Genomic DNA, 117,378 nt, shown 5'->3' with positions numbered 1-117,378 from the left:
GGGGTATTAAACTCATTGGCTGTAGATAGGGACTCCCCATGTCAAAAACAACCAAGTCTATGTTGTGCAACATAAAAAAAAAGAAATCACTATATTTACAGTAATTGAATTGAACATGGCATGTTGATTAGCATGTCTCCACCGTCTATAACCTTGTATGTCAGGGGATGAAACTGACCTTAACCTTTGACCCCATGGCCCTGAGTCCCTAAGTTCATCTAACTTGTATAGACAATAAATGTACTGTTGGATCTCAGTTAATGAATATCCAACAGTCTGCTTTGGAGATATGAACCAAATACTGCATGTGAGTTATTTGTGTGACCCCTTGTAACCTTGACCTTTGACCTCAAGACCTAAATTGTCTTGTCAGTTCTTTGACAACTTGTAGTGGGTAAGTAGACCAAGTTTGATGAATATCTTTCAATTGGCTTAAGAGATATCAGCTAATATCAAGATGTACTAACATACGTTTTTGGCCCAAAAATCATTGTGCCATGCTCCATTCAAAGCCCTATATATTTTTTTCGGTACAAATGTGCGCTGTAGGCACCACTAACTCTTAATCTACAGAAAATTATGATTCAAATGATACCAAATATGCTTTTGCTGTATTTACTTCCACCTTTGACCCTTTTCTAGGCTAATTCGCTCAGACTAGAAGGGTATGTGATGATGTGGGGCTATTTTAATTCCAAAGGCCAAGGGAACTTCATCATGATGCATAATATCCTGGATCCATGAAATAGCTGGCCTTTAAAAATAAAAATATGCCTGCCTCTATGGGAATTTAACATAGGGGTGCCAATACGTATGACCCGTGTATTTTAAGGAAGTATATTTATTTATTTATGATACATTACTCGTTCACAAAGAAATTTGGTGCCCTTAAAAGTTGGATTTTTCCTCATATTTTTTTAACTTAAGATCAATTTCCAAAAGATAATTTTATATTCTTCTTTTTAGTCAACTTTAGCATGGGTGACAACCAGGCTTGGAATTTCACCATTTTAGGGGCAAGGCCACTTCGCTTTCATGTTGAAATTGGCTGCAAATTCAAAACCGGATTTGCGGCTGGAACGGCTAACTGTGCAGGGTACTGCTTTACACCTTTGTGTTCGGTAAGGTCTACTGTTTATTTTGATATATGGTTTGTTATGTGTTGAACGAGGGGTTCGTGAAGTATTCCACCGAGATGAATGGGAAGCTAGAATTTATTATTCAATTTCATCATTATTTACTTGTCTCGCGAACCGTTCACCACAGCAATAGGGACTAACATTGTTTAAAAGCTGAGAAAAATGTGATGTGATATCTTGAAGTCTGTATGATGAGTAGGCTACTTCGCGAGCAGTTCAACAGAGAAGAATGGGTGAATTTGAACGCACTTTCTTTCTTGCGTGAGAAATTAAGATTGAGAAATGAATTGCCGCTGTGAATGCTAAACCTCTGATTTTCAAAGGGGCATCACGGCCAACGCAAGGGGCAACGACGGCCATCGTGAAGTTCCTACCCTGGTGACAACACTTTTGACCATCATTGTATTTGAGAATCGGACCAACGGTTCAAAAGTCACGTGTGTGTGAATGCATGCCCACCTTTGACCTGTTGGTGGTGCTAGAGTGCTCAAGGTGCTGACTTAAAACGTAGTAAAATTAATCATGGGGCTGTCCCCAATTAGTGTGCAAAATTTCACAACTTTTTACCAGACGGTTCTATAGGCTGCCATAGACTTCAATGGCAGAGGAAAGGTGAATAATAATAATAATAAGAAGAAGAAGAATACTAAGAAACACAATGGGGCTTCCCAGCTTCACTGCTTGGCCCTCAATAAGAAAACTAAGTCAAGTCAAGTCAACTTTATTTATATATCGCATTTCATACACAAAGGTCATTCAATGTGCTTTACATAAACAAAAGCAAACAGGAATAGCTGATAAAAGCATAGAAGGACAATAGTCAAAGAATAGTTTAAAAAGTAAAGAATACTAGATGTACCGCAGAGCGGTACAAAATATGACCGCCGCCCAGTCCAGCACATTTTTTCCACAAAAATAAATCACACTGAAAGGCATATATGATTCTAACTGTCTCACTAAATTGCATTATCCACACACAATTCTCACTGGTATATGCTAGACAACAAGTACCAAAACATGATAAGTTCATAGATTTCACATGTAAAATTCATTTTATACAATGCCACCCCCATCTTGCCTGTTCATAATTCTGAGAAATTCTTGAATTGTGTGCATGTGTGCGTGTACATGTTTATGTTTGTGTGTGTGCCTGCGTATGTGCCTGTGTTTGTGCATGTGCATGCATGCGTACATATGTCTACTGTGTGAGTATGTGTCATACGTATGATTACTGTGAATGTACTGTATGTGTGTGCGTGTGTATCTGTTTATGCACATGTGTTCATATGGAATGGGTTAACATGACCCCTGGAGGCAAATACTGAAAAAATTGGTCAACCTAGGCCCTACGGTTCTCAAGATATTCACAGAAAACTTGGTGTACGGTCACTAAATGTACACATAAAATATTTTATTGTAAGGCCCCCCATGAACGAAATTTCACGAAACTTGGCATGCATTCGGAGGGTGTCATAATGATCCTACACTTTCAATTTCGTGCAGTTTTGACCATGTCAGCCAGAGATATTGTGATGAAAACACCTAATGTTTTGCTTTTTCATTTTTAACTAGGTGGCGCTATACATGAAATAAGTGGTAATGGGATGGGTTAACATGGCCCCTTAAGACCAACATACAAAAAAAAGGTGGACCTCCTAGGCCCTACGGTTCTCGAGATATTCACAGAAAACTGTCTCCGGCCACCTACAGGCCAGTTGGTGTATAGTAACATAAATTAATTTATTGTGTGAACGTGAAACGATAATACGATTAATAATAATAAAAGAAGAAGAAGAAGAAAAAGAAGAAGAAGAGAACATAAAACACACAAGGTGATAGTACATAAAAGCATAACATGTTTATAATGTTTATGTTTATGTTTATAAAAAATCTGGGAAAGTCTTTCAGCTAAATGTTGAGGTTCTGGACAGTGTTTACAAGAGTTTCATAGTCAAACTAAACTCTGACATCAAGTAACAAACACAACAAAGTAACTAACAAACACAATGGGTGCCTATGCAGCTTTGCTGCTTGACCCCCAAATATAACTGCAAGCAGCAATGAGGGGGCTAGAAGACAGTTCAGTAGTCCAGATTTACCATGTAACTCACTTCCTGTATTGCAGCGCCCCCTATAGAGGCGGAAAGTGGCGCGATAGGGATTGTTTAACTCAGGATAATCAAAGGATTTAGATGCAACATCTATTGTGAAAATAAGACAAACAAGTCAAGGATCCCGCGCATGAATGCATGTCCATCATTGAACTGGTGGTGGCAGCATTAGAGCATCCAATGAATATGCAGAAAAATGTATAATTAAAAAAAAATGTATTGATTTTTTTAAATCAATTGATCAATTGATAAAAACTGTTAAATGAACATCAAGAGCACATTTTCTATCTAGGCCAAGAATGAAAACAGGACAGTCACAATGGGGCTTCGCTGCCCCCAAATAGTTGAAAGGTGCCACAAAAGACTGTAATAACAAAGAAAACGTAACAGTCTGAGAGGCTACAGGTGTTAGGTAATTGTGCACTCTGTATTCTGGTGCTGCTCCTCCTCTTCCTCCTCCTCTTCCATCTGGCGCCGCTCCTCCTCTTCCTCCTCCTCTTCCATCTGGCGCCGGCGCCGCTCCTCCTCTTCCATCTGGCGCAGCTGCTCCTCTTCCTCTTCCATCTGGCGCAGCTGCTCCTCTTCCTCTTCCATCTGGCGCTGCTGCTCCTCTTCCTCTTCCATCTGGCGCCGGCGCCGCTCCTCCTCTTCCATCTGGCGCAGCTGCTCCTCTTCCTCTTCCATCTGGCGCAGCTGCTCCTCTTCCTCTTCCATCTGGCGCCGGCGCTGCTGCTCCTCTTCCTCTTCCATCTGGCGCAGCTGCTCCTCTTCCTCTTCCATCTGGCGCTGCTGCTGCTCTTCCTCTTCCATCTGCGGTCGCTTACCCACGTCCGATGTCGTTATGTTTATCACCTGCAGCGCCGCATGCCGCTGCCGTGTTGACCTGCTACAAATACAATAACATATACTAGGTGACCTTTTTAATAGTATAAGTATAGCCAATTTTGCTGGGAAGTGTCAGCTGGTCTGTGACACAAGCAGGTAGATGTCAGGTTATCAAACAAGCAGTTTAATTTAGTAGTGGTTCGAGACCAGTTAGTTTTATTTATTTGGTGGCATATTCATGGTCCAGCGCATGCAGCCTACTAGACAACCTGACACTTCCAACGCCAACACATCGTGTGATAAACCTTTATTAAACAACAAACTGGAGCATCACAAACATTTATATTTGAGTTAAACAGACGAATCTGCGACCAGGTATCGGAGGCTAAATCATCAGCTGAACACATCTGCAAAAGAAGGGGGCGGTTACGTTAACTACAGAGGCAAAGTAAACAGTCCAGCCAGTTAACATGAAAGCCAGTTACATGGGAACAAACTTCCACTAATTTTTTAGACTTGTTTTTGTAAGTAGGACCAACTTAAGTCAGTCAATTTCGAGTCAGTGTTAGTTGTGCCAACTTAAGTCCTCCTTACTTACAATACTTAGCACTTAGATTAGTTGGTAATTAGAATTTGATGATTTAACTTGCATATTTGAGTTCTTCACTGTCAAGTTGAAATTACTCCAAAAAACAGTGAAACAGGTTGACTTTCTTTTTCAAGCAAAATCGGACGATTTCATTTTACGTTGTGTTAACTCATGAAACTTACTACTGAATTTTACAAGTTTGTATGATGAAACTAGAAAATGTAATTTCGAGGAAATTACCAGTGCATGAAAATATAAACATACTGTATATTAACATAAAATGCAAAACAAACTTTTATTTTGAAACAGTTGGCAGGAGTCATAGTTGATAACAACTGACAGTTGAAATGGCTGAACAGTTAAATAGTTGAGTAGTTTAAGTAGTTTAATTATTTAAAAGTGAATTATTGTAGTGAGGACATTTATTTTGAAACAGTTGTGGGCAGAGGAAATAGTTAAACAGGATCTGTAGTCACAAGGGAGCCAGATTGTTTAATGGATGTTGATGGGATAGTTTAATGGGTGGATGAGTGAATGGTTTGAAGAGGATGAATGGATGAATTTTCATGCACTGAAAAAAAAAGTTGAGATAACTTTTTGTTTCTCATTTACCATGTATTTCTGATTATTTGAGTTAGGCTATATTCAGAGGTGTCTGTCTCACATTTTTGTTCCAACCATTCACTTAATTAGCTGATTCTAATTAGCAGAACATTTAAGCCAGGTGGATCAGCTACTTAGTGAAATCACCTGTATTGTTTCTACTTTCTACTTTGACACCTCTGATCTGTGAGTAAAATAAAATGGAGCTCGCAAGATCTGAGGGGTATTTCACAAAAGCATAATTAAGATATCCAAAATAAGTGATAAAACGAGGTTTGACATAGTGTTGTCTGGTCATCCTAGCTGAACTAGTTTCACTAATGCCAATCCAGGATGAGTAGGAGCGACTATGTCAAGCCAGGTCTAAGAAATTGAGGATGTGTGAACATTCTCGTTTCTCCCCAAAGAACTCACGGTTGGAATAAAAAATACGTGAAAAATAGCGTCATTCACACAAAGTGAACAAACACTTTTAATATAGACTAACAATGCAGTAAAGTTTTCATTTTTAGAAAGGGGAATCATGGCTATTTTTGTAAAACAGCTGGAGTAGGTGTGGTAGACCAATTTACGTATGCACCTACGTGTAAGTGCTTCCTTGTCTCGGCAGGCAACGCCATTAAGAAATCGCTTGTCACTGCAAAGATGCACATAGTATGGGGAAGTCTGAAGTATCAACTCAATGCAAAGCAACCTGACTGTGACTTTACAAATACACCCCCAAAACAACTGAATAACTAGATGTAACGCAGAGCGGTACAAAATATGACCGCCGCCCAGTCCAGCACATTTTTTCCACAAAAATAAGTCACGCTTGTCAAATTGGGTTCATTTCCTACTTTGTTCCTGCTTAGCTTCAGTAATTCAGCAAAGTCAAGGTATCTGCTGGTCTGGCTGCTGGCTAAAAACAAAAGGGGAAAGGCATACACATAAATTAATTTATTGTATGGCCCCCCCATGAATGAAAGTCCACTAAACTTGGCATGCATTCAGAGGATGTCATAATGATCCTACACTTTCAATTTCGTGCAGTTTTGACCATGTCAGCCAGAGATATTGTGATTACAACATCTAATTTTTTGCTTTTTAATTTTTAACTAAGTGGCGCTATACATGAATTGAGTGGTAATGGGATGGGTTGACATGGCCCCTTAAGACCAACACCTAGATATAAATATCCTCATTCCATTCGGGCACTAAAAGTGAAAGTCAGTAGGGGAAGGGCAAACTCTGTGTGTGTGAAATACCAAAAGAGCCAATAATGTTGGAAGTTGAACAAAAATGATTGTTCACCACAATGTTTAAAATGACTTGAAACTTCAAAGGGCTGTAGTTTTGGAACCATTAGTGATACATATACTATTTAAGATTTATGCATAGGTTTGGTTTACAAACACCTGTGATTTTTTCCTGATTTTTTTGGAGAGGGTGACCTGTCAGCCACTGGGTGATTTGACACGGAATAACCCTAAAGTCTAAAAGTGTGCAGAGAAGCCCATGCAAGAGCAAAGACTACAGTTAATGTCCACTGACCTATAGTGACAAGAATCACATTGTGGCTCCACATAAACACCTCATTAAATCATTGAAAGAATAATTGTTAACTGTGTGTGTGTGTGTGTGTGTGAGTGTGTATGTGTGTGTGTGTGTGTGTCTTTTTCACCAACTAAACTCGGAGGTCATGTGTTATGTCAAAGCTATTTAAGCTATTCAAAACAAAGATAATAGATGTACCAGCAAAGAGCAGTCAACCATCAAAACCGGCTGAACCAGATTTCAGTGGAATCTTAATTCAATCTTAAATCCACTTTAAAAAGAGAATATTGATTTATGGCATTTATGTATTTTATATCAGACACACAGTAAATCCTTGAACTGGTAATATATATGCACTGCTCAGTTTCTGCATGGCACACAATCTACCATTTACTTTATTCAGGCAGTGGCCATTGTGTAAACCAAAACGAGGCTACAGGATACACAAACCATTGGATTGTTGTGTTCTATGCCAGTAGGTGACGAAAATGCATTAATGATATAGTCAGTGTACCCTAGTCTCGTTTTACACATAACATCTCTCTGCATTTCTACTAATCTTTACAACACAACAAGTGTGCACTCTAGTCCAAGCAGATAAAAACACAAATTAACATGTTTTAGAAATAAATCGCTGAGTATAAATAAGTCAAGGACCCTACTTGGGTGTGAATGTTTTCAACAACCAGTGTGTGTGCAATGTAACTTGTCCAAGCAGGAAAAGCACAAATAAGCATACTCGTCAAACTGAAGAGGTTGAACATCTGGTTGAAATCAAGAGGCATTCCCCAACATTATTATTGTCACAATAGTTAGGGAAAGGAAATTATATATGAAGTAAATATGAAAAAAAACAAACTTACAGCACTTGCAAACGTTGTTTATGAAATCCACTTCCTTGTAGCTCTGGCACTGTCTAATGAGAACTGGCTGAACCACTTCAGTTAATGATCACACTGAGCATTTCATGAAACTGAACTTAACCCTTTCACTTCCTCACAGGCATGCAGATAAACACATACATGTGCACATATGCATTTGTATGCATTGAGGAAAAAGTGGAATAGAGCATTATGTCCAATTTTCCAATATGTGGTTTAATGTTCTGCATTTCTCACTAGTGGGTCACTTTGACACTAAAAGTATGATTCTATGTAATGACTCTGTATGATATCTGTACTGTCCCTGTGTATATCTATGTGTGACTGTATTAAGAGATAATTGGGAATATTATGACTTTGCAGTGTTTTCCTGTTCTGCATGGCTGCGTCAGTAGCTATCTGCTCCGGATTGCCAGGTTGCCACTAATCAGAGTCTGATTCAGTGTAGTCCACGTGAGAAGGGATGACCAACGCCATCTCCCGTCAGCCTGGAAAGATACTTAAACCAGAGACGGTTGATAAAGCGAGACAATTTATAAGAGGGTAAATTCTGGCACGTTGCGACGTGGGGTTCGAAGCGGTCATGCCCATTTAGGAGTCTAGTGGGAGGTCCAGTGTCTATGTATTCCTAAAAAATGGGGCGTGTCACTACCACTTGGGGGGGCAAATTCTCACTATATTTTTCTGAAAGCTACATATCTCTGGAGTATAAAATGGTATGATAGCAAGTTGGATCTTGTAGCTTTGTGGCTGTACAGGCCTTCAAAGTTGACCTCTGATTTGAAAAAAGTAAATTCCGCCTATTGGCTTTTTTTTGTTAAACCACTCATAAGAGCCCAGAAAATAATCCAAACCTCATTATTACTGATGCATATGTGGTGTTTGATGTTGGCATACATATTTTGAATCATTATGTGATTTTGCCCTTCATTTTGGTTGATAAAATTCAAGATTTATGTATAATAATGATCAAATCTACGTTTTCAGAGACACAACGTGTTGTAGCACTAATTAAAATGGCCACTACCTCATTAATCAATGTATCAATGTATTTATACCTTCCTACCTCCCAGCAGAGACTTGAAATACAATGATTACATAGGTCTGCATTGCTATGCTATTTACTATTTGTAAATGTACTATTCAGAAACACCCCAAAATTCAGTAAATTAGTATTTTATTGAAACTACCCATAAGAGATATTCCAAGAGATCAAAACATCATGATTACCAATCACATATTACCTTTACATTCAAGGAATACCATATGAAAATTGTTCACATCACCACATGTACCCAGCTTAACATAAATATTATAATTTGATAATGGCCAGGGCACATGAAATACATACAGTAATTTCCTGTGTATTAGCCGTATTGTGTATAAGCCACAGGACAGTGTTTTATGCAAGAAACAAAACCATATACCATATTAATTGCCCCCGTGTATTAACCTCATAGCTGAAGAAATTTTGCAAAATCAATGTATAAGCTGCAGCTAATAGTTGGGAAATTATGGTAATTGCATCACAGGTGCTAAAATGATCTACATTATACATTTCAGTTGTACTTTTGACTAGTAAGAATGTGGGAATGAGATGTAGATGAACTGGTTGGTGAAAATATTCATACTTTTAACATTGTTATCATTATGTACAATTATTATTATTATTATTATTATTATTATTATTGTTATTATTATTATTATTATTATCATACTTAAAATTGTCTTTCATCTGATGTTAAAATAATTTCCATTGAAAAGAAATAACTATTTTCCAAGACTTGATCTACAAGTTCATACATTTACAACAGTTTTAAAAATTCTACACAGTTAGATCTGATGAGACAGCAACTGAAATTGGATCAGTCCATTTTCAGAGGAACATGAGTTCATTTGCATATCTACAGCAGGCAAAGCAACACAAGAGATTAGGATGATCTGATTCAGGCTCATACTACAGGCAAAGATCATGACATAGAGGCTGGAGTCAGATACACCTAAGCACAAATTCCATGATACATTGACAAAGCAAAAATTAAAGACATTTACGAGCATGAGTCAAAAAAGAAAACACAGGCACATGGCAAGACCATCATGTTAAAGACTGGACATGAGAGAAGTCTTTTGTCACCCTCTTGGACCTTAACCATGGTCATTGGCGACACCTGAGGGGACCCCAAGGAAAACCTCTAAAGCAGCACTTGCAAAGCATTTGCAGAAACTTGCATCACTATCAGATAATCTTCCAGATGAATATAATACAGCAACAATCATTGATGGAATGTCTCTGGTCCTGAAGGTCAATAACAATGTCTTAACTTATGCAGACATTGCTGCTGCTATTCATAGCATGATCCGTAAAGAGGCAAAGCAGAGGCAGATCATTTTTTAGATTAAATTAGATTAGATTTAACTTTATTGTCATTGTGCAGAGAACAAGTACAGAGACAACGAAATGCAGTTTGCGTCGAACCAAGTGCAAAAAAGCAGAAAAGTGCAATGTGATATACACAGTATAGGCAGGTGGTGCATAGACAGGACAAGAAATGTACAGTAGTGCAGTGTAGACAGTAGTATACAGTTGTTTTGCAGAAGGTGGTATAGAGTAGCATAGATTAAATATAAATATGTGCAGTGTATTAGCAGTTACCTTATAAGAGCAGAATAAATATGGCTATGTACTGTAATATGAACAATGTATAAACAACATGTACAGGTATGTGCAATGTAGTGGCGGTACCATTATAGTAGTAGTAAGAACAATATAGATATATGCAGTGTATTAACAGAATATATTACAAAACTGAATAAATATGGATATTTAGTATGAACCATATAGACAGATATGTACAGTATGTACAACTATGTGCAGTGTGGTAACAGTACCATTGTAGTGCAGAAACAGTAACATTACTGTATTAATAATACAGTGGGCAGTGCTTCGACTTGGCCAGCTTCACTCGCGGTTCGCGCGTGGGATCACGCGACTTTAATTTGTATTTTTCCAGTGAGACGCTGCAACAACCCAAACAACCGGTAGATGGCTCAAGTGAGCAGGGTGTCTCGTAAAAAGAAATGGAGCCTGGAAAACCCTACACAGACTTCACTATAGACTTTAGCAGACTGGTTTAGAAATAATGTAATAGCCAGAAATATGCCTGCCCTGCCCTAATAAAGAAATATTTGGTTAACTGCGAGTGAATCCCGTTTGCAGCCGTAGAAAAAACGCAGGACAAATTAAACATTCTGGTTTTCTCTGAGTGCAACGATGATAGACAGACATCATTTGGACAAAATATAGAGCATATTAACCTCCGTTGCTCAGCCAAATGCCTTCCTGTTACGTCCTGTTATCACGGAGTTACAGGCGATAAATGATTTTTGATGGTCACAAGTTTACTTCATTAGCGGTTTATTTCTTTTTTTGATTATTAAAGAGTGTTTTTCATTTAAAGGTTTGACTTCGTGCTTATTCAGTAGAGCATTTAGTGCTCTCCCCAATCCCAGACGTTCACATTGCATGTTTGTTTGTAATGGGTGCAACCGCGAGATAGGCTATGCGTCTGACGGCAATGAGTTGTTAACAGACATGAACCAAGACATATAGCCCAGCAGCAATCTAGGGACTGTTCGTTATTTATTGAAGGGGCCACCGGAGGAATTTTGAGTGCTTCAGTTGCAAGTTACATGACCCTCTCTTGCCTGCTAGAAATTGTTTAATGACCCTCCGACAGAATTGTTAAAAAAGACGTGACCCTCCCCTGCCAATTGTCGCTGTCTTCCGCCCGCGCCACAGCCACACACTGTGATAACGTTCTTAAATCAATCTTTCCCGTGAGCTTGCATGCTACCAGTCCTTCCTTTTCAAACGTGTTGCGCCTGTTTGCACAATTTCACAAATAATCATATTAACTAGATGTACCGCATAGTGGTACAAAATATGACCGCCGCTCAGTCCTGTACATCCATTCCGCGAAAATAAATCACACTTCAATTTGTCTCCATATTTTACTCCATCCCCCACTCTTGAAACTTTTGTGTATGCTTGTTTGGCATGCCTGAGTGTGTGTGTGCGGCTGCACAGAAAGTAGCCTACTGGTGCTGAAAAGGTGAATAGATTGTAGAATAGCCAAAGAAGATGTAGCATTGTTATAAAACCTTTAAAATCTCTAAACAATCACAAGTAGGACAGTTCATCACAGTTCATCCATTGCAACTGGATTGATGAAAGGTCACTTACACCTGTAGGCTACATTGTATTTGGGAAAAGCAAAAGGTATCAGCATAATGTTATTTATTTATTTATTTATCTTTTATGTATTTATAAACAAAAACATCTCTGTCAGTTCCATGCCGTTTTCAACAGCTATCAAAAACAAAGGTCATTTTTGGATGGATGGATTTTTTGTGAATGTTTCTTCTTCTACATAAGATTTGTGTCATCTTTAGTTCATGTAATACTTTATTGTCAATGCACAAATTAAGTAACAGTAGTCTGAAACGAAATGCTGTTTTACATCTAACCAGTGGTGCAAATAACTGACATGTCCAAATGGGCCTTGATGAAATGCGTCGCTAGACTGTTCATACACATTTTAACGGGCCAAAGTTGAAGAGCTTTTGTCCATTATTGTTCGCAAATATAGGCTGATTCATGTTCCCTTGCATTGTGTAACTGAGGTCCATGGCTAGTCTGGCTTTCATCAGACCAAGCTCAATCTTTTAAGAAATCAAAAAATAAATAGCGGGCAGATCAGGCTGGGTTCACCCAGCCTAGTCCATAGGCACCCGATATTGTTTAATTTTCAGATTGAGATATACACGCTCTGGCAATTCTAAATGCAAAAATGCATTAGGGAGTTATGACAAAACTGTAACTAACAAACTAGATCCTAATAGAAAGCTGTTAGCTTCCCTAAGCTACAGGTAGGATTATAAGGTAGGCCTATTTACAACAGAAATTGTCAATAGGCTATGCTGGCGACACAAATAAAATCTCCTTTGGAAACCAATGGCTTACGACTTACAGTATCAAGCGGACTTAAACTGCCATATCGTGGCGAAAAGTTGTAATAACATTCACGCAGCTCCATGAGTCAAGGAAAGCGCGAATGAAGTAGCCACTTCTAAATGGGACCCACTACACAGTAGCTTAAGGTGTGTTGCTAAAAGCAGCCATAATGAAATGAAGGTGTCATTGTTTGGATACTTCACACACACGTGCTTTTTAATTTCACAGACTACAACTACCAAGCTGGAATCAAAGCACATCGATTCCCCTCTCACACCCTGCATGCACTTAAAACAAAATAAACAGGCGTCTCAGTCTCACGCATGTATAGGCAAAACTGTATCAGACCGGTGTAACGTTGGTAAATCTTCCATTGCACAGAATGATTTTGTAGCACGTGCAATAAATGACAGTCGAAAGATACAAACAGTGCTGCTATCAATTTGCTTGGTATAACCGCATTTATAGTTTTCTACAAATGCAATCAATCAAATGGGCCTCCATCACTCAACCAATGCTAACGGTAACATTACCTAGGTCCTTATTGATATTACAAGATTAACGTACCTGCAGTAAAAACCAAGCATGTCCGATAAACATCCTCAGATTTATTTCGGCTTCAAGAAGAAATTGGAATTACACTTCATGTGAACATCGTCCTGTCCTTATTAGATGTTCGCTGCGGTAAATTACAGTCCTTGTAGGAAGTGTCCATTGTTTTTCCCCAACCCACTTTTAACTTCCAACAAAATTACGTCTCACTGCAACGATGCGCCATCTAGTGGACAAACGACTACTTATCGCCAATACTGAAAATGCAGCCATGATGATGATGATGAATATTTATTTTGGCTTTCTTTTGATCCTACTGAATTTGTAATTATGTATCGGCCGTTCTAATACCGATAGTATGTGGGTGCCTGTGTGTGTGCATGTTTATATGTGTGCACCGCCATTTACAGGCCAATGAGTGTACAGTCACTAAATGTACACATAACCTAATTTTTTTAGACCCCCCCATGGATGAAATTCTACGAAACTTGGCATACCCCCAGACCCCCAGAGAATGCCAGGTCAATCATACACATAAAATTTGGTGCAGTTCTGAACATCTTAACTGAAGATAGGGGCGATTAAAGCAGAATAATATTGCATTTTCATTTTTTACCGGGGGGTGGGGGGGTGTGCAAATCACAAATGAGTGATTATGAGCCAGGTTGATGTGGGCCCTTGAGACCAACATACCATAAAAGAGAACTGTGTCTGCCCACAGAGAACTGTGTCTGCCCTACCCTCCTTTCGGGGGGTCCAGTCCAGCGGGGGGGCTGCAGATCAAAACGAAAAATGACGGTTCCATGCTATCCATGTGGGGGTACATGCCCACCAAGTTTTGTGTACCCTGGTCTTTCAGTGTCCCGGGAATCCTTGTTGGTGTACGTCACTAAATGTACACATAAGTTATTTTATTGTAGGGCCCCCATTGACCGAAAGTACACAAAACTTGGCATGCATTCGGAGGGTGTCATAATGATCCTACACTTTTAATTTCGTGCAGTTTTGACCTTGTCAGCCAGAGATATTGTGATGAAAACACCTAATTTTTTGCTTTTTAATTTTTAACTAGGTGGCGCTATACATGAAATAAGTGGTAATGGGATGGGTTGACATGCCCCCTTAAGACCAACATACAAAAAAAAGGTGGACCTCCTAGGCCCTACGGTTCTCGAGATATTCACAGAAAACTGTCTCCGGCCACCTACAGGCCAGTTGGTGTATAGTAACATAAATTAATTTATTGTGTGGCCCCCCATGAACGGAATTCCACAAAACTTGGCGTGCATACAGAGGGTGTCATAATGATCCTACACTTCCAATTTCGTGCAGTTTTGACTATGTTAGGTCACAGATACCTTCAATTACACCACCTCATTTTTACTTTTTTGTGTTTAACTAGGTGGCGCTATACATGAAATGAGTGGTTATGGAATGGGTTGACATGGCCCCTTGAGATCAACATACAAAAAAAAAATGGTCCTCCTAAACCCTACGGTTTTCGAGATATTCACAGAAAACTGTGTCTGCCCTACCCTCCTTTCGGGGGGTCCAATTCAGCGGGGGGGCTACAGATCAAAACGAAAAACGATGGTTCCATGCTATCCATGTGGGGTTACATGTCCACCAAGTTTCGTGTACCCCGGTCTTTCAGTATCCCGGGAATCATTGACGGAAATTTGGGCATGCGAAAAAGAAAAAAAAAAAAAAAAAAAAAAAAAAAAATCTGACTAAACCTATATGACCGCCGCTTCGCTGCTACTACAACCAAAGAAAGTAAATGTGATTAGTAGGCCTACCTACCTGGTTTCCTTGCACTAGCCATTTCGCCGTAGCCTATTCTGTCTTTTTTTAAAGCACAAGTTTTGCAAGTTTTGGTGAATTTCTGTAAAGACACAGTGCCACCTATAGGCCTGGGGTATGAAGTAACGTGTTGAGTCGTGTTGAGATGGATCCGTTTGGACGCAAATATTCTTGATACGGTTCCAGGGAAGACGGAGGAAAAAAAGATCGGTTTGGTATGTGTGGACTAGGCCTTAGATGGCAGGAAAAATCTTCACGATAGGCCTATTAACTAACCACTCGATTCACGTTGGCTGGGGGGAAGGGGGGCCATCAGACATTTGTGCTCAGTTAATCCGGCCCTGCCCCCAACAAATCACACCTTCCCACCTCTGACAGCTTAAAAGAAGTCAAGAGGACTCCTTACTCACAGACCTATTCACAAACCTGCGGCATTTTGCCGTGTTTTGAAATCCTATGCAGCTACAGGAGCTTCCAATCGTGAGGAAGCAATTTTGCATTGTAGGCATAACTAACATGCAATAACGCCGCCAACAACAACCAAAACTAGGCTAATCATTGTCAACATGTAAATTAAATGTAACATTATTGTGAATCAAATTAAAATGTTCTCTTTTGCAAACGTAGGCATAGTAACAGAATAACTAATACTGTTACAAAAATACTACATCAATCCGTATGTTTCATTAGGCTACTAGGCTGTTTTGCCTTGATTCATTTAGGCTAGGGGTCATTCCACGTCAGATCAACCAGGGCCCACGCACTTAGGTCTCAAAAAATTCTGAAAAAATTACCAGGTGTACCTATGTTACCCAGGAGACACACTGTAAAATTACTCTTATGTAAGATCAATACTTTCCAAGATACAGCCAGTTTTACAGGGGGAGGGGGGTGTCGATTTTGTTCGGGCTCTTTTTTTTGTCAAAGTTCACAAGCCCACAGCGCAAGAACTAAAACATGTAGGAGGCTCAAATTTTGCATGCTGGTACATAAATAGGAATAGTATGTAGCAAAATCATCATGTTTGGTCTGGATAATCATGCATGGTCATAGCTGTCCCTCAAAGTTGATACAAATTTTATTGGAGTTTTTGGCTGGGCTCTGTTTAAGCCTTCAGAAGACATATTTGTACTCATACATAGGCTCTTGATTTATTTTCCTTACTGAGATAAGTAGAAACACTCTCACAAAAAGCAATGAACAGAAAATAAATCCCTTCAGGGTCTGAACAGCAGACCTCACAAGTCTGAAAAATAATTTTGGTTATCATTTTCAGAGCATCCAAACACCTTGTGGGAATATACAAATATTTTTTAAATATGTTTTTCCTTATTCTCCATGATCCCTTCTTTTTGAAAACACCAATTTGACTTGTCTTATGCAAATCTTTATTTTTTATTTTCCACCCTGAACATGGGCAAAATGCCCCATAGACATCAATATGTTTTATATAGTCACCACACTGCCACCTGTGGTTGTATAGAGTAACCTGTGATAGCTCTATACAAAACATATTGATGTCAATGGTGCATTTTGCCCATGTTCAGGGTGGAAAGTGAAAAAGAAAGATTTGCATAAGACACCCCCCTCCCCCTGTGAAACTGGCTGTATCTTGGAAAGTATTGATGTTACATAAGAGTAATTTTACAGTGTGTCTCCTGGGTAACATAGGTACACCTGGTAATTTTTTCAAAATTTTTTGAGACCTAAGTGCGTGGGCCCTGGTTGAATTGACGTGGAATGACCCCTAGGCCTTTTTATTCAGGGCCGTATTCACAAAGAATTTTAAGGCTAAAAGTAGCTCCTAACTGGCGAATTTAGGAGCAACTCCTAAAAATAATGGGCGTTTCACTCCTAACTTTGGACTCCTAATTTTTTCACAAAAAGTAATTCACGAAGCATTTTAGACCTAAAAGTAGCACCTAAGTCTGGGACAGCTTAAGTCGAGAGGACTCCTAACTCACTAAGATCTATTCATAAACAGCTTTTTTGTGGCATTTTACGTTGCAATGTTTTGAAATGCGTAGCCTATGCGCAACAGGAGCTTCCAATCACGAGGGAACAATTTTGCATTCATAAAAGGGATGCAATAACGCCAACAACAACAACCAAAACTACTCATTGTTAACATGTAAATGAAATGTAACGTTTCATTAGCCTGGGTGTTCCCATGCTGCCTTGCGCGCGATTTGATTCACGCTGCTAAGGCAGCCTGGAGACCATGGAGCAAATTTTCGCCTGAGATAGGGAACCAATCACAGAATAGGTGGGAAAGCAAGACGATGATGAGCTATGCACAGACGCATTTGATAGACATCCGTGGCACCCAATAAACGGATCTGGGCATTTTTTTCAAATACGAGAAAATGAACGTTTGGTTTCCAGACCACGTCTCATTGAGAAGTGGTGGCGCTAGCCAGGCTAACGTTTCATTGTGAATCAAATTAAAATGTTCACCTCTTTGCAAACGTAGCCTAGGCATATGGTGACAGATTAATTTAATAATGTTGCAAAGGTAGGCTACTGCATCAATCCATAGGCCTATGTTTCATTAGGCTACTAGGCTATTTGTTTTGCCTTACTCTTTATTCATTTAGACTAGGCCTTTTTATTCAGTTATTAATCATCTTCCGTCCTTCGCACTACTTGTGTAGCGCATGCATTCTCCGACCTGTCACCTGTCACTCATCATCGGAAGAGAGGTGTTTGGAATTCCCACGTTACAATCGTCAGCCAATCAAGGTGGTCACTTCAGTCAAGCTTGTGCATGAGTAATGACGTCATCCATAGCCACGAAGACTCACTCCTAGATTAGGAGTTGTCTGAAAGGCTTTGTGAATAACTTTTAAGAGAAAACGCCAAGCTAAAATCTTTAAGTGCGATTTAGGAGTAGCCTACTCCTAGTAGTAAGATAAAAGCCTTTGTGAATAGCCTACGGCCCCAGTTATTCATCATCTTCCGTCCTTGTGTAGCGCACGCATTCTGAGACCTGTCACCTGTCACTCATCATCGTAAGGGAGGTGTTTGGAATCATGCCCGCGTTACAATCATCAGCCAATCAGCCAATCAAGGTGGTCACGCTTGCCCATTTACCCAAATTAATGGTCGAATATTACTGATGATCACTGTTATTTAAGAACATGCAGTGTGCGTAGGGTACCAAAAACATCTTGCTCGTAAAAAAGCATCATAACGCACATTCTGGTGGGTCTGTTATTTACTGTAGGCTGCGCAAACCACAGGCCTTTATTTTGGGCATTCATTCATTCATTCATTCAACCTTTATTTATTCTCGGAGGGTCATTGAGGGAAGCCCTTATTTTCAATGAAGCCGAGATTACAGAAGCGAAACAAAGCGCTCCACAAACAAGACAACATTTGAGGCCTTCTGTTGAAGAATTTTATATAAAGCCTGCGCTAACAGTAATCCTCCTGCCCCTGATAGGCCTACCACAGCTGTGGATAGTGTGGAATGTTCAAGTAATAACACAATCCAATGTGTGTCTCAATTGTCCCCCGCTGACCACCTCACACATTTCTCTAGATTTTGCAACGAACTTACATGACACAATGGCATAAAATATGCCAGTTTTAGGACACAGAATAATGTTTGTAATGATACCAGGTAGGCCTACGTTTAACAGTAACAAGTGTAATGAGCTATTCATTGTCGAAGGCGCATGGTGAAGTGAAATTCTTACTTTGGAAAACAAACATTTGCCGATATTATCGCCGATCATCAGAATATTGCAACAGATTCTGTGTTCTGGACTGCAGGTAAGCCAGAGGTTCTCAAACTTTTATTTCATTCCCCACTTTGATCAAGGGGCATGACTGATGATAGTGGAGATAACGTGTTATCCCGAGGCTTTTGCAAGTCAGCATCTTCGACGGTAGTCTATTAAAAATATAAGTTTTCGATGTCCCAAACGGAGAGCCATACTTTATTGTTTTTAACGATCTCTATGCTACTCACAAAAATGTAGGCATGGGGACATGATGAAGTAGGCTATCCAACTGTCGTGTGTTAAATTATTGTGATTACGAGCCAGTGGTTTTCAAACATTATGCGTGACTCGGACATCTAACTAATTGCAACAGGCTCATATCGTCCTCGCATTCGCAAAATGAGGACCAGTGTTTTGTCAAATTGCAAATAGCTATTCATTTTAACGATTTTTTTTATGATAGTATGAAGTGCTTTTTGTATAGGCTACTATCTTAATCTTGGAATATGGGGAGGGAAGTGGCGCGTCTGCAGTCAGCCAAATATGAATGTAATTCTGCGGCATAAAGCAGATGTATTTGTTTATTGTACAGAAAAATAAAAATGACATGTCAAGCAGTCAATTGACTACATTGCAGTCAAGAAGTAGGGCAAATTAAGACACTGTTTTGTGTCAATAACATAGACAGCAAATTAAGATATTTTTTCGTTTTGTGGAGCGGCACCGGTAGGCTATCAAAAGCAGATTTTGATTTTCACTACCACCGTGTAGTCAAGCCTTAAGCCATACCCAAATAGCCTTAATCGAGGTAATGTTTAATTACGATTTATTTTGTTATTGAATTCGTAGGCTGGGATTCCTCTCGGTAACAATTACGTTTAAAGGTAGCCTAGCCTCCTGCTTTTTCAGAAGGGGCGGCAGTCAGGCTACTGACAGAGCGATGTACAGTGGCAGAGCGACGCACAGTGGCTGAAAGTGGTACTAAAGCTTCACGCAGCTTCACGCCTCGTAATGCACGACTGAAGTGGTCATTTGAAAGCGATGCCCACTGTAAACATACAAATGGAATGAACTTGTGCATTAACCCTGAATAGAATATATATATATATATATATTATATATATATATATATATATATATATATATATATATATAGAATATATTATAGGCTACAAGAAACAGCATTTGCAACATGAAGACTGCACTCTTGGACTCTTTGGCCCCGCCTCTCATGCTGGTCATCATAATGTGTAAGTAGTGATGATGAGATTGAAGAGAAATGTCAACAGAAATGTGTTTTTATTAAGGGATCATAACATGAGTGACAAGAACAAATAAATAGTTTCCCTTCATCTCTAATACAAATGCACTTTGCATGGCACATCTTGTCCGGTATTGTTGAATACTGTCCATAAGTAATCTACAGTATGATTGGTATTTCAGATGTCCTCAGTGAGAGTAGTGCAGAAGGTTGTCCTGATCATGATTGGGTAAAACTCACTGACCTCCACATCTGTGCTGTGACTGGATCATCTGTGGTCATGCCCTGCTCTCTCACTCCCTCTGCTGGTAATAAAGCAACTAAAGTCTTCTGGTTCATTAATGCTGAAGAAGGAAAAGAGTCCTCTGATATTGCTGAAAATGCATCTTACCATGGACGAGTGAAGTACTTTTGGAAGTAGAAGAACAACAATAAGAACAACTGCACATTAAAACTCACTGATGTGAAGTTGACAGACAGGGCTGATTACAGGGCAAGAATTATAACTGGCAAGGACAAATGGCAGAGCTGTAATGCTGTACAATTGTCAGTCACAGGTGAGTTTTGTTCTGATTCAACGTTATAAATATATTGTTTGTTCAGAGCTATCGACAACACACGACCACCTGCACACCCAGAATCTCACTTCTCACTAAACTCCACTTCTCCTCACCCAGACCTGACCGTTTCGATCCCCACACCTGTGATGAAAGGTCGTCAGGTGAAGCTGAGCTGCAATAAGGGCTGCAGATTGAATAGCAACCCCACAGTGGTATGGAGAAAGAATGGAGAAGAGTTACCTGGTGAACCAACAGACAACTCTGAGCTTCTCCTCCAGAGAGTCAGTACTGAAGATGAGGGAGGTTATTCTTGTGCTCTAAAAGGCCATGAGGGACATCCATCTACTCCAGAGAGTCAGTACTGAAGATGAGGGAGGTTATTCCTGTGCTCTAAAAGGCCATGAGGGACATCCATCTCCTCCAGAGAGTCAGTACTGAAGATGAGGGAGGTTATTCCTGTGCTCTAAAAGGCCATGAGGGACATCCATCTACTCCAGAGAGTCAGTACTGAAGATGAGGGAGGTTATTCCTGTGCTCTAAAAGGCCACGAGGGACATCCATCTACTCCAGAGAGTCAGTACTGAAGATGAGGGAGGTTATTCCTGTGCTCTAAAAGGCCTCGAGGGACATCCATCTACTCCAGAGAGTCAGTACTGAAGATGAGGGAGGTTATTCCTGTGCTCTAAAAGGCCACGAGGGACATCCATCCACACCAGTGAAGCTCAACGTCATGTGTAAGTATTACTAGTTAGTAGTCACAGAACTGCTTACAGCTTACAAGTGTGTATTTGTGTAAGCACAAAATGATATTGATCATTTGGTGCTTTTATTTTTCATTAATTTATTTATTATACTATTATACTAATCCCATTTCTCCAGTCCCTCCAACAAGCACCTCAGTTTCAGTCAGTCCTGATGTGAATGTAATGATGGGCGTATCAGTGACTCTGAACTGCAGCAGTGATGCCAACCCACCAGTGGAGAGCTACACCTGGTTTAAGGTGAATGAGTCCACTGCAGTAGGATCAGGACACCAGTACAGCATCACTAACATCAGATCTGACCTGTATGAACATGGATTCACTTTAAAAAAAGAAAGCGCTCTGCCATCTTTTTTACCTGACCTTTACACTTGGTGCTGGCAAGGCATTGAACTGGGCTTCCTCATTCATGAAAATCGGACATACAGGTCAAAGGTTACATGCACACACCTTCATATACACAGACAGCCCAGCCCAGCCCATTAGACATTGCCAGATGGCTTAGAACTCTGCCAGGTGCAAGCTTAAACAATTAGAGCTGTGATGTCACAATCGGAATTAGAATCCTTGAACATTCCGCCATTCATTTCAATGGGCCCAAAAAACGCAGAAAAACGGGAATAACGCAAAAACGACAAGGACCAGCGACACGAAAGTAACAAGCAAGCTACACCGGTTCGGGCCTGAATTTTTGGAGTTTGAACCGCGTCGATAGCTCAAACGGTCTAGGAGCAGTAGTGAGTACAAAAAGTGGGTGAAAAAGAAGATATAACTAGAATTGCGGTTCCGAGGAACTGCAAGAGTGGGTTTGATCTGGGGCATGGAACTCGGCCTCATCCAAGGATTCCAACGGTACCTCATTTATTAAAATTGGGCACACGGATCAAAAGTTATCTGCATTAACGCAACATCCAATAAGCTAAAACGCATAAATAACGTGGTTGCTATGCTGGTTGCTAGGGCAATCATGATGGTTGCTATGGTGGTCGCTAGGTTTAGAAGGCCAGCGCCTCCTGAGAGGCTTGAAGGGTCAGTTCTGAGGTTGTTGGCTGCTGGAACCGAAAAATGGACTGCATTTTCGTAAAAGACAATGTGACTGAAGTGCGGGCAAAGTTTGCACAGAAATGTACGATTTTTCCCACCCTCATCGACCTTGTCATAAAACTTGTTTAAATGATCACACAACGCCTCCTTGCTGCTTTGTCGTCTACATCAGCCTTTCTCAAACATCTTTGACCTGAGGCCCAGTCAAGGCATACTTTGGGGTCATAGGGCCCACCTACATGAACCCACCCCCTCCTCCCACCCCCCATCAAATTGTAATGATATCACAATTAATATTATTTTTATACTATATTGCTATACATGCACTTCAAAATAGTCAATGTTTAAAGTGCCAAGATTGTTCACAAAAGTTTGTGAAAGCATGCCAATCAGAGTACTGCTTTACTAATGTAAAATATAATTAGGCCTACAATAGTTTCATTGTTTTCGCATTGTTGCATGATGCTTGCATGAGAAATACTTCTCAAAACAACAGCAATTATATGGGTGCCGTTGTTTTGGGATGTTTCCCTCATGCAAGCATCATACACTGATAGAGTATATATATGCTATTTAATTACATTTCATTTGAATGCCTGAATGTAAGAATTCAGGAAACACAATACCAGCTTTTAACATTTCTGTTGTTTACTAGTTTATGTAAATCACATAACACATGAACTGTTTACATACTACTGATAGCCCATTACTGTACACAATAATACTGTGCCCATTCATTAACATATTTTAAACATCAGGCGTCTTGTTTACACATTTAAACCATATTTGCACTTCGAATTTCTACTCCAAATTGTAGTAACTATCATCTACAAAGTCTAAGGAAGATAACCAGGTAGTCTTTTCAAAGATTACGTCGATTTTATGAGAACGCCAGCCCTCAGAAAAGCAGTAACTATTCATTCATTCACTTCCTTTTTTGGGTGTGGGTGAAAAAGAAGATATAAGTAAGCTTAAGAAGAACAATAGTGGGCTTGCTCCGCAAGCCATGCTGTGGTCTTGCTGGATCAAACCCACTAATAAGTACACTTAAGAAGAACAATAGTGGGCTTGCTGGATCAAACCCACTAATAATCAGATTTGAAGGTCTTATATTAGGAAGTTATTTTGGTCTATTGTGCTGAGCTCTGTCATGACGTATTCCCGCAGTTCTCCTGACCAACCAGAGGAGGAGCTCTCGGTGACCTACAGCAGTATTGGAACAAGAACCACCTAGACTTGGAAAACAGCAAAACATGAAATATTACTCCAAGAAGACGATATTTATATTATCGATCATTTGTTTTGTCTTTTTTTCTGATAAGCTGTCCTGATGAAGATTTCTATTGCCAGGCCTATAGCACACTGTATTAAAGTCATGTACATTCTAGCTGCTTTTTAATCTTAGATAGATAGATAGATAGATAGATAGATAGATAGATACTTTATTGATCCTCAAGGGGAAATTCAAGGGTCTCGGTAGCATACAGACATAACACACAACATGCACTTACAGCAGAAGTGGTAAACATAAGTGTAAGTATAAACATATAACTAAACCCCACTGTACAATAAAGACAGTAGAAGATAAGACAGATAAGAAAAGAAGAGAAAGAAGAGAATCTTAAAGTTATTTTCCATTTCCTTGCTGTCATTTCAATGTTGCTTGTACTGAATAGACATATGTCTTCCTATTGTAATAATGTAACAAATGACTTGAGTTTGTTCTCAACAGTTCTTGTTAGCATTTTACTGTTAGTTGCTCTGGATACAGTAAATGATTCATTGTTGTTGTTGTTGCCATTGTTGTTGTTGTTGTTGTAATATTTCATGACATATTATATGTGCTCAATTTCCATTACTGTTTACTATTATTTTGTAAATAAAAACAATTAAACTCATTGTATTGTTTTGTTGTCAATACTCCATGAGTGCTTTACAAAGGTCAAATTCAAGCAGACAGAGCTAGAACTGTTAGTGAAGTATGAGAGTGAATAGATGGGGCTGTGTGTCACTAAGTTGTAGTAGCATGCCATGTCCAGTAGGGGGCTTTCAGAACTGTGCTGGTCCCCATTTAGTTGTAGTAGCATATCATGTCCAGTAGGGGGGTTTCAGAACTATGCTCTGATCTCTTCTCTACTTCTTCCTGTGTTGTTGAGCTGTTCCACAGCCACACACACACACACACACACACACACACACATATCAACACATAAATCATTTTTAGACATGTTCCTGAAGCATGTATCATCCCATATCAGGGGGGGGGGGTTACTTGTACTTTTACACAAAGAGAGAGAGAGAGAGAGAGAGAGAGAGAGAGAGAGAGAGAGATTGAATATGTGTTCCATTCTGTATGGTGATCAAAGAGCTTGAACAAGTTGTTGTCCATATGAGGTCTGTTCCTCTGGTCCCAATTTTTTGACCTTTGGTGTAATTCATTTTTTCACGTCTTGCACTCAAACAAAAATGATTATGCTTGTGCAATAGTGTTACAGTAAAAGGAAAAATACAACCAAAGCATAAAAATGACCATGAGCCATTAATATAACGGTCAACAACGTTTTTTTAGTCTGTCAAGCTTTTTTACCACGTTGTGTCAACTTCAACCACTGCACGCTTGCTGTTCATCAGCAGCATTTTGTTTGTCAGTTCAACCACAAAGCCACTAAGAGCCGTGTTCCTCTTCCGTATTGAGTAGAGAGCAACTTGCTCTGCACATACGGCCAGGACTACGACCCATCTGCAACCTTCTATAGTGAGAATTTGCAGCAAAATGATATTTCACAACATAATCAATGCTGAGGTAAATTACTGTCTCTGAGTCTCATAATATAAGCAGTAAAACTGCACTGTGTTTATTAATTCTGCTAACAACATAAGGGAAATTACTGTTTGTCTAATCTACATTTGTGAGCTGCCTTATTAGTAATCTCTTGCATTACTTTTATGCACATTCGAGGTGTTAATAGTAATAGTAGCTGTAATAGTAAAATAAACAATGGGTGCCATAACTGCTGATGTTTGAAGACTTGAGAAACAAAATCATGGTGTGTCATGAGTCATGCTTGGTACATAGTACATACATCAAATAGGAATTAACATGTACACATGTTCAGTGTCAGGATAAATTAAGATTGTTATTCGCTTGTGTAGTGTCATTTCCTTCTATGTGTGAATTAGTCATGTCTGAGAAAACAAGCCATTCTGGAACTGTGGTTGTGGTTGTGGTTGTTCTGTGTCAGCTTTTGCGTGAGAGTAAGAGTGTGTGTGTGTGTGTGTGTGTGTGTGTGTGAAGGGCCGTCGCCTGGGGGGGGGGGGGGGTAACATATTCATTCTGAGTAACGTATTCTGAATACTTGGATTACTTCCGCATTGAATTGCATTTTATAAGTGTAGGAATGCGGCCATCAAACCCTGCTTACTAAACAGGCCTATTCTGGTGTGTTCTTCTGTTCCAAATGGCTGAAGTGTTAGGCCCACATAGGAGAATGTAAAGTCAACTAAGCTACCTGATACAACTACAAAATAGCAAGGTGACCACTAAAACTACAGCAGGCGACTAGGCTAATTAAAACAAACAAACAAAAAAATAGACTACTTTAAGGGCATAGCCAGAAATTATAATTAAGGGCCTGTGCCTGTAAGATTTTTCGGTGGCATCAAAGTAGGCTACAAGTGAGGGGTGCATAGGTGGAACGCAAATGACCTGCAAATGTAAACACTATAGGCTAGGCCTACTGTACAGTCTATCAGTGCTCTCAAAATGTACATGATCGCGTAATGACAATCAAAAACGCACGTAAAAATATGCTACTGGCAAGAACAATTCTTCAGGGGCTGCACCATAATTAATTTTTAAACGTAAATGTAGATCTAATTAGAAAAAAAATGAGCCATAAAGCTATTTTAAGTTAGAATAAAAAAACTTAGAATGCAGTGCTTATTTTAGAGATGGGTTTTATTGTAGGTCTAAATCAACACGTGAACTAGGCTTTGTTCATTGATTAGCAAACTGTGTAACCGATTGGCCGAAGTAGCCTGAGCTATACTTGGGAAAATATAATTTGAACAGACATCAGGAACCACGATCAATGAGGAACAGTGAGTTACCTTCACTTACTTTACTCCTAATTTGCTGTGCAAACAGTCATTTCAGGGTCTCCGATGACGTGTAATGCGCGCTGGCTGCGTTTTGACGGGTGCAATGTGAGGCTAGTCCAAGACGGCTGGGCTTGGATTTAAACAAACCACCTAGACTTGGAAAACAGCAAAACATGAAATATTACTCCAAGAAGACGATATTTATATTATCGATCATTTGTTTTGTCTTTTTTTCTGATAAGCTGTCCTGATGAAGATTTCTATTGCCAGGCCTATAGCACACTGTATTAAAGTCATGTACATTCTAGCTGCTTTTTAATCTTAGATAGATAGATAGATAGATAGATAGATACTTTATTGATCCTCAAGGGGAAATTCAAGGGTCTCGGTAGCATACAGACATAACACACAACATGCACTTACAGCAGAAGTGGTAAACATAAGTGTAAGTATAAACATATAACTAAACTCCACTGTACAATAAAGACAGTAGAAGATAAGACAGATAAGAAAAGAAGAGAAAGAAGAGAATCTTAAAGTTATTTTCCATTTCCTTGCTGTCATTTCAATGTTGCTTGTACTGAATAGACATATGTCTTCCTATTGTAATAATGTAACAAATGACTTGAGTTTGTTCTCAACAGTTCTTGTTAGCATTTTACTGTTAGTTGCTCTGGATACAGTAAATGATTCATTGTTGTTGTTGTTGCCATTGTTGTTGTTGTTGTTGTAATATTTCATGACATATTATATGTGCTCAATTTCCATTACTGTTTACTATTATTTTGTAAATAAAAACAATTAAACTCATTGTATTGTTTTGTTGTCAATACTCCATGAGTGCTTTACAAAGGTCAAATTCAAGCAGACAGAGCTAGAACTGTTAGTGAAGTATGAGAGTGAATAGATGGGGCTGTGTGTCACTAAGTTGTAGTAGCATGCCATGTCCAGTAGGGGGCTTTCAGAACTGTGCTGGTCCCCATTTAGTTGTAGTAGCATATCATGTCCAGTAGGGGGGTTTCAGAACTATGCTCTGATCTCTTCTCTACTTCTTCCTGTGTTGTTGAGCTGTTCCACAGCCACACACACACACACACACACACACACACACACATATCAACACATAAATCATTTTTAGACATGTTCCTGAAGCATGTATCATCCCATATCAGGGGGGGGGGGGTTACTTGTACTTTTACACAAAGAGAGAGAGAGAGAGAGAGAGAGAGAGAGAGAGAGAGAGATTGAATATGTGTTCCATTCTGTATGGTGATCAAAGAGCTTGAACAAGTTGTTGTCCATATGAGGTCTGTTCCTCTGGTCCCAATTTTTTGACCTTTGGTGTAATTCATTTTTTCACGTCTTGCACTCAAACAAAAATGATTATGCTTGTGCAATAGTGTTACAGTAAAAGGAAAAATACAACCAAAGCATAAAAATGACCATGAGCCATTAATATAACGGTCAACAACGTTTTTTTAGTCTGTCAAGCTTTTTTACCACGTTGTGTCAACTTCAACCACTGCACGCTTGCTGTTCATCAGCAGCATTTTGTTTGTCAGTTCAACCACAAAGCCACTAAGAGCCGTGTTCCTCTTCCGTATTGAGTAGAGAGCAACTTGCTCTGCACATACGGCCAGGACTACGACCCATCTGCAACCTTCTATAGTGAGAATTTGCAGCAAAATGATATTTCACAACATAATCAATGCTGAGGTAAATTACTGTCTCTGAGTCTCATAATATAAGCAGTAAAACTGCACTGTGTTTATTAATTCTGCTAACAACATAAGGGAAATTACTGTTTGTCTAATCTACATTTGTGAGCTGCCTTATTAGTAATCTCTTGCATTACTTTTATGCACATTCGAGGTGTTAATAGTAATAGTAGCTGTAATAGTAAAATAAACAATGGGTGCCATAACTGCTGATGTTTGAAGACTTGAGAAACAAAATCATGGTGTGTCATGAGTCATGCTTGGTACATAGTACATACATCAAATAGGAATTAACATGTACACATGTTCAGTGTCAGGATAAATTAAGATTGTTATTCGCTTGTGTAGTGTCATTTCCTTCTATGTGTGAATTAGTCATGTCTGAGAAAACAAGCCATTCTGGAACTGTGGTTGTGGTTGTTCTGTGTCAGCTTTTGCGTGAGAGTAAGAGTGTGTGTGTGTGTGTGTGTGTGTGTGTGTGAAGGGCCGTCGCCTGGGGGGGGGGGGGGGTAACATATTCATTCTGAGTAACGTATTCTGAATACTTGGATTACTTCCGCATTGAATTGCATTTTATAAGTGTAGGAATGCGGCCATCAAACCCTGCTTACTAAACAGGCCTATTCTGGTGTGTTCTTCTGTTCCAAATGGCTGAAGTGTTAGGCCCACATAGGAGAATGTAAAGTCAACTAAGCTACCTGATACAACTACAAAATAGCAAGGTGACCACTAAAACTACAGCAGGCGACTAGGCTAATTAAAACAAACAAACAAAAAAATAGACTACTTTAAGGGCATAGCCAGAAATTATAATTAAGGGCCTGTGCCTGTAAGATTTTTCGGTGGCATCAAAGTAGGCTACAAGTGAGGGGTGCATAGGTGGAACGCAAATGACCTGCAAATGTAAACACTATAGGCTAGGCCTACTGTACAGTCTATCAGTGCTCTCAAAATGTACATGATCGCGTAATGACAATCAAAAACGCACGTAAAAATATGCTACTGGCAAGAACAATTCTTCAGGGGCTGCACCATAATTAATTTTTAAACGTAAATGTAGATCTAATTAGAAAAAAAATGAGCCATAAAGCTATTTTAAGTTAGAATAAAAAAACTTAGAATGCAGTGCTTATTTTAGAGATGGGTTTTATTGTAGGTCTAAATCAACACGTGAACTAGGCTTTGTTCATTGATTAGCAAACTGTGTAACCGATTGGCCGAAGTAGCCTGAGCTATACTTGGGAAAATATAATTTGAACAGACATCAGGAACCACGATCAATGAGGAACAGTGAGTTACCTTCACTTACTTTACTCCTAATTTGCTGTGCAAACAGTCATTTCAGGGTCTCCGATGACGTGTAATGCGCGCTGGCTGCGTTTTGACGGGTGCAATGTGAGGCTAGTCCAAGACGGCTGGGCTTGGATTTAAACATGGAAAGAATTTCATAGATTGCTTTCAGGAGCTTCTGGGAAATGGAGTTGCCTTAATTTATTTAGAGAGTGAATAACCTTATGAAACAGAGAAGTATCATCATGTAATCCATTGATTTCAACAATGTAGCTGTATTCTAAATACCAGCTATTTAAATTGTAACTGTAACGGAATACAGTTACTCATCATTTGTATTCTGAATACGTAACGCCGGTACATGTATTCCGTTACTCCCCAACACTGTTCATAGGCTACATCACAAAATCGCATACAAATGGAAGCCAAACTTTTGTAGACAAAGACAAACACTTTAGGTGTAAGCTTTCAGGTAATGTATTTTTCAATTACTAGAAGGGCGAGCCCACATATCTCTCCTGTAACATGGAGGTGCACAAATAGTTTTTAATAGTGTTTCAACATCGAAAAGCTACGTTCACCCGATGCCAGTCACTAATCGCATTTTCAAAGTTCGGGAAGGTTCATTCAATCTTTTTAAGTTATAAGTGCAGTAGCGTAACACATCTTGGAATTACATCTCGAATAGCCTATAGCAGGGGTCTCAAACTCAAATGAGCTGGGGGCCAATTCTGCCAACGTCATCTGATTGGAGGGCCGGCTATTTCTGAAAATGCAATGTTCTTTTTTTTCAAATACCACACAAAACTGCAAACAGAAAGTGCAAGTGTTTTTATCTAGTTTTAGACACCTGTGCTAGCAACCTTAGCTTATAAATAAAATAATGATAAAATTAACAGGAAAACACCTAAGATGTATACCAACACCTAAGATGTTGTGGTTTAGTAATAGATTACTACAACATAGGCCTACAATAAAGTATTCTGGTCAAACAGTTCCTGTCGCGGGTAATCTGCAGTACCCAGAAGTTCGCATCATATTGCGGGTGACTTTGTAGTTCTTTAGAGCCCTATTTCTACTAGCCCTGCTGTCTGTACCACATCAATTACGGACACTATCATCACGATTACCACTGCAACCTCCAAGCTATGTTGGGCAGAGGGTCAAAACAAGCATGGTATGCTTAGTGGACACCGTTGTATACATGCACCTCCATTCACAGACGCACCATGACTATCACTGTCATAGACGATCGATCATAATCTCCAAAAGGATATTCTCCTTCAGAATTAGAATAGGTGAATAACAAAGCTTACCTAAAACTTCATCACACGTGAACGCTTTTGGTGTAGGCCTATTTCTGCTTAATTTCTGCAACACTATGGCATGCATCGCTTCCGCGTCATTACAAATGCACGTCTTTGTGTTTCTCGTGTGTAATACAAGTATTTCCTGAAAACTTTGCGCAGCGATTTTGGGTTTGAATCAAGCTCTGGATGTCTTGCACATAGTGGAGCAGAGTAGGCCTACAAATGAGATTTGTCACCGTACCTGGATCTATCGTCTATTTTAATCAGTATCGTTGTTTGTCGCAATTAATAGCCTCAAGGGCCGGATTACATTATTATTTTGTCATACGTCGCGGGCCGGAATTGGGTAGGACGCGGGCCGGATTTGGCCCGCGGGCCGGGTGTTTGAGACCCCTGGCCTATAGCCTCAGCTCCTGGAAGAGGTCAGTGCACTATGTCCTGGGACATAACCCCCATTGTGACGGCCCTGTGTGTGTGTGAGAATGAGAGCCTGTGTGTGTCTGTGTGTGTGTGTGTGTGTGTCTGAGAGACTAAAAGAAGGAGAAAGGTTCAGAGGAAAGTACTCCAACACAAAGTCTCTGTCGAGTTGAGTCGGATATTAAGTTGTGTTTTTTTTTGCTTTGAATCTGCATCAGATAATGAGTTTGCAGTCACACACTCACACTCAAACAGTTATAGCCTGGCACACTGTCTACAACATAGATGACCAAATGGGCTAGTTTTCTAGGGTTGTTTATTTAACAATAAGAACATAAACAAAAGGGAAAATAGGACACCAAAGTAAGAAAAACTGCAGGAAGGCATGTTAGCCAGAACACAACTCTCTCCTGAAGTCAAGGGCTGGTGTGTTTTTAAAGGGCTTGCTCCACCCACCCGCAACAGGTCTCACCCGTACACAATTCCAGAGCATGCTACTAAGCAACGCAAACAAACAAACGGGGAAACAGCACCACCAAAGGGTAGAGAAGGGACATAACACACACACGCACACACACTTTTTATGAAGTTATTTTACAATGAAGTATGTAGCATGAAGTATGCTCGTACACAATTAGAGAGCAAGCTACCAAGTAACACAAACAAATGGCACCACCAAAGGGTAGTGGAGGGACATAACACGCGCACACACTTTTTATGAAGTTATTTTACAATGAAGTATGTAGCATGAAGTATGCTCTTACACAGCGACCCGTACACAATTAGAGAGTATTCTACCAAGCAACACAAACAAACAAAGGGTAGTGAAGGGACATAACAGACACAATCACACACACTTTTTATGAAGTTATGAAGTCATATAGGTTTAGTCCGATTTTCCGTCATGGATTCCCGTGACACTGAAAGACCGGGGTACACAAAACTTGGTGGGCATGTAGACCCACATGGATAGCATGGAACCATCGTTTTTTGTTTCGATCTTCTGTAGCCCCCACCCGCTGGACTGGAGGGTAGGGCAGACACAGTTTTCTGTGAATATCTCGAGAACCGTAGGGTTTAGGAGGACCACCTTTTTTTGTATGTTGATCTTATGGGGCCATGTCAACCCTTCACATTACCACTTATTTCATGTATAGCGCCACCTAGTTAAAAATTAAAAAGCAAAACATGAGGTGTTGTAATCACAATATCTCTGGCTGGCATGGTCAAAACTGCACGAAATTGAAAGTGTAGGATCATTATGACACCCTCCGAATGCATGCCAAGTTTCGTGGACTTTCGTTCATGGGGGGGCACAATAAATGAATTTATGTGCACATTTAGTGACCGTACACCAACACAGTTTTCTGTGAATATCTTTGGTGATTGGTCATCCCGTAGGGCCTAGGATGACCAATTTTTTGCGTCAGTTTGCCTCCAGGGGTCATGTTAACCCATTCCATATGCACACATGTGCATAAACAGATATTCACACACACACACATACATTCACAGTAATCATACGTATGACACATACACACACAGTAGACATATGTACACACACACAGGCACACCCACAAGCACATGCACGCACACACACACACACACACACACACAAACATCAATACGTACACGCACACATGCACACAATTCAATAATTTCTCAGAATTATGAACAGGCAAGATGGGGATGGGGTTGTATAAAATGTATTTTACATATGAAATCTATGAACTAATCATGTTTGGTACTTGTTGTCTAGCAGATACCAGTGAGAATTGAGTGTGCATAATGCAATTCAGTGAGACTGTTAGAATCCTATATGCCTTTCACCTTTTGTTTTTAGCCAGCAGCCAGACCAGCAGATACCCTAACTTTGCTGAATTACTGAAGCTAAGCATATGGAGCTAAATTTGTCTCAATAATATTTGTATATGCGCAGATCCACAAATATTTCTTGATTTGCATGTGTGTTTTGATATCTACAAATAAAAAAATCATATTTGTAACTTGTATATTGATTTTTACAAATATAGATGTGCATTTGTAAATAAAATGCCATTTGTAAAACCGAAAATTTCATTTGTGAAATGTGATTCTGCATTTGTGGATCACCAGCACATGCATTCTTCGCATTCCAAAGTTACGTGTTTTTGAGACCTTCTTCACACAAAGTCACACAAATCCACACGTAAATAGGCCTACTTTAATTCACCAGCACACAGAAATCGCAATCTAGTAGATGGCGACATCCACAAATATTTCTTGACTTGCATTCGTGTTTTGATATCCACAAATAAAAAAAATTATATTTGTAACTTGTAAATTGGTTTTCACAATTGTAGATGTATTTGTAAATGAAATTGCATTTTTAAAACTGAAAATTGCCTTTGTGAAATCTAATTTTGCATTTGTGGATCACCAGCACACACAGTTTTCGTTTTCGCATTTGTGGATCACGTATTTTTGAGACAAACTTTGCGACAGAGAAGCCACCCAGATCCACAAGTAGCCTGCTGACACTTTCTAATCCAGTAGATGGCAGTGTTGTTCTATGGGACTCATAACACATAGAGCTAGCGAACCTAGTTCTTAAATCTAACAAGTTATGCCTTTTACAACAAGCTTTTTGATGGAAAAGTGGTGTTTAATTTCTATAATCTTTGTTTAGTAAACACATAAAACCGTCAGTTTGCAAGCGAAATCAAAAAAAATAAATTAGGCCTATTTACGTGTGGATTTGTGTGACTTTCATGTGAAGAACGTCACAAAAACGTAACTTTGGAGCGAAGAATGCGTGTGCTGGTGATCCACAAATGCAGAATCACATTTCACAAATGAAATTTTCAGTTTTTACAAATTTACAAATGCACATCTATATTTGTAAAAATCAATATACGAGTTACAAATATGATTTTTTTTATTTGTAGATATCAAAACACACATGCAAATCAAGAAATATTTGTGGATCCCCCTCTGCGCATATACAAATATTATTGAGAGAAATTTAGCTCTATATAAGCAGGCTTAGTTAGTACTTGGATAAGAAACCTCCTTGGAAGAGTAGGTTCCTGCTGGAAGTGGTGTTGGCCAGTAGGTGACACTCTTCCCTGTGGCCAAAAGCCACCAAACAAATATCAATCCCAATGTCCTATTGCATGAATGTTAAATTGAGGTCCTGACTCACCATGGTTGTTAAAGATCCCTTGGCACTTATCGCAAAGAGTAGGTGGTTCCCTGATTTGCTTTATTTATGTACACATACATAAAGACACACACACATGCGGACACACACAAACACACACACAAAAACACACATACACACACACACACACACACATGCACCCACACATACAAACACGCCTACAGTACATACACAAAAACGCACACACACACACACTCGCACACAAAAAACACACACAAAACACATATACACAAAAACAACCACACACTCTGCAGACACTCAGTTACAAACACACAAAAAAGGAACAAAGTAGGAAATAAACACAATTTGACATGCATGACTTACTTTTCTGGAAAAAAATGTGCTGGTCTGCGGTACACCTAGTTATACAATGAAATATGTAGCATGAAGTACACCCCGTACACAATTAGAGAGCATGCTACCAAGCAACACAAACAAAAGGCACCACCAAAGGGTAGTGGAGGGACATAACAGACACAATCACACACACTTTTTATGAAGTTATTATGTCAGAGGTTAGCATACAGGTGCCTCTGTTGTACTTTACTACTGTGATGGTCCAGGGTTTCAAAGGTCAATGTGCTGTACATACTGATAAACTGAGTGTTATTTCTGTTCATATGTTCATTAATACTGAACTGATCAAGCACTTTAATCACACTTAACAGCTGTTTCTCACATGTCTGAACAATGTTCTCTCTTTTCTCTTATTTTTCTCCACTGTACTGAATGAATGAATGAATGAATGAATGAATGAACCAGTGATGGTGGAAATGGGGCCTTCTGCATCTCTGGTCCTGTTTCTGCTTATTCCTTGTCTCACTATAACCCCAGGTAATCAGATGTGTTTTATGAGAGATGTGAGCTTTGTTTAGAAGGAGTTTGTATGGATGTATCTGTTTGGTGTTAGACCTGACTGATTCTGTCAGGTACTGTGGCATACATTGATATATGCACTGTTAAACATACTTGTTTGCCTGTTAGATAAGATCAGGCTAGTTGTTGATCTGGTTGTTGTGATACAAAACTGGACAGAAACCGCATGGTATGCAGAGTGCACTTCAAATAGTTAGTGTGCAGTCAGGCTCATATAAGATGTGGAAAATATGTAATACTTTTAAAATTTGCAATTACACTTACTTCCTTTAGTACTACACTAACAGAAACATGGATTTCACCTGCTCCTTTTAATAGAGTGAGGGAGAGAGGTTATTGTATGCATGTGCACTATGAGTTTAAATAGAACACACAGCCAAACCTCACAACACAAGACATGGCTGATGTGACCTACAGTTACAGTTAGTTCATGCAACTCGATGGACCAAAGTGAGCTTTATGCTCTAAAATAATTGTAGTGCTTTTGCTCCCACAATGCAGAAGTAAAATAGAGGATAGTGAGACTTTAAAATGAAAATAAATAAATAAATAAATAAATACAGAAGATATCTTAAGAAAACCACAAAATAATAATAATAATAATAATAATAATAATAATAATAATAATAATAATAATAATAATAAATACAAAAATACATGGACGATATCTTATGAAGAGAACAGTGCATTTTCTCTTATTTCTACAGTTTTATTTTTGTATAAATGTAGTGTAGCAGATGAGTTATATAGTGATCACATGAGTGTGTTTTTACACAGTGTTTGGAAAATGTAACTTTTATATTTATTTATTTATCCACGAATAACTGTTTGGGTTTTTGAATTTCAGGTGTTTCTGGTCAGTTGACGTGGGTGACTATGACTCATAACAGTATCTGTGCTGTGACTGGATCATCAGTGGAGATGCCCTGCTCTTTCACTCATCAGCATAAACCTGATCTCATAGTCAATAAAGTCTACTGGGGGATTAATGCCAAACATGGCGTGCCATTAGCTGATCTCTTATATAATCCAGAGTATGTGGGTCGAGTGCAATACAATACAGATATGAAGAAAACCTGCACATTGATCCTGAGTGATGTGAGAGTCACAGATACAACTGAATATTATGCCAGGATTCAAACAACAACACCAGGGGAGAAATGGCAATCAGCTGGTGTCACCCTCACTGTCAAAGGTAAAAGCAAACAACTTCAGTATGATCATTTGTTATATTTGATACAATTTGAATATTATTTGGGCCTAAAGCCATAAACCTATCTACTTACAGCCATATTATCAATACATTTCTTTATTATGCATCTATCTAATGTATTCAAATATGTAAATTATTCCATTAACTATGCATGATATAAAAATGTCCCAAGCAGAAATGGATTCTATGTGAAAAAGTACTATACAATCAATTGAGAAATGTTTGGTAGTGACCTTCTGGGTTTTGCCCTGTCAAGTTGAGCTAAAATGGCGACCATGCATGAATCCACCACTTGACTGAAACTAACGTGACTTCAATGCCTACCAAAACTGAGGAAATACACCTTCACTAATACTTTAGTTATCTGTCCGACAACTCTAGTCAGCTAAACTCTACTCTAATGTCTTAGAGACAGAGCTATAACCATGTAAACTTATTTTTTCTGCAGCAAGCTCAGACTAGCCATCTGCTTGCTTTCATCTTCCCTATTCTTTTTTTCACTCCACTCTGTCCGTTGCAACAGGTTCCGGTGCAAAGGTCAACTTAAAGTTCATAACCAATAAACTTTAGAGATGCACCAATATTACATTTTAGATCCGATAACGATAACCAATATCTATTGGTTTGTTGTGGCCGATACCGATACCATAACCGATAATATTACTCTTGAAAAAAAAAATGTGAAAAGTGAATTGGGGACAGCATTTAATAAGCATCATTTAATTGCAGTAATTTTACCTGCCTCAATGGTACAGCAGTCAACAAAATAGCTGTAGCCTAGGCCTATGTGGCTCCTTTAAGTGAACCTGACGTCAGTGAATTGCTAGTGAGTTGCCAGCGACAGTGTTTCATATCTATGGAGTAAAGGCTCATCGCAGATAAACGGCAAAGCTGGCCAAGCTATAGCGACCAGATCAGAGTTTGTGAGGGAGACTTATGTTGAGTTTCAACTGCGCATAACTTAATAAAGCTGCAACTCCTCGGACTGTATCGTGTGTCCGTCTACTCTGTTGCGGCAGCAGAAATGAAAGGGGTCAGCCCCTAAAATTTTAATAACTTATCATGATGACCTGTCTGGTACTGAAGCAGGAATGGTTAGCATATTTCTCAGTAATAATAAAAAACCCAAGCGAACGAAATGCAAATATAATACTAAAATACACACATGCCCGTAGCCAGCCAGTCTGAAACAGTAAAAGGCGATTCTAAACGAGTCAAAAAGTCCGAGACAGGACCAATCGTCAAAAATTCTGTGTCCACCACTTTAGTTCACTCAAAACAAACCAGAAAAGGGACTCAAACTGCTAAATACCGGAATTCTCCTTTAATACACCTCCAGGGTTCCATAGGAAGGAGATATGAGCACCAAAAACTAAAGAAGACTGAAGTCAAGATGAGAAATCTTAGCATATAGACATACATTGTAACAGTGACTGAACTCGCCAGCTCTCCAGATTATTTCCTAATGATTTTGAAGATGCTGTTTACTGACAGTATTATTATTATGTCCCTCTAAGACTTTACAGACCTTGTAGTCCAGACGTTTGGACCAGCAGTTGAGGGGAAATATGTTAAACTGAGCTGTAACAGCCAATGCACCTTGAGACAAAACTCCATGTTTATGTGGAAAAAGGACGAGGAAGTCTTACCTGGCACACAAACAAACAATAATGATCTGATATTCAATAACATCAGGATTGAAGATGCAGGCAGCTACTCATGTGTATTAAAACACCAAGAGCATCATCCATCTCGTCCAGTGAAACTTGATGTCCTGTGTGAGTACATGTGAACAACTGCCTTTAACAAACAGTTTGTAAAACAAAAGTATTACATTCCTCAGCTAACGAAGTAATAAATGATGTGGGCAAACCTACATCCATTGTTTGTGTATTCTTATGTCAAATATCTCTCTTCTAGACCCTCCAAAGAAGGCCTCAGTTTCTGTCAGTCCTGCTGGTGAAATATTAGAGGGCACTTCAGTGACTCTGACCTGCAGCAGTGATGCCAACCCACCAGTGGAGAGCTACAGGTGGTATAAGAAGAGGGAAACAGCGCCATCTCTGGTGGGATCAGAGCAGATTTACAGAATCAACGAGATCACCTCTGGACACACTGGCCATTACTACTGTGTGGCGGAGAACAAACATGGTGGCCGTGAATCTTCTGCTGTTTACCTGGATGTTCAATGTGAGTAGAAAAAACGGTAACACTCATAATAAGGTGCCATAATAAATAGCAAACTAGTAATTACCTAACCCTTTCTTAATATTTGTTAATTGTTACTAAAATATCTATTTGGCACAAGTTAATAGTTTTTTCATCATTAATTAAATATAATTAAATTAAATTAGTTAGTTAATTAAATTAGTTCTTTGCATAAAATCTGTATGTTAATGTTTTAATGAATCTATTAACTAATATTGTATTAATATGTGTTAATAGTTAACTAAATGTCTTTGGCACTAATTAACAGTTATTTCTTACATCATTTAAATGTTAAATGTTTATTTACAAACTATATGTTAATAGAAAAGTTAATGACTTATTATTATTTAACTAATTGTTATTAAAATGTGCTTCTGCCTATCCCAATATGAACCACTCCCCATAGGACCCTTACAATAGATAGATAGATAGATAGATAGATAGATAGATAGATAGATAGATAGAATTTATTGATCCCCAAGGGGAAATTCAAGAAAAAAACATGCGCCGGAACCGCTTACAATAAAGTTGGTTAAGCTTAATTATTATACGGCTCTTCAGAGTGCTGCAGAAAGTTCCATTCACATGAATGGGCCTTCCCAACGTTCGGGCCTATGTTAAATCTACATAAATCACCGGCAAAGCATTTAATCACCGCTGTCAATGGCAACAGGTTTTGTGCTTCTGATTAATGTCTTTCATATCACTACGCAAGGACTGGAACTTCATTCAAACGTGAAAGCAGACGGTTGATCAGCTGTGTTCTAAAGAATGTTTGATTCAAGTTCAGCAGCGTGTGTTGTTGCGAACTATTTGTTTCTCAGCAAATGCCACGATGAACGGTAATAAATAGGCTAGGTTATGTAGGCTAAAGTCATATCGTGGGGAGTTTATTATTTTGTTTTGGCAAGTAGCCGTATAATAAGCGGGATAATGTATAGAACGCCGGTCATTACTGTGAAAATAAGTCCCTTCAGGGCGGAACAAGACCCCGGAACAAGAACTGTCGGGACTTATTTTCCCAGTAATGACCGGCGTTCTATACATTATCCCTTACTTAATATATTAGTAGTATATAGCTATAAGTGTGGGGCCCCTTATAATAAAGTTGTTTAAGCTTAATTAATATATTAGTAATATATAACTATCAGTATGGGGGACCCTTATAATAAAGTTGGTTAAGCTTTATTAATATATTAGTAATATATAACTATTAGTCAAACGGTGAAGGGACTGAGACCAAAACTGGCTTATCACATTTATTCCTTTAGGAAAAGTTAAAACAAAACATGCCTTCAGGCACTGGCATACATAAAACAGCATCTGCACAAGCAAAATAAAAAGTAGTTGAATGGGCTATATTACATGCATCATTCCTATACCATCACTGTCAGCCCTACTAGCAAGGGAGACATGCGACATGGAATGTTCAGGTGCACAGAACGACAGTTAATTAATATTCTGAGACTCACTAAACACTCACAGACGTAGACCATACGGAGGTAATGCATAAACATAATGCTAAACTAAATGTACAATCATTTCCTGCTAGACTGAATTGCACTTTCCATAAGCACTAAGCTAAACTACACTGAATGCATGTAAAGTTGCTAGCGGAGTTTACAGCTAGTCACGTAAGACTCAGTGTGTATGAACTCGTGGTCATAATGAAAACATTAATAAACATTCTCTAAGTTGTTAGAATTGCACCCAAATCCTAACAATACATGTAAAGTAATATAATACAGGTGGTATATCAAAGTTTTCAACTTAAACAACATTTTACAGTTACAAAATTAAAACAGTGAGGAGTGCTCTATACCAGGGGTCCCCAACCTTTTATGTACCATGGACCGGTTTGATTCCCATTTTTTTTTTCACAGACCGGCGGGGGGGGGGGGGGGGAGGTTCGGGGGTTCAATGTTCCATATGTGTTGTGCATGCATTACTTGAAAAGAACTAGCTCCAGTTATGTACGAACAGTGAAGGTAACAAACTCTTAAACATGTGAAAAACGTGAACTTGAAGAAGTGAAAATTGAACAATATGAACTATGAATATTCAACAACTTGTGTGAACATGTTTAACAAAATACGGGAACAAAACATGGGAACGAAACGTGCATCAGGCCTACGAATCAGTGGGAGCCCTGTGCTTGTTTCCCTGCAACAAGAAGGTTCCATCTGGGGGTGATGGAAGATAGTGACACCCTCAGTGTGTTTGAAATGTCCAGTCGATTGCGCAATTTGGTCTTAGTTGCAGTCATTGCCGAAAACCCGGCCTCGCATAGATAGGCCTACGTGGTGGGAAATGGTAGCAACGTTTTCAGCGCTTTTACGGCTATCTCGGGATATTCTGCTTTGGTTTTGATCCAAAAACCCGCCAGAGAGGTTTCCTCATACACACTCTTAAGAGTAAGACCATCATTTGCAATTTCGATCAATTGCGCTTCCTCCTGCGCTGACAAGTTAGGACTATTCGGAATATTGACAAATGGGTTGCGGACCCACTCATTTGTTTGCCGTGGATCTTTGGAGGATGGGAAGTAACGCTCAAACTCATTTGAAAGCGCAACAAGGTGACCGCGCACCAGCTGCGAGAGAAAAGGCCCTGCCTCAGTCTCTCCCAAAACCCCCACTACTGTTTGGAACATATCAAATAATACACCCCGGTCCACTCATCGTCCCCACAAATCAAGCTTGGCTTTAAATGCAGCGACTTTATCTGCCAGTTTAAAGACAGTTGTCATTCTCCCCTGGAGTGACAGGTTGAGGTCATTAAGCAACCCGAATAGGCTATGTCACACAGGTAGGCCTAAGCGAGTTTTGACACCCAGTCCTCATCACTAAAATGTGCTAACTGCTAAACTAACTGATGACCTCAAAAACTACCAGACACTCCTGACCTCCTTCTCAGCCAGCATCACTGCTGCTAAGACGGCTTTCTACAATGACAAAATCAACAGCGCTACAGACACTCGAAAACTTTTCTCAACCTTCAAATCGCTACTCAACCCTCAGCTGCCTCCTCCTCCATCCAGCCTTACTGCAGATACCCTCGCCTCATTTTTTACAAACAAAGTGGCGGCAATCAGCAGTCAATTCTCTACATGCCCACTCAACGCATCTGACTCAGATATCGCACTCCTACAACCTCTAGGGACTGCTGGAACATCCTTTTCAGCATTCACGCCTCTCTCCGAGAGTGAAGTATCTAGACTCCTGACATGCAGCCGTCCTACCACATGCTCGCTGGACCCTATACCTACGAGCCTACTTCAGTCCATCAGCCCGACCATCGCTCCAGCTATCACACATGTGACCAATGCCTCGCTAACCACCGGCACATTTCCAACAGCGTTCAAAATGGCCCGGGTAACACCGTTACTTAAGAAAGCTCAAGCTCAACCCAGCTCAAGTCGAGAACTACCGCCCTGTCTCACTCCTGCCTTTCCTATCCAAAGGCAGTCTCCAAACAGGTCTCTGACTTCCTTTCACAGAACAACCTTCTGGATCCAAATCAGTCTGGGTTCAAAAGCGGCCACTCTACCGAAACGGCTCTGCTGTCTGTAACAGAAGCCTTAAAAGAAGCCAGGGCGACCGCTCGGTCATCAGTACTCATTCTGCTTGACTTATCGGCTGCCTTTGACACGGTTAATCACCACATCCTTCTCTCTATACTCGCTAACATGGGAATCTCCGGCTCTGCTCTCTCCTGGTTTGAATCCTACCTCACAGGACGCTCGTTTAACGTATCATGGCTTGGTCAGCTATCTGCACCTCACCATCTCACCACAGGGGTCCCCCAGGGCTCAGTGCTGGGCCCCCTTCTCTTTGCTATCTACACCACCTCCTTGGGACAGATTATCCGTTCGCATGGCTTCTCATACCACTGCTATGCAGACGACACACAGCTCTATCTGTCCTTTCTCGGATTGCCTCTCAGACATAGCTACATGGACGAAGGCACACCACCTCCAGCTGAACCTCTCAAAGACTGAACTGCTGGTCCTCCCAGGTAAACCTACCATACACCACGACATCAACATCAAATTTGACTCCCTGTCTGTTTCACCTACCAGGACTGCAAGAAATCTAGGAGTTGTTCTCGACAACCAACTAAACTTCTCAGATCATGTTGCCTCAGTCGCCCGGTCATGCCGTTTCGCACTCTACAACATACGGAAAATCAGGACTTACTTGACTCAAGATGCTACCCAACTTCTGGTTCAGGCAATAGTCATCTCACGACTCGACTACTGCAATGCCCTCCTGACAGGTCTCCCAGCATGCGCAGTGAAACCACTTCAGATGATCCAGAACGCGGCGGCGCGCCTGGTCTACAACCAACCCAAAAGGGCACATGTTACCCCGCTGCTCATCCAGCTACACTGGCTACCTATGGCGGCCCGCATCAAATTCAAGGCTCTAACGCTTGCCTACAAAGTAGTCTCCTTAAGCTGCTCCCACCTACTTGAATGCCCTCATACAGACATACACTACCTCCAGACCGCTGCGCTCCTCAGACGAACGACGTCTAGCTCTACCACCGGTACGCTCAAGCCAATCCAAACTTTTCTCATCTGTTGTTCCTCGTTGGTGGAACACACTGCCAGTTCCTACAAGGGCAGGGACATCCTTCTCCATTTTCAAAAAACTCCTGAAGACCCAGCTCTTTAGAGAACATCTCCTCTCATAGCAACACTTACAACAAGTCTTACTGATCCTAGCACTCACCAGCCGTCTTAAACTGACAAGTAACTGTTAAAAACAGCACTCACTGATGCACTTATTCTTACTGCACTCTAATGTTTTTAAATTGTCCTAAAATTGTTGAGAATTGCTCTAAAACTTAAACTGTTTACCATGTTGTAAGTCACTTTGGCTAAAAAAGCGTCAGCCAAATGTAATGTAATGTAATGTAAAAGTGGAAGAAGAGGTGCGCAAACTCTCACACAACCAACCGCTGGCAGTAGGGTGCCTTATACACCCCACAAGATCATAAAGCCATAAACCATAAATTCCATAAATTCTCCACAAAGCTAATCAGAAAAGCTAGATAAATAATAATATGTCATTACATTTTATATTAGCAGATAGTTTGTAAATAAACATTTAACATTTAAATGATGTAAGAAATAACTGTTAATTAGTTCCGAAAAGACATTTAGTTAACTATTAACAAATATTAATACAATACTAGTTAATAGATTTGTTAAAACATTAACATACAGATTTTATGCAAACAACTAATATTTAATTAATGATATTATATTAACTTGTGCCAAATAGTTTAGTAACAATTAACAAATATTAACAAAGGGTTAGGTAATTACTAGTTTGCTATTTATTATGGCACCTTATTATGGAGTGTTACCGAAAAAACAAAAACAGAAAACTATTGATATTTAGGGATCATCATGGCCTGTTCATCTCTTACGTTACTCTCACTATATGCTAATTTCATGAAATCTAGTAACATGAACTGAAGTCAGACTACGTGCTGTGCATTGTTTGTTTAAATGTAAAGATACAATTAATTTGAAAGCCCAAGGGTTATTGTTCACTTACATAATTATTATTTTAAACAGATGCTCCAAAGAAAACCTCTGCATCAGTCAGTCCCTCTGGTGAGATACGTGAGGGTGCTTCAGTGACTCTGATCTGCATCAGTGATGCCAACCCACCAGTTCAGAGTTACACCTGGTATAAGAAGGAGAAGAGTGAATCAGTGATGTTATCAACACAGCAGGTTTACAGCATCAGTAAAGCCCACTCTGAACACACTTACTACTGTGAAGCTAAAAACAAACATGGTCACTCAAACTCTACAATTATTAATTTGGATGTTCTCCGTAAGTAAAGTGTAGAGTGCATATTTAATTGGAGTCTGCATTTGTTTTAATAATAGTAGCTGAACATTTTTATTTTTTAATGTTACACTTTTGTCTTCAATCAGACCCCCCTAAAGGGACAGTTGTGCTTCTCACTCACTCTGGTGATCTAAAAGAAGGATCTTCAGTGACCCTGAGCTGCAGCAGTAATGCCAACCCACCAGTGGAGAGTTATAGGTGGTTTAGATGGACTGGAGATGAAACTACTGAAGTAGGCTCAGGGGAGACCATCACCTTCACTCTGGACACCACTACTGCTGGACTTTACCACTGTGAGGCCAAAAATAGAATTTCCTCAGAGGATTCCTCTACCCTTAATGTCTCTTGGGCAGGTAAACATTCAATTAATTGCACTCTGCTTCATCTTATTATTGGTACTCTTCTTCTTCTCCCTCTTCTTCTTCTTCTTCTTCTTCCTCTTCATAATGCCACAGTATATTTTAAACATCATCCTTGATAATAGTTTCTTATTGGTACTCTTCTTATTCATCATGTACTTGTTCTTCTTCTTCTTCTTCTTCTTCTTATTATTATTATAATAATGATGCTACAGTATATGAAGAGTTCAGATGCAAAACCCTCTAAATCCGTCTGACCACTTTTCTTTTAAATGAGCATTTAAATTCAGGCTCCTATAGGTTTTTGCCTATAAATCGATATTTCAGACCAGGAAGATAGTGGTATTTAGTGGGTTTAGAAGTTAAATTATTTGATTAGCGTATACTATGTGTGGAGAGCATCCCCTCACCATCTTTATCTCATTTTTGACATAGGTGGCATTTAGAGGCTTTTGCATCTCAACCCTTCATATTTTAAATATCATCCTTGATAAATGTGTAATTATTTTAATGGTCATGTCATACTCATAATTTTGTGTTGTACTGTATATGTTTATCAATCAGGCTTAGGTTGCCAGCATGCACCTCTGATTGCAGGGTGGGTTGTTACCCTCCTTACAGTTCTCACAGTGGTCCTGGCCGTTGTGATGTACCACAGGTAAGTCAGTAAAGACTTTATTAAAGAGGGATTGTGATGTGAATGGCACTAATGTGTTTTGTGTGAAGAAAGTGCTTATTTCTTCTCAAACTCTAACAAACTTACTGTAAGAAGAGTCACATAGCCTGATTGAAGTTGAATTATGAAACAAACCTGCATGGCTTTAGAAATAAATCAAGTAAACAATGAGCTCACCCACTCTATCACTACTGTGGAATGGCTGCAATTCCTGTGGATTGACCCAATTCCACTTCTCAGGACTAGTTATGTTTACGTTACCACAGGAGGAAGAGAAGAACTTCTAGCAGTGTCTCTGGGAAGACCAACAAGAAGAGACAGGTGCGTATCTATGTCTAGAGGGAACGGGAGACAGCAAGCATTACATCCATTATTACATCCATTATCACTGTTAGATAACTAGATGTACTGCCAGGGCCAGGTTAAGGTCATCTGGGGCCCGGGGCAGAGGCCTCCCCGAGCCCCCCCCATTTCAATTTAGGCTTGAAAACTGCCAGTGGTACCCAGGTCAGACAAGGGCGTGGGAAGGGGGGTGCTGCAGCACCCCCTGCTGGCAGGAGATATATTTTTAAAATTTGTTATATATTTTTAAATAATTACTAATTCGCTGTCTGACATTATTTATATTTGTGTATGTGAAATGATGAGTCAAATAGCAAAAAAGGGTTATGGATTGGTTGGAAATAGGCTACTAAAAATGAACAGTTATAGAGATCAACGTGAACGTGAGTCAGTTACTGTAAGAACCGTAGCGTGGTTTCAGCTATGTGATAGCCAGAGAATGTCTAATCTGTAAACGGGCTCTGGTGATAGCGATCAAGTGTGTAGGCTAGGCCTACGATTGATATAGGCCATATTCTATGCGATTTACACGTTCAAAAAAGCATGGATAAGCTGAAAGGCTAGGCCTACGATTGGTATAGGCCATATTCTATGCGATTTACACGTTCAAAAAAGCATGGATAAGCTGAAAGGCTAGGCCTACGATTGATATAGGCCATATTCTATGCGATTTACACGTTCAAAAAAGCATGTGTAACCTCACACCAGAACGCTTAAGTTATGGTCAACAAAGTTACTTTTAATTTCTCATTTGCTTTAACTGGAATCAAACCTTTTTGATTATGAAAACCTGGTACCCTTACACCTACTCACTGGTGAGGTATTAATCTGAAATCTGACAAACTGAAAATGAGGGGCAACCAAACCAAGCAATTATCAATTTACATGAAACCCAAATCATGACAGTATTAACACAAAATCAAATAAGCCCCTTTCTTAGTTCACCTTTAGGCTACAGTTCCGTATTCACTAGGTCTTAACAATTCCCTTCAACAGGCATTTAGATTTAGTAAACCCCCTTCAATTACACATCATAACATCAACAGCACATAACACATTGTAATACACTTGTAAGCACCACAACACGTGATTCAGTATCACAAAAGTCCCTCCCAATAAGTTCAATGCTTTGGCATGACTCAATTCCCGCTGTCAACGACTGTTGTCACTTATAGTTAAATGTTCGCTCAGTGTCAGACAGGATGGTCACTTAAAAGTGTTCCACAAGAAAAGTATTAGCCAGTTCACGGGGTGAACGTCTATTCGTGCCAGTAACTGGAGTGGAGAGTCTCATGTGGCAGGGAATACTCACAGACCACACCGTTGGTGCCGCGGGAGTGAGAGACGGGAGGGGAGGGGAGAGAGTGAGCTTGACGAACAAGCGCTGGCTTCTCTTGCAAGCTGACGTGATGAAACGTCCCACGTTGATCTAGAAAGACGACGAAACTAACACTTCACAATAGGATAACTAGTGAGGCAATTCCACCTCACACTACGACGTCATACACTTTCCGAACGGTGTTGCACCAAATCCTGTGACCTGTCGAAATTTGTGACTCTAGAGGGCGCTCTATGAATTTAATGAGTTGGACTGACACATTGACAAAGCACTTACGCAAATAACGTAAGATCATGGTCCAAACATGAACGGTCTATTAAAGAAACGAACTAGGCTACTTTACTGACATTCAAACGCACAGTAGGTATAAACGTAATATAGGCTAGTCTAATAGTTCATCAACAAACAACCTACCGGTTAAAACGGAAGGTCACAATTTTCCAAAAGTAGTCTACAGTAGCCCATAGGCAAAATGATTGCGAGAAAATCACTCCAAATATCTCTCACCACCCCAGTAAACAGACGGACTCACTCAACATGCAGTAGGCTATGCTACTTCATTCAGATCGGTCACATAGCCTATTTAAATGGTTAAGACAGTGCTCCACCTTGTCACACCTCGTTGTAAAAGTCATTGGGATGGCATCTTTCATTTCACTGGGGTTTGGTATTACAATACATATGTAGCCTAGTAAATAACAAAAACAAACACAATTTGTTGACATGTGTGGTTGAGCGCTTGAAACTGTAATTTATTTTATGAATGTATTTCAAGGTTGTTTTGTGGGTAGAACTACAACATATGCTGTGTGGTCGTGCAATGTCATTCTTCCAAAAAATAATGTTTTGGTTGTTTTGAATGAAAATGCATAGGCCTACTTCCATAGAAATGGTATGTTTACGATAAATATTCTGTTGTTATTGTGAAAATTGCAGCTATTCATTAACCTTATTTTAGCCAACAGCTTTCAGATATCAAGTTTGTTGTCATCTGTATTGTGATTTTTGTATGTAATAATAAAGTAATAAAACAAAACATCGGTCACTATTTTTTATAGACTGTCAAATTATGTTTCCCCACTGGAACTCTGCAGAAATAGGCTCATATACACACAAAACCATCTCAGGTGACTTCTCTGAATGTCCCATGTTTAGCAGCTTCCATCACTCCTGTGAACAGGTGGCCTATTGCATGGCGTGCATGACAAAATATGACAGTAGGCAATACGCCTATCAAAATATGTGACCTGTCCTGCTGAAGTTCACTGGAGTGATGGAAGCTGTTTGGTTAAACATGGGACATTCAGAGAATTCACCTGAGATGGTTTTGTGTGCGTATGAGTCCATTTCTGCAGAAGTTCCAGTGGGGAAACATAATTTGACAGTACGCTATCAAAATAGTGGCATAGAAATTCTTAGGCTAGCCTACATAAAAAATCACCACACAGATGATAACAAACTTCATTTAAGCTGCAAAACAAGGCCCTCCCCCGATTTATGTTTATAAGTAGCCTATGACATTTTCCCAATAACAACAGCAGATTTATCGTAAACACAATTTATATTATTTTTATTACAACAAAAAAAATGACATTGCACGAGCACACAGGACTCCATATTTTGTAGTTGTACCCAGAAACACCTTGAGTTGACACATTCTGAAAATAAATGACCGTTTCAAGCGCTTAACCACAAAAGCACTATGTGTCTTCACCATTTATAAAATAGGCTGACCGATCTTGCTGACGTAGCCTAGCCTACTGCGTGTTGAGTGAGTCTATCTGTTTAGGCTATGCGAGCTACTTTCTCGCTATCATTTTCCGTTTTAACCGGTAGGTTGTTTGTTGATGAACTACAGACTATATAGCGTTTACTGTGCGTTTGCATTTCAGTAAATGCATCTGCATTGAAGTTTCAGTATAGTAGAGGATTTATTTGCCCGGTCCATATTTTAGACCTCTGTGATCTTACGTTATTTGCGTAAGTGCTTTGTCAATGTGTCAGTCCAACTCATTAAATTCATAGAGCGCCCTCTAGAGTCACAAATTTCGACAGGTCACAGGATTTGGTGCAACACCGGAACACAATGACACTACTTTGAACTGAACTTAAAGATACTTTACTTAATACTTAACTTAATGCAACTCAATAGAGTACCTTCACTTTTGTCTAACGTGTGTAGTCCACGGAGGCTGCCATCTTCTCTCTCACTCGTTCGCGCTCCTTCTCCAAGTCCCTCCCTCTCCATACTCCCCATTGGACGGCACAACAACCTTTACAGCCACTGATTGGTTTACTGTCAATCCACGTCCTAGGCTGCTATTGAATATAGTTCTTCACAGGGGAGGGTTGACACGTCAAGACAGCGGTGTACAGAATAATTATCCATAGTCTGAGGCACCCTTACACATGGATAAGCTGAAACTTTAATTGTGTTGTACAGTTTTGCAAAATTAATAAATTATAGCTAGTGAAATCATTTCACTAGTCGCTAAGATAGAAATTATTAGGACACATTCTTGCTGTGGAGACGACACACTTTAGGCTATTCAGGAATTATTTGCGAGATCATTGCAGCCTGATTATTAGCTTATATTTAAAGCCAAACATCTCTGGTGTGGTTTTGACAATCAGAAAAGTAATTTTCCTTAGCTATACTGAAATAGGCTAATGATGTCAAGTGCGCTTCTGTGGGGTTAGGGTGGGTGCAGTGGAGTCGGACTGCTGTCGCGGAACATTGGAATTTGTGGCTGCCCAGGACGTAGATAGATAGATAGATAGATAGATAGATATACTTTATTGATCCCTAAAACTTCTTTCTATCACCCGCACACCGCACTAAAATGATGTATTTAGCAGTCAAAATCCGAAACATGTCCAGGAGGGGAGAAATCGTCGGACATCCATTATTTTTGTTATTCAGCACCCCTGGTCAAAAATAGGTTCCCGCGCCTGAGGTCAGACTAAAATGTGCAACTCCCGCCTGAACTCATGAAACATTGTAGCCTAGAGTTTGGCGCGCAAGCACACAGCCACATCATGATGCATTGTAATACGCTGTCTGTAATACACTGTAACACGCAGCCCTAGCCAGCCACGACGTCAAATACATTGAAACACGCAGTCTAGCGCACACACACAGCCCAACCACATCAAATACAAACAAGGGGGGTGTCGCAGCCGATAACGGTAACGTTGTCAGGGACAGGGGGGGTAGTATGCCTAGACGTGGACTTATCCCTATTTTGATCCTCGTTTTAAAAAAAGTGGACATGGCACCTGCAGGAATGAATGCGATGGTACGCACACACCCACATAACTTTCAACGCTTTGATAATATTTGTCCCGGTTAGGTTCCTGCATTGGTCAGTTAAAAAGTAGCCTACATACTGTAGTAGGCTAATAACATCCACATGCAATATCTTTATAACAACAACGCCTAACAACGACCTATTTATTTGGACAACTTTGTATAGCCCTATAAAGGCTAAAGTTACCTAGTTTTGTTCTAGCGAAGGCTACGTTCACGTATGGCTTTAAACAGTGGTAATGCTAGCCTAACGTTTTGACAAGCAATAATCTTGCCTACCTTGTGCTTGCGGCTTGCCCATTTGAAATAACTCGCTTTGCTGTCTCCATCCTTTCTGTTTTCGTTGTTTTAAAAAACGTGTTATATCCATGAGTCTCGAGTTAATGAATTAGCTTACCATTGTGTGCTGATAACCAGCATAGATAGTAATAGAAAACAACAAGCTAGCCTACAACTTCTGTAGCATGCCTGTGTATCTCTCCTGCTCAAACAAAAGGTGCGCGCATGCATAGTTCTGCATAAAGTTGATTTTGATAACGTTACACACTTTACTTTATAGAAAATTGTAAATAGCCTACTGGCATGCAGTTAATGGAATAGGCTACTGTGCAGAGTTGAGAAGTTATGGTAGCCTAGGCCAATTTGGTGTGAATACACGCACACAGGGGAAATTCTCTCTCGTTGTTGAGTAGCCTGGCTGAGTACGGCTATGGCTTTGGCGCGCCTTACTGAGAACGTCTGGCTGAAGCTCTCTCTTTTTTCGAGATCCGCTTTCATATTTCGTAATTGTCTCATGCGAAGCAATTGTTGTCTGTGATAGCATGCATTGATACGGGCAAAGACAGGTGATGATAAGACACTTGTTTTCTTTTTTAAATGTCCCGCGCCGGGGCCCCCTAGCGGCCGGGGCCCGGGGCAGCAGCCCCTTTGCCCAATGCCCAAACGCGGCCCTGTGTACCGCAGAACGGTACAAAATATGACCGCCGCCCAGTCCAGCACATTTTTTCCACAAAAAAAAGTCATGCTGAAAGGCATATATGATTAACTCTATAAGAGGAACCCTCATATATGATTAACCCTATAAGAGGAACCCTCAGCAGATGATGTATTCTTAAAGAACCGAACACTAACTGTCTCACTAAATTGCATTATGCACACTCAATTCTCACTGGTATCTGCTAGACAACAAGTACCAAAACATAATCATAGATTTCACATGTAAAATACATTTTATACAACCCCACCCCCATCTTGCCTGTTCATAATTCTGAGAAATTCTTGAATTGTGTGCATGTGTGCGTGTACATGTTTATGTTTATATGTGTGTGGGTGGGTGTTTGTGTGTGTGTGTGTGTGTTTTGTGTGTGTGTGCATGTGCTTGTGTGTTTGCATGTGCATGCATGCGTACATATGTCTACTGTGTGAGTATGTGTCATACGTACAATTACTGTGAATGTATGTGTGTGCGTGTGTATCTGTGTATGCACATGTGTCCATATGGAATGGGTTAACATGACCCCTGGAGGCAAACATACAGAAAAAATTGGTCATCCTAGGCCCTACAGTTCTCAAGATATTCACAGAAAACTCTTGTTGGTGTACGGTCACTTAATGTACTCATAAATTAATTTATTGTCCACGAAATTTGGCATGCATTCGGAGGGTGTCATAATGATCCTATAGTTTCAATTTCATGCAGTTTTGACCATGTCAGCCAGAGATATTGTGATTAAAACTCCTAATTTTTTGCTTTTTAATTTTTAACTAGGTGGCGCTATACATGAAATAAGTGGTAATGGGATGGGTTGACATGGCCCCTTAAGACCAACATACAAAAAAAAGGTGGTCCTCCTAGGCCCTACCGTTCTCGAGATATTCACAGAAAACTGTGTTTGCCCTACCCTCCTTTTGGGGGGTCCAGTCCAGTCCAGCAGGGGGGGGGGGGGGGGGGGGGGGGCTATGGATCAAAACGAAAAACGATGGTTCCATGCTATCCATGTGGGGCTACATGCCCACCAAGTTTCGTGTACCCCGGTCTTTCAGTGTCCTGGGAATTCTTGACGGAAAATTGGCCGCTTCGCTGCGCGGCAGTCATAATAAAATGTATTTTGATAATGTGTTTAGCCTACTTTACATAAAAAATTTATAGCCTACTGTCTTGCAGTTAATGGGATACTGTGCAGAGTTGGGAAGTTATGGTAGGCCAAGTTGGTGTGAATACACACAGGGGAAATTCTCTCTCGTTGTTGAGTAGCCTGATGGTAGCATAGGTACAGTGCGTTCGGCCGTAGGCTACAATTCCAGGCATTCTATCTATCTATTCAGCAACTAGGAGTAAGATGTCACATGACATATTCGTCTAACGCAAGTTTAAAATCGTTTTAAATAGGGCTGTCAATCGATTAAAAAAAAAAAAATCGAATTTATTACATACTCTGTGATTAATTAATCTAAATTAATCGCATATATAATTTTTGCTGTGAAAGTATTTTAAATATTTAAATTCAAATGAATCATTGAATAATCAGCATTAGTGACATTAAAGTTCAAAAACTCTTTTATTATTATTTTCACTGTTCAAATAATTGCCATAATAATCTATGATATGACTTAATATTCTGAGGAAATAAATTCAAAGTGCTTCAAATTCAAATAAATTCAAAATAAAGTGCTTGTTTTTTTTACATACAAGGCATTTCAGGCCACAGACCTAGGGGACACAATGAAAATAAATTAATACTCCCCTCAATGTCAACACTTATTTCTTTGCATTAATGTGCGACTATAGAGTTGATGAACTCCTGTGATATGCAAATTCCTTGCTGCAGACATTGCAGAGGACTTTATTTTCAACACTTTATTTTTTATCAACACCATCAGGCCGTTTTTTAAAAGTAAATGTTCCAATCAATGATCCAAACGTTTTCTTCTCTCTTCTTCATTTTACAATCTAATTTTTACTGACTAGAACGGCTCGGGGTCAAAGGTCATACAGAATCGATTAATCTGCATTAATTTTTTTAATCAGTTATTTTTTCTCAAATTAATTAATCAAAATTAATCAGTTATTTTGACAGCCCTAGTTTTAAACTCTAAAAAGTGGCTAAGCTAGCGACAGAGCGATTGCCCCTACGGGTTTATTGAGATGTTGATGCTGTGACAATGTAGTCCAGCTGCCCCAAGTAGCTACCAACACTGAGATCTTGAATTACACACCTAGGGATGATGAACATAATGTAAGGAAACAATGGCTGTGTATTGTAAAATGTTGCCTTAGAAGTACCTGTTCCTACCCTGGAAATCCAGAGTTCTCGTGAGAGCACAATGAAATTGTCTCTGCGACACTCTGGCAAAGAGCAATGATGCACGTTACTTTTTCCCCTTACATTCCGGAAAAAACAGCTAAACTGATGAAGACAGCGCTGCAATGTTGGAGGACAGTACACATTGGTCAAAGTGTTATCCGATTGCGTCGAAGTCTGAAATCATTCAGAGTAAACATGGTCAAGTGTTATCCAATTGCGAGCAGTGAGATTTTTAAATGCATGCTTGTTGCCGCCCCTCGAGTTGGGCCATTACATTGCTCTTTGCCAGACCCTTAAGGCGAGACACTACAGGTGAATAGGGTAAAATTTTAAAATAATAGACATCACCATGAAACTTCCTCAGTTGATTACTTACACAAGTATGAACAAAAAAGGTATTACAAGTTTTTGAAATTCGAATGTCTAATTATGCAAATTAGGCATTATCTCATTAAATATGCGCACATTTGCATATATTTTCGGTAGATAGATCTGAACATATGATGAAGCCAGGTGCAAAATTATTTTTTCATTTTGTTTGCATACAAGATAAAAATAAAATTACAGAGGGATTTCAGGATATCTGCTTTCATTACCTAGGAAATCAGAATATACTGTCCATAGCCTTAAAAAATCGATTTTTGCCATATATTTTTGAATAAATGTCACATCAGGCCAGGAATGATTTATTAACAAATCCCTCTGTAAATATCTTCAGAGCACTGCTAAGTGTATATCTGGAAAGTTTGGTGTACATAGGTGCTACATAGGCTGAGATGTATCTACTGGAAAATGAGAAAAACTCAATTTGAGAAAACAGCCTTGGAACACAGACAAGAGATTCCGTTCTCAGCCTAGACTCGCCTTTGAACTTTCGCGATTGGTTGCGGTTACAAAGGAAGTGTCCATATTTGGATAGCACAACGTCATGCAGGAAAAACAGAGCTTTCCAACGGTACTACACATGTTATGTTTTGTAGCACGGTCGCGGTAGAGCATGAAACGTTAGAAGACTAACTTTTGGTGAATTTAGGAGAAATATACAGGCGCGAGTAGACAAAATGTAATGAAATAAACACCTAAATGTGTAAATCGGGCTTTGTTGTTGTAGTAGTGTGAAAGAATACATGCTAAGGTAGCAAATTAGCCCACAATCTCGAAATTGACCAGTGCATGAAAAAACGATGTTTTCACCTGCCGTGTCTCGCCTTAATCTTTCTAGATTATCAGGGTCAGGATTTTCCAGGCTAACCTGTTCCTAGATTAAATGCAAATATTTTAGTATTGAGATGTATCTCTGTCTAACTTTGTTGTAGGATGATGTGAGCTATGAGAATGTTCCAAAGGGAGGAAACCCTGGTGCCATCCTGATGAGTTCGGTCCACCAGAGCCTGAACCCCGATACCATCCAACCTGATGGCATCTACCAGGGCCTGAACCCTAACACCATCCAACCTGATGCCATCTACCAGGGCCTGAACCCCAACACCACACAACCTGATAGAGCCTGAAAAACTAGATAAGTGAGTTGACATAAAACCTTTAATTGTGAATCTGTTTATGAAATATATATTGGCAAATGGATTCCCATACAACTATCCATCTCATGTATTTATGTACAAGTTATCGTGTTGTGTTCTGTTAATTTTGGCTATGTCACTTCTGTTGACATTCAAACAAAACAGAGAGCTAGATCGCTACTTCCCCTCCCTCCAGTGCAATTTAAATTCTCCTAAACACGCATTTTATGGTCCAGGCATTTTGTTTATGTTTTTGGAGCCTGGACTTTTTACAGTGTATTCAGAGCACAGGCAGCTAGTGGATGGTGTATGTGATTAAAAAAATAGCTTTTAGTTTAGAAACCGTATAACGTTGCTTAGAGCACCTTTAACACATTTCAATATTTAAGGTACTTGGTGTGTCTTTTGTAGTTTTTCAGCTTTTGAAACAAAAAAAATACAGATATTGTAATGCATTTTAGTCAAATATTAAACTGTTATTTGTAATATCTTACTGTAATGTATGCAATATTATTGTACACAATTCCATTATACATGCATCAGTATTGCTTGAATTAATAATAAAAAAAAAATTCCACAGCATCAGTTGTCTGTATATTATTCATTTATTTATTTGAGTTGACGTGTGAATGTTATTGTGTCATTATACTTTTTATCCAGCAGAGGGCAATCTTTACTCTGCATCTAGGGAGAGTTTCTGATGTTTCCCATGTTCAGGAGCGGAGCCAGAGGGGTAGCACGGGGTGGCACAGGCCACCCTTGAGATTCGATTGGCCACCCCAAGTGCCACCCCCAAATCCTAGTCTGCGATTTGCCATTAACATGGTCTAAGGCGGGACCTTTCTTGATGCACTTGCAGCAGTTTGAAGTGTCTTTTATAGGCCTACAGGCTACTGCTTGTGATAACACGCAAAGATATCTATTTACCTATTGCATCTGCCAGTCCCTATTTATCTGATCACACACTTAAGTCGCTGACATTTGCTAGGTCATTAAGTGTAGGCCTATACTTTTGTAAAAGCGTTTAATGACAATAATGTCCTACTGTAATGTTAAGAAAACACTTTATATTAAGACACACATATTCAACATTAATTAGCTGCTTACTAACATGAATATTAGTAGCATACTAGCCATTTGTTAGTCATTATGACCGCCGCGCAGCGAAGCGGGATGACGTAGTACACGAAACTTGGTGGGCATGTAACCCCACATGGATAGCATGGAAACTCCTTTTTTCGTTTTGATCTGTAGCCCTCCCCCCCGCAGGACTGGACCCCGCGAAAGGAGGGTAGGGGGCAGTTCCAGCGTTATGGATGTGACAATTGGACTCATATTGGTAAACAAAATCCCTTAGAGTGGGGGCAAAATTACTATCAGTGAATTAATTTGCATAACTTTTAATGCAACCTCTGTCCTCTGAATACTGAGAAATCCTCAAATTTCATATAATCAATTTCATCCTAAGAATAAAAGGCATTTTATCAGCTTTATGGATGTGACATGAAATGGACACACTTTTGTGAGAGATTACAGGTTTTCTACAAACTCTGTGAATTTTGAAGGAAACTGCCGAAACTATGATATATGTAGAATGAAGAAGACTTGAATGAACACAAAAAGTGTGTTTTTGAAACTATGCGTCATTGACTAGTCCTCGACAAACTACATAAAACACATAATTAAGTAGTGAATTTTGATATGAAACAATTGAAATAGTAATCATGAAAAACTAGCGATGAAATTATTGCTTCCTCAGTGCCCACTAAGATCCACAGGAAGAATCAGGACAAAGTCATTTAAAATATAAAAAAGAAATTTATTTTTTTCTTTTACGGTCATCAATTTTGGTCAGTGATTTCCGGGTTACTGAAACACCAGGGAACATGAAACTTGGTGGCCACTCCCCTAAATAACTAGCCCTACCTGAACCGTTGCACCCAAGATAACAAAATATTTATGGTATGTTAGTCTCAAGAGCCCGCATGAAACTAACCCATACCCACTCATTTGTGATTTGCACACATAAAGTACATGCACACGCACGTGCACACACGCACATGCACACACACGCACATGCGCACACACACACACTCGCACACATACAGACAGGCAAGCACACACATAAACACATACAGACAGGCAAGCACACACACACACACACATGCACACACACTCGCACACATACAGACAGGCAAGAACACACATAAACACATACAGACAGGCAAGCACACACACATACACACACACATGCACAAACACCCACCTACATGAATGCAGACACATAAACACACACACACAGGCACGCATACGCATGTGCGCATGCAAACACACACACACACACACACATAAACACACAAACACAGGCACGCATACGCACATGCACACACACAGACACACACACACACACACTCTTATAAACAAAAGCAAACTCACATAAGCACACACTCATTTACATGCACATGAGTTGCAGGAGTAGGAGATGGAGAGAAATTGACAAGCGTGATTTATTTTTGAGAAGAGAATATGCAGGACTGAGAGGCGGTCATATTTTGTACCGCTATGCGGTACATCTAGTTTATTGCTGCCCTTACTCATGTTACTCTGTGGGTATTAGCTACAGAGGACCTGACACTTCAAATGCTGTCATATCGCGTCACATTTAAAATTAAACTGTGTTAAGCAGACGTAAACGGCAGGCTGAACAGATCTGCAACAGAAGGAGGTTGCTATGTTAACTCCAGCTGCAAAGTCAGCCATCTTCACCAGCTAACACGATAATCCAGTTACTGTACAACAACAGTATGACAGTTACAGGAAAATAATCGCTCAGATTTTCGTTATTAGGCCACTTGAAAATAGGCTATGGCTAGGCTAATCACTGGAGATATTTTAATATTATGTTTGTTTTGCTAATGGTTAGGCAAGGCCTCCCTGAGGTTTTGATCATCCTAATAATCTTTGAAATGTCAATTGTAAACACTAAGTTGAAAAGCGTTGAAACTGACATGCCACCAGAACAGACGTTTTATCGGCTTTGAGGTATAATAAAGTCATCAGTCTTGTAAATTCACATTATGTAACATCCATAACGTCACATCCATAACGCACCATTAAAGGTTTTAAAAGTAAGAAAGGGACACAATTTGGTCATCACACTTTACATTGATATAAATCAGCTTTGCACAGACACTATGGACATTGTCGCATCAACACTGTATGTGTAGCATAAACTTTTCCTATAAAACGTTATGGATGTGACATGGCCATGGAACTTGCTGACTTAAAAACAAAAGCCTTACAAATACAAGGATACAAGGATACAAGGAAGTTTATTGTCACATGCATATAGCTACTGGAAGTAAGAAATGCAGTGAAATTATGTCTGGTGTCAGCCTATTTGTGCATTAATGGGGGGGGGGGGGGGGGGTAAAAAGTGCAGTAGAAGAGGGGTTTAGTAGATTAAGTGGCAAGGGCTGCATAAAAAAGGTGGGGGAGGATTGGGATTGGGTGGGGGGCACCAACAAGGAGCACCCAAGAGCAACAGGGGCAAGGAAAAACTCCCTACCAAGGAAGAAACCTTGGGCAGATCCACGGCTCAAGGGGCTAACCCAACTGCCAGGGGTCTTGGTGTGTGTGTTGGGGGGATGACAGGGGAGATGGGATAGTGTGCTGTGTATGTGGGGAGAGGGCAGTGTGCAATATGTGTATTGGAGAAGCTTCCTCATGAGACAATGGCCTGTGTATTGGGGGGGGGGGGGGGCAGTGTGCTGTAAGTATGTTGGGGATGTGTGTTGGAGAAGCTTCCTGATGAAATAATGTGCTGTGTATGTAGGGGGGGGGGCAGGGACTTACTATTGCAAGCAGAGTACTGTATGTAATGTATGTGAGTGATGACAGTGAAGATGTGTGTGTGGGCGGGAGGGGAGTGGAGCAGTGACTGTGTGTGTGTGTGTGTAGTGTGTGTGTGGGTAGGTGGGGGCAGTGTGCTGTAAGTATGTAGAGGATGTGTGTTGGAGAAGATCCTGAAGACAATGTGCTGTGTATGTGGGGGGGGGGGGGGCAGTGTGCAGCAAGTATGTAGAGGAGGCTTACTGTAGCAAGCAGTGTGCTGTATGTATGTGAAGTGATGACAGTGATGATGTAAGTGTGTGTGTTGGGGATGGGGGTGGGGTGGGGGGTGGGGGGGGGCAGAAAGGCTAGGCAATCAAGGACATGGGTAGATGGAGGAGAAATCAAAAATAATAAATAAAAAGTGTGCAAAAGTTGGAGAAAGTCAGATATGTGTGTGTGTGTGTGTGTGTGTGTGTGTGTGTGTGTTTTGACGTGTGATGAAATAAGAAAATAAATAAAAAGTCTTGTAGGTGTGTGTGGGTGTGTGTGTGTGTGGGGGGGGGGGGGTCATGAGTGCTAAGGAGTGAATGAGTGCAAAGTCAGTATAGTGTGAGTTCAGAGTTGGGAAATGTTTGAGAGTGCTGAGGAGTGAATGTGTGCAAAGTCAGTATAGTGTGAGTTCAGAGTTCGGATGGCCTGGGGATAAAAACTTCTCCTGAGTCTCTCAGTTCTGGCTTTGTGACTACATAGGCATCTTCTTGATTTCAGCGGTAGGAATAATCCATTGTTAGGATGAGAAGAGTCCTTCAGAATCTTTTGGGCTCTTAGGAGTACTCTTCTGGAATAGATATCTTGTAGAGCAGGGAGTTGAGTTCTTATAGTATGTTCAGCTGAGCGCACTACTCTCTGCAGAGTACTACAATCTCTAACTGTGGAGTTCCCATACCAGGTGATGATGCTACCAGTTAGAACACTCTCAACCGCTGAAGTGTAGAAGGCCTTCATGATGGATGTAGAAACTTTGAATTTCCTTAGCTGACAAAGGAAGTAGAGTCGTTGTCTGGACTTCTTCAGAACATATTGAGTGTTAACAGTCCATGTTAAGTCTTCAGTAATGTGGACACCAAGGTATTTAAAACTCTCTACAGGTTGCCCGCTGATCATTAGTGGGGTGTAACTGTAGTTCTGCTGCTGCCTTCTGTAATCCACTACCATTTCCTTGGTTTTTTTGATATTCAGTGTCAAGCTGTTAGATTGACACCACTGTGCCACCTCATCAACCTGATCCAAGTAGAACTGTTCATTGTTGTTACTAATCAGGCCCAAGATCACTGTGTCATCTGCAAACTTGATGATGGAGGTATGACTACTGTTGGCTTTGCAGTCATGTGTGTAGATGTTGTACAGCAGTGGACTCAAAACACAGCCTTGGGGAGCACCAGTGCTGATGGTTAATGAGTCAGATGTCAGACCCCCCACTCTAACCACTTGTGAACGGTTGGTGAGGAAGTCAAATATCCAGTGACACAGGGTGGTGTTCAGTCCTAAGGCCTTCATCTTTGTGACCAAGGTGAGAGGTACTATCGTGTTGAATGCTGAACTAAAGTCAATGAACAGCATCCTCACATAATTCCCATTCCCCTCCTCCAGGTGAGTTAAGGTGGTGTGCATGAGGTTTGAGATGGCATCCTCTGTAGACCTGTTGGCTCTGTAAGCAAATTGGAGGGGGTCGAAGGAGGCAGGGAGGGATGAGCAGATAATGTTTTTCACAAGCTTCTCAAAACACTTCATCACTGTAGACGTCAGGGCTACTGGGAGGTAGTCATTCAGACATGATGGACTTTTGTTTTTCGGTAGGCCTACTGGAACAATAACAGACTGCTTGAGGCAAGTAGGAACTGTCTCTTGAGCCAATGATGTGTTAAAGATATAAGTGAACACAGGAGCTAACTGAGCAGCGCAGGATTTCAAAACCCTGTTAGAAATTCCATCCGGTCCAGTAGCTTTTCTACAATTTACCCTCCTAAAGGCATTGCTCACATCGACCTCAGAGACACAGAAAGGTGCATCCTCATTTGCTTCACATGCTGCAGCTAGTCCAATATAGTCTGTGTTTTTCATGTCAAAGCGAGCATAAAAAGCATTAAGTTCATCAGGGAGGGCTTTACTCACATTCATCATAGGAGGGGACTTTCTTTCAAAGCCAGTGATGGTTCGGAGTCCTTTCCACACTCGTGCTGGATCACCCTCCAAGAAATCAGCTTCAACTCTGTCTCTATAGCGCCGCTTAGCATCTTTAATAGCTCTACGTAAACTATAAGATGCTGCTTTGTAATCCGTCATATCCCCTGAAATAAGCCCAGCATTATAAGTCATGGTGCGTGTCTTTAATGCCGTTCTCACTTCTCTATCCACCCATGGCTTCTGGTTAGGGAAGCTTCCAGGGCTGTAGTACTCGAGTCCGGTCTTGGACTCGAGTCCGGACTCGAGACCGTTTTTCTATGGTCTCGGACTTGTCTCGGACTCGCTAGTATTTGGACTTGGTCTTGTCTCGGTCTCGGCCACTGGTCTTGCCAAATATGGCTTTTGGTCTCGACCGAGTCCAGGTGTCTTTAGGGCCATCAAAATTAACGTGTTAATCGCCGCGATTCATTTTGAAATACATAATGCGTTACAAAATATTAACTCAATAGTGTTTACCTTTGTGGGGGGCTGATGTCACGTAACGGAAGCCGCAAAACCTAAAACCGCAAGCCTGAGAGTTTATTTTACTGTCTGTGGAGTTAGCTAAAGATAAAGAGGAACCAACATTTAGCCAAATAGTAGCTTTACTGCAAACTGCTTTTCACTCTTCTTAGATAACGGTTACAATGTCAAAATGCACCAACTGCAACAGTTACATAAAGATGATACTTTTCGGCTCCTCTCCATTAAGATCCAACTTGAACGTATGCTACTCCATTTAATTAAGAGCGCGTCTGAACGCACACGAGGAGAGAAAACGATTGGCAGGCTCCAGCTGGCTTGTCGTTGTTGATGATAATTGATATCTCCTTTTTAATATAAGAAACTTATAAAAGGAAGGCAACAAAGACGAGGTTAGAGGAGATTACGGATTTATCCGATTTCCACTACTGACCAGTTATAAACATGTATGTAGGCTGCACTCACTGTGATTTGAAAAATGGACAAAAATATGAAGAGTTGTCTTTGCCTTTGTGTAATGGAACTGGTGAGTCTTGAAGTCTTCAATAATTTGTTTACATGAAGCACATATTATGCCGATTGAAACACATTCCATTCAGATAGCTAGGTGACTGGCTCAGGCTCATCATTCACTTTTAATTGCAAACAGAAAATGTCTAGCTAGCATCATGTCATTACATGCTTCTATTTCCAAAGGAATGAAAACTGTTTATACCAACTTAATATCATGCTTATCATTGTTAATATTGTACAATACATGTGGTACAAACAATATTAGAGCTTGTGGACTAGCTATAGGCTATATTTCAATGGAGCTGGTAAAAAAAAGATCATTATGAGAACGTGGCCACAATGGGCTTAAAGTAACAGTGCACCATTTACAAATGAGTTAAACAGCATCATATGTGTAGTATTTCTTAAGAAATTAATACTTTAAAACACAATTACTGTGTCAGTATTATCATTTAAATAATATAAAAGTGTTTTACTTTTACCTTTGTGGTTACTCATTAATTTTGTGATTTATGTTGAAGCTTTAGTCTTTAGGAACTTTTTAATTGCGGTTAATCGAGATTAATTCATTTCAAAATATATATTTTGAATCGTTTGACAGCCCTATAATAATATTGGAGAAGGGGAATAGCTACACTTACAAATCCTGGGTGTGTTCACACTGTTTTTGCTTTTAGATAATAATAATAATAATAACCCAAAATGATTGTCTTGATACTGTCATGCATAAGACTTTTTTTCCTATCCTGGACTCGGTCTTGACTCGGACTCGAACCTTTTTGGACTCGGTCTTGTCTTGGACTCGAACCTCTTTGGACTCGGTCTTGACTTGGTCTCGACTAGTCCTGGTCTTGGACTTGTCTTGGACTCGACAAAGGTGGTCTTGACTACAGCCCTGGAAGCTTCGGATCTTTACAGTTGGGATGATGGAATCAGTTAGCATATTGATGTAACTCAATGATACTTCCGTAAACTCATTGATGTCAGCAGAGTTCGTCTTGAACATCTCCCAGTCAACGTTGCTAAGGGCGTCCTGTAGCCTGGCTTCCGATTGGTCAGTCCAGCGCTTGACCTCCTTCGTCACTGGGGGGTCCGTCCGACTTCTCTGTTTGTACATAATGTAAGGAGCTGTGCTCTTAAAGGCAAGCTGAGCATAGACATTGCTCTACCATTCCCTTGTCAATCTGGAATTTGTCAAATGACACAATTTGTTTGAACCTTGGGTCCATTTATCCACTTTTTAAATATGTATAATATTACCATGTGAAAAATGTTGTTTCTGTATGGTTGCACACCATATTTATGATGTAAAAAGAGTGTCATTCTCCATCAAATTCAATCAGATCAGTTACAAACAATAAAATATAGACCTAAATGAAGATTTTAACAACAGTTCTATTTGCATATGCACAACTTTTTTTTCCATGGTAAGGATGACCTTTGCATGGAATTGCCCTAGGGCAGACACAGTTTTCTGTGAATATCTCGAGACCCGTAGGGTTTAGGAGGACCATTTTTTTTGTATGTTGATCTCAAAGGGCCATGTCAATCCATTCCATAACCACTCATTTCATGTATAGCGCCACCTACAGTAGTTAAACACAAAAAAGTAAAAATGAGGTGTTGTAATCGCAGGTATCTGTGACCTAACATAGTCAAAACTGTATGAAATTGGAAGTGTAGGATCATTATGTCATCCTCTGAATGCATTCATTAATGCAATCATTATGTCACCCTCTGAAGTTTCATGGAATTCCGCTCATGGGGGGCCACACAATGAATTAATTTATGTTACTATACACCAACTGGCCTGTAGGTGGCTGGAGACAGTTTTCTGTGAATATCTCGAGAACCGTAGGGCCTAGGAGGACCACCTTTTTTTTGTATGTTGGTCTTAAGGGGCCATGTCAACCCATCCCATTACCACGTTTTTCATGTATAGCGCCACCTAGTTAAAAATTAAAAAGCAAAGAATGAGGTGTTTTCATCACAATATCTCTGGCTGACATGGTCAAAACTGCACGAAATTGAAAGTGTAGGATCATTATGACACCTTCCGAATGCATGCCAAGTTTTGTGAACTTTCGTTCATGGGGGGCCTTACAATAAAATAATTTATGTGTACATTTAATGACCGTACACCAACAAGGATTCCTGGGACACTGAAAGACCGGGGTACACGAAACTTGGTGGGCATGTAACCCCACATGGATAGCATGGAACCATCGTTTTTCGTTTTGATCTGTAGCCACTGGACTGGACCCCCCGAAAGGAGGGTAGGGCAGACACAGTTTTCTGTGAATATCTTGAGAACCGTAGGGCCTAGGATGACCAATTTTTTCTGTATGTTTGCCTCCAGGGGTCATGTTAACCCATTCCATGTGCACACATGTGCATAAACAGATACACACGGACACACATACATTCACAGTAAGCAAACACACAAGCACATGCACATGCACGCACACACACCCACACACACATAAACATAAACATGTACACGCACACATGCACACAATTCAAGAATTTCTCAGAATTATGAACAGGCAAGATGGGGGTGGGGTTTTATAAAATGTATATTACATGTGAAATCTATGAACTAATCATGTTTTGGTACTTGTTGTCTAGCAGACACCAGTGAGAATTGAGTGTGCATAATGCAATTCAGTGAGACAGTTAGAATCATATATGCCTTTCAGCGTGACTTATTTTTGTGGAAAACATGTGCTGGACTGGGCGGCGGTCATATTTTGTACCGCTCTGCGGTACATCTAGTTTATGTATTTATTGATTTATTTACTTACTTACTTATTCATCTTAGCTATCGGACTGATGATTGCATGCATGCCACTATTCAACAAAGTATACATATTTTGTACCGCTCTGTGGTACATCTAGTTTTTGTATGTATTTATGTATTTATTTATTTACTTACTTACTTACTTAGCCTACTTATTCATCTTAGCTGATGATTGATGATTGCATGCATGCCACTATTCAACAAAGTTCAGCTCACAAACTCTGGATTGCATATGAAATCAGGCAGGCATTCTGCTTTGTTAAAGCTATCACACATTAAGCACATGCATTTACAGTAGACATTAGCTATAGTTCAAAAAGCATTTTAACCTCAATGTAATTCAACAATTAATTAATAACCCCTTGAGCATAATGGAGAGCAAAGGCAAACTTCAGCAATTCAAGTAAAATGAAGTCACACTCATTTTAGGCTAGTAATTTCAAAAAAAGACAAACATTGCCTAATTACTAAACATTTTAAGTGAGGAAAGTGTGAATGATCCCACCCACTTTTCTCAGAGCATTTTAACCTCAGTGTAACCTCAGTATAATTCTACAATTAATTGATAACCCCTTGAGCATAATGAGAGCAAAGGCAGCATACCCAAAAGAAACGACTGGAATGGAATTAATGCTGCGTTCGAGATGTCTCGTAAATCATCGTACACTCACCTGTACAACATGTACCAATGAGCCACGAGGGGCATTAGCAGGAGGCTAGTCATTGTTATTGTTTTGTGCTACATGTAGCCTCTAGCTAAATGGCTGGAAAACAAATTGTTACATTGTATTGCAGGCAGAGCAAGACCGTGCAATGCATGAATTGGTGACCGGATTGAAGCAGCAATGTAATCTAGTGTGTAAGAGCATTACATCAACTTTAACATGACCAACACAGTACATATGCAAAAAAATACATGTCATCTCATCTCAACTATGGGCGCAGCCATGTTTGTTGTAAGGTCGTACGTCCACCTTGGGGTACCCTCAAGTACTCCGAGGTAAAGTGGGCGTGCCTGCCCAAAATTCCGCAAGAAAGCTGGGTAATTTACACTTTCCAACTCGGGCGGCGGATTTACGAGACATCTCGAAAGCAGCATAAATACAGGGGATCAATAGCTCTGTGTTGAGAATCTATCTCACATACCCCATCTCACATACACATTTAAGTAAGGGATAATGTATGGAACGCCGGTCATAATCTGGAAAATGAGTCCCGACAGGGCGAACCGGACCCCAAAGCGCCAGCACCAGGGTCTAATAAACTGCACCAGTTTGGATGGTTTTGGGGTTCAGTCTCTGCTAAACTGCATCAGGTTGGGTGGTGTTGGGGTTCAGTCTCTGCTAAACTGCATCAGGTTGGGTGGTGTTGGGGTTCAGTCTCTGGTAAACTGCATCAGGTTGCTGGATGGTGTTGAGGTTCAGGCTCTGGTGAATTGCATCAGGCTGGGTGGTGTTGGGGTTCAGTCTCTGCTAAACTGCATCAGGTTGGGTGGTGTTGGGGTTTAGACTCTGGTAAACTGCATCAGGTTGTTGGATGGTGTTGAGGTTCAGGCTCTGGTGAATTGCATCAGGCTGGGTGGTGTTGGGGTTCAGTCTCTGCTAAACTGCATCAGGTTGGGTGGTGTTGGGGTTCAGTCTCTGCTAAACTGCATCAGGTTGGGTGGTGTTGGGGTTTAGACTCTGGTAAACTGCATCAGGTTGTTGGATGGTGTTGAGGTTCAGGCTCTGGTGAATTGCATCAGGCTGGGTGGTGTTGGGGTTCAGGCTCTGATAAATGCATCAGGTTGGATGGTGTTGGGTTTCAGGCTCTGGTAAACTGTATCAGGTTGGGTGGTGTTGGGGTTCAGGCTCTGATAAATGCATCAGGTTGGGTGGTGTTGGGGTTCAGGGTCTGGTAGACTCCATCAGGTTGGGTGGTGTTGGGGTTCAGGGTCTGGTAGACTCCATCAGGTTGTATCGTGTTGGGGTTCAGGCTCTGGTAGACTCCATCAGGTTGTATCGTGTTGGGGTTCAGGCTCTGGTAGACTCCATCAGGTTGGGTGGTGTTGGGGTTCAGGCTCTGGTAGACTGAACTCATCTGGATGGCACCAGGGTCTCCTCCCTGAGGATCATTCACATAGTCCACATCATTCTAAAACAGAGACAGATAATGATAATCAATGTTAAGTACTCAGTGATTTCAGTTGGTTCCCCCTGTATTATACTCATTATTTTGACATTTCTAAACACTACTTGCAATCATCCATAACTTCCCCAACAAAAACTCACCTGATGATCTTTCCACTTGCAATTGGTACCCTTACTGTGTCTTCTGCATCAAGGAAAGGAACACATCAATTTATTTTATGATTTCAGGTTTTACTTATAGTTCTTCACTAAAACAAACCTACTTCAGTGGATTTCAGGCTCAATACTCATTGATACCCAATTTCATAGAATGACAGTAGTGGTGTAACTAATAGAAATACATATGTAATAGAAATACGTATGTAAGTTTGTTCCACAGACACTGTGTGTGTGTGTGTGTGTGTGTGTGTGTGTGTGTGTGTGTGTGTTTTATTTGAGCTCAAGATTCTAGGAACCTGAAACCATCCAAAACCTCAAGAGCATCCCCGACATGGCACAAGTACAGAAAAAATCCACAGCTATACGTTTTTGGTCTTTCCAAGAAACTAAAAGCCAGAAAATCAAGCGACAGCTCAGCTCTTTGCTCTGCCCATTTATGAGTGTGTGTATGCCCCACAATAACAACATACAAATAATAACAAATAAGAGTGTGTGTAGGGGCCCCACAATAACAACATACAAATAATAACAAATAAGAGTGTGTGTAGGTCCTTACCTCATACAGAGGAAAACAGTGAGTAGGGACACACCCAGAACAACGCATGCTGCTACTCCAACCATCCCAAGCACTGTGTGGTTCTGCCCTACAACATACACACAGCCAATTATGACTCATGAAACAAAATTCACAGAAAGACACAGAGAAAAAGCTATAAACACACTCTTCCTGCAAAGCAACATGTGTCATGTGTCCTATGACTCTATCATCTGTTATGGACTGTGCTTAATACCTTTATCTGTGATGGACACAGCAGATGATTTCTCAGCTCCATATTTGTTCCTGGCCTCACAGTAGTACTGTCCTCCATCCTCAGAGCTGATGTTAGTGATGCTGTACTGCTGTCCTGATCCTACTGGAGAGGACTCATTCACCTTAAACCAGGTGTAGCTCTCCACTGGTGGGTTGGCATCACTGCTGCAGGTCAGAGTCACTGGATGGATGCCGTTAGAATGACTGACCGAAACTGATGTGAACTTTGGAGAAACTTGAAGAAATGCAGAGAACACTGAATATCAAAAGACTCGATATATGTACAGCTAATGTGACAATGTCTGCAGTGGACACACACACTACTTACACAAGACATATCAAAAGACTTGATATATGTACAGATAATGTGACAATGTCTGCAGCGGACTTGATATGTGTACAGCTAATGTGACAATGTCTGCAGACACACACTACTTACACAAGACATATCAAAAGACTTGATATATGTACAGCTAATATATATGATATATGTACAGCTAATGATATATGTACAGCTAATGTGACAATGTCTGCAGCGGACACACACACTACTTACACAAGACATTTAGCCTGACTGGTTTCGATGGATGTCCCTCATGGCCTTTCAATGCACAGGAGTAGTAGCCCATATCTTCATGACTGACCCTCTGGATGAGGAGCTCGTTGTTATGTGTTTGTTTGTCATTGACCTCTTCTCCATTCTTTTTCCACACCACTGTGGGGCTGCTCCATGGGGTGCATTTGTTTTTGCACTTTAGCTTCACTGCATGTCCTTCAGTCACTGGACGAGGCGGAGACCAGACGGACAGGTCTAATATGAACAAGCATTTATGGCCATTAATAACTGTGCCTTAATATTTTACGATAAACACTACAATTGATTCAGAAATGGTGAGAGGAAAAAGCTAAGATAAGCCCAAAACAATTCAAACCCATGGCACAATTTAATTAATAGTGCAGTTTGTATGTATTTCATGTATAGATTGCTTCTGCTTGGAAGTTCAATTAGATGAAAGACGATACATGCTGGAAGAAAAATGCCACTCCTGTGTTTTTTGGGTCAAATAAATAAAATTATATAAATTCAACAAAAATGCATGAGTATGGATAGTCATGGGCCTAAATGCAAGTTAAAGGTGCCATGTGTAATGTCCGCCAAAAATCAATTCATACTCCACATTCCATAAAAGATGGGGGCAGTATACCTCCAGAAAGTGAGTTGGTCTACCCTAGAGTAACAACCAAGAAACGTGTATTGCAGTTTGGCTGGCGGTTATGTTGCCCGCATACCGCCTCCCATGGCCGAAACTGGTATTATGACACCTGTCGGGCTGTGGCTAGTAATTTAGCATGCTAATTCAGGTTGATATCTCTGCAGCACTATACCTTGTCATTTTTTTAATGACATCGTCACCCTTATTTCTTCTCATTCTTTTGATGTGTGTAGCTCTTTTTTTGGATATTCTTACCTCAATTCTTACACATGTCACCTTTAAAGGTACAGTAAAAGTCACAATACTGTAACACACACTCTCACACACACACACACACGCTGCAAGTTGAAGGTAAAAGTCATAACACTGTAACATGTAAATAAGTGTATAACCTGTGACCGACAACCAGGGTCCTCGTTCCAGCCAGCGGTTCAGGGCCTCTTGTGTTGTGATCCTGATGTAGTAGCGGGCGCTGTCTGACCTCTTGACCCCGCTTAACCTCAGGGTGCAGACGTTGTTCACACGCCCTGCGTCGCTCTCGTCCCACATGAAGTGCACACGACCGCTGTACGCCGGGTTCCTGCGCAAATCGACGCCATTCCTACCGCTCCATGGCCTGAGCGTCCAGAAGGCTTTTGTAAATGTCACATCGGAAGGGTGGGTGAAGGAGCAAGGGATGACTGCTGTTGACCCCGTGGGCACACACATGTGATTAGAGGTGACCGTCACCCTCCAATGCTGAGCGAACACACCTTAAACACAAATCACACACAACTCAGACTTCCTGGACTGTAAAAACCTGCAAGCTTGTAGGTGTTGATTCAGTGACTCGAGCTAAACTATTATTTTTGATTCCCTTGAACAAGAATGTTTATTCCTTTGACGTTATCTAATGTTTTTTGACACGTCAAAATGCTTATTTCCTCACAAAGGAAATAGGTGTTTCTGCTCAGTGTTGCTCAGATATCCACTAAAGTTAGCATGCTAACTAGATAGCATCAGATCTAATCTCACAGAAATAATGCTTTCCAAAAACCAGTCAATGCCACCTCCAAATTGTGTTTCACTAAGTGAAGATTGTTTATGGTCAAGAGTCATTGGTTCCCTAAATTCATTTAGGCCACCGAGCATTTGGTTCAAACAATTGGTACTGACAGTCAGGTAGTGCTTTATTGAATTAAAACAACTTGAATCCTAAATATTCTTTTTAGAATACAAATATTCACGCCATCTTTAATTGAAACCTACACCAAAACAAAATGTTTCACTGAATCAAGATTAATTAGGCTTTTCTGTTTCAATTATTCAAAGGTACTCTGCTGAGCCTTAAAGCCTGACATAGAGGGAGGGTGAAGTCAACACTTTACTTCTGGTTTTTAATTATTATTTATTTATTTAAACTTAGAGATCATATTAAAACCAGACATGGAGAAGATGAGACTACCTAGTTTAAGATGGTGTTGATTTATATAGGTAAAGCTTTACTCTTTTCCCAAGTACCATATCAGTGTCTTGTCTGTCTTAGTGTCCATAATAAGTGTAAAGTCAGTTTACATTGTCTGATGAACCAAATGAGAAGTAAATCCAGAGAGAAATTTACTTTTTCCATCACTTTTGTAGATAAAACCTCTGTCTGTATAGATAAGAGAACATATTAGTCTATCTTTGTTTCATTAAGTTTAGGCTAAACTTTAATAAACTATCAGTTATGCGATTGACAATTTTACTTCCTGAAAAAAAAAAGTTTTCTTGGTGAGATAAAGGGAGGGGTAGAGAGATAGACAAAGAGAGTGAGAGAGAGAGAGAGAGAGAGAGAGACAGATTGGAAATGCTACCCCATTTATTATTGTAGTTCCTCTTTCTGCTCTTTCCCAGAAACCAACAGAAGTGAGGAGATCAATAGATAAATAGAGTTCTCAGCTCGTACTTCTGGCCATCATGACCACTTATGAATGTGTTTGTGTATCACGAAGGCAACTTAAAAAGTTCTCGCCACATGAACATGATCCAGTCTATGTTGCACAGATTTTTTCAGATGGCACAACAACATGTGGAACCATGTGTAGAGACACCCCTCTCCCTCTCTCTCTCTCTCTCACACACACACACACACACACACCATTATCACCAACAACTTTCAGGGAAAATAATGTGTGTATGATTCCACACATGTACATATATTTGATATCCTCAGCTGTACACTGCAATGATGTCACCGAGTAAAAGCAGAAGTGGCCGTTTCTTTCCACAGAAAGACAGCGGTTTTTTTTTCAATCTTTTTTTCTCTGCTTTCTGTGACATGCAGTTGACCATAATGACTTATAGTCACTGAGGGGCAGAGGAATGTGATGATGTAAATAAAATATTGATGATTTATACTGAAAGACTACAAAATGATAAAGGCCATGACAGAACTGGGATTTCATTGAAATCATGGAATATGTTGTTTATTTAAATAAAACATGAGGGTTTTTGTTTAAAATGTAAAACAAAAATGAGTAAAAAATAATCATACCTGTTTTAAAAAAAAACTATTATTTATAATAAAATCTATAATACTAATGTATACATCCATCCGTACATCCATATCCAAACCCTCACCCTCTCTCATATACCCAGCCAAACCCTCACCCTCTCCCATATACCCAGCCAAACCCTCACCCTCTCCCAAAACCATTCAGGAAGACTCATTTTATAGTATAGTATATATACTCTTTTGATCCCGTGAGTGATATTTGGTCTCTGCATTTATCCCAATCCATGAATTAGTGAAACACACTCAGCACACAGTGAAAACACAATGAATGAGTTGAAGCACACAGTAATCCCAGCGCAGTGAGCTGCCTGCAACAACAGCAGCGCTCAGGGAGCAGTGAGGGGTTAGGTGCCTTGCTTAATGGCACTTCAGCCGTGCCTCCTGGTCAGGGTTCGAACCGGCAACCCTCCGGTTACTAGTCCAAAGCGCTAACCAGTAGGCCACAGCTGCCCCAACTGTGTATATGTATCAATTATGTTACAAACACAATATATTGTTGATATGTGTAATATATGTTTGTCTATTTCATAAGTTATGTTTTATCACACACACACACACACACTTAATTATTTTCATGTACACATGCAGGCTATAATATGTATGCCAATATGAGTAAAGTCATCATGTGTTATTGTATGTAAAAGTTAGAAATAAAAAGCTGAATGGTGCATCTGTCCCATAACAGGAAGACAAATAGCAGAGCCTATGTCCTACTTCCATAACAAAAAAATATATGACGAAACATGAACACCAAATGTGAATGTCACATCTGTCCTATGTGTTCCATTGTACACTCCTGGTGGCAGTGATGGGTCTAGAAATTGACTGCTGCGTACACCACCTCCTGCTGCTCCACCTCCCTGAACCTGATTCATAAGCACACACACACACACACACACACACACACACACACATATATTATGAAGCCATGGGCATTACAATATAAATGACCTTTAAAAACATTAACACATACATTAATTATGAGATTAATGTATAACACAATTTGGCAGCAAAAATACGTGCATTGAGAACTTGTGACAAACTAGCAGGGCAATCAAATAAATATGTACCTGCCAAAGAGACATCAACTGCAGAGGAATTATGAGAGGATATTCTGTTTTTAGCCTCGCAGTGGTAAAGTCCAGCAGAGGTGGTGTCCAGTGTGAAGGTGATGGTCTCCCCTGAGCCTGCTTCAGTAGTTTCATCTCCAGTCTGCCTGTACCATCTGTAGTTCTCCACTGGTGGGTTGGCATCACTGCTGCAGGTTAGTGTCACTGAAGTGCCCTCAAGTTTATCACCAGCAGGACTGACAGAAACTGAGGTGTTCTTTGGAGTGTCTTCAAGAGTTATATTTCACATAAGAATTCACAATGACATGTTGTCAGTTATTAACCATTCAAGGTATGTAACATAATTCTTTGTTCCAATAAGCACTACTTGGTCCAAGCATGTTCCATGTTTACTCACACAAGACATTAAGCTTCACTGGTGGAGATGGATGATCCTCTCTGCCTTGTAATGCACAGGAATAGTTACCCTCATCCTCAGTGCTGATGTTGTGGAGTATCAGCTCTTTTTTGCTTGTTTGTGAATCAGGTAAAATATCCCCATTCTTTTTCCATATTATCTTGGAGTTTTGTTCTAAAATGCAGTGGCTATTACAGCTGAGTTTTACTACATGTCCCTCAGTTGCTGCTCCGGCAACCTGGACAGCAAGGTCTACAATGTCATATATTGTATAAGGAATTTGACTAAAAAATCACCTTAAAATCAATTAAAAATTACTCCATAACAGTTGTACCCCTATTGCCCTGTTTACCTTTGACAGTGAGATTGACACGACGTGATAGCTTGTTCCATGCGTTTATTTCAATCCTGACATGATACTGAGCTGTATCTGTGACACTCACATCACTCAGAGTCAGTGTGCAGTTTCTCTCCTTATCTAAACTGTACTGCACCCGACCTGCATACTGTGGGAGATCTAAGAGATCACGAGTTGACGAGTTCGGTATGGCATTGAGCACCCAGTAGACTTTATTGACTGTGAGATTAGAGGGATGAGTGAAAGAGCAGGGTATGACCACTGATGATCCAGCCACAGCACAGACACTGCCTTGACTCATAGTCACCCACCATCTCTCGGCAGAAACACCTGAAATTCAAACCACACATCATATAACCTCTTTCACAAAGCTACAATATAAGTAAATAAGGGCTGTCACCGTTAACGTGTAACATGTATTTTTTTTAAATCACATGCCGCCAAATTTTTTTAATTTTATACCTTCATTCAATTTTGTTCTGTTATCAACGATTCTTTGAACTGTTTCGATTGAACTGTTCAATGCCTCACTAAAGGGAAGAGGAGAGATAGACTTCTCTGCTTAGTCTGTCTGCCTCTTTACCCTCTCCATGTTTGAGTACTGACTGCCCACTACTGCTTTACTACTGTTTTAATACTGTTTTACTAATGTCCACAGCCTAATGTTTTCACTACTGTTTTACTGCTACACTGTTTTTCATGCTATATTTGCACACATGATCAATGGCTGCGGTCAGGCTTCTGCTACAATACTGAATGAATGAATGGCTATAAACCTATTACCTCAACCTGTTCTTGCACTGACATAGTTTTTTATATTACCTTGTCTACATTATACTTTACTCTCCTATTTGTCCATATTATTTATGCTGGTCTCTAGACCTTATTCTTGCACTGTTGGACTAATGTTGGACTACTTTTTGCACCTTCACCATGACACTCACTCTCTTGAGCACCTTACCAGTCCCGGCTCTGTCACTACAAGCGTCTTATGCTTGATCACCCTCAAGCACATTGGACTTTTTAAATTGAATTTATATAGTGTATTTAGTATTTAGTTTTGTTAGTTTTCCTATCTGTTTTATCTTCTACTGTCTTTATTGTACAGTGGATTTTAGTTATATGTTTATACTTATGTTTACCATTTCTGCTGTAAGTGCATGTCTGATGTCTGTATGCTACTGAGACCCTTGAATTTCCCCTTGGGGATCAATAAAGTATCTATCTATTCTGCCCTATATGAGCTTGGAATACAAATTTTCATCAGTGGCCCACTCCCAGCAGAGGGAAGCTTTGTATTTTCCAGACTATTCAGTTTAAACACCTGGCTCGCAAAAACATGCTTTTCAGTTGGGATGAATTTTATTGACAATTTTAACCTTTTTTGGAATCGCAGGGAATACTTCAGACCAAATAGCACAGAGCTGAGTTGGACTGGGGCCAAGATCTTAACCGAATACTATCACCTCTCTCTCCTGCACCCAACATTTTTTCTGCCAACCTTGAGCCGAGCCTCTGATATGCGCTCAGTGGCCATACAGACAGAACAAGCGGATGACATCAACAACTCAGCTAAACCAAAACACTCTGCACAGGCTGAAACAGAGATATGCCCAACCTCCCCTGCTGTGGGGCCCTCTGATAACCACCCGCTAGCCTCCACTGAAATGCAGACCTTGGAGAAACATAAACAACCAGCTCAACAATGCCAAGCCATGTCCACTGGACAAGATAAGATGGGTGCTGCTAAAATGACTCAAAGTCAATCACTGGCGTCAAACTCCCTGGAATCTCAGCAAACAAATGGATGTGATGAGCATGAGGAGATAGCACCTATCAAAGCTGCTGAGAGGATATCAGAAAGGAAGGGTCATGTTGTAACACCAGTACCAATACCCCTCCCCACCTCCGTCGTCTCCTTGTCACCACAAAGACACAACAACATGGAATACACTACTGGAATACATGCTGAAAGCGGAGCATCTGCAACAAACTTCCCAGAACCTCAGCAGGCAGATGGAGACTCTGGATCAATTTTCAACCCCAACCTCCTTGATTTCCCATCACCACCCACACCCAATCACGTCCCCACCCAATCAAACTCCCCAGGCCACACAGACCCCCCTAATCTCCCATCCCCATCCCCACCCCTTCATCCCACCACCCACTCAAACTCCACAGGATCCCCTGAATACCCATCACCATCCCCACCCAAGCACATGATGTTCCCTGCAAGAATGGAGAGACTGCTACCAGTAGCCATGCAGAGTTTTACTAGCCCAAGATCATTAGCACCAAAGAAGCGAAGGGCACCTCCACCCCCTCGCCCTCCCCCTCCCCGTTTAGAAGGATCTCTTAAGCAGCAGCAACCTCTTAGTTCATTTTCTCAGCCGGCATATAGCATGGAATGTGCAGTGGAAAATACAGATGGCAGCAGCAGGGGACAATTATATGATGACTGTATTGCATGATATTCTCAGGGTCCCTGCAATATAAATGGTACTGACAGTAGTTTTGAGAACATGCCGGGACCCAGTAAGCCCATGACATTCTCTATTCCTGTATTGACAAGAAATAGAACACAAATGCATCGAGCTTATAGGGTAAACCAGTCCAATCTCCTACCCGTACCACATCAACCTCAGATTTCCCCCATGGATCATATTTCCCCAACACTTAAACTAACAAAACTAGCACTCCTAAATATCAGATCTCTTTCAAACAAATCATTCTTAATTCATGATCTAATTTGCACACACAACCTTGATTTTTTACTTTTAACTGAGACATGGTTAGATCAAGCAAACAGTGCTGCTACTCTCATCGAATCAGCTCCCCCAAACTTCAGTTTTTTGAGTGCTACCAGAGCAAATAAAAGAGGTGGGGGGATAGCCACAATTTTCAAGACGTCTTTTCAGTGCAATCAGTCGTCATTCGGTGACTTTACTTCATTTGAATATCTGTGTGCATGCATTAAGTCTTCTCCTCAGATTTTATTACTGACAATTTACAGGCCTCCAAAACATTCAGCTAAAGTTTTTCTTGAAGAGCTAGGTGAACTGCTATCAGTTGTTTGCATAGAGTATGACTGTCTTATTATATCAGGGGATCTAAACTTGCATGTGGATAATCCTGAAAACAATTATGCCAAGGAATTCATTGCACTAATCGATACTTTCTCCCTAACACAGCATGTACAGGGGCCAACACACTCTCTCGGCCATACCCTCGACCTTGTTATCACAAAGGGTCTCGATGTCTCTACAGCTGTTAAAGACCTGGCCTTATCTGATCATTTTTGCGTGTTCTTTGATGTGTCTATGTCCCCTCAAAAACACACACTCAAAACACAGCTATGATGGTAAAAAGGAGAATCATAAATGATCAGACAAGTGCTCTCTTTGAGCAAGCACTTTCACTAAAGTCAAGTCAACTGTCAGACTCTGAAGACTTATTTGATCACTTTAATGCAAAAATGGCAAACATTATGGATGACATTGCTCCATTACAATTCAAGAAAGTTAAGGACAAACAGAAAGCACCATGGAGGCAAAATCCAGCAGTTAAACTTCTAAAAAGAGAGTGTAGGAAGACTGAAAGAAAATGGCGTAAATACAAACTTCAGATCCACTATGAAATCCATAAAGAGATGCTCCGCACATATAACTCTGAAATATGCAAAGCAAGACAGTCTTTCTTTTCTAACATTATCAATAGAAGTTCAAATAACACTCGTATTCTATTTTCAACTGTTGATAAGTTAACAAATCCCCCCTCACAATTAGCGCCTGAACTTCTCTCAACTAATAAATGCAATGAGTTTTCATCTTTTTTTAAAGGTAAAATTGACAAAATCAGACTCAACATATCTGCTCAATTACAAATTCAACAACCTGAACTTCCAGCAACAAACAGAGGGAAACTAAACTTGATGTCAGAGTTCAGCTTGATAGACTACGAAACACTTGAAAAAGCGGTACAGAATCTCAGCCCTTCCACATGTGTCTTAGACACTCTGCCTACCAATTTCTTCAAAACTGTTTTTCACCTCATAGCGGCGGATGTCCTTCAAATTGTAAATGTATCATTGCTGTCTGGCACTTTTCCTAAGTCACTGAAAACAGCTGTTGTAAAGCCACTTCTCAAGAAGAATAACCTGGATGCCTCCATGCTAAACAATTACAGGCCCATATCCAATCTACCTTTTATTGGCAAAATTATTGAAAAAGTAGTCTTTAATCAATTAACCACCTTCCTAACATCAAATGGGTATTTTGATTACTTTCAGTCTGGTTTTCGGGCAAATCACAGCACTGAAACAGCTCTCATTAAAGTTTCCAATGACATACGCCTCAACACAGATTCAGGTAAAACATCAGTCCTAGTGCTACTGGACCTTAGTGCAGCATTTGACACTGTTGATCACAATATTTTACTACACAGACTAGAACACTGGGTTGGATTTACAGGCATAGTTATCAGCTGGCTAAAATCATATCTACAAGAAAGGAGCTTCTTTGTTGCCATCGGAAACTGTACCTCAACACCAACGTCCTTGACCTGTGGTGTTCCCCAGGGGTCGATCTTGGGGCCACTATTATTCAACCTCTATATGCTCCCACTTGGACAAATCATTCAAAATAATTTGATTTCATATCATAGCTATGCAGATGACACACAAATTTACTTAGCTCTATCACCAAACAACTATGGTCCTCTTGAATCTATGTGTCAGTGTATAGAACAAATCAACACCTGGATGTCTCAAAATTTTCTTCAGCTGAACAAAGAAAAAACTGAAGTAATTATATTTGGTAAAAATGAGGAAAGACTTAGGGTTGCCACTCTCCTTGACACAAAAGGGTTGAAGGCAAAGGATACTGTTAAAAACCTTGGTGTATTAATTGACAGTGATCTAAATTTCAACAGCCACATGAAAGCGATAACTAAATCAGCTTTTTACCACCTCAAAAATATTTTCAAACTCAGAGGGCTGATGTCAAAACATGACTTAGAAAAACTCATTCATGCATTTATCTCCAGCAGGGTTGATTACTGCAATGGACTGTTCACAGGCCTTCCTAAAAAGACTATTAAACAGCTTCAGGTGATACAAAATGCAGCAGGAGTAATGTGGTCAGTTCTTTTAGTTTTTGTTAGAGTCCTAGTCTAACAAAAACTAAAAGAACTGACCACATTACTCCAATTCTTAAGTCCTTGCACTGGCTTCCAGTAAGTCACAGAATTGACTTTAAAGCACTATTGCTTGTTTATAAATCAGTAAATGGAGCAGGACCTAAATACTTGTCAGACATGCTTCAGCAGTACACACCTTCTCGTCCTCTCAGGTCCCAGGTGAAAAACCTGCTAGTAAAACCTACAGTTAGAACTAAACATGGTGAAGCAGCTTTTAGCTGCTATGCGGCTCAGCTGTGGAACCAACTTTCGGATGACATTAAAAAGGCCCCAACTGTAGCCAGTTTTAAATCTAGACTTAAGACCAAACTGTTCTCAGACGCTTTCTGCTAACTGTGCCGAGTTACAAATTCTGAATCTGCCTCGATAATTATTCTACTTTGTCTTTTATTACTTTTTTTACTACTTTTGCCTTTGTTTTTGCTTACTAATTATTCTTTATTTTTAAATGATTTTACCTTGTGTTTTATGTTTTCCTTTTATTATGATCTTTACCTTTTAACTATTCTTTGACTATATTGCCCTTCTATGCTTTTATTTGTTATTATCGTTTGGTTTTGTTTATGTAAAGCACATTGAATGACCTCTGTGTATGAAATGTGCTATATAAATAAACTTGACTTGACTTGACTATCTATCTATCTATCTATCAATTCTCTTTGGCTGCTACTATTTTGACCATTTGATGCACCGTTTCTTGTCCACATTCACTTAGGCGTCTGCCATCCTCCTGTAGTCATTAAGATAATAAACACCAAAGCAGTTCTAAACTCCCGGTCGGCTGAATGGGCGTTTTAAAAACCTCCCTGACGGCTCAGTCGACATGGAATTAAAATATCACCGAAACAACTACATTTTAAGCTACAATGTACGACATCGGTCGGCAACAGGTGGCCAAAGCTGGTCCACCACCAAAATTATTTGGCCCAGCCAAATTATTCTATTTTACAATATCGATTTACAAATACCCAATTCCCCTATTTGTGCCTCTGTTTGGAGCAAATAAGCCACTTTGAAGCTGGCTTTTCAAACAGCGTCAGTGTTGTTGCATGCCAGATACACAGGCTTTGCATTTGTGAAACAGGGTAAGATGAACACAACATTTTCTTTCCATTCCCCTTGATAAGGCCCAGCTATTTTTCTTCCAGCTAACTCCTGTAGTTCGCATCTTACTCTGCATGTTGCTAATATTTCTTGTAGGCAAACAATACACATCGTAATATTGTCAGGAGATACCGCTGTCACGCTGGAGAAATATTCTTTGGTCACCGCTATTTGGCAGCCGTGGCCCACTGGTTAGCACTCTGGACTTGTAACCGGAGAGTTGCCGGTTCGAGCCCCGACCAGTGGGCTGCGGCTGAAGTGCCCTTGAGCAAGGCACCTAACCTCTCACTGCTCCCCGAGCGCCGCCATTGTAGCAGGAAGCTCACTGCGCCGGGATTAGTGTGTGCTTCACCTCACTGTGTGTTCACTGTGTGCTGTTTGTGTTTCACTAATTCACTGATTGGGTTAAATGCAGAGACCAAATTTCCCTCACGGGATCAAAAAAAAGTATATATACTTATACTTATTTACCGATTTGCGGCTCTCATGTATGCGGAACGCATGTAAACGAAACATCAATTATGTACTAACGCCACTGACTTATGCCAGCAACCATTTCACTTTGATAACAAACTACATTTTCGTACAACATATACACAGCAAAAATAACAGAATTTGGATCAAGCAACGTGGAGAAATCTCAGGAGGAAGAAAATTGCCATTTGGGGAGTGCTTTCCCCTTGTCCATGAGTCACGTATAACAGGTTACCTTGGCGGCCTTTATCCCTTACTGGTCAGAGTAATTACATTCAAAAACATACCTTCATTACATCACAATTTATAAAGGAACGAAGTTTAAAAAGAAAAACACAATATATCAGAGGGATTACACGAATAATTAGTGAGAAAAACAAGATTTCTACCATAATTTCCTGTTAAATTAAATATTTCTTGGCGTTATTGTGCTGCACGGCCACCTGATGATGCCATTTCACTGCTTGCTTTTACATCCAAAAAAAGGCCCGACGTGCAGTGAAATGCCACCTTCTAGTGGCCTGAAATATGTGATGTAGCCCATTATATTTATTAGAAAAGAAGTAACCGTCGAATAATCTTGTACTTCTTTGTCAATTATTTGTGTAATCCATCTGATATATTGTGTTTTTCTTTTTAAACTTTGTTGCTTTATAAATTGTGGAGTATCATTAAAGGGGTACTTGGCAACTATTTCAACGTAATAAACCAGTTTAGAAATCATTTGGATGGTTAAATGACCTATTCCGGTGAAAATGGTGATTTCCCCGCTGCGCCTAGCATGCTCAGGCGGAAAACCAACCTTGCAACATTGAGACTACCGTCCCGGAAAGAGAAGTGAGAAACAAGGAACTAGTTTTAAATCGTGTTTCTTACCTTGTAACATCCACATATTTCTGCCAAACTTATGCTAACCGTTCGCTAGCTTGTAAACAAATCCATGTGCTTTATCGTTACCTTTTCCCACAGTTTGAAATAGCATAATGCACAATTTCTCCAGCAGAGGGGGACATCCTGCCTGGATCCTGGAGCCGGAAATCGGTAGTGATAAGGTAAAGATTATTTGTCTGGATAGCGAGACGGCGGTTCAGGAAATTGGTCAACCAGTGGTGTAGTCTACGTAATACGCAGGACAATGCAGTATACCCACTTAAAAAGCATCACCATCTCAGTATACCCACTTAAAATAGGCAAGGATACATATTTTAACATTTTGGGTTGATCACAGTATACTCCCTTCAGCTAACTGGTACATCACAGTATACCCACTACAGCTAACTACAGCTAACTACTGTAACTGTACTGTACTACATCACTGGGGTCAACAATATAAGAGTAAAAGTAAAAGATAGACAAAGTTATTGTACCTAATAGTAGTGCCCACATTTACTATTCACAATATTGAAAGGGGAGATAAAACAGAGTTCATCAAGAGAAATGAATCACTCAAGTATACCATCAATGGACCCATAGGCTACATGGTTTCTTTTTTCACAAGTTATTTGTATTAATTCTCTGGTTGGCTGGTTGATGCGTGTGTGGATTAATAGACCATCCACCGGAGCTGCATTTAATAGTAGCCTATACTCTGGCCCACCAACTATTGGCTAAGAAAAATACTTGCCGACTCCTGATCTATCCTACGAGTTAACAAACAAAAGTGACCCCACTGACAACATGCAGTCCGTTTAGCTAATGTCCTTTGCTGCTTCTGTGGTTTAGCCGAGCTGGTCACATTTTACCCACAACTTCACTCTCTTTTCCAGAGGTTTTATTTCACTAATCGTTAATATCAGTGTTATTTAAACATTATGGGTAAGACAAGGGTAGAGATCATTATCATTTAAATTATCTCTTAATTTAGTAAAATCTCTGTATGTCCCTTATCTCCCATACATTTTGACAATACCAATATATCTTGTAATATAGATATACTGATCTACAGTATATACAGTATGTGAGCTTTGATTGTATGCCACAGTCATTCCATTGTCTGCATCATATCCATTAATATCACTCAAACTTTGTTAGACTCTGGTCTAACACAATCTGCCATCTGCATCATCATACAAAACGTCTCTCACATCTCTAATGTATTCACTCCTTTCTCTGGGTTCTCGTATCAGTCATGGAACATGTGATGTGAGATTAAGTAAAATCTCTGTATGTCTCTTATCCCATTTCCATCAACAATGCTGTGACCTGAAGACTGTAGTTTGAGTTGCACAGACAGCTTGATTTTGTTACTGCAAACAGGAAGAGTGCTGACCACGTTTCTTTTTTTATTTTCAGTCGTTAGTCTTTCTGAACAAGACAGAGGATGTGCCAGTTTTGAGTCACATCATATGAACAGCTTGTGAGCAGCATCACATAGACTGACACATAACATGTGGACATATATGGGTCTCACTGAAATTTAAGTGAATGTTTGTCTGCAAAGGCCTATAAACAGGCCCCTTGTTGTAATAGCCCATCTAAGTGCTGATGTGTGTTCCCCTAACAGCAGTAGTCTGGCTAATGTCCTTTGCTGCTTCTGTGGTTTAGCCGAGCTGGTCACACCATAGACTAGTCTATGGGTCACACCTTACCCACAGCTGCCCACGCTGCAGACGCTGCACACGCGCTCTGTTTTGCAGCTGGGTTGGTCTGGAAGGGCAAGAGGCTACCAGGAAGGGCTTTCTTCCTGGATCGTTACTTTAACATTATGGGCAAAGGAGGTGTGGGGATCATCTTTTATTCTAGGAAGAACTCTTTTAGTCTTAATCCCTTCCTTGCTAGATAGATAGATAGATAGATAGATAGATAGATAGATACTTTATTGATCCCCAAGTGGAAATTCAAGACTCTTGCTCTACATTTAGGCAATATATCTTGTAAAATTCCAGTGGTTCACAAACAATTTTTTTCATTCCCCCTTTGGAGGTGGGGAATTTCCAAGCCCCAACTGACCCCATCACCCCGGCAAAATGGTAACGTTAAAATATTAGTTTCGCATTTTGGTTCCACGTTACATTTCCTGTCTCGGTCCACTGGATCTGATGTTTTCTTTTTCCCACTGAGGCCACCCCACACGTTGAGAATTGTCTTGAATTTCCCCTGGGGATCAATAAAGTATCTATCTATCTATCTATCTATCTATCTGAGAACCACTGTACTATTCACACTGAACTACATTGTTTCATTGAGCTGTGATTATTACATCACATTTATTCCACTTTCTGCATTTATTTCACTCAAACTGTTAGACTCTGGTCTCTGTATATCACTAAACCATGAGATGTACAAAGGTGCAGAAATGACACTCTATTATCTATATCAGCATACAAAATATCTCTCATATCTCTATTGTATTCACTGCATTCTCTCGTATTAGCCATGGAACATGTGTACTTACCCAGGGTTCTGGACAGGATGAGAAGAACAGACAGAGACCAACAAGGCGCCATTTCCACCATCACAGACACAGTGCCCTGCAGACTGTAGCTTCTAATGATGTCTTGTGTTTGTTACTGAGAACAGGAAGAGTGCTCACGCCAGTTTTTTTCTCCTGTGGTCAGTCTTTAAAGAGTGTGTGTGTTTGTGTGTGTGTGTGTGTGTGTGTGTGTGTGTGTGTGTGTGTGTGTGTGTGTATTTTTTCCATGCACATTAGTTTGTCAGTGTTCGTATGTGTGTGTGTGTGTGTGTGTGCTTGCACATCACATCGGTGTTTGTTAGTGTGTGTTATTGTGTGTGTGTGTGCGTCTGTGTGTGCGTGTTTTTTCCATGCACATCAGTTTGTGTTTGTCAGTGTTAGTATGTGTGTGTGTGTGTGTGTGTGTGTGTGCTTGCACATCAGTGTTTGTCAGTGTTTGTCAGTGTGTTGTTGTTGTGTGTATGTCAGTAGCTCCTCCCCTGCAGTCCCCTCTGATGAACCCATGTTGTATTTCAGGTGCAATCACCATTAACCACCACTAGGGGGTGTTATCACACTGTTAGATACCATACAGTAAGGTCCATAATTATTTGGACAGTGACACCATTTTTGAACTGTGAACTGAATTTTTTATCTTTTGTTCTGTGTGTTCCTGGAGTCACTAGCTGAGCTGATCACCTTCTTTTTCCTATGCAAATTGCCCAAAGTGCAACTTTGAGCAACCAAGTTGAATTGCATCCACTAGGCCTATAGATGTCATTTCTGCGATACAACTTGAGGGTACTCAACATGTCTGGGTCTATGAGGGATGCAACTAGACTACTGTGAAAATGTGCCATCTGTGCCTTATAGTCCAATAGAGCCCCCTAATGGTGATTAATGACCACTGGGAGTCTGGACCTGCATCGTTGGACAGAATCAGGGGCTTATCATCAGCGGCACCGGTGTTCTAAAGGCACCTGACCCACCACCAGGTGAGACACAGCTAGAGCTTCGATGGAGGACACACCTGAGGCAACGGACAAGCGGTGCCCGTCCTATTAGACTCTTGGACTTTGTAATGCTCAAAATACAGACATGCCTGTTCTGAAACCTATATCATGCTGTTAAATAGGCCATTCTTTTGTGTATGTGATGTGATTCTATGTGGAGACATTGTACTTCACATCCAGCAAAGGGCACTCTGCCGGTCAGTGGAGTTCCCCCACGTGTGGACTTATGATCTGAAGTTGATGACTGGGCTTTTGCCAGGCTTAAAGGACATTATAATGCATACAGTTCACTCTGAAGAATTTTGTCTAAAACCACAACGCCATTTTCCTTATGGATGAACTATTTCATCATTGCAATGAATAGCATTTCGTGGGCATTTAGTGTGATTTGTTAGTATGTTTTTTAGACATGTTGCATCATATAGAACATGAAAAAGGACAGTTGTTCCTTTCCTATGAGCAAATAGTTCACACTCTCTATCTGTGGATCAGGGGCGTGATGAATAAGAAGCAGCTTGTGTTACTTCTGCTTGTGTCCAGTGCACCTTTTCTTTTATAGTGAAGTTCCGGGTTGCTGTTGGTCATTTACGGACTGAACTCAGCGCTCTCCCCAGTAGGTTTCTGATAGTGAGCTGTTGCTTATTCACTGACCTACACCTGACACACACTTGGGCTGTTAACACTCTTCTGGTGAGTTCTTTTTTATGTTCTAACTGAACTCAGTTCATAGCAGTTCATAGTAGTTCACAGCAAGCTATCTGTACAACATGTTCTTTATATGTATGCTTACTGTATGCTTATGTTTCTGGAAGGGTTAGTGAGTAAAGAGAGATTTGAACATGAACATGTATACACATGCAGTACATTAACCTACATCGCTCACAGACACACACAAACACACACACACATACAGTACACACACATACACACATACGCTCTCTCTCTCTCTCTCTCTCTCTCTCTCTCTCTCTCTCTCACACACACACACACACACACACATAGGCTATACGCACACACACACACACACACACACACACACACACACACACACACACACACACACAGCCTTAGAGAGCGTAAGAAAGGTAGACATGCAAGGCCTACTGTATGTTGGGCAGCATACATAAATACATGCAGTGCTTACATGGATATCATACTTTAATGGAATTACAATTTATAGAATTCATATTTCATCCTTTATACACCTCCCAGAGGTTCTATTCTATGTAACTGTCCCCCAGAGTACAAGAAAAAAAAGAAACAGCATCATCGCTGTTAGTTCCTCTATGTCAGTCCACCACAAGGGTTGCTCTCTACTAAAGTGCAGAGCTGCTTGGACTCATTTACGGACTGTACACTACTCGGTACGTTTGTGATACTGAGCTGTTACTTATTCACTGACCTGAACCCAACACACGCTTGGAGTGATATCACTGTTGTGGTAAGTTCTTCCTCATGTTCCTACTGGATACAGCACTTTACACAGAGAGAACCTGCTTATGTTTTTGGAAGTGCTAATGAGTTAAGAGCATGCTTCCATATGACACACATATACACCCATTACGTAACATGCATAGCACACACACACACACACAGGCACACATGCAAACACACACACACACACACACACACACACACACACACACACACACAGAGAGAGAGAGAGAGAGAGAGAGAGAGAGAGAATACATACATACAGAGTATAAACATACAAATGGAATGAACACATCCATTAACCCTGAATATGAAACTATTTTATAACATGATATAACATGTAATATTATAGGCTACAAGAAACAGCGTTTGCAACATGAAGGCTGCACTCTTGGACTCTTTTGTCCCGCCTCTCATGCTGGTCATCATAATGTGTAAGTAGTGATGATGAGATTGAAGAGAAGACAAGAGTGACAAATACATTATCATAGTTTCCCTTCATTTCTAATACAAATATACATTGCATATTTTGTCAGGTATTGTTTACTAATGTCCATAGTGTAAAAAGTAATATATTGTATGATTGGTCTTTTAGATGTCCTTAGTGAAAGTAGTACAGGAGATTGGTCGTTATGTGTTACAAGAACAATTTAACAACTATAGTTTATCAAACACAATGCATTACTTTGGAAGTGAGACAGGGATACACATTGCACTGCAAGTATTTTTTTACTCTAATGTGTCTTTTAGATGTCCTCAGTGAGAGTCCTGAAAAAGTGTGTCCTGAAAAGGATTGGGTAATACTCACTGACCACCACATTTGTGCAGTGAGAGGATCATCAGTGGTCATGCCCTGCTCTCTCACTCCCTCGGCTGGTAAAAAAGCAACTAACGTCTTCTGGCTGATAAATGCTAAAGAAGGAAAAGACCCTCCTGATATTGCTGATAATCCATCTTACCATGGACGAGTGAAGTACTATTGGAAGAAGAAGAACAACAATAAGAACAGATGCACATTAAAACTCACGGATGTGAAGTTCATAGACAGGGCTAGTTATTGGGCAAGAATTATAGCTGGCAAAGACAAATGGCAGAGCTGCTCTTCAGTGCAATTGTCAGTCACAGGTGAGTTTTGTCCTGATTCAACGTTATAAATATATTGTCTGTTCACAACTATTGACAAGACATGACAACCTGCATATCCAGAATCTCACTTCTCACTAAACTCCACTTCTCCTCTCTTAGGCCTGACCGTTTCGATCCCCACACCTGTGATGAAAGGTCGTCAGGTGAAGCTGAGCTGCAATAATGATTGGATGGCAAACCCACAGTGGTATGGAGAAAGAATGGAGAAGAGTTACCTGGTGAACCAACAGACAACTATGAGCTTCTCCTCCAGAGAGTCAGTACTGAAGATGAGGGAGGTTATTCCTGTGCTCTAAAAGGCCATGAGGGACATCCATCTACTCCAGTGAAGCTCAACGTCATGTGTGAGTATTACTTGTTAGTAGTCATAGAACTGCTTACAGCTTACAAGTGTGTATTTGTGTAAGCACAAAATGATATTGCTCATTTGGTGCTTTTATTTTTCATTCATTGATTTATTATACTATTATACTAATCCCATTTCTCCAGTCCCTCCAACAAGCACCTCAGTGTCTGTCAGTCCTAATGTGAATGTAACCAAGGGCGCTTCAGTGAATCTGACCTGCAGCAGTGATGCCAACCCACCAGTGGAGAGCTACACCTGGTTTAAGGTGAATGAGTCCACTCCAGTAGGATCAGGACAGCAGTACAGCATCACTAACATCAGCTCTGAGGATGGAGGACAGTACTACTGTGTGGCCAGGAATAAATATGGAGCTGAGACCTCAATGGACCTGCTGTGTCCATTAGAGTTACAGGTGGGTATGCTATTCTGTCTCTCTTAAACACTTGTCTTTTTGTTTGTTTGTGTGTTTTAGCGTCTTCTTGCATGTGTGTGTGCGTGTGTGTGTGTGTGTGTGTGTCTGTCCATGTGCTTGTGCTTATTGTGCTTGTACCTTTCAAAATTCTTTCCCTGATCCCTTTTGTGTCCCTCACAGGAGCCCATAGTCCTGTACTGTATGTGGTAGCAGGAGTCTCAGTCTGTGGAGCTGCAGGTCTGATCTGTGTGCTGGTCTGGATCAGGTCAGTACTGATCTTCTCTGCTACAGTCACTTTCACATTGACATTTGATTCATTAATATGAGTCATCACATATTAACAGGCGCCAAAGGACGAATGCTGGTGGAACCAGGAAGAAGGTGAGTTGTTTTTTTGGTTATCAGTGTATAAATTGTATGCATTGTTTTCCCAATCTAAATTATTAGGTGCAGTATTTCATGCCATACAGGGTTCCAGAGACCAAATACAAAGAAAAGGGGAAAATAAGGACGGTTAGCATGCTAAATGATGTCATGACTCTAATCCTCTCATCAGGATGGAGATGATGTTCAGTTTCCCAACGCTGACATCCAGAGAACCAGCCGCAGCAGAGCTGCTGGTCCCCCCAGTGCTGAGTCTGCAGGAGCCCCAGAGGAGGACGTCCAGTATGCCCGTGTCCTACCCAAGTGTTCCAGAGAGTCTGCAGGAGCCCCAGAGGAGGATGTCCAGTACTCCAATGTCCAGCCCAAACGCTCCAGACAGACGGCAGGAGGAGCAGCAGAGGATGACGGTCTGTATGCCTGTGTCCTGCCCAAGTGTTTCAGAGAGTCTGCAGGAGCCCAGGAGGACGACGTCCAGTACGCCAGTGTCCAGATCAAAAAGGCCAGAGCAGCACAGGGGTAAGATGTGACATTCAAAGACCAGAAACCTCTCAATTTAGTAAATGTTTTTTTTTTTTTTTTGTCGTTAGCATATTTAGGGCGAGCTGAGCTCTCTGTCATTGATGTCACCCTGCAGTTCTCCCAACCAACCAGAGGGGGAGTGTCGTGGGAAAATCGTCATTGATGTCTCCCTGCAGTTCTCCTAACAAACCAGAGGGGGAGCTCTCTGTGATCTACAGCAGTGTTGGAGCAAGACCCAACTAATCTTGGGGAACAGTAGAACAGGAATAATCATTCAAGAAGTCCATCTTTATTAGAGATTATAACAAAGTGTCTTTTTTTTCTGATAAGCTGTCCTTAGGAGAATGTTTATATAATCAAGCTTATTTCTGTACACATCAAGTTATATTCTAACTGCATTTCAGTCATTTCCAATTTCCTTGCTTTCCTTTGAATGCCGCTTGTGTACTATTCCATGTTCTTCTCTTTCTCTCTCCCTTTTATCATCATCTAACTACATGAACACAGACACCTCTGAAAACTCCCTGGCATGTAGAGACCGTCTAGAGGGGGAATCTTTTAAAATAAGATTTTAAGCTGGTTGCCGGTGTAAATGAGACAAATGACAGGGGACCCCTTGTGGCCATAGAACTATAAAGCTGTTCAAGCTTTTCATTACTGATATTTTACTGATTTTATCAGTACATTTGAATTCAGGAGTTGACACTGTTGTACTCCTGAGCCAGTTCTATTGTTTCTTAATGTAAGCCATTCTGCATGAGAGAGTTATACACTTCTTGTTTTTAGTATTGTGATTTTTATACAGATATTAGATATTACTTTGCTCATTTCCCATGCAAAAGTATTTCCCACTATTTTGTAAATAAAACTGTTTACTGTTTTCAACTGTTACAATCAACTGTTTTGGTTTTTGGTCGAGGTGTCAATGTAACACTGCATGGGTGCTATACAGAGGTAAAATAGGCTCTGTGCATGAAAGGCTCTCTGTGCGTTTGTTTGTGTCCGGTGCAGCCAGGTGTTTCTGAACCTGCCGCTATTGTTAATGCAATTAGTGCCTACACGGACCCGTTTGGGTGAGTAGTGAATCAGCACTTAACGATAAAGAAGTATGTATGTATGCTTGTGTTAAAATTGTTATTATTGAGCAACTAAAATATTCAGTGTCGGAGTGACGATGTAAGAAGCAGAATACAACAGACTATGCTGTTACAACACAGTTAACGCTCCATCAGAAATACATGAGCGTACAGAAAGAACCTTTCGTGCACCTAGTCTATTCATGCAAACAGACAGAGATAGAGCAGGAATTTTAGAGTAAGTAGATGATAATAGACCTCTTAAGTTCGCCTGCAAAAAAGCTGCCATCTTTGAGATCCGGTATATGGTGATTTTTCCTATGGGACAATAACAAGGGGATTTTGAATTATGGCACCTCAACATGAACACATCAACATATGAATAATTTTAATTTTAGACATGTTTCTGAAGCATGTATCATCCAATATCAGGAGGGACTTGTCAAGGACAGCAAAGAACAGGCATGTGCCATGGAGTGCATGTGAGTGTGTGTGTGTGTGTGTGTGTGTGTGTGTGTGTATGTATTTGCCTTTTTTTGTGTGTGCACACAAGTAGATATTTTTATATATAATTATGAATATACAGTATATATATATATATATATATATATATATATATATATATATATATATATATATATATTCATAAGGCATCCTTCATACACCTCCCAGAGATTCATAAAGGTTCTGTTCTATGTTACTGTCCTCCGAAGTACACACAAAGAAGAGGTGCTAAAAAAAAACAGTGTCATCGCTGTTAGTTCCTGTATATCAGTCCACCACAAGGGTTGCTCTCTACTAAAGTGCAGAGCTGCTTGGGCTCATTTTAATTTTAGACATGTTTCTGAAGCATGTATCATCCCATATCAGGGGGGGAATCAATCACTTGTACTTTTACACATTGAGAGAGAGAGAGAGAGAGAGAGAGAGAGAGAGAGAGAGAGAGAGATTGACTACATGTATGCGTCCACTCTGTATGGTGATCATCCCATATCAGGGGGAAAGCACTTGTACTTTTACACAATGTGATTTTTCCTATGGGACAATAACAAGGGGATTTTGAATTATGGTACCTCAACATGAACACATCAACATATGAATAATTTTAATTTTAGACATGTTTCTGAAGCATGTATCATCCAATATCAGGGGGGACTTGTACTTTTACACAATGAGAGAGAGAGAGAGAGATAGAGAAATAAAGAAAGAGAGAGAGAGAGATTGACTACGTGTTCCACTCTGTATGGTGATCAGAGATTCAGAGATACTGTAAGCTGAACATGCTTGTGCAGTAGTGTTACATAAATGCAAAAAAAAAAATACAAGCCAAGCAACGCATAAAAATGACCATGAAACATAACGGTCAACAAAAGTCATTAACTTGTCAGGAAGCTTTTTTTTTATCGTACTGTGTCAACTTGTCAACCACTGCACACTTGCTGTTCATTGGCAGCGTTTTGTTTGTCAGTTCAACCTCAAAGTATTCCGTATTGAGTAGAGAACAACTTGTTCTGCACACACGACCAGGACTACGACCCATCTGCAACCTTCTATGGTGAGAATTTGCGGCAAAATGATATTTCACATTTCAACATAATGTCAATGCTAAGGTAAATTACTGTCTCTGAGTCTCATAATCTAAGCAGTAAAACTGCACTGTGTTTATTAACTCTGCTAACAACATAAGGGAAATTATCGTTTGTCAAGACTGAGAGTAAGTTCAGTAAGCCATCTTCCTAATCTACATTTGTGAGCTGCCTTATTAGTAATCTCTTGCATTACTTTTATGCACATTCGAGGTGTTAATAGTAATAGTAGCTGTAATAGTAAAATAAACAATGGGTGCCATAACTGCTGATGTTGAAGACTTGAGAAACCAAATCATGGTGTGTCATGAGTCATGATCGGTACATAGTACATCAAATAGGAATTAACATGTAGACATGTTCAGTGACAGGATATATTAAGAGTGTTATTTACATGTGTAGTTTAATTTCCTTGTATGTGTGTATTAGTCATGTCTGAGAAAACAAGCCATTCAGGCTGAAGAAACTGTGGTTGTGGTTGTTCTGTGCCAGCTTTTGCGTTGGTGAAATAGTGTGCGCGTGTCTGTGTACGCGTCTTTGTGTGTGTATGTGTGTGTGTGTGTGTGCAGGGCCGTGTTTCTTGGTGTTTTAAGCCCCCAACGTTGTCCTCAAGGCAGCGTTAGGCAAGGGCTAAGTAAGAGCGCGCGTGTGTGTGCAGGGCCGTCGCGGGGGGGTGGGGGGGTGAGGGGGGTTTGTGAGGTGCACAAATAGTTTTTAATAGCGTTTCAACTTCGAAAAGCTACGTTCACCCGATGCCAATCACTAATCCCATTTTCAAAATTTGGGAAGGTTCGTTCAATCTTTTTAAGTTATAAGTGCAGTAGCGTAACACATCTTGGAATTACATCTCGAATAGCCTATAGCCTCAGCTCCTGGAAGAGGTCAGTGCACTATGTCCTGGGACATAACCCCCATTGTGACGGCCCTGTGTGTGTGTGTGAGAATGAGAGCCTGTGCGTGTGTGTGTGTGTGTGTGTGTGTGTCTGAGAGACTAAAAGAAGGAGAAAGGTTCAGAGGAAAGTACAGCACAAAGTCTCTGTCGAGTTGAGTCGGATATTAAGTTATGCTTTGAATCTGCATCAGATAATGAGTTTGCAGTCACACACTCACACTCAAACAGTTATAGCCTGGCGCACTGGCTACAACATAGATGACCAAATGGGCTAGTTTTCTAGGGTTGTTTATTTAACAATAAGTACATAAACAAAAGGGAAAATAGGACACCAAAGTAAGAAAAACTGCAGGAAGGCGTGTTAGCCAGAACACAACTCTCTCCTGAAGTCAAGGGCTGGTGTGTTTTTAAAGGGCTGGCTCCACCCACCCGCAACAGGTCTCACCCGTACACAATTACAGAGCATGCTACTATGCAACACAAACAAACAAACGGGGAAACAGCACCACCAAAGGGTAGATAAGGGACATAACACACACACGCACACACACTTTTTATGAAGTTATTTTACAATGAAGTATGTAGCATGAAGTATGCCCGTACACCCCAATTAGAGAGCATGTTAGTTAGTTAGTAGTTAGAATACAGGTGCCTCTGTTGTACTTTACTGCTGTGATGGTCCAGGGTTTCAAAGGTCAATGTGCTGTACATACTGGTAAACTGAGTGTTATTTCTGTTCATATGTTCATTAATACTGAACTGATCTGATGACACCTAACAGCTGTTTCTCATGTCTGAAAGTGAATGAACACTGACAGTGGAGATGCCCTGCTCTTTCACTCATCAGAATAAACCTCATCTCATAGTCAATAAAGTCTTCTGGGAATTAATGCCCGAAAGAACGTGCCATTAGCTGATCTCTTAGATAAAACAGAGTATACAGGTCGAGTGCAATACAATACAGATATGAAGAAAACCTGCACATTGATGCTGAGTGATGTGAGAGTCACAGATACAGCTGACTATTATACCAGGATTCAAACAACAACACCAGGGGAAAATTGGCAATCAGCTGGTGTCACCCTCATCGTCAAAGGCAAAAGCAAACAACTTCATTATATCAGACATGTATACTAAGCACAAAGAAGAAAGCTAAGTCAATACAATACATATTACCATTAGACATGCATTTTAACAGTTACAGTATAATGCTAAACTCCTAACTCCTCAACTCCTCAGACTAATAGAGGATTTGTAGATACCATTTACCTACATTATTTCATGACATTCTTAGCTGCCCCCATGTACTAACCTTAGAGAGGATTTTTGTTTTGTTTTCAATGTATAAATCAATGTATAAACCTTGGTTAATACTTGGTTAATACTCTCAACATTATTCTGATATCATATTACCTCCACTACAGGCCTGGTTGTCCACACTTTTGGAACAGCAATTGAGGGAAAATATGTTAAACTGAGCTGTAAGCTAATTTGATTAAGATGGGCACTCATTTTACAAAAACATGTACACACTTTAGTAAAATGTGTGCATGATTTACCAAATTGAGAGCACAAATTAGGAAAATGAGCACACAATTAAGTAAAATCAGTGCATATTCTCTGGATATAAACTACACACCTCCAGGGTTCCATAGTAAGGAGATATGAGCACCAAAAACTAAAGAAGACTGAAGTCAAGATAAGAAATCTTAGCATTTAGTCAACAGTCATGCATTGTAACAGTGACTGAACTCGCCAGATTATTTCCTAATGATTTTGAAGATACTGTGTACTGACATTATTATTATGTCCCTCTAAGACTTTACAGACCTTGTAGTCCAGATGTCTAGAACAGAAGTTGAGGGGGAATATGTTAAACTGAGCTGTACTAGCCAATGCACCTTGAGACAAAACTCCATGTTTATGTGGAAAAAGGATGAGGAAGTCTTACCTGGCACATCAACAAACAACAACGAGCTGATATTCTACAACGTCAGGATTGAGGATGCAGGCAGCTACTCATGTGTATTAAATCACCAAGTGGAAAGTCCATCTCCTCCAGTGAAGCTTGATGTCCTGTGTGAGTACAAGAGTACATCTGTGAACGACTGACTTTAACAAACAGTTTGTAAAACAAAAGTATTACATTACTCCCCTAACAAAGTAATACATAATGTGGGCAAACCTACATCCATTGTTTGTGTATTCTTATGTCAAATATGTATGTTCTAGATCCTCCAAAGAAAATCTCAGTTTCTGTCAGTCCTGCTGATGAGATACTAGAGGGCACTTCAGTGACTCTGACCTGCAGCAGTGATGCCAACCCACCAGTGGAGAGCTACAGTACACCTGGTACAGGAAGACTGGAGATGAAACTACTGAAGTAGGATCAGCGGAGACCATCACCTTCACTCTGAACTCCACCACTGTTGGACTTTACCACTGTGAGGCCAAAAATAGGATTTCCTCAGAGGATTCCCATGCTCTTAAGGTCTCACTGGCAGGTAAACATTATTAATTCCTCACAACTTTGTCCCAATAGAGATCCTTTATGAGATACTCACCTTCTCCTGCATCTTTGGTCATTTATTTATATTTGGATTTAATATCCATGGAGTTATGCTAGGCTGTTTATCATTATAAATCAGCCTTATAGCATCAGTGTGTCTGATGTGTTTTCATTTCTAAAACGTTTCAATACTCATGGTCTCATGCAGGATTGTGTTTGTTTATAATTCAGGCTCGGGATGGCAAAGTATGGCTGCGATAGCAGGAGGAGTTGTTGCTTTCCTCACAGTTCTCATCGTGGTCCTGGCTGTTCTCATGTCCCGGTGAGTAACAAACACATATTTATTACGAATACTCAGGAAAACACTGCTCTATTTTTCGAGCCTGATAGAGCTCTGACACGTATGCTCTACCTGAGTGTTTTTGTTTTTGTTTTTAAAGAAGGAAGAAGAATATGTCCAACTCAACCATCGTCTCTGGCAGCACAGTCAGGAATTCACAGGTGTGTAATCGGGGGACCCGTGTGTCTGTACTGATTGCTCATGTGGATTATGGTTACCCATCAGCGATTAGAGAAGTGAAACTACTGAAGCAAGTGCAGGATAGAACAACACCTTCACTCTGACCATGACCACTACTGGACCACCGTGAGGCTTAGTATATTCCAAGAATTCCCCTGCTCTCAATGTCCAACGTGAACATTAAAGGAACTCACAACAGAGTTGGATAGGATGTTACATGCCTCTCGTCTCTGTGCGTGGAGTAACTCGGTAGCTCACTGAGGTCGGCAGATCCATCTCCCAAAAGTGTCAAAGAACTCCAAAATTGTCCTATTTACATGACACTGGTCGTGGGGTTACTTCTTCCTTGCTTTGCTAGCCAATCAGAAGTGGCATAGTCAAGGAGGATCACATCAATATAAAAGTCCAAATATGACAAGATTAACTGAGCAGAATTATTTGTAGCTTTTGCAATTAGATAATTGTGTTAGTTAATATTGTGATTTGCGACTGACATTGACGGGGATGCATAATGTAATGAGAAGTGTGCTGTGTACTGTGTTCAAGTTCAAGTTCAAGTTCAAGTTGGGTTTATTGTCATATGTATAGTGAGCCTACAATACAATGAAATGCATTTTGCTCCACCACTCACATGCAGTATAACAGACAAGGAAACATACAACAGACAAAAAAAAAACAACAGACATAAAGTGCATAGTGCAAGAAAGTGCATCAGCTATTCAACAATCTGACCGCCTGTGGAAAAAAAAAAACTATGTGAAAGGCCATCTTAAAGTGGAAATGAAGCAGTGAGAACTGTGACCATTTTTTGGTTGCTTTTTCATTTTTGAAGATACATGGATTTTCATTAAAAACCCGAAATTCAAGTAGTTTCAGAAGTGGACTGTTGCGTACACCACCTCCTCCTGCTGCAGCTGGACTGTGGAGTCCTGCTGCTTTCTGGAACTCTTGAACTGCACGCTGGCGTACTGGGCATCAGCTGGGTCACCTGAGTCCACCCTCTGGGCATCAGCAGAACCCTGCAGGGAAGCAAGGTTTTTATTTCAGTAATGCAATGCATGATGGGTAATCCATATCAGCACAGATGTTCAGTAGAGACCAATACAGCATCAGCTGAACATATGAGGATGGTGCACTTGGCAGTGTACAAATGGACAACAACTGCGTGCATGGTTTTGAAAGTGGTACCTCCCAGCTAGTGAAAAGGGCAAAAGTGTTCCCTTTAGTACAATTCATTTGTGTTCCCAAAGGTAGTAGTGGTGATTGTGTAATCACCTGATGACGCACCTGTGTGTTTATGTCTCTGGTCCTTGAGTCACTAGTTGAGCTGAGCATGTTCCTCTCCCTCCTTTGAGAAAATAAAATAAACACACAGGCAACATATATAAAATATGATATAAGACAACATATGTGATATACTATGATTTACTGATATGTATCAGAGCTGGATTGTAGAACAGGGAGTTTGTTTGAACACTCACCGAGACATAACAACAGCAAGGACCACTATGAGGGCAATAGTGAGGAGAACAGCCCCTCCTGCAATCAGAGCTACATGCTGCCTCCATGAACCTGGTTCATAAACACACACACACATTATGGAGTCATGGGCACTAGCAGTGCAACTAGCAGTGCAATTAAATAAATATTTACCTGCCAAAGAGACATTAACTGCAGAGGAGTTCTGAGAGGCAATTTGATTTGTAGCCTCACAGTGGTAAGGTCCAGCAGTGGTGGTGTTCAGAGTGAAGGTGATGGTCTCCCCTGAGCCTACTTCAGTAGTTTCATCTCCAGTCTGCCTGTACCAGGTGTAGCCCTTCACAGGTGGGTTGGCAACACTGCTGCAGGTCAGAGTCACTGAAGCGCCCTCAAGTACATCACCAGCAGGACTGACAGAAACTGAGGTGTTCTTTGGAGGGTCTTCAAGAGTTATATTTCACATAAGAATTCACATTTTTCACTAATTAACCATCAATGTAGATAACATAATGGTTTGTTCCAATAAGCAATACATGGTCCAAGCATGTTCCATGTTTACTCACACATGATATTAAGCTTCACTGGAGGAGATGGATGATCCTCGAGGCCTTTTAATGCACAGGAATAGTTGCCCTCATCATCAGTGCTGATGTGGAGTATCAGCTCTTTGTCGCTTGTTTGTGCATCAGAGAAAATGTCCCCATTCTTTCTCCACATTAAATGTCCCAAAATGCAATGCTTGCAGCTCAGTTTTACTTCATGTCCCTCAATTGCTGGTCCAGAAATCTGGACTGCAAGATCTGTAATGTTGTAGAAGAAATCAAGATGAGGAATTCAACATTAGACAACAACTAAACGACTCATTAGAAGATATTGTATTCTACCTGTTGACTTTACCTTTGACAGTGAGGTTGACATAATGTGATATTGTGTTCCTTGAATTTGTTTCAATCCGGGCATAATATTGAGCTGTATCTGTGACTCTCACATTACTCAGAGTCAGTGTGCAATCAGTTTCATTATCTCTACTGTACTGCACTCGACCCACATATTGTGGGGTATAGAAAATATCAGGGGGTAGGAACCCCAATACATAGTTGATCACCCAGTAGACTTTAGTAACAGTTTGACCAGCAGGGGGAGTGAATGAGCATGGCATGACCACTGATGATCCACTCACAGCACAGATACTGTTATGACTCCTAGTCACCTCCCATTCTTGACCAGAAAAACCTGCAATTCAAACCACACATCATAATATAATAAAGGTGTCCTGTAGGAAAAGAGTCAAAACTCAAGTTGCACTCTTGCACTTGCGCTTGCTATACCTTCTGCTCTGAGGATAAAGTGAGTTTATAAGTATATATACTCTTTTGATCCCTTGAGGGAAATTTGGTCTCTGCATTTATCCCAATCCGTGAATTAGTGAAACACTCAGCACACAGTAAACACACAGTGAGGTGAAGCACAAACTAATCCCGGCACAGTGAGCTGCCTGCAACAACAGCGGCGCTCAGGGAGCAGTGAGGGGTTAGGTGCCTTGCTCAAGGGCACTTCAGCCGTGCCTACTGGTCGGGGTTCGAACCGGCAACCCTCCGGTTACAAGGCCGAAGCGCTAACCAGTAGGCCACTTTGCTGCCTGCTTTGCAAACAGCTGCCATGTTGTAAAGCAACTATACAGTCTCATGATACAAACAAAAGTTATTGTCCCTGACAGCAGCAGTCTTCCTGTTTTGCTGCTTCGGTGATTTAGCTGAGCAGGTCACACTTTACCCATGCACTATTTTTTTGTGGCTGGATTTGTCTGCAAGAGCAAGAGACTATCAGTATGGGTTTTCTTTCCAGAATTGTTAAAGAAGCCCTATGCAGGTCTGGTTATTCCTTCACTGTTTCTGGGTTTTCGCCGGATTTGGGCTCGCATTTTTCATGACATAGACACATGACACATTTTCGAGGCGCGATTAGATACTCCGCTTACTCACATCCGGATTTACCCGGTCCGGGTTCAGAAAGTTGCATATTTGTTTTTTCCGTGGAGAAGCGATAGAGGGAGACGAAGCACAACTTTGTGTTTTTACAACCCAAAAAGTGTTGTAGAACCATCAGAACAACTCTGAACCTGCATAATTAAGGTCATTTTGCTAAAATTATTGCATAGGGCTTCTTTAATATCTTTAATATCATTATGGATAATCAATTAAACTTAGCCATAGACTAAACTCTCCATTTCATTAACTGTCATTAATGCTAATGCCCTGCATGTTCTGCCACGTGGTTCACAGTTCACCCTGAGCTGCACATGCACTCTCTATTTATAGAAAAGCTGCTGGGGGATCTGTGAGGCTGACAGACATTCAGAGCAGAAACATCTGCACCTGCAATTCAAACCACACATCATATAACTACTTCCCTCACACAACTATAAGTAAAGGTGTCCTGTATGAAAAGCTGTGAACATTTAAACTCAAGCTGCTCACCTGCATCAACATGCTGGGAAGATACAGACTTGGCTGGTCTCACTGAAATTTAACACTGTATGTACACTGAAGACAATAAGGCCTTGACTGGAGCTAAGAATGGTTTGTATATCAAATCTATCATGGGCAGATTTACCCCATCCAGCAGGTCAGGTCAGCTCTTTGCCTCTGATGAAAATTTAGGCAAATTGGCAAAGTTTTGTAAAAGCACTCAGTATTACAATGTAACAACTATATGTAGGTACCCACAAATACATAATGCAAGTACAATGATAGTACCTGATAGTACATGTTGTTACACAGGTTGTACCACTGTACCTAATTAGGTAGGTACACTGTAACAGCGACACATTAAAATAAAGTGTTACCTGAAAAGTTGTCTGCAAAGGCCTATAAACAGGCCCCTTGTTGTAATAGCCCATCTCAGGGCTGATGTGTGTTCCCCTAACAGCAGTAGTCTGGCTAATGTCCTTTGCTGCTTCTGTGGTTTAGCCGAGCTGGTCACACCATAGACTAGTCTATGGGTCACACCTTACCCACAGCTGCCCACGCTGCAGACGCTGCACTCTGTTTTGCAGCTGGGTTGGTCTGGAAGGGCAAGAGGCTACCAGGAAGGGCTTTCTTCCTGGATCGTTACTTTAACATTATGGGCAAAGGAGGTGTGGGGATCATCTTTTATTCTAGGAAGAACTCTTTTAGTCTTAATCCCTTCCTTGCTAGATAGATAGATAGATAGATAGATAGATACTTTATTGATCCCCAAGTGGAAAGTCAAGACTCTTGCTCTACATTTAGGCAATATATCTTGTAAAATTCCAGTGGTTCACAAACAATTTTTTTCATTCCCCCTTTGGAGGTGGGGAATTTCCAAGCCCCAACTGACCCCATCACCCCGGCAAAATGGTAACGTTAAAATATTAGTTTCGCATTTTGGTTCCACGTTACATTTCCTGTCTCGGTCCACTGGATCTGATGTTATTTTAATTCATATGTCGCTCTGTTTAGGACTCCTACTTTTGTGTGTGGCTATTTTAATAATCTTCCTTGTCAAAAAAGGCATTATGAAGATAGAGATAAAAACAAAACCAATGTCCTCCTTTTCATTCCCATCCCACAGTGGGACTCAGCCCACACGTTGAGAACCACTGTACTATTCACACTGAACTACATTGTTTCATTGAGCTGTGATTATTACATCACATTTATTCCTCTTTCTGCATCAAATGATTATTTCACTCAAACTGTTAGACTCTGGTCTCTGTATATCACTAAACCATGAGATGTACAAAGATGCAGAAATTACACTCTATTATCTATATCAGCATATAAAACATCTCTCATATCTCTATTGTATTCACTGCATTCTCTCGTATTAGCCATGGAACATGTGTACTTACCCAGGGTTCTGGACAGGATGAGAAGAACAGACAGAGACCAACAAGGCGCCATTTCCACCATCACAGACACAGTGCCCTGCAGACTGTAGCTTGAGTTCTAATGATGTCTTGTGTTTGTTACTGAGAACAGGAAGAGTGCTCACGCCAGTTTTTTTTCTCCTGTGGTCAGTCTTTCTGATCACAACATATGTAAAGTGTGTGTGTGTGTGTGTGTGTGAGTGTGTGCTTCTGTGTGAGTGTGTGCTTCTTTGTGAGTGTGTGTGTGTGTGTGTGTGTGTGTGTGTGTGTGTGTCTGTGTGTGTGCGTCTCTGTGTGTGTTTTTGCATGCACATCAGTTTGTGTTTGACAGTCTGTGTGTGTGTGTGTTTGCACATCAGTGTTTGTCAGTGTGTTATTGTGTGTGTGTGTGTGGGCCCTCCCCTGCAGTCCCCTGCCTGATGAACCCATGTTGTATTTCAGGTGCAATCACCATTAACCACCAGTAGGGGGTGTTATCACACTGTTAGATACTACACAGAAAGATCCATAATTGGACAGTGAAACCTTTTTTGAACATTTGCCTTCACACAACAGCAATGTATCTGAAGCAAAGCAATCCAAATGTGCTTGGTTAGTTATCACATTAAGCATTTTGGAATTACAGCCATTTTTACACATTTTACAACATGTACTTCTATGAGTAAAATTATCATGTCTTACAGTTATCCATTTACACTATGGAATTCTGATTCTGTAGTGTAAATGGTGAGTTCTGCCTTAATAACAGTGCTACGCCCTCTCCGTGTCCTCTTTTCTCCAGCCGTTGCATCACCGGGCTGTCTGCAGCTGTGCCCCAAGCATAGTTAACTGTACATCCTATATTCGCCTCATTCACGCCATGGCCATTGTAAACCGAAACGAGGCATGGTACACAAACCACAGGAATGTTGTGTTTTCTAGGTGCCGAAAATGCATTAATGATATAGTCAGTGTACCCTGTAGCTTCATTTTGCTTTACACAATGTCGGGCGGCCGTGTGAATAAAGCGAATAGACAAGAAAAGTTGGATTGATGATTTTGCCTGCAGACTTTTGTCATTCCAGCCACCATGTGGTGCCAGTGGACATGAGAAAATAAAAGTCAGAAATAAAAACTAAAGAGTTGTTGTGTTTTGTGTCCACTCTGGTGTCTACAGGGCTCCCGTAACACAGTAGAGATCGCTACTCCTGTAGGTGTGGGTGCGCTCGTCTTCGGACTGTGAGGATTTCACAGGGTAAAAGAGGAGGTATGCGTTTTGTGACTACTCTGGTGTCTAAAGGGATTCCCCTTAACACAGTTGAGTTCGCTACTCCTGTGTGTAATTGTCTTCGGACTGTGATAATATCACAGGGTAAAAGAGGAAGTATCTTTCAGTGTATGTGTCTCATGCGAGGGCCCCTTTTCAACGGGTTTAGGATGTACGATAGGTTTTCTCTATCTGAATCAAATTCCCTAATTTGGGGTTTGGGGGCTAAGGAAGGTGGACTACTTCAGAGTCACTTTCTATCTCTTAGTCGCTGTTCCCTATTCCCTTGGTTCGTACTTCAAAATGTTCAACTTCACTAAAAGAGGAAGAAATTCAGAGCTGTATTTGCAAGAGTTGTTTGTCATCAAAATCTGAGAGAGGTCAGAAACTCACTACGGACTTTCGTCTGGCCGTCCAGATTTGAGAGAAAATCAACTACCCTATTATTTGGGGATTCTTGTCAAAATTAAATTAAAGCTCCTTTTTATGACAATTCTTGTAACATATAAGCACTTCAATTGACCACAACGGATCTATAACCATTTAAGTCATATCTCTAAATACACATGTATTTATCAGACAGATTTCCGTATCCTCGCTTGAGTGTCTGATGTGCGTTTAGACCACAACGGGTCCTAGACCTTAGTTTCAGAAACAATTTTTGACAACAAATAAATTTGCTAACAAAGCCTATTTGGTTTTTTGTCTGCCCTGGAGTATAGGACTTCCCTTCCTAAATGCCTGGCTGAGTTTACTACTCCTGTGTGTGTCAGTGCGTGCACAGTATATTTTTGCCCATATACAGTGTCTTAGAAAGTAGCCCTCAAACGGACGCTTACTCACGGAGCGAAGGTTTTTGGGGCAGAGCCCCTGTTGCAAAGCGTCCGGGGTTCTCAGCAACACAGGAGAGGCAGAAAAATACGAGAAAACGCTAGACGGTCTTTTTACAAGCCCCTAATCAAAGGTTAGGATTTTGACTTTTATTAAATACAAATAAAAAATACAAAGAAAGAAAAATGCGTTCAAGTCTCTGCGGCTCGACCCGAAGAAAAATGAAAAAGAAGAAAAAAGAGCCCTGAACAAGGGGCCATTCTCTTTTTATACCCCTCTCGGTCAGGCAGAACATGTCCAAGTTTGGTATTATGTCTTGCCATGAAATATTGGTTCTGCTTTTTTTTTTTTGTTGCTTAGTTGCCAGTCAGCTTTTTGTTTTGCTGACAAACAGTTTCTTATAGTTGGTACATTATGTTCTTAGATTCTGTCTTTACATTTTGTTTAAAGCACATCTCATTTAGTATAACACACTTTAATTCTAACACAACCTTTATATATCTAAGCAAACACATTTTATGTAGCAAAACATTTGAAGTTTTATAATCAAACTTTCTTATGTTTAAGAAAAACACTCTGTAAATGTAAGCAAAATCATAACAGGTTATTCTAGCAAAAACAATTTATGTTTTTAATTAAGAAAAAAACACACTTCAATTCTAAGCTTCTAAGTTTTTAAACATTATAAGTCTAACTTGTTTCACACTGGTTGTCTATCATTATCTTGCAGCATTTGCACATTTTTATTTGTTTTAGAGCAAGCTGGATTTAAGCAGTTATATGACTAAAAATCTTTTAATAGTAAATCATGAGTCTGCTTATTAATTATTATCACATCTTCACATTGTAAAGTCGCGCATCTGTCCCGTTTGCTCCATTCTACCCTCCTGGTGGCAGTAGTGGGTCTAGAAGTGGACTGTTGCACACTGCAAAAAATGAAATCTAACCAAGTGTTGATAATCTTATATTAAGATCAAAAAATCTATTTGGTATTGTTTTTAGTATGAAAAGACTTACCTAGCGCTCTCTCGAAAGATCATTTTGACTTAATCTAAGCAGACTTTGACTTATTTTAAGGATTCTTATCAAGACAAATTTAAAAATTAGTGGGTCTAGAAGTGGACTGTTGCATACTCCACCTCCTGCTGCTGCAGCTGGACTGTGGAGTGCAGGAGCACCTGCTGCTCTCTGGAACTCTTGAACTGCACGCTGGTGTACTGGACATCATCTGGATCACCAGGGTCCACTCTCTGGGCAGGGTCAGAGGTCGCCGGGTTGATGCTGGCATAATCGTCATCAGTAGAACCCTGCAGGAAGTGGAGGCGAGACATTCAGATGAGTCGGTGAGTCTACTGTAAAGCAATGCATGATGGGTAACCCAGATCAACACAGTTGCTCAGTAGAGACTTGTGGGGTATACTACGAAGCATGTTAGACATATCTAGGCTATCCAGGCATGTCGAGGCTACACAAAGCCTTGACTCATGGGTATAAGTTAAGTGATAGAGGCAAAAATGTTCCCTTTAGTACAATTCCTTTGTGATATGGTTTTTATCAAAGATAGTGGTGACTTGATGACACACCTGTGTGTTCCTTGAGTCACTAGCTGATCTGATTATCTTCTTCTTCCTCCTTTGAAAAAATTAAATAAACACACAGGTAGTATATATAAAAGATTTTTATCAGAGCTGTATCATGACTGTAGAACAGGGAGTTTGTTTGAACACTCACCGGGACATCACAACAACAAGGACCACCATGAGGCCAATTGTGAGGAGAACAACAGCCCCTCCTGCAATCAGAGCTACAAGCTTCCTCACTGAGCCTGATTAATAAAAAACACATACACACACAACATGAAGCTATAGGCAACACAATATAAAGGGACCTATTTTTTTTATTGTGAAAAGCATTAGCATTAACATGAATTGAAAACGACATTGAAAACGACTTAAATAAATAACACACTGTGACAGCAATAATAAAGAAGGCAAGAACATGTGACAAACCAGCAGTGGGACCACATCAACATGTACCTGCCAAAGAGACATCAACTTTCTGGGAGCCAATTTTGTTTTTAGCCTCACAGTGGTAAAGTCCAGCAGTGGTAATGGTCAGAGTGAACGTGATGGTCTCCCCTGAGTCTACTTTAGTAGTTTCATCTCCAGTCTTCCTGTACCAGGTGTAGTTCTCCACTGGTGGGTTGGCATCACTGCTGCAGCTCAGTGTCACTGAACTTTCTTCCACTAAATGATCAGTGTAGTTGAGTGATGCTAATGTCCCTTTAGGAGGGTCTAAATGAAACAAAATTAATTAATTTAAAGTCTTTATTTTAGAAGTTACTTAAATGTTTAGTTACTTGTTAACAAATTTATTTAGATCACATTGTACTCACAAAGAACATTCTCATGAATGTCTTTAGAGTAAGTGTGTCCATGTTTGTTTTTAACTTCACAGTAGTAATATCCAGTGTGTTCAGAGTGGACTTCACTGATGCTGTAAACCTGCTGTGTTGATAACATCACTCATTTACTCTTCTCCTTTTTTTACCAGGAGTAGCTCTCGACTGGTGGGTTGGCATCACTGCTGCAGGTCAGAATCACTGAACTGCCCTCTTCTATTTCACCAGAGGGACTGAATGATGCCAAGGTCTTTGGGGCATCTGATAAACAAACACATTTTTTAAATCTTCTTATGACTTCAACCACAGTCAAAATGGAAACATTACATGAGAATATATAACTCGAGCATTCCAGTGGTGGAATGTAACGAAGTACAAATACTTTGTTACTGTACTTAAGTAAATTTTCCACGTATTTGTACTTTACTTAAGTAAAATTTATAGTGCATACTTTTGACTTTTACTTTGTTACATTTTACAGCAATTATCTGTACTTTTACTCCGCTACATTTCTACAACACCATCGTTCCTTTTTACAATACATTTTATGATCAGTTTTGTTTTTCTCTCTGACAAACACGTTTGTTTTACCGGGGGGTTGCTACCAAAGATTCTGGAGCGCTACGTGCATTCTTAGAAAGCTTCTAGTCTAGACCAGGCAAAGCGTGAGCTTGTAGCCATCTGCATTCGGTAGGCTATATTCACCAGACCCATGGCTACACTGTACATGCAACTGTGTTCTGTGCCTTTCTCTGTCTGTTATCTGCAGCGTTAGGGCCTCCTCTCCGATGAGATTGCTATCCGCGGATCAGCGAAGTTACAGGCTATGCCCATGCTTCTGTCACACGTCTGATCATTTGCGGCACAAATGAATGGTAGACTATTAATGAACCGGTGGCCGGAAAAGACGTAACATTTTCCAGATTAGGAAATATTCCTTAATTGTGTGTGATTAAATAAAGATGCATAGCCTACAATTGGGGGGTAGTAAAGTGAGCGCTCATTCAATGTCTATGCGTCTGCGCAAGTGAAACTGAACTTAATCATAAAGACACCTTTCTCAGCAACTTTTCTGTTCAATCAGCATAATTGGCATTACGATCCACCCGATGTTTCCCTTGTCTACCCCGTTAAACTTCAGGCTCTCGTGTTTTGCTGAATGATATTACTCAGCAGATCACCCTAGTAGATAACCAGAATTACAGTCTCTAGAATTGTAGGTCAGAATGTAAACTGGGCCACAGATGGTAAGCACAATTGCATTAACTTAAAACTATCTAGTCGAGTATAACCTAAAACTAGCTTAATTAAAATGCCACAGCCCATACTGATTTTTCCTTTTAGAATATAGATATTAAGAGAATAAATCATTATGCAAATACTTTTACTTGTAATACTTAAAGTACATTTAAAAGCAGGTACTTTTTACTTTTACTTAAGTAGGGTTGTCATTGTGGTACTTTTACTTTTACTAAAGTAAATATTTCTCTGTGTATTTGTACTTTTACTGAGGTTCAGTACTTCCTCCACCACTGCTAGCCAGCGGTCTGTTTAGTACTGAGCAGGTTCGGATCATGGCTTGTGCCAAGTGTGCACGTGCACAGGGGCCCTCAGCCAATTGGGGCCCTCGGATTTAAAAAAAAAAAAAAAATTGCCATGAATTTAGGCTAGATTATGCCCGGTGCTTCTGTCTGTTAATTTGCGGCACAACTGAATGGTGTTATGGAATCGCGGACCGAAAGAAAAATAAATTAAATGTTTTCCTGATCAATATAGAGGCATAACATTAGGTGGAAGTGGTAGGCTATGAGTGCTCATTCAATGTATGCGTGTTTGCGAAAGTGAAACTGACCCACTCGTGGGTAGGTGAATGAAGTGGATTCCTGCAATGTTCATGACAACAGCATAGTGATTGGATAGCCTAATAAATTGTGACTTGTTGTAGGCCTAACAGTATCTTATATCGTAGCAAATAGCCTATGGCGATGCCGATGAAAGATAGGCCTACACTTATTTCACTCGTCTCGCTGGAGTGAGATAATGTGGGCTGTTGCGCAACGAAATTAATTAGAGAGATGATCTGCATCTCCATTTACCAAACGCTATAGTTTTGCTAACATCTCCACTGTTAAGGTGAAATATGTCTCCATGCAAGGTAGTGTCAAGCAGCAGTGAAGTGAAAACCTTATCATGCAGGTAGCCAATGTTCACGTCACCTGAGTCAGACAGAAAACGGGCCCTGCTTGCTCTGTTAAAGTTTGTATGCCCCTTCCAAACTGCGTTAAAAGGGTATATTTAACAGCCAGAATTTCAAAATTTTCCCGGGGGAGACACCCCCTAACCCCCCGTAATATGTTCAGCACCACCTCTCACAAAATACTATCAACGTCCCTGCTACCGGTCCGTCAGAAATATGACAACTGTTGTCCGGTCCGTTTAGTGAAAAATATTGCTGTAGACTGTTTGGCCAGCAAAGGGAGATTACAGCCTAATAATAAAAACAGCTGCTGGAATTCATTTCTGTGTGGGCCTGAGTTATAATATATGACATAATGTACTACATTTTCATTGTGTGAAATTGTGCACCAGCCTACACAGCGACAGCAAAGAGAGAAGTGCTGGCTGCACGCGCACGTCACTTGCACGCGCAAACGCGCCCGCACGCGTCGCGGTGAGGGGGAGGGTGGGGGGCTTTTTTGATATTGTGCACAGGGGCCCATATTTGTTTAATCCGTCCCTGCTACTGAGAGCAGAAGTGGGAAGCGTAAAAGCCTGAACTCCGGCGCACAGCATACGTCATTACCAAACGTTGCTGATTGGTTAAGGGAACTCCAATGATTTTAAACCTCAAAATAAGCATCCGCCCATTACGGAGACAGATTATTATTATTTTGTTCCAGACTGTATGACGAAGACAAACGTAGTCACAGGCGGTAAGGACTAGGCTAATACATACAATTCTGGAATTGAAATATTCATTCCTTTGAATGTATGTGTGTGTTTGTGTTTATGTTTACCAGGTTCAGCATGTTCCAAAGTTTAGTCCTGAACTAATCAGGCCTCATCCAAAAGCTGGCCCCAGAAAGGCCAATGGTCACCGTCGGAGAAAAAGGACCACGGAAATACTCACTGACACCCCTGTAAAGAATACCCTTGAAGAGGAGAAAATAAGATCCTCCATGAAGGTGAAGAGGAAGATTGTGACAGAGAAAAAAGAAAGAAGAAAAGCATAGAAGACACCCAATGCCTGGTGTGTGACGAATGGTTCTCAAGGTCACGGTCGGGAGAGAAATGGGTGGCCTGCTCCAAGTGTAGCATGTGGTGACACGTACAGTGTATCCCCCCTGGTGGAGATAGCTACACATGCCATCACTGTGAAAGTGACACCTGAGTCACTTTTTTCTTTGTTGTTTGTTTACTGTTACTGTTTACATTATTATTTTTAGTGTTATTGAAATGTTTCCAATATCTGTTCCAATATCAGTGTTAAATATTTGTTCCTGTTGTATACTTTTTAACCAGTGCTAATTTAAATCAAATGAATGAATCTGAACATAAAACATGTTGCCCAATTGTTATTTTCTTTATTTGTCTTTATTTATTATATTTGTAGTGAATGGTTAGTTACCTTGACGTCATTTAAAATGGGTGTCTCAACTGTACCACGGTACTGTCTCAACTGTACCACCCATAAGTACAGTTGAGACAAAGTTGAGACAAAAAACACTTTATTTTTATGAGCTAATTGTGGAAAATATAAACTACTTATGAGCATTATTGATTGATAATATCTTAGTCTACAAGCTAATGAAATGTCATGTGGCATGTCATGTGGAAATGCACTTCCTTTCAGTATCTATTTTTTTATTTAAAAATCAAAACGCAAAAAGTGTCTCAACTGTACTCAGTCTACCCACACATTTGAGTGTTACATTCGATTTTCAAAACTCAATAACTATATTATAAGTAAAAGAACAATTTTTAAAAACTACTTAAAAAATACAAAATACCAAAAAAATCTACTCAATACATTTACTTGATTAAATGTAATTAGTTTTTCTCCACCTCTGGGGCGGGGGGTGGGGGCAGGTACAAATCCACGCCCACTCCCCAAGATAAATAGGACTAGTGGCATTCGACTGAATGAATAGCCTATTTACTGGGGGTGAATCTCAAAAGACGATACGATTTGCATCTATACAAACAATACGATTTGATACAAGAAAAGATACATGTTCATAAAAAAAGGATTCAGTACGATTCAATGCGATTCGATGCAGTTCAAGAATGAAAAGCATTCTGAAAGATTTTATAATTTGCTCAAGGTGCACATTCATTTTATATTATCAATTATCGTGGTCATGGCTGTCAATTAGGCAAAAAAAGTGTGAATATGATTAGGCTATCTAAACTGAGGTTTGTATCATATACTGTATTGCAATGAAAAAATAATAGTCTACATTTCAGTCAAACACAGCAGCCAAATACAACATAAAAATAAATTTTTATTGACTTTATAGATTATTATAGATCTGATTATTTTCACGGAGCTGTAGCCTATTATTGAGGTAAGACAATACTGAAATAAAATAAAACAAAACAGTGAAGACACTCTTGGCCTTTTCTCATATAGCCTACAAGAATAAAATAGGCCTACATATCAATGAACTCTCGGCTTATTTTGTTCCAACGGTAGACCTATGCATGTCACAAGTCTGAGTGAATATGAACCCAATAATAATAATTTGTGCATCGTTTTAGCAGCAAGGCCCAAATGATTCTTTAACATTAGGGAAATCCCTTCATCAAACGTAAGGCTAATCTACAGACTATCTGTTGCTGTTTAGGAATGCTATAGTAAGTGTTTAATTTCGCGCTGGATTTTGAAAAACAAAAGAGTAAAAACTGTCAAAAAACCATCGAGTGCGAGTGGTCACGTGCTTAAATTGCAGTAGATATATGGGTAATGTGGTCCTTTGACAACTTTGGTAAATGAATGTAACCAAAAACGAACTGCATTACCCACAAATCCGTGCCACGTGTCGTTTCAAAACCGGAAGTGGGATGAACGCGCTGCTTGCAACGTAAATAAGTGAGTCTGAGCGAGCAGAAAAGGTTGTGAACTGATTCCTAACAAGTAAATCGATATAACGACCGGTTCATTTCAGTTTTATTCCGATACGGGGCTAGTCCTATTTAACTCACGTATCGATGTAGCCGTATCTTACACGTTAAAAACGGATACCGATACGTATCAGTTCATTTTTACACCCTACAGTAGATGCCAGGGATGGCTGTGATCAACGCGCAAGTCAGTGAGCTCATCAGGACCCTGCGGAAGAAAGGCTGCCCGACGAGGGCTATCGCCAAACATCTGGCCATGACTGGAATAAGACCTTCCATGGGGACTATCCGGCGTCACTGTCGACTTGCTGTTGTGGAGAAGAAGAAACGAAAGCCGCGTAAAGTGACAAGGTAAATTTACTTTGTATTATTTAAATATGAACTCTAAAACTCTTATATATCTAACTATTATATTCTTTAAATATAAACTCTAAAAAGTTTGAAAGTTTGACATGTTACCAAAAATAACAACAGGCTTTACCAAACTATGTATTGACACAATGCTTCTCTTTCAGTCAGGTGATGGAAATAATAGACTCCATCCTGAGAAAAGAGGATGAACTACCAGCAAGAAAAATAAAAGAGCTTCTCCAAAGAAACCACAACCTAAGAATCTGTTTAAACTCTGTGAGAAAGGCAGTCCGGGATCTTGGCTGGAACTTTGGGAAGGGCTGGATGGCTAATATGGAAAGCTGTCTAGCCGAGAGGACAGCGGATCTTACATCAGAACGAGCTCGAGTTGCTCAACTGCTTGCTGAGAATGCAAGCTTGAAAGCTGACCTGTCAGCCAGCAGAGCGGAGATAGACAACCTCCGACAAGAAATGCAGGAGCTGAGAGAGACCAGTCAGAGGAGTCTGCTCATGGAAGAGATGAGAGCTGGGATAGGAGAACTGCATTCGGCTCTACGTATGGTTCACTCTACGCCTGTGAGACCAATGCCCAGACGTGCCTCAACACCTGCACCAGAATTAGATTCTTCAGTGTCGTCAGATTGTCAGATGTCCCCATTGGCCCTTTCCTCTTCCTTTAACGACAGCATCCAAATTCCCCGTCAATGGGCAGACGTGAGCTTGCGTGATTTTGGACCAGAAGACCATGCTAGACTGCACCAACAGAGCTTCGGCCAAGTGGGCAGATATGGATGCCTGCTCTTCAGACACATCATCTCGGAGGAGAACTACCAGGCATGGAGCAAAACCACAAACTGGGATGGTTCTAAAGGTAAACGAGCACTGCCTCAAAATGTGAAGACCTTCGTGGTTGCTACACTGAAGCGACACTTTCCTGACATGGACAGGGGGGGACTGAAAGAGTGTGTTAACAAGATCAATGAATTCCTGCGTACAACACGCAAGAATCCCCAAGTACTCACTCTGCTCTAAATGCTGCAGAACACTGTAATGTAGCTTACTGCACTGTATGTATGACTGTAACAATACAGTTCATTATTTTAATAAAAAAAAAAAACTTTCTCAGAAGTACTTTTCTGACTTCATCTTTAGACCTGTTATTGAAATATAAAGAGTAGAAAGCACAAATATATGTCTGTTAACATGTAGCATATCTGACATTGTAACAGTAGGCCTATCTAATATTACCAGAAAATAACAAAACGGCAACCTCGTTTTTGCTGCCTGCAGGCTAATGGTGAATGGTTAATAGGCAAATGGTAGGCCTACATATAGGCTACATGTACTTTATTATACAGTATTGAAAGTAATATGCTGAAGACACATTAGCGCTTCAATTAGCGAAAGAAGTTTAATATGGCCACATTAGCACTTCCATTAGTCCTTGTGAGAAATCCACTTAGTCCTGATGTTGCAGAGAGCCATTACATGCAGGCAAGCCAAATACGTTGCACATTCTCTCCAATTTCATTTGTATTATGGACTGCCTTTGAATCTAGTTTGATACATTCATAGAAAGTGTCAAGACGCTAGCCTGTTAAGAAATACTGTACATGCATTTTCGCAGGAACAGGTGCTAATGTGTGCCAGTGGTGTAGAATAATAGACAGTTAGATGCACATGAAGGCACTATTCATATGATAACTGCTGCCATACACTCTGGAATTTTGATGGCTGACCCAGGAACAGGTGCTAATGTGTGCTAGGTGTGCCAGTGGTGTAGAGTAATATTGTAGATTAATAGACTGTGCAATGCTGTATAATGAGAGACATCCTGGTAAAATAACCTTAACTGAATGTCTAATGATATGTAAGAAATGAAAGACACAAGGGTACCAGTAGAAATCAATTTTATTACAACTGTATTACAGTATTCAACACAAGATCGGATCAGTTCAGGCAACCTCTCCTTGCCAGGGTGCCATGGTTTAATATATTGCATTAATGGACAGCACAAAGTAACATCTGATCCTATAGGGCCTAATAACATTTAGGCTACTAAAATTAAAAATGTAATTTTCACAAATGTAAAAAAATCACCACGGCTCCCAGTGAGTTTTCGTTGTGTGGGAAGAGAGTCTTGGCGACTTGTTTTGGACGAGACTCTTTGCTGTGCCTTGCTGCAAAGATGATGCTGGCGGATGTTTAACTGCAGTCTGTAAAACAGAAATATTGCAAAGACATTAGAGGCTCAGATAGCTCATCATCGTCTTGCTTTCCCCCTTGTTCTGTGATTGGTTCCCTATCTCAGGCGAAAATTTGCTCCATGGTCTCCATGGAATGGGTTTACATGACCCCTGGAGGCAAACATACGCAAAAAATTGGTCATCCTAGGCCCTACGGTTCTCAAGATAATCACAGAAAACTGTGTCTGCCCTACCCTCCTTTCGGGGGGTCCAGTCCAGCGGGGGGGCTACAGATCAAAACGAAAAACGATGGTTCCATGCTATCCATGTGGGGTTACATGCCCACCAAGTAGTGCTGGGCGGTATAGACAGTCAGGTGCACATGAGGACACTATTGATAACTGCTGCCATACACTCTGGAATGTTGATGGCTGGCCCAGGAACAGGTGCTAATGTGTGCCAATGGTGCCAGTGGTGTAGAATAATAGACTTTCAGCATGTGTTAAGGAACTGCATGTGTTAAGGTACGCGGGTCACGGTCCTTATGGGTGACAATGACAGTGCATACCGCGACAGCCTTTCTGACTCGCTCGTTACACCTCAGCATTCTGACCTGTAATTTGTCCTGTGTCTGATGACCAACATTATAGCATTCCCTGCCAGCAAGAAAAACCATGATCCAAACAGCAAGTATCAAATGTGTGTTTGTGACTGTGCTTGTTTGTGTTTCTCAGGGACTGTTTGTATCTCGCTGGCTGTGCTAATATGTGCTAATATGACAAAATGAACACAGAATATAGACACAATTGTCTATAATATAGATACAAATTTTAAATATAATATTAAATAGATATAATATAGCTATATAATATTGTTTAACTGATACTTAAATCTTATTATTAAATATATATAATATTATTTAACTTAAGTAATTATGTCATTGATTTAAACTTTTGCAAATACTACTCCATTAGTGGCATGGAGCAAAAGCAAAGAGATGTATAAGTAACCACAAACTCACAGGTAAACGTGTTTACAGATAAGAATGGCAGTTATTTAAATTTTAAATTTTATAGTAATTTTAACCGTAAAATTATTGCTATCAAGGGGCTACCGTGAGATGAAATTGCACAGCAGCGACAAGACAGACAGATCTCATGGAATGGATGGCTCTTCTCTGGGGTACGGTTCAATGGACGCAGACATTAACTTTGGCGCAGAGAGCGCTAAAATTAGGTAGGTCTCTGAAGTGTTTGATATTCATGGGACCAATAGTCTGTGTTGATTCCATTGTAAATCTTATTTGCTTTACAATACAGATTCCTGATGTGAGATTGTTGATATTTTAGCCCAACAATCAAAAGCTGTAGTGGTCTCTCACAACACCGTTTTGTATCAAATGCATGTACTTCAATGGAAAATTGTTGTCTTGGACAAAGCAATGCATTTGAAACAACTTGAATTAGACATGAGACTAATTTATGTCCAATATCTCCTCTGACGTACTTGTCAGCTAGAAATGCATGATGTTTTGAGATTTGAGCTCAACAATCAAAATCAGTAGTGCTCCTTTGAGGCCTACCATTTTGTATAAAATGCATGCAAGTCAATGGAAAAGTGTTATTGTGGACAAAATGGTGCGTTCAAAACAACTTGACTTAGACCAGTGCTCGAATTACATGGGAGCCAGAAGGAGCCGAGCTTAGAGTGAGGACTGGCTCCCATAAAAACAACAAAGTCAAAAATCTGAGGGGGTCTCATATCTGAAGGTGTCTGGCATTGTAATTTAATCTTAAACAATGCTCATTATCCATCCCTGTACGATCTCTTACCAGTAGGCTAGGCTACGTTAAATTAAAATATAGGCTACTTCTGGACGTAGACCTACCCTACGCTCTTGAACGCAGCATGACTATACTTCACCATCACACCACATATGAGCAAACTGCATATCCTAATATCGATTTGACAGCACTCGCAAGTTCGAAGAAGTCACCCTGCTTTGATGCAAGTGTTTTGTCTATTTACATAGGGGCAATTCCACAGAAAATTGACTTTTTGTCACATCCATAACGCTAGTGAAATGCCTTGGCATTTGTATGATGTGAATGATAACATTCATTTTTTGTGCATTTTTTCTCATGTACATTCTTCAGCCAAAAATAGCAAATGCTCAAATTTCATGTAATCATTCACATCATACCATACCATCACATTTTATTGGCGTTATGGATGTTACAAAAAAATGAATTTTCCATGGAATTGCCTATAGGCGTTCATTGGGCTGAAAAAGTCCTGTTTGTTGTTGAGCTTGCGCTTCGCCTCTTCTATGTTTATTGACAAAGCCATAAATTATGGCCCATAATACAGCCTACTTCAATGAATTGATCTGCAGCTATCATCTGCCATTCAGAGCTCTTGATATTTTGAAACACCTGTTAGCAGTCTCTGATGGCGGAATATTCAATGGCTACCCGACAACATCTCATCACGCAGTGCACATTCCAAAATGTTTCGTCTATTTCTTTCCACGGTTTAACACATGAGATGACTGAACACCCGGTGTTGATATCATTATGTGTACATTAGCCTATAATACTAGAACATAGTTTGGCTGCAATAGCTTTATTAATTTCTGCCAGTTAGTGCATTTTCCCTGTGTATAAGACTACATGCATTATTGTGTTTTAGCCTATCTGAGACGGTGGTATGGTTCAAATGAGTTATTGTGAAATTGAGAATGGCACTCAGAATAAACTAAGTTTAGTCTATTTTTTTGTATTGTGAAATTGAAATGAAATATGGACTATTGCAATCAATAATATGTTGAAATTAATTAAAAGGAATCAATTTCTATCAAATCTGTCAAGTTATAGCCTTGCGCATACTGCGCATACTGCGCAAAAGCGCCACTCGCACCTAGGCTATTTATGTACTGGATGTGCTAACTTTTTATGAGAGAGAGACCCCTTTAAAGACAAAAAGATAATTCGAGCCCTGACTTAGACGTAGACCCTTTAAGGAATAACTTACTGTGTGTCCAACAACTCCTCTGATTTACTTCTAGTCGGGTAGAAATGCATTGCTGTTTTCACACAGTTTTGTTTCACAGTCCCTATACAGCGAATGCCTGCACTCTTCACATTTTCCTGGCATGCAGCAAGGACAATTTGACGGTTAGGAAACATCCTGCAGGTGCATAGCATGGAACAGGAACAAAGGGGGAATTGAAATTCAAGTCGTTACAGGATTAATCTGCTGTTACCATTTATATAAACAGAGAAGTTCTAATCCTAGTGCCATAGGGGATATTCCACAGCAGGGAATCAACAGTCAAGCCTATTTACATAAAAAATGATTGCCTTCGAGGGCATTTCTAATGACCAACAAGTTACTGAAAGAATATCCTTATGCTTTTTTCCCAATATTGATATATTATATATTATATATATATATATATATATATATATATATATATATATATATATATATCATATATATATTATATGATATATATATATATATATATATATATATTACTAATATATTAATTAAGCTTAACCAACTTTATTATAAGGATCCCCATGCTTATAGCTATACTACTAATATATTAATTAAGCTTAAACTTTATTGTAATGGTCCTATGGGGAGTGGTTCATATTGGGATAGGCAGAAGCACAGTTTAATAACAAATAGATAAATAATAATATGTCATTAACTTTTATGTTAACATATAGTTTGTAAATAAACATTTAACATTTAAATTATGTACGAAATAACTGTTAATTAGTGCCAAAAATACATTTAGTTAACTATTAACAAATATTAATACAATATTAGTTAATAGATTTGTTAAAATATTAACATCCAGATT

General features: G+C 40.2%; 8 protein-coding genes and 2 long non-coding RNA genes across 16 annotated transcripts; 7 read left to right on the top strand and 3 right to left on the bottom strand.

Moving 5' to 3' along the window:
* The first annotated feature begins 20,377 nt into the window (after positions 1 to 20,377).
* Positions 20,378 to 21,025, top strand: LOC121719725. The gene is made up of 3 exons (XR_006034340.1): positions 20,378 to 20,599; positions 20,720 to 20,905; positions 20,979 to 21,025. It is a non-coding gene; the product is annotated as an uncharacterized LOC121719725 (long non-coding RNA).
* A 14,072-nt stretch (positions 21,026 to 35,097) lies between these two features.
* LOC121719719 lies at positions 35,098 to 36,317 on the top strand. The gene is made up of 2 exons (XR_006034335.1): positions 35,098 to 35,279; positions 36,169 to 36,317. It is a non-coding gene; the product is annotated as an uncharacterized LOC121719719 (long non-coding RNA).
* A 98-nt stretch (positions 36,318 to 36,415) lies between these two features.
* LOC121719498 (B-cell receptor CD22-like) lies at positions 36,416 to 55,751 on the top strand. Its single transcript, XM_042105205.1, has 8 exons — positions 36,416 to 36,516; positions 38,052 to 38,312; positions 38,455 to 38,724; positions 44,333 to 44,596; positions 44,701 to 44,967; positions 45,538 to 45,631; positions 45,916 to 45,970; positions 55,262 to 55,751. The coding sequence occupies exons 2-8, from the start codon at positions 38,150 to 38,152 to the stop codon at positions 55,454 to 55,456; spliced, it is 1,308 nt and encodes a 435-aa protein (XP_041961139.1). The 5' UTR covers positions 36,416 to 36,516; positions 38,052 to 38,149; the 3' UTR covers positions 55,457 to 55,751.
* An 11,301-nt stretch (positions 55,752 to 67,052) lies between these two features.
* On the bottom strand, positions 67,053 to 71,330 carry LOC121718493 (nectin-1-like). The gene is made up of 7 exons (XM_042103505.1): positions 71,186 to 71,330; positions 69,937 to 70,383; positions 68,974 to 69,267; positions 68,398 to 68,652; positions 68,163 to 68,250; positions 67,589 to 67,631; positions 67,053 to 67,451 (listed from the first exon to the last, which is right to left on the bottom strand). Exons 1-7 carry the CDS (start codon positions 71,238 to 71,240, stop codon positions 67,164 to 67,166), a joined length of 1,470 nt encoding a protein of 489 aa, XP_041959439.1. The 5' UTR covers positions 71,241 to 71,330; the 3' UTR covers positions 67,053 to 67,163.
* A 491-nt stretch (positions 71,331 to 71,821) lies between these two features.
* LOC121718492 (B-cell receptor CD22-like) lies at positions 71,822 to 84,212 on the bottom strand. The gene is made up of 5 exons (XM_042103504.1): positions 84,161 to 84,212; positions 73,987 to 74,322; positions 73,635 to 73,886; positions 73,238 to 73,504; positions 71,822 to 71,832 (listed from the first exon to the last, which is right to left on the bottom strand). The coding sequence occupies exons 1-5, from the start codon at positions 84,210 to 84,212 to the stop codon at positions 71,822 to 71,824; spliced, it is 918 nt and encodes a 305-aa protein (XP_041959438.1).
* Positions 84,213 to 85,729: 1,517 nt separating this feature from the next.
* On the top strand, positions 85,730 to 88,088 carry LOC121719612. 5 transcript variants are annotated; one of them, XM_042105400.1, is made up of 5 exons: positions 85,730 to 85,783; positions 86,412 to 86,611; positions 86,957 to 87,038; positions 87,355 to 87,729; positions 87,850 to 88,088. In XM_042105400.1, the coding sequence occupies exons 3-5, from the start codon at positions 86,981 to 86,983 to the stop codon at positions 88,044 to 88,046; spliced, it is 630 nt and encodes a 209-aa protein (XP_041961334.1). In that variant the 5' UTR covers positions 85,730 to 85,783; positions 86,412 to 86,611; positions 86,957 to 86,980; the 3' UTR covers positions 88,047 to 88,088. The 5 variants fall into 5 exon arrangements, with proteins under 5 accessions (XP_041961334.1, XP_041961332.1, XP_041961330.1 ...); XM_042105398.1 differs by having other exon boundaries at positions 85,735 to 85,860; XM_042105396.1 differs by having other exon boundaries at positions 85,735 to 85,860; positions 86,383 to 86,611.
* Positions 88,089 to 88,090: 2 nt separating this feature from the next.
* On the top strand, positions 88,091 to 89,596 carry LOC121718491 (B-cell receptor CD22-like). The gene is made up of 6 exons (XM_042103502.1): positions 88,091 to 88,094; positions 88,240 to 88,512; positions 88,689 to 88,773; positions 88,853 to 88,889; positions 89,065 to 89,408; positions 89,527 to 89,596. Exons 1-6 carry the CDS (start codon positions 88,091 to 88,093, stop codon positions 89,594 to 89,596), a joined length of 813 nt encoding a protein of 270 aa, XP_041959436.1.
* A 4,252-nt stretch (positions 89,597 to 93,848) lies between these two features.
* Positions 93,849 to 96,198, top strand: LOC121719624 (B-cell receptor CD22-like). Its single transcript, XM_042105417.1, has 5 exons — positions 93,849 to 94,061; positions 94,785 to 95,045; positions 95,198 to 95,469; positions 95,706 to 95,796; positions 95,915 to 96,198. The coding sequence occupies exons 1-3, from the start codon at positions 93,932 to 93,934 to the stop codon at positions 95,350 to 95,352; spliced, it is 546 nt and encodes a 181-aa protein (XP_041961351.1). The 5' UTR covers positions 93,849 to 93,931; the 3' UTR covers positions 95,353 to 95,469; positions 95,706 to 95,796; positions 95,915 to 96,198.
* A 355-nt stretch (positions 96,199 to 96,553) lies between these two features.
* Positions 96,554 to 98,818, bottom strand: LOC121719529 (B-cell receptor CD22-like). 2 transcript variants are annotated; one of them, XM_042105250.1, is made up of 6 exons: positions 98,371 to 98,818; positions 98,037 to 98,273; positions 97,648 to 97,914; positions 97,476 to 97,566; positions 97,282 to 97,342; positions 96,554 to 97,013 (listed from the first exon to the last, which is right to left on the bottom strand). In XM_042105250.1, exons 1-6 carry the CDS (start codon positions 98,630 to 98,632, stop codon positions 96,867 to 96,869), a joined length of 1,065 nt encoding a protein of 354 aa, XP_041961184.1. In that variant the 5' UTR covers positions 98,633 to 98,818; the 3' UTR covers positions 96,554 to 96,866. The 2 variants fall into 2 exon arrangements, with proteins under 2 accessions (XP_041961184.1, XP_041961185.1); XM_042105251.1 differs by having other exon boundaries at positions 97,708 to 97,914.
* A 12,175-nt stretch (positions 98,819 to 110,993) lies between these two features.
* Positions 110,994 to 112,446, top strand: LOC121719532. 2 transcript variants are annotated; one of them, XM_042105254.1, is made up of 3 exons: positions 110,994 to 111,038; positions 111,129 to 111,318; positions 111,483 to 112,446. In XM_042105254.1, exons 2-3 carry the CDS (start codon positions 111,134 to 111,136, stop codon positions 112,348 to 112,350), a joined length of 1,053 nt encoding a protein of 350 aa, XP_041961188.1. In that variant the 5' UTR covers positions 110,994 to 111,038; positions 111,129 to 111,133; the 3' UTR covers positions 112,351 to 112,446. The 2 variants fall into 2 exon arrangements, with proteins under 2 accessions (XP_041961188.1, XP_041961187.1); XM_042105253.1 differs by lacking the exon at positions 110,994 to 111,038 and having other exon boundaries at positions 111,045 to 111,318.
* Positions 112,447 to 117,378: the final 4,932 nt, after the last annotated feature.

Source organism: Alosa sapidissima, chromosome 9 (assembly GCF_018492685.1).
Source record: "Alosa sapidissima isolate fAloSap1 chromosome 9, fAloSap1.pri, whole genome shotgun sequence".
Taxonomy (NCBI): Eukaryota; Metazoa; Chordata; class Actinopteri; order Clupeiformes; family Clupeidae; genus Alosa; species Alosa sapidissima.
This window is presented reverse-complemented; position numbering and strand designations above follow the sequence as displayed.

Coding starts and splice junctions, on each gene's coding strand:
- LOC121718491 (XM_042103502.1), top strand. Junction 88,513..88,688: donor TCCATTAGAGTTACAGGTGG/GTATGCTATTCT, acceptor TGTCCCTCACAG/GAGCCCATAGTCCTGTACTG. Junction 88,890..89,064: donor CTGGTGGAACCAGGAAGAAG/GTGAGTTGTTTT, acceptor TCCTCTCATCAG/GATGGAGATGATGTTCAGTT.
- LOC121718493 (XM_042103505.1), bottom strand. CDS start 71,240: ATGGAAAAAGTAAATTTCTCTCTGGATTTACTTCTCATTTGGTTCATC. Junction 67,632..68,162: donor ACTGTTTTCCTCTGTATGAG/GTAAGGACCTAC, acceptor TCCTTGATGCAG/AAGACACAGTAAGGGTACCA. Junction 67,452..67,588: donor GCAAGTGGAAAGATCATCAG/GTGAGTTTTTGT, acceptor TCTCTGTTTTAG/AATGATGTGGACTATGTGAA.
- LOC121719624 (XM_042105417.1), top strand. CDS start 93,932: ATGAAGAAAACCTGCACATTGATGCTGAGTGATGTGAGAGTCACAGAT. Junction 94,062..94,784: donor TGTCACCCTCATCGTCAAAG/GCAAAAGCAAAC, acceptor TGTCCCTCTAAG/ACTTTACAGACCTTGTAGTC. Junction 95,046..95,197: donor AGTGAAGCTTGATGTCCTGT/GTGAGTACAAGA, acceptor TGTATGTTCTAG/ATCCTCCAAAGAAAATCTCA.
- LOC121719532 (XM_042105253.1), top strand. CDS start 111,125: ATGCCAGGGATGGCTGTGATCAACGCGCAAGTCAGTGAGCTCATCAGG. Junction 111,319..111,482: donor AAGCCGCGTAAAGTGACAAG/GTAAATTTACTT, acceptor CTTCTCTTTCAG/TCAGGTGATGGAAATAATAG.
- LOC121719529 (XM_042105250.1), bottom strand. CDS start 98,632: ATGCCATGCTCATTCACTCCCCCTGCTGGTCAAACTGTTACTAAAGTC. Junction 97,343..97,475: donor CTTGCTGTTGTTATGTCTCG/GTGAGTGTTCAA, acceptor ATTTTCTCAAAG/GAGGGAGAGGAACATGCTCA. Junction 97,014..97,281: donor CCAGAGACATAAACACACAG/GTGCGTCATCAG, acceptor GCTTCCCTGCAG/GGTTCTGCTGATGCCCAGAG.
- LOC121719498 (XM_042105205.1), top strand. CDS start 38,150: ATGTTTATGTGGAAAAAGGACGAGGAAGTCTTACCTGGCACACAAACA. Junction 44,597..44,700: donor TATTAATTTGGATGTTCTCC/GTAAGTAAAGTG, acceptor GTCTTCAATCAG/ACCCCCCTAAAGGGACAGTT. Junction 45,971..55,261: donor AGACCAACAAGAAGAGACAG/GTGCGTATCTAT, acceptor ACTTTGTTGTAG/GATGATGTGAGCTATGAGAA.
- LOC121718492 (XM_042103504.1), bottom strand. CDS start 84,212: ATGGCGCCTTGTTGGTCTCTGTCTGTTCTTCTCATCCTGTCCAGAACC. Junction 74,323..84,160: donor CATCCTGTCCAGAACCCTGG/GTAAGTACACAT, acceptor TTTGAATTTCAG/GTGTTTCTGCCGAGAGATGG. Junction 73,887..73,986: donor TGTCAATCTCACTGTCAAAG/GTAAACAGGGCA, acceptor ATGACATTGTAG/ACCTTGCTGTCCAGGTTGCC.
- LOC121719612 (XM_042105400.1), top strand. CDS start 86,981: ATGAAGGCTGCACTCTTGGACTCTTTTGTCCCGCCTCTCATGCTGGTC. Junction 87,039..87,354: donor CATGCTGGTCATCATAATGT/GTAAGTAGTGAT, acceptor TGTGTCTTTTAG/ATGTCCTCAGTGAGAGTCCT. Junction 87,730..87,849: donor AGTGCAATTGTCAGTCACAG/GTGAGTTTTGTC, acceptor CTCCTCTCTTAG/GCCTGACCGTTTCGATCCCC.